Here is a 144,179-nt window from a genome sequence, read left to right on the forward strand (position 1 = left end):
AGGAGCCTGCCGCCCTCGCAACGTTATTTATGTCGTCTAATAATAATTTGTATTAAATCACCGCGGGACAAACAGGATTTGTTAGCTTTTGTTGTCGTTCCGGAATGAGACGCAATCCGTGTCTGCGTTTGTTATTTTCTTCTTATGAAAATGTTGTTTGTTTATCATTGAGTGACGGATGGTGGTGAAAGCCATTCTGATAGGTTTTAATGTTATGTTAGAATATATTGTTGACGGATATTTTTTAATAAAGGTTTTATAATGATACTAGCGACCCACCCCGGCTTCGCACGGGTTAACAAATTATACATAAACCTTCCTCTTGAATCTATCTATTAAAAAAACCGCATTAAAATCCGTTGCGTAGTTTTAAGGATCTAAGCATACAGACAGACAGACAGACAGGGAAGCGACTTTGTTTTATACTATGTAGTGATTCAGCTTTTAAATATCTACCTACTTTAACATACGTAATTGAAACATCGGAATCCTGTTGAATCATTTACTTAACTGCCTTTTTAAAATTCCAATTTGTAAGATTGATTTGAGATAGGTTTATTATCATGGAAAAAACCGGCCAAGTGCGAGTCGGACTTGCACACGGAGGGTTCCGCACCATTAACAAAAATAGAGCAAAACAAGCAAAAAAAACAAGCAAAAAAACGGTCACCCATCCAAGTACTGACCCCGCCCGACGTTGCTTAACTTCGGTCAAAAATCACGTTTGTTGTATGGGAGCCCCACCTAAATCTTTATTTTATTCTGTTTTCAGTATTTGTTGTTATAGCGGCAACAGAAATACATCATATGTGAAAATTTCAACTTTCTAGCTATCACGGTTCGTGAGATACAGCCTGGTGACAGACGGACGGACAGACGGACGGACGGACGGACGGACGGACAGACGGACGGACGGACGGACGGACGGACAGACGGACGGACGGACGGACGGACGGACAGCGGAGTCTTAGTAATAGGGTCCCGTTTTTACCCTTTGGGTACGGAACCCTAAAAAATAGGCACGCAACACTAAATGGCTCATAGGATTATCAGGAACAACAATAAAAAAAACCACCTGCTAATTCACCATTTCATATCAACTTTTTAAAAAAACGCAGTTGACGGGTGTAATGAAAAATCGTGTTTGCAGTAACCACAGCATTCGTGTTTCTTTAAATTAAAGAAAGGATTTTTGACAGTAAAACGCCACTATTTCTATATCCTGTTGCCAAATTGATTGTCTACCTCTACAAGCAACTGCCTTTAAGTTTTGATACTTTAAAAGGATAAGTAGTGATATATCATCAGTCTGGATTTATTTTGGCGAACTGCACTTCTAGCCCAATCCATATTAAACTCATCCCAGAACTAGGTATGTAATTATAGACTCCGAGATTTGATTGTATTAGGAACTTTTAGTTCATGTAACAATTGCATTTTCATCTACCATCTTTTATAATGTAGGTACCTACCTAATTCTATAAGGTGTATAAATATATTTGCAATCAGTGAGTATCACGTGTAATAAAAAAATCGTATAAATAGTATAAACTATCAAAACCGTCGAGGCCAAATAGTCTTTTTGGTAATGTTACATTTCACACCTTCCAAATTTAACTGTCACAAACGGCAGTGATTATGGTTGATAATAGCAGTTTACACATCGCGAAAAGTTCAAACCACCTAAATGATGGTACGAATCCAGAAATGTAACTGACTGCCGTATTCGAACTTCAAGATATTCACAAGAGACGACACGTACTAGATCCATTCTAGATACGTTATAGTTTAGATTTCAACTAGTTCTCTTTTCCAGCGCAATTCGGGCAACAAATGTCACTTTTACGTTAGATAGAGTTAGATATCTATTATATGTGAATTGGATCTCTAAGCCATATCTTGTGGAAATCGTTCAAGAGTATCTCCAGAATCGCACAAATATCAAATTTGACGGGTTACATCTTAAACATATCGTTATCGTATCTTGGTAATGTCTAAAAGATATCTAACAGATGTCTATTTCAAAATCCGAATCGGGCCCTGAGACAATAAGTATCAGTTAGCTCTACTTCTCATACCTAGAAACATTTATTGATGCCAAATCACCAAGTATATGTACAGACTATAGGTATCTCGTATTTATTACGTTCACGTCACAAAGCGTTCTTACACTCCCACATCAAATAAAAGCAAAATGTTTCCAAACAAACACTTAGCACCGAATCACTCCAGAGCAGGGATGTTGCGAACATCCGCATCCGCAACCGCGGAACTTCCGCATTATTTTCAACATCCGCATCCGCATAAAATCGATGCGGAGCTTATGCGGATGCGGATGTCAAAGAAGTCGGTACAGGAACGTCTTAGCGGCGGCGTAAGTGCTAGGTAATTTCGTCATTACCTATAACGAAATCGTCTAGATCCAGAAAAGTCGGCCAAGTTACTGTTTATTAAATATAACGCATCTATATTCTTGCTCAAATACTAAACTTTTCGTTTTTTTTAATAAAAAAAAATACTAAAAATGTAATATTAGACGTTTTCTAAGTATCTAATTTTGACATCCGCATCCGCATCCGCGTCCGCGGATGTCAAAAAGTCTGCATCCGCAACATCCCTGCTCCAGAGCACGGCCGGTCAACGAACGGTAAAGCTTCACTCATGACACGTCGAGGTGTAAATCTCATGCACTTATCTGTACCCAATTCGCATACATTACGGGCGATACCGCGGGCAAAACATTTGCATTTTAACACGAGTAATTATTAGTGGGCTTAATTATTTGCGGGAACGACGACGCGGTGAGGTATGCGTTGCAATTTGTTTTCGTAATCTTAATAGCGTTTGGAGAAAATATGCGTCGAGATTGTTTCCAGCCAGTTTGAGAGTGTATGCCACAGATAAGGCTCAAGTGGTTTTCTCTTAAATAAGTTGTTTTTGAGAGCAGGTATTAAGTCAATGTGACGTTGTTTTGTTTTTATAAAAACAAGCAATTATAGTCCCACGCAAATCTGACATTAATTATGCCATGTTTCACAAAATTATCTATATTGAACTTGACAAATGGGAGGTCTGACAGGGCAGAATATAGGCAAGGAGAAAGATGTCCCAGTACCCCACTATTCTTCCATTCAGCCCTGCCACTTGCATTTTCTGGCCATTCTCACAGAATGCATCCAAGTGATCTCGTGTTCCACCCCCTTTTCGTCTCACTGTGCCCCAGTAATCATCTTTCGGGACCCATAAAATCGCAATTTTGACGAATCTTTCCGGCTTTACATCACATTACCTACATGTCCAGTCCCACTGAGTTTGGCGTTTTTGACACTAACATTAAGAAGAACTCCGTGTTTCTGATTTGATTAGTCTTGCAAGCATCTCACACTGCTCTTTGACTAACCTTAAGTCCTTCAGAGTATCAGCTAGGTAATTATCATATTTAATCACAATAGGTTAATTAAATTAAAATAGGTGGAATGCGCATGTCGAGTCGAGGAGTCTCCGCTTAAAACACATAGTCATTCTTCAATAGCACTTACATAGATCCCGAGGTCCTCCAGGCGCTCTCGATACGTAGGTATGCACAGTAAGTAGTATGTCGACTCGGCTACATATTGTATATTTCACACTCAGATATAGATGGTCAAGCAATTCTTGTCAGTAGTAAAAGGCGCGAAATTCAAATTTTCTATGGGACGATATCCCTTCGCGCCTACATTTTTCAAATTTGCCGCCTTCTTCTACTGACAAGATCTGCTTGACCATCTATAGTTGATTACACTGTCAACTCTACTTTTAGTTCGATCACAACGTTAAATTAAATTTTAAAAAACCTTCCAATTCATTATTATGGCCAGTGAACTCAAACGTAAATCACAAGACTGTGCAATATCTCTCGCAAAACACCTTTCGTAAAAAAATAAACCTTATAAATGTACAAAGAGCGTCGGCGCATCAGTCAGCCCTCCCGCGCAACTTTCAGCACATCGCCGCGCTTGCGTCAATTTTATTTTTTAATTATGGAACTGCCTAACGAACGCCTCCGACTTAAACCTTCGCAATTAAAAATACGTTAAATGCCGAAGCTAGTCATGATAAATGAAACCGTATTATTAAGAGCTTACAGTCGAGATTGCACTGCAATATAATCAAACGAAGCCTTTTAATACATTGAAGGATATTGAAACCAGGGCTCCCCGGCCTGTCCACCGTCGTTGAGCTTTAACTTAAGTAATGAGTTATGACTTCAGCTCATTATTATTTTCCTTGTAATTTGTGCTAAGATATAAATAAATGTGTTGTAAATTTAAAACGTGAGAGATTTACTGTGCTGTAGGTGTAGGTAAGCTGTAGGTGATCTTTTTGCTCGGCTACTTGCGCTTCGTTACAAGTTATTTGCTACCAACACATGTCTTAAACACGTTATTTGTAGCCTTCACTTTTACCATTTAATATTAAATTTCTTGTATTTTAATGTGAGCTCGTAAACTCGTTAGCCGGGAAATTGCAAGCAGAATATTTGAATCACAATAAACAATGTATCAGTAGATGAACTAGAGTAGAGCTTCATTGTATTTGTATCATTACCGTAGCCATCGAAGCAGCGTACGTAAATGAAAACTCGGCTCATCACGTTCCGAATTGAAATCCTGCCGCAGCCGGACTTTTTCCCTTTGTTTTGTTATTGCCCGAGCCTCGATTATTCGAATTACATTTAATTCATTTCCATCTCGATGGTAATGTTCTATGCACGGCGTTTACCAGGGACAGTCGATCGAGACGCTCTCGATTCGACTCATTACAGTAATGACGAAAGATTATTGAAGCTTTTAGTGATTTATTTATGTGCTTCACACTAGTCCAATATTTAGTGGCCAACTTCAGTCTTACTTCCTAGCAGTAGAGTCGTCAAATCGGCTGCCAATTTTTGTACTATCTAACTCTACATGTGTACACATAGGATTCTGATTAATTTATTACACAACATATTTATGATTGAGTACAAATTACATACATGTCAATTTATATAAGTAAGGACGCTAAACGGACGCTAAAGGGCTATAACCGCGAAAATCGAAGTTCGCAAATTGCGGGCATTTTACTCTGTCACTCTAATTGCGCCTTCATTGGAGTAAAAGAGAAAGATCCCCGCCATTTGCGAATAATAACGAGATAATTGAGATAGGTACATTAATTGTATGTACTCCATAATTATAATTATGGAAATCTTCACCTGAAGAGGATCGTCAAGCCAAATTTAAGGAAAGGGAATAAAAATGAATAGGAAATATTACAATTTTTTTAAGCCTGATAAATATTTAATTCGTTGTGTTGACATAAAATGAAAACCTGTATTTTATAATTGCAGTCCGTAGAACCTTTATTCATGACGTAGGTATTTACTTACGAAGTTAATAACATAGTAGCATTAGTCCTAAAGTTCATTGCTACAGTAGATATTATGTCTGTCACAATATTCATTACTTTTTTAATTTACTTAATCACAAAAAAGCTAAACGACTTTCACAGTGGAATCGAGATCCAATTCCGTGGTACCGGGGCGCTCGGACTTAATATTAAGAAAGGCGACCATTAATGGCAATAAATGCGGTTACGCAAGACAACAGATGCCTGATGGACGATTTTTATTAGAAACGTGATGAGTAATTCGTATCGAAATCAGTGCCAGAGGGCCTACCGCGAACCACGTTCGAAGTTTTACCTCCCTGTCACACTTACGTTCGTATTTACAAGTGCGACAAAGAGGCAACACGTCGAACGTGGTTCGCGGTAGGCCCTCAGAGCCACCGGCGCACGTGAGCGCTGACACCTTCCGCCCGGTGTGAAGCATTATTATTTTTTGATAACTTAATGCCCGTCTCAGTAACGGTGTAATTGTCCGTTCAGCGGTTTGTATTCCGTCGGAAAGATAATTTCTCGGTTTCTTCCCACCCTTTGTGCTGTTAAACCGATTTCCTGCCGAGCTACGTGAAAATTTAACCGAGTTAATCCCCTATCGAGCTTTTAATGACATTTTCTTGGAACGTGAAGCCACAAGAAAACAACCAACATGCCCGGTTAGCCGCAAATCATAGAAAGATTTGCGCGCATTGATAAAAATAAACGACCGATGAGATTACGAAATCAATATGAAATTGCATTTCCTAATGTCAATTGTTAGTTACGAAGTGCAATAAAGTTCCAATAATCATGATATGAAATAATTCCCGAGCGATGCACCGGAGTATTGTCGATTTCTGTTTAGCATTAGTGTTCGTATAAGTGCGTCTCTCTCGTGGCCCGAGGATCGCACGGGGTATGATGAACACGGTAATGATCCAATCAGAAGTGAAGTGCATCAGCCGGCCGCTGTGAGAATGCGGTTGGGGGTGTAAAAACTACGAGCACGGATTTAAATTAAACTGACCGCTTGCTTTTATTCTGAAACACCTTGTTGTTATATATATATTATGGTTGAGGTTATTATTTAAGTACCATTTCACCTGCAATACTCTGCTCTGCTATGTTACTCTTCGTAAGCCACAAAAATATATGACACGCTCTTATGGCTCTACAAATAACATCGTGTCAGATGTTTTTGCGGCCTTCATTGTGTAACATATTATTGCAGGTGACTGTACAGATCTGATTGTTTGATTATAATTATTATACAGGGTGATTCATGAGACGTGAGCAGGACTAAGCCTACACAATCAGTAAATGTAAAAGAATCGTTCACCACAATATTTAAGTAAAACAATCACGCTTTTTTTCTGTTGTTATACTTTTTGGTAAGGACAAATTTAATTATCTACAATCATGGATACCCTACAACATTTCATTAAAAAAGATAAAACCTTTTTAACCGTTATGACAGCACTTTGCGTATGAAGAAAATAAAATGTCACACTTCAGTGAGATACGATTTTTCAAAAGTAACCAGACTTCGATGACATTCAATTTGGCACTTGTTATGGATAAAACAAAGAGGGTGACCATAAAAGTCGTAAATAAATGTTTAACTTTTTTTTAAACAGTGTAAAATAAATTAAAGTTAATCTCACAAATACTGGTACGAACCAGTTGTTTATAACTTACTGTATGCGTGGGCTTGATCCTGCTCACGTCTCCTGAATCACCCTGTACAGTATTTCACTTGTAGTGAAAGTTCTTTTTCAGTAGGTAATATAAGAAGAAAACTACTAAGCAATTAAAAATTGCAATCAACAAATTCAGGGATACAACTGCCTCCTCTTTGTTTTCACCGATCTAGTTAGATTTAAATGCGAGCAGGATGCACGGATATCGATAACGAAAGATTAAGATGAAATTTCCGTCTCGACTTTCGACTTCGTAGCCGTTGTAAGTAGTTGACTGATTTTCATGAATATGGTGTCAAACGATTCTACTTTATGGATCGGGTGTGTGATTATACTGATTATGAATCAATTTTTAGGGTTCCGTAGCCAAATGGCAAAAAACGGAACCCTTGTGGATTCGTCATGTCTGTCTGTCTGTCTGTCTGTCTGTCTGTCTGTCTGTCTGTCTGTCTGTCTGTCTGTCTGTCTGTCTGTCTGTCTGTCTGTCTGTCTGTCTGTCTGTCTGTCTGTCTGTCTGTCTGTCTGTCTGTCTGTCTGTCTGTCTGTCTGTCTGTCTGTCTGTCTGTCTGTCTGTCTGTCTGTCTGTCTGTCTGTCTGTCTGTCTGTCTGTCTGTCTGTCTGTCTGTCTGTCTGTCTGTCTGTCTGTCTGTCTGTCTGTCTGTCTGTCTGTCTGTCTGTCTGTCTGTCTGTCTGTCTGTCTGTCTGTCTGTCTGTCTGTCTGTCTGTCTGTCTGTCTGTCTGTCTGTCTGTCTGTCTGTCTGTCTGTCTGTCTGTCTGTCTGTCTGTCTGTCTGTCTGTCTGTCTGTCTGTCTGTCTGTCTGTCTGTCTGTCTGTCTGTCTGTCTGTCTGTCTGTCTGTCTGTCTGTCTGTCTGTCTGTCTGTCTGTCTGTCTGTCTGTCTGTCTGTCTGTCTGTCTGTCTGTCTGTCTGTCTGTCTGTCTGTCTGTCTGTCTGTCTGTCTGTCTGTCTGTCTGTCTGTCTGTCTGTCTGTCTGTCTGTCTGTCTGTCTGTCTGTCTGTCTGTCTGTCTGTCTGTCTGTCTGTCTGTCTGTCTGTCTGTCTGTCTGTCTGTCTGTCTGTCTGTCTGTCTGTCTGTCTGTCTGTCTGTCTGTCTGTCTGTCTGTCTGTCTGTCTGTCTGTCTGTCTGTCTGTCTGTCTGTCTGTCTGTCTGTCTGTCTGTCTGTCTGTCTGTCTGTCTGTCTGTCTGTCTGTCTGTCTGTCTGTCTGTCTTTCTGTCTGTCTGTCTGTCTGTCTGTCTGTCTGTCTGTCTGTCTGTCTGTCTGTCTGTCTGTCTGTCTGTCTGTCTGTCCGTCCGTATGTCACAGCCACTTTTTTCCGAAACTTATAAGAACTATATATACTGTTGAAACTTGGTAAGTAGATGTATTCTGTGAATCGCATTAAGATTTTCACACAAAACTAGGAAAAAAAACAATACCTACATTTTGGGGGTTTCCCATGCTTAGAACTGAAACTCAAAATTTTTTTTTTCATCAATACCATACGTGTATATTGGATAGGTCTTCAAAAATGATATTGAGGTTTCTAATATTTTTTTTTTCTAAACTGAATAGTTTGCGCGAGAGACACTTACAAAAGTGGTAAAATGTGTGTGTGTGTGTGTGTGTGTGTGTGTGTGTGTGTGTGTCCCTGTAACTTCTAAAATAATAGAATGATAAAACTAAAAAAATATATGATGTACATTACCATGCAAACTTCCACCGAAAATTGGTTTGAACGAGATCTAGTTTTTTTTTTTTTTTTTTTTTTTTTATTTATTGAATAATACAAGTTACATGCATGTTAATATTACAGGACCCATCGTGGGCAAAACCTTGAGGAGGTTTGTGTGCCGATGGGGAGTTCAAGAAAAAGAAATCATGATACATATATCTATCTTATAATAACTAAAATTATTATTATATATAACTAAGGTCGTTGGATTGCAACAAGTGCATTTTAATAACTTTTTTTATATTTTTCCCGTTTACATATTTTGCTCTAGCATCTTCTGGTAAATCATTTAATATTTTAGGCAATATAGTACCTAAGTAGTTTTTTTTAATACGTCATAAATCCCCTAAATACGGAACCCTTCATGGGCGAGTCCGACTCGCACTTGGCCGCTTTTTATATTGGTACAGAAACCTCTATTCGGGGTTACATTTCATTTAACTTTTTATGTTTTATCAGATACTTGAAATGCCAAATTGCTAATATCGTACTAACAAACTCATTGGCTTCACTAGACTGCGGCGTCAAGTATGGCTTCGGATTTCAATTTTTAATAATTTCGTATCTTCATTGGATTACGTATGACGTACCTAATAGAACTTTTCAAGTTATAAATACTTAATTAAGTTTGTAAATATTGTACTTAGGTATAGGTATAGGTACAGGGGCCTCATTCGACAAGCGACTTTTGTCGTCTCGTGTTGAACTCCCGTTGAATCTGAACAACTCTGTGTCAAAATTTGACATTAGCGATCCACAGTTAGGTGACAACCAAACCTAACCATTATAAACCTTAAAGTAGTAATAGAACAAAGTAGTTTTTTTTTAAATTATTGGTTGTATCAAATGATAGTATCCGCACTTGATGAACATAATGCGATTCATTCAACTGTTGAATTGAAGTGGACGCGAACATCGTGAGGAAACCGGACTGATCCCAATAAGGCCTAGCCCCCCCCCCCCCCCCCCTCCTTGGTGCCCCTGGAACTAAGTACCTACTAACCATGATATAGACATCGACATATTAAAGTCAATATTATCATGATCGAAATGATAATAGCATTGGAGTATGATACGACGACATTAATGATTTTCTTGTAACCTGTGCTTTACTCGGTTTAAATGTATATATATTCTCACGTTCCTTTAGCAAAATTTTCACTAAAAATCCATAACCCTAATTACACGCAGCATAATTTTATCCATACGCCAAAATTACACGAAAAACTTGTAATAGTCTCATTTATTGCCCGTATTGCACCAATAGGCACTAAGTGTGTGCTTTTAACCATTTTTTGGAATTAAAAAATAAGTAATGGTCTCAAAACACTGGCTGTTAAGTTTCTCCGATGGCTTGTAATTATTTTAAATGTCCCGCGAGGCGCGGACGCAGCGCCGCGGGCGCGCGTGATCGACTAAACCGTATTGAACCTAAACAAATTAAAATGGTTAGTGCCCGATTATTTTATTAAAAAATACTTAGCCGCAGTGCTAGGTCACTTTCGTTTTATTTTTACTTCCACTACATTTAGTGCCAGTTGCACCATCCGCACTTGACAGACTGATCAACGATAGCCGGCGCGCCTCGGCGCTTTACTATGAAACTTTCCATTCAAAAAATTTCGTTTGGTGAAACCGACCCTTATTCTATCGCCGATATAATATGACAACTTTGAATAAATTAGGCCTTATGGTCGCCGTGTCGCGAGCTGTTATTAAAACACGTCGTATGGAGCCCTGAGAGGCTACCGCGGAATGGGATCATTGTAATGGAAACGCACAGGGGGCCGATTTTTGAATTTCGATCGCTCGATTTCGTCACTCGAAAATCGGTGGAAAACGGCAAAATGCTGATTTTTGAAATACGAGCGATAGAAATTTGGAATCTAGTGGTATTGACCACTCGATTTCAATTCTATTAGTAGAATTTAAATGCCTAGCAGTGGAGATATTATTGAACGAAATACACGAAATCGAACGGTCGAAATTCAAAAATCGGCCCCCAGATCTTATATTTAAAAATTGTTTTAAAATTGCTTTATTAGGCTTAGATATGAGGATATTAGCTATAATTTGAGGTATATTTTACAAAAAAATACTGAACGGTATTGTATCTGGAGAAGCCCAAACTTGGTATGTTTTGAAAATTACTTTTATTATAATTTTAAACAAATTGCTGAAATGTAACGATATGATATATTTTTGGAATCGGCTCAGAAAGCCCTTTCGTTTAATACCACACACGATAGGTTACTAAACAGTTTTTTTTTTAATTACATACAAAAAAAAGATGACGTCATAACTTCCCTCGTTTTTTTTAATTTGTTGGTGCTTCGGGTCAAATTGTTTCAGATGTCCTAAAGATCAATCGTACCGATTTTCATACCTTTAACACCATTTGCAGCGTTTTTTCGTGAACCGCCAGGACTATCTTGTGCCATATTATTTACAATAATATCTAAAATAACCATCAGGCCAAATCGAACATACGCTGAAATCAGAATGATATCAGAATGATGTCAGTTAGTTATTAGTTACGTTTAGTGAGACCTTGAGCCGTAATACCTATTAACCACTTTCGGAAAAACCAGCGACGACTCCAACACTTTGAATAGAGACAAATAGTCTACATCATTATCCTCATAGTCTTGACCGATTACGATCTCATTCTTATGTTACCACAATGCTTGATGGTTGATCACATACTTGATAACAAATAATCGAAGTGGGTCGCGCTGCCGCGCACTGCGCACTGTAGACCGTGTGCTCAAACCATTTTAATTACACACTTATCATTTTCTAATATTCACGTATTACTAGAATAATTCCGTTATCGGTCTTAGAACAACGTTATCTCGTTAATAAAAGATATAAATATAGATAAACGAAATTACTTTTCGCTCACTTCAAGGCAGTCGGGGCGCGATTTACAACTGAATTCACAGTGTTAAGTGTTTCAAAATGTCAGATTGGCGAACTGAGTGGCAGAACTTAAAAATACCAGACATTGAAGAAGATGTGAGTACCTACATAATAATATTACTGAGTATTTAGTACCAAGGTGCTTAAGTATAGTTTAAAATTGAAACCTAAAAGATAAGGATAAGATGCTAATTCTAACCGTATCCACAATGTAGATACCTATATTACTTACTATTAGAAATTTACTTATGCGTAATCTTAATTAACCTTTTGGACACCAATGACCGATATATCCGCACCGTAGGTTCAACGCCAAAGACCGATTAATCGGTCACTGACCACAGAGCAACATCGACCTACGTGCATATGCATAAAGTTCAATTTCAGTTTTGACACTTCGGTGACGTGGCGTCAGTCAGCTTTTGTCATGGCGTTGAAAAGGTTAAGCGTATAATCCATGTCTTTGCCTCAGACACCAACTGCCGTATTCGAACTTCAAGATATTCACAAGAGACGACACGTACTAGATCTATTCTAGATACGTTATAGTTTAGATTTCAACTAGTTCTCTTTTGCAGCGCAATTCGGGTAACCAATGTCACTTTTACGTTAGATAGAATTAGATATCTAATAGATGTGAATTGGATCTCTAAGCCATATCTTGTGGAAATCGTTCAAGAGTATCTCCAGAATCGCGCAAATGTCAAATTTGACAGGTTAGATCTTAAACATATCGATATCGTATCTTGGTGATGTCTAAAAGATATCTTATAGATGTCTATTTTAAAATCCGAATCGGGCCCTAAGTCACATGTTAGCGTAATAAAGCACATCCGTTGTGGAGGATAAGGGAACGGTCAGTCAGTGGCGTAGCTAGAGGATATGGCGCCCGGGGCAGGCACCAAATTTGCGCCCCCCCCTCCAAACGAAATGAACTAACGAAAGGGTTACTTTTTACTTATTCAAGTTTACTTTTGATTTAGACAAATAAGTGTTTTTTTTAGTACATCGGTGCACAACAGCAAGCTTACGACTCACCTGATGGTAAGCGGTCACCGCATCCTATGGACGTCTAGACTCCAGGGGCGTTACATGCGCGTTGCCGACCATTTTAAAACTTATAAGTACACTTCTTTTTTGGAGATCTCCTTAGACTTGAAGATTCAATATCGCTTGTAAGTTTGGGATCGTAGACTATTCATAGCGCGCCTTTAGACTGATTTGAAGGGACCAAGGTGGCATCTAGGTGCTCCTGCCCAAAGGTGACAGCAGTACTCATTATATGGGATCTGTCCATGGTCGTACGCAGCATTTTTTAGGGGATGGGGCAGAAGTAGGGGAGGCTGGGGACGTTGTAACAGGGTACGGTTGAAACAGAGATTCTTAGCTTATGGTCAGAGACCAGGGTGGGACAACTGCCCCACCTTGCCCCACCGTGGGTACGCCTATGATCTGTCTGCCCCAGAGTAAAGTATCGCCTCCCTTTATTGAGCACACCGAGTTTTTGGGATACGAGCGCAGCCTATACCCAGCAACGTGGCTACGAAATTATTGAACGTCACTGATAGAGATGTCAACTCCGAGGCTCCTAATACTCCCTGACATGGGAAGGGTTGTGCCTTGAAAAATTAGGTTTTCACCTCAGCAGCTCGAACAAGGGTACTTTGCTACTTAAAAACAGTGAGCAAAATCGCATTTTGTTCACTGAGTGAGACAAAATGAGCAAAATGCGACTTTGCTACTTAAAAACAGTGAGCAAAATGCGATTTTGCTCACTGTTTTTAAGTAGCAAAGTAGGGTTCGAGCTGCTGAGGTGAAAACTTAATTGTTGGTAAACATGAGTGAATAGAGGTAAGTGCTGAAGAAGGAATACATTTTTCGGGTTCTTTAATATGTTCTCACTGCTGAGGTGAAAAGTTTTGTGAACTACACGAGATCAAAGTTATTTACATCTCGTGCGCTTTTGAGTCCCTTACTACGCTCAAGATTCTAAATTAGTTAGTATAGAATCTTTCGCTTGCACGGGACTCAAAATAAGCACTCGAAGAAATATCAAACTTTGATCTCTTGTTGTACAAATAACTATTTCTTAGCGGTAAACGCGCAAAATTGAGCCTTGGTGGAATTGAATTGGACTAAATTCTCCCGATCCCACACCGAAACTCTGGATAGAATATATGCTCTCAATACCTGACACAGGTTTTTCACGGCATTCTAGTATCACAGAACGAGCGATGTTGGCACGGCATGTGTTATAGGTACCTACAGGTTGGTTCAAACCTTGCCGTCCAAAAATTGTTTTTTTAGATTCCTCACGCTGTGGGCTATCAGTGTATGTTAGCCGACTTTTCGTAGTTTTCGAATTATGATTTTTATTTTTATTATTTTTAACTTTTGTTGAGAAATTCCGGGGCGAAGCAATTATTTATTAAAAAAAACTATTGATCTTGTTTGAATATTTCTTTTTGTAACATAATCCTTCACAAACTAAACGAACTACCTAATTTTTGCTACACCCTTTCCAGGGTCCATGTATGTAACATCTATACAATGGTATGCAAATAAAGATCTCTATCTCTATCTCTATCTCTATCTCTATCAAACGGCGCAGTTGCTAAAAAAAATCAGCATCCTCACTTGCCTGAGTTGGGAAAAAAAGAGAAACTTTTACGTTCAAGCATGTCAAGCTTAGATGTTGCCCTTACCTAAATAAATAAAAAATACAAGCGATTTCAAGGACTTTTGGTTATTTTAGAAACTGCTAGACCCTACGTTTTTTTAAAAGGTCAATAAAGTGATACTTAATAGTCATAATTTGTCAGAGTCGCCGGTCAAAGGACCTGAGGTGGAAAGCTTCCAAATTAGTAATTCATTACAAAAATCCTCTTTTGTTATTTCTACTATTATTTTATACAGGCTGTATACAGGGTGGCTAAAAAATAACTGCATTTCCGTTGCTAGGGAGGTTTTGGGATTATACTGAGCAATTTTTACTATGAGACCAAACCCTAAGTCACGAAAAAAAATTTGACTGTTTCCTACATTTTGGCTGGTCCATTTTCTATGAGAGGTCTTTTGCCCATTTTGGCGCCCCCCGTTGGACGGCGCCCGGGGCCCATCGACAATAAGGTCCCTTTTGATAGATAACGTCACGTATTAACTAAGTATCTTAAGGAATTAATCCTACCTATCTACCTACCTACCTACCTATTACAAGATAGACGACTGGCGGTTTGGCCTAGTGACCCTGCCTATGAAGCCGATGGTCCTGGCCGTCCTGGGTTCGAATCCCGGTAAGGGCACTTATTTGTGTGATGAACACAGATATTTGTTCCTAAATCATTGGGTGTTTTCTATGTATATAAGAATGTAATTTTATTGTATTTACGTCACTCTAGACCCGTAGGTGGGATTTTCTCCCCGCCACGCGAGAAGGAAATCTCACTTCCTGGCCAAAGCAAGACTTAAAACTTTCGACAAACCACGGGCGGTAATTCGTAAAGCCCCAGATCGGCCATCGCATATTTATGGCCCTCACCTTCCAAACACCTGCGACCTGGAGCATTCACGAATTCACCTCCCTAGGTATGTAATGTACTATCCCCTAGTGCCCATAGTACAAGCTTACAAAAAAAAATATTATGTTTAATCACTGAACCTCCTCACAAAATTTCACGAGAATCGGTTGAGAATTGCGACTTGCGACCTGTAGAGGAGAACATTCGGACAGGACAACATTTTTGATCAAGCTCAAGCTGAGACTTTCGCTAACGGTCAAATATCTTCTACGAATGATATCGCATTTAACATCGATACATTTTACTTTTTTTGTAAAAAAGTGTATCGCAACTGCTCAAGCGCGGCGGTTACTGTTACCAGTGAACGGTCGGTCACGGGCAAGGCCAAACAGCAATCGGGCTTATAGGCACTTTTACCGAACATTTTCATTATTTAACTAACCAGGACACACTCCAACTTTCATGTGTTTCAAACTATCGGGAAGAACATTAATTAGTAAAAAGTAATCGCGTGTGTGCTAAAGTGAGTAAACGACGATAACAAACAGTTTCTACTGGAGAAAGCAAGATGGTCCACTATTTGCTTCGAGAGATGCGATCCATCGCGAGGGCTTCGGTGGAGTCTAAACAAGAAACGGTTGGTGTACCTACCTACTCATGTTAGGCTTCCGTAGTTTTTTTTAGTGAAAACTTTACGCTGTGCACTTTTTGAGGTGGGGAAAAAATGTTAAACTCGTAACAGGTGTCACGTGACCGTTTTAGGTACCTTCTGCTAAGCTAACATCAATCAATATTTGGTTGGGCACGTTTTAAAATGGAAGACCCGTAAGTAGGTATTGTTAATTTTGTTATGGTCGTAACGTGCAAACAGCAACACTCTTAAATGTCCATCGGTGGACCTTATGCATTTTGTAATAAGGTTTATGAACTGACAGTTACCTACCTAACAGTGTGGGCGATGGTACCTAGGCTGATTTACCTTTACCTTAGGACCCTTAGGTACATCTTAAATTCTGGCAATGAGACGGAGGAATTCATGCACTCCGCCCGGCTTGACCATATGATTTGGACCATATCGTCACGACACAGCACCTCATCAAAATGTACATGTATATTACCTACCTAAGTAAGTGGATAGTAAAGATAAATCGCGGACTATTAAACTATTAACTTATAAAAAATTTAAAAAACCCTCTTATACGGTGTATGCCAAAAAAAAAAACCTTTTAAAGCCACAAATGCCTTTTTTCGAAAAGAGCTGAATTTGCTGGATCGGTTTCTATCAAACATAGCTAAGAACCACCACAAGGAAATTCGCTTTCACGTAAAAAAACGCATCGAAATCGATCCATCCATTTTTTAGAGAGCTACGATGTCACAGACGGACATAGTGAAACATATACTTAAAACCCCTCTTTTTCTGTCGGAGGTTAAAAAGAGACTGCATACAGTCTCATGCATTACACCGTGTCTGGTCAATAAAATCGTCTCGTTACCGTGGACAACGTGATAAAATATATAAAGAGGGGTATTAAGCAGTTCTTTGTTTTTGTACAAGGACAGAGAAACTGAGAGTCAGCTGAGAGTACAGAGACCGCAACCACAGAATAATTAATATAGCTGGTCAACCAAATCTTGTCAGTAAATAATTTTTAAGAAAAAAAAACCGACTTCTATGCGGCCCGGTGAAAGATTATTGTAGATGGTGCGCTATGTAGAAAAGGAGGTAAAACCACCCACTTTTCTAGTAGCATTTCGTTTCTGTAAGGCTCGCAGTTCTAACCTAACCTAACCCACTTTTGTTCGGTTCTGTGAGGATAGCAGTTCAAACCTAACCTAACCCACTTAACGGCGCATGCGGTGCGGTGTACGGGGGTTTGAGCGGGAGGGGTTTTGCCTCATCATACTTTATACCTACATTTTATGGTAGGTAATCATAGTAGTTTGTTTAGTTTAGGTATCATAGTGGTTTTCCGGGTCAAGGTCTGTGTCCGAGTCCGGGTCCGAGTCCGGGTCTAGTCCAGGTCCGAGTCCGAGTCCAGGTCCGGGTCCGGGTCCGAACCGGATCCGGGTACGAGGCCGGATCTGGATCCGAGTCCGGGTCCCAGTCCAAGTCAAAGTCGAAATTCGAAATCACCAAACATGTACTATGCGTCGTTGAAGAGTTCTGTTCTGATCATCATCAGCAGTTCCAGTTCATAAAATGCGACAGTTTTTAATGTTAATGCTTTATTTTATGATGAAAATACAGAAAATTCTATACGTGTGCCTTTAAGATTTGAGGAGTTCCCTCGATTTCTCATGGATCCCATGTTCAGAACTTGAGCTTGACATAAATATGGCTTAAAAACCTAATTTGCTTAACAAACATAACGAAAAGGAAAAATCGCCAAACGCGAGCTATGCGTCGTTAAAGAGTTTCGTTCTGGTCATCATCAGCAGTTACACTTCCTCAAATGTTACTTTTTAAATGTATATGCTTAATTTGTTGATTAAAACACAACAATCACTATATGTATGCCTTTAAGATTTGAGGAGTTCCCTCGATTCCTCATGGATCCCATCATCAGAACTGGGTTTTGACCAAAACGGGACCAATATACACGGCATACGACATATACGGCATATACATACAATCAAAAAAAGAATTTTCAAAATCGGTCCAGTAATGACGGAGATATGGAGTAACAAACATAAAAAAAAATAAAAATAAAAAAAAACATACAACCGAATTGATAACCTCCTTCTTTGAGATTTGGAAGTCGGTTAAAAAAGGCGCGAAATTCAAATTTTCTATGGGACGATATCCCTTCGCGCCTACATTTTTCAAATTTGCCGCCTTTTTCTACTGTCACGATCTGGTTGACCAAGTATAGCATCGCAACATCCTCAATCGAAAATCGTTATCTGCCTCTCTAATCTCTCTATCGCTTAAATACGCAAGAGCGATAGAGAGGCAGGTAACGAAACGTCGATTTTAATTATTCGCAATAGGATTATTTCGCGTTCAAGTTATTATTTGCATAATTTAAGGCTCTCAAATCTCGATTATAGATGGTCAAACCAATTTATCAGTAAATAGGAACAAAAAAAACTATACTCATCCTTATCTTTTGGGTGCTAGTACTAGTGTAAGACAAAGATAGTATGACTCTCCCTGTCTATGTTTGAAATAAGACAGTCCTTTGACACACTATAATTAATTATATTCGGTCAACCAAATCTTGACACTAGAAAAAGGCGGCAAATTTGAAAAAAAGTAGGCGCGAAAGGATTTTTTACTGACAAGATTTGGTTGACCAGCTATACATTAAAATTATAACTGGTCAACCAAATCTTGTCCGTAAAAAAAGGCGCGAAATTCAAATTTTCTATGGGACGATATCGCTTCGCGCCTACATTTTTCAAATTTGCCGCCTTTTTCTACTGTCAAGATCTGGTTGACCAAGTATAAATGTGCTTTTTTTTTAATTTGGCTACTTTCCTACTAGTCAAATCAGCTTCTTTTTTGGAACTGTCAAAACGATTTTCTAATATGGAATTTATACTTGGTCAACCAGATCTTGACAGTAGAAAAAGGCGGCAAATTTAAAAAATGTAGGCGCGAAGGGATCGCGTCCCATAGAAAATTTGAATTTCGCGCTTTTTTTTACTGACAAGATTTGGTTGACCGGGCTCAGCACGGTTCCATTTTTATCCACTATCACTAAGCCCGTCACTTTCGCACTTACATACTTGTTAGAACGTGACAGGTATGGTGATAAATGATAAAAATGCGACCGTGCTACTAGGGATGAAAACGTGTGTAGTGACGTCACGGTCAACTCACCTTCTTTTTATATTTCAATCCAATTTATTAAATAGAAATAGTATTTAAAAATAACTGCTATATATCTATGTTTATCTAATATAGTCCGTCAACCAAATCTTGTCAGTAGCAATGTAAAGCAAACTAAAGTAGGGCAACACTCAAAGAGCAGTATTGCGCTAAGAAAAGCAGCAATGTACATCGAACCAAAATATATTTTTTTCCGCTGAGCGCGCCCTGCGTACGTCAATTCAAATTGTCACTCGCGGTTTATTGAAAAAATTTTAAACATGGACGGACAATTTAAAAGCGATGTTAAAACAATGTTAATCAAAATGATGAACAAATTTGAAGATATCAAAAAACAACTCCCTAACGTAGTGCTTATATTCTCTTTGTTCCCTATCTATGTCTTCTAAAGTTTACTAAAATAAAATCATATCAAAATGCAGATAATTAGATAGTGCATATATTTGTTATTTACAATATAATATGCCACTTGTTAATGAAAATTAGTGTACTCTTCTGGATGAATATGACATATCTGTGTAATTTTTTTGATTGGTATATATTGTACAATAGGATTACATATTAAAAATAAAACAACTGATATGTGGGTGTTTATTTAATTTAAAGGTAAATAAGATAAGGGTCACTTTAGCTTACACTATAATTCAGGTCATTAATTGAAAAAATATAATGAAGTTACCAATGTTACCGGGTCACTACAACCAAGCATAATACTCTGTATATAAATAGTCACAACTGATTGCTGAAAATATTAGACATGTGGGCCTATGGACGGTTTCCAGGACACAATTTATGGTCTTGTTTGGATAGATTTAGGCATACGTTTTAATTTTATTTATGTCTTTTAACCCTAAAACAAAAAAACTGAACATAATCTTAAAAGTTCGAAAGAGTTCTTCCAGTATGTACTTGTCATAACCTCAATTTTTAGTAATGTTTACCATCAACGAGCATGATTGTACATTGTAGGCCCCTTAGCTTTGCTTATTCTTATTTAATGTATTGGTATTTAATGGTGACAGCAGAAATATCTCTTGAAACAGAAACGATTCAGAATGAAAACCAAATGAAAACAAATAAGGTGACGGCTGTCATTTCCGATCCACATTCCACAGATAAAACACAGATGACACGCATTTTGGAATTATTCGAACACAGTGTTGCTAACCCGCGATTTTTCAAATTTGCCGCCTTTTACTACTGACAAGATTTGGTTGACGGACTTTAATTATCTAGTGCTTTATTTCGTGCACGGTGTGAAATAAATTTCCCATATTGGGTACTGTGGTTGAGGAATAGCTATACCCGTAAACGCGCTTCTGTCACCGTAAAAACGCCCTCTGTTGGACGACAAGAAAACTGTTATGACATTTAGAAACCAAATAATTATTTATTTAAATGTATTGTTATCATTTTCCTATCTCAACTGTGTTAAAATACATATTTAAGACACGTGATAGTAGATATATTGAATAAGAAGTTCTTTATTCTGGATAGTATGTATTTCATAGCCGGGGACAAGAGACACTTAACCTGAAAAATGTAACCAAAACACCAAAGAATATTAAATGCCTTCGGTTTTCCGTATCATATTATGTCAATTAAGCATAATATGTTATGCTGTGACTGCTGTGAATGTAAAAATTAGGTCTGATATTGATTTACATTATTGTTACTCAAAGGAAAGCCAACAAGAGTGTCCTAAGGATGAGGAGTTACTGAATACAAAATACTGTAGCCCTAGACAAGAAAACGATCAGGGATACATTGAAAACATGGCTAATAATAACCAATTGAATGGATTATACCGTCCTAGGAGCGCCCTGGCTCGTGCATTTTATGAAAAACAAAGGAATGACAGGCATCTGCAAGAATTTGACCAAACTGAGGTAAGCTTTGTAAAAGATAGTTTATATTATTGATACTGTAACTATCGTGTTTCTGTAATTATCTATGTACTAGCTTTTATCATATTCTGAGCCTGAACAAATATTTTGTCAGCTATTTGTTAGGTTAGTTGATAGGACAACCCTAGTTTACCTAAAGGGAGTAGGTAATAATTGTCTAAATAGATTTTTTTTTGTGAACAGAATGTTTTCTAATGACTGTATTTGTGTTTTTAATAATCTTTTTAGAATAAAAAGATAAATTAAAAAATCTGCCTCGGGCCAGACTCAAATTTGCAATTGCGGAAATTCAGCCTGCCCAAGTCTAGCCCGAGGTATTGGTTTTTTTCACCTGTGTATTTCTAATATTATAATCTAAATGAAATAGCCCAATAAAAAAAAATTGCTACACTCATTTGAAAATTGGATTAAAATGTAAACATTAAAAATCATAACTCCAAATTTTAATTACAAATTTGTAAGTTGTTTTATGGTTCGCTATGGAAATTTCAAATAATATTCTGCAAAACAACCAATGACACTGTCACAACTCAGACTCGGTTATCATCCACTTGCGGCTAATATATATATGACCATGAATTTCATGAAACTATGATTAAGACTAGGTACATTTTTGTTATTGTTTTGTTCCATGTATGTGTAAAATGTGTAAATGTTTATAGGTACAACAGAAAAATGCGCTCACATACCAAATTAATATGGAATTACCTTACATGCTCCTTGTTGTTAAGTGATGTGTATCATGTGTACGATGTGTATACTTGTAGCAATTGCACATTAAAACAAATTATGACAAACCTAACCTTCACCTAGCAAACTCCCACAGTTGGAATAGGAAATTATTGACAATAGAAATTCTGAAAACTGTAACTAATCTATGCTAGCGGTATAACTTTTACCATGCTAATAACCGAGGAAGGATAAAGTTTTCAAAATTTCTAATGGATGTACCTGTTCTTTAGCTATAAATAAAGATTCATTCAATAGAACTTTCTATGTAAACAAACCGCCATACTAAAATTGACACTGAATGTCAATTTACTAGTAACTTTTGTTTACATAATTAGCAAGTTCTATTGAATGACACTTTAAGTATAATATCTGGGTGACCGAGCTTCGCTCGGAAAACATATAAAAACTCGAAAATGGGCGTTTTCCCAGAGATAGGACCTAGCTAGATCGATTTTTCGCCCCCGAAAACCCCCATATAGCAAATTTCATCGAAATCGTTAGAGCCGTTTCCGAGATATCCGAAATATATAAATATATAAATAAACAAGAATTGCTCGTTTAAAGGTATTAGATAGATAGATTTATTTATTTATTCAATCTTTAGTGCTCAAAAGAAAACACAAACGTGCAAAATACGGATTTTATGCTATAAATAAGGCAATCTCTACCAATCAACCTTAAGTATAATTGGTTTTATACTTTTTAGGGTTCCGTACCAAAAAGGTATAAAAGGAACCCTTATGGTGCTACTCTGTCCGACCCTCCGTCCATCTATCCCATTGCTAAATATCTCGAGAACTACTAAAGCTATAGATTTGAAATTTGGAATAGTCATGAACAACGCTAACCCAAACACATTGGAATTGGAATTTTTTATTTTATTAATTATGGATAATGCCCCATAAAGAGGGGGCAAAATTTCAAAGTCTAGTTACTAGATGGATTGGGATATTATTTGAAAGAGCTTGAATTGAACATTACAAAACCATTTTTCATTTATTCATAGAGAAGAATAAATTAGCCAATTTACAGATGGCGCTGTACACAATTACGCTTAGTATACTTCTCGTCAAGTTTTGCGTGACTAAAGTTACATGGGAAAATTGAAAGTTAGTACGGAACCCTCAGAGTTAAACGAACTCGCACTTGACCGGTTTTTAGGGTTCCGTAGCCAAATGGCAAAAAACGGAACCCTTATAGATTCGTCATGTCTGTCTGTCTGTCCGTCTGTCCGTCTGTCTGTCCGTCCGTATGTCACAGCCACTTTTCTCCGAAACTATAAGAACTATACTGTTGAAACTTGGTAAGTAGATGTATTCTGTGAACCGCATTAAGATTTTCATACAAAAATAGAAAAAAAACAATAAATTTTTGGGGTTCCCCATACTTCGAACTGAAACTCAAAAATTTTTTTTTCATCAAACCCATACGTGTGGGGTATCTATGGATAGGTCTTCAAAAATGATATTGAGGTTTCTAATATCATTTTTTTCTAAACTAAATAGTTTGCGCGAGAGACACTTCCAAAGTGGTAAAATGTGTGTCCCCCCCCTGTAACTTCTAAAATAAGAGAATGATAAAACTAAAAAAAAAATATGATGTACATTACCATGTAAACTTCCACCGAAAATTGGTTTGAACGATATCTAGTAAGTAGTTTTTTTTTATACGTCATTAATCGCCTAAATACGGAACCCTTCATGGGCGAGTCCGACTCGCACTTGGCCGCTTTTTTTTTAAATTTCAGCATGCATATAAGTATATGAGTTTAATTCAGAAAATAGAGATTGCTTGTGGTAGATCTATGTTGATAAATAAAAATAAATAAGTACCATCACCAGCATGGGACATTCATGATTATATGTTCCTACATGTTTATTTCTTATATTTTAGTACTTGGTAATTAGAATAGTAATTTATATAGGTGTATTATTCTAGATATTCAAATACATTTCATCAAATACAATTGAAGAGATGTTTACAAAAACAACATAACTGACTACACTGGTTGACACCTGAAACAATTAACAATGTTCTTAAAAAAGTGTTAACCGCTCAAAGCAGTTATGTTGTTTTTGTAAACATCCCTTCAATTAACATATTTCTCATGGGCATGGCATGGCAATGATAGCAGAAAAAGTAATTTAACTCATTTTATCTACATAATTATAAGACCTGTGGAATAATGCATAAACACTCAATTTTCTATCAAAATACACAAGTCCTCGCCAACACAACTAAGTCATAACTATTAGCATATTTTGTGACCCTTATTTCGAAAACGCTTACCTACTAATTTATATGTCAGCTAGTGACTTATTAATACGATACGACAAGATAAGATAAAGTTTATTACTACGCTCAAAAGGTTTACTTTAATCTAATTTATAGGGCATAGTCAACTTGCGTAAGAATGTCCTATAATATGTAGATGAAAGTAATTGATTTAATTGTACGTAGACTACTTACGGCCGTATTCGAACAATGCTTATAAATGTCACAGCAATACGATACCTATCTGTCAGTGTTAAAAGTGACATTTCTTTGTCACTTTCAACACTGACAGATCGGTATCGTATCGCTGTGATATCTTATAAGCATTGTTTGAATACGGCCGTATGTAGTATCCTACCAAAACCATTTTTATATCCTTTCGGCACGCGCATGTATGTAGCTCTGTCTGCTACGCCGTAGCAATTCGCTCTGTACACTGACACACATACACAATACATACGGCCCGATTCCAACTTTTTAAGATACGTCAAATACTACGTCTAGATACGATATGGATTAGATGTCAGCGCCAAAGGTGACGTTATTACATACTACCTGCTCCCAAATATTTTTAATGAGTTATTTCTGAACAACTGAAATACGCCACAAATCAGCATTTGTCTTTGTTGTATTGTAGAGTCGCCATCCCCAAATCCGCCAGTAATTTAATTTGAATATGATGATGATGATGGTATCCTGTTATCCCTCATCAGGGACATAGGGCTCTCAGAAGGGATTTCCATTTTTCGCGAAATACTAGATATTTTATAGTATTATTTGAATATAATACTATAAAATATCTAAACACGCATTCTAATGGCTTGACAATAGACGCGTGTTCAGATATTTGCGAGCACCTTGGCCGCCTCGATATATACCTGATAGCGATTGTACCTTCATAGAATTTGTTAAGCAATTTATTCAAATGCCGACCGATATTATGTCTCAGAAACTTCCTATATGACACGTATAGTTCGCAAATCAAATCTAGTAAAATAACGACGGCTGGGAGCCTTGAAGGGCTCACAGCCTGATTGCCAGATCCAATTTTCCTCCTGTAGCCAATTCCCTCAAGCATCAGGTCGGCCGGGCACTTCTAGGCGCGTACGCAATCGACGCTCACGTGTACCTCCATAACGAGGATATATTTGCGTATGAAGAACACGAAATACCTCTGAATTGTGGAGGGAATAAGGCATTCAACCCGCTCCTTCCCACCCCGAAAACGCCTCCCGCTCGCGACCCTTTTAACTTTCATCTCTGTCGAGTGCTCGGTCCACATACTTTTGTTCTATTTGATCAATGTTATTAAAATGTCGCGGGCTTCAGGATTATAGACATCTGACTATCGTATAAGCCGCTCAAGTGTAATAAGGGACTGGATTTCATGAAAGTTTGCGGTTTGAATTTTCTTATCTCGTTTATTGCACGGCCCTTGTGGTATTTTTTTGAGAATATAATATGAATGGAAAACAAATGCTGTCAATAAACGTTTGACTAATAAAACGAAGTGGTGGTGAATTTAGCCTTGCTTGATTTGAGCAGCCTTTCGTCATAAGTTGGAAATTTATTATAAGTACATACTACCTATTCTTTTTCCGATTTTCTGAAAATATCGTCCAGTAAGTACCTATACCTACCAGTAGGTACTAATGTACTGTCATTACCGCTATTATAATTATTAGTAATTGAGATTCTTTATATTTACAAATCACAAATATTTAAGAATAACAACTGAAAACAGATCTAAAATCATTGATCAGAGAACAAGCTATCCACGGCGCAACCATTAATTGTTAGTCCGTTTTTGTATGTTTCCAACTCGAAAGTCAAAATATTAGCCCAGATTAGGTTTACCAGTCCCAGCATATTATGTATACAACCTTCATATATATATTTTATACATTTTCCGAAATTTATAGAATTCCTGTCAGGTATGGTAAAATTTTCAGACCTCGCACATACCTTGATGTAGTTTCATAACGTTTTATGAAGTATTTTAATTATATTAAGCGAGGTGAATCTTTTTAAATCCTTGTTTGGTCAAGTAAATATTATATCGTCTCGTACCTATGTTGATTTAGAGATTTTTTATGTTACTTCAGATTCAGACTTAATTTAATTATTGACCAAAGCTGACAACAGGCAACGCGTCACTAAATTTAAAAGTGCTGGTATATGCTGTATGTGCTGTGTCAAACTTTAAGAAAAGAAAACCGTATTTATAGTTATTTGGGTATATCATTTCAGCTTTTCAAAATCGTTTACGTACGTAGCGGAATGTATAATCTCGCAACGACGCGACTAAATAGCGCGAGCGCGCACATTCGCCACTCGATGCGCACGCGTCACACGATCTCAACCGTCACCCGTAATCACTGCTATCCATTCTGTTAAAACCACCCGAGGATAAATTAGTTAAGTAGACGCTTCCGCTAATCGGCCGGTCGGTGCCGGTCGCTCTAAATGGATTAATTTATACTTATGAGCGAGGACATTTTCGGTGTCACGCGAGGATGGGGTGATTGTGTTGTGATTGCTTGCGCTTCCTATGAAGGCATCCTTTATTAAACGGGTCGGCCTCGCGCCCGTCCGTAACATTAAAACTCTTTAGTATTGCGTTGCGCAAGGCGATAACACTTTGCGATACATTATTCACTTGCTATCATAGTTCACCAATTGACGCTGCATTCTATTTAAGGAACTCTTTTGACGTTGTAGGTCACCTTTGTTTCAATTAGTGTTTTGCGAATTTGAATAGGTGATACTGTATAAGTACTTGCATAATAAAATCTCATGTACCTAAAGTATAATATTGCATGCTAGTAAAGTTCAGTGCTAATCAGAAGTTATCGTTGTTTAAGAATACTTTTCTGACTCAGATAGAGAGAACCTTGGGCCAACATGAAACTAGTATGTCAACTTAATAAATATATAAAAATAAAATAATAATATTATAATGCATCTCTGCATCTCATTTGTTTTTTTTTTCTAAAATAATGCCCCATGCGATCCGATGCGACGACGTATTCCTCTGCTGGACTGAAGTCGGAGTTTACTTCAATCACATATTCCTCAGCTATTCAAATACGTTCATATTCCTATTTGTTTGTCGTATAGATGCACCCCGATACCGAAGGCGTGGTGTCCACGTCCTAAGACACCTGAGTCGCACTGGGCGCATCGCTCACTGCAATCTGTACATTATTTCTCCATTGTTCGCGTAACGAGCCCCCTCCCCCTGAAGGCGCCACCCGTCCCCCTCCCCCCTGTTCCCAGGCACCCCCCGGGCGGGTGGCTCGCGCCTTTCTTTTATCATTCCTCTCTTTATTTCCGAATGCAAATAATCCTCCACACGTGTGAGAACCGAAACCATTGTTCTCGCCTCCCGCCCCCACCGGGGACCTTGGTGATGCAATCTTTTTCTTCGGCATTTAGGCAAATGTGAGCGTCTACAACTACATATCAGCACATGAGTCGTTACGTCATATTTTGAGAAAACTATACGAATCCAACTTGGCATACAACTTGTTGACATGGGGCTACCGAAAACACTTGGTAAACAAACGTAACAAAACATATGCCCGTTTTGCTGAAAAACGCCTTTGCACGCACCTTAGCTTGTAACCTCACCTCATGTTGCTTTAGCATTTTTGTATTGAAATTAAATCGTGAATTTTGACTACGTTTCAATGAAACATATAATACGTATGTATTTTAAAAATCATTGCTGTCCCTTCCTCGAGACCAAGTACATGTTAGAATTTCCTTTCGTAGAAGAAAAGTTGACGCTCTCTACTCATTCTACATACCTATTTTCATTGCTCTCGACTATAGTTAATTTTTTTTTCATAACTTATTATTAATCAACGTCTTAAGTATAAGAAGTAAATAATGGACGGTCAAAGGGCTCACTAAGGCAAGCGCTCGGGCCAGCGGCGGCGGCGCCCTACTTGCCGAGTGGAGGACAAACAGCTCGTTAGGCCTCTGCGGAAGGGTGGAGCGCTGACTCCCAAGAAAAACGCTAAGTGGGAAATCAATAGGTATTAGGCGCGATATCGGACCACCGTGTCACACCATGATGGATGGCAGCCCCCAACTTCCCGCCTCGAATCTAATAAGGACAATATACAAATTGACGTCCGCGAGCGCTTCCGAAACGCGATAGTGCGCCCCTGTCACCACTCACATTATGTAAACAAACATGAAAAAACGGATCGGTCGCTCTCAATTTCAGTAATAGAAATCTCAATTACGGATATGTTTTTTGCGTCGCCATCTATCATGCGGCGTCCTCAGAAGGCTGCTCCCGTGTGAGTCAATCGTCGCGTCGAATAATGGCGTCGCCTCCGTGACGTCTCAGAGCGCGATATTGGAGAGGATCGACGGGCGGGAGTCACTCGCGCCTCTACATATTGAAAGCTATTCGGAATTTGCAAATAAATACACATAGGTACAGAGGTACATGCACGCCACCTTAGCGCGCCGCCGTGCGCGCCACCTCGCGCATCACTGGTGCCTCTAATAAAATTGAAATCGCATTTGCTGACTCTCTGAGACCATCCTTCTTTGATATTGGAAGCCTCAAACCTATATTAGTTCTGAATTTCAAATAGTGCGCCCTTTACGAACTTGGGCGGCTCACATTCTAATTTCTAAGCTACCCGCCTGAAGTGGAAATGGTGGCATTGAAAGGGTTTTTCTAATTTCGTTGTCTACGAATATGAGCTCAAAGCCTGAGTGTGCGGTTGGAATGAAACTAGAAGAGATTTCATAATGATTTGGTTTGGTTTGTGGTATTGTCTGTCACCCACCCATATTTGCAAGCAATGATTCTGGCAAACGCAGACAAACTAAGTTTCGGAACATTCCTCAACCTTTCTTTAGAGATCTTGATCATCTTCATGCACTTAACCTGCAATGACAGGTGGAAACAAAAACAATTGATTAAACATAGAAACGGACAACAGGCGGTCTTATCGCTAAAGAGTGATATCTTCCAGAAAACCTTTGGGTATTGGAAACAGAGAAATTAATCAAAAAGAGGTGGGTGCTGCAAAGCTTTTACGAGGCCTACTTCAATACATACATACATTTACAGTAAATAAACATACCTACTCATTGCAAAAAACAAATACATAGATATACATGTAAATGCATAAAAAAACGAAATATAGCTAAATACAACAGCAATATGACAGCCACAGAGTAAAAAATAATAACACTATGGGAGAGATAGAGAATGTTCTTTAAGTCAAGTATATAGTTTTTCAAATATGATATACCTACATCAAGAGATTAAGCGCGTCTAGTTAGAGGTAGAGTTCCAGGAGTCGAACAGCTTAAAAGTACTGTTGTAAAATTTTGGAGAAGAGGATGGAACAGAAAGAAGCAAATATTAGTAGTTGTAACAGTACTTTTTTAGGGTTCCGTAGCCAAATGGCAAAAAACGGAACCCTTATAGATTCGTCATGTCTGTCTGTCTGTCTGTCCGTCTGTCCGTCTGTCCGTCTGTCTGTCCGTCCGTATGTCACAGCCACTTTTCTCCGAAACTATAAGAACTATACTGTTGAAACTTGGTAAGTAGATGTATTCTGTGAACCGCATTAAGATTTTCACACAAAAATAGAAAAAAAACAATAAATTTTTGGGGTTCCCCATACTTCGAACTGAAACTCCAAATTTTTTTTTTCATCAAACCCATACGTGTGGGGTATCTATGGATAGGTCTTCAAAAATGATATTGAGGTTTCTAATAGCATTTTTTTCTAAACTGAATAGTTTGCGCGAGAGACACTTCCAAAGTGGTAAAATGTGTGTCCCCCCCCCTGTAACTTCTAAAATAAGAGAATGATAAAACTAAAAAAAATATATGATGTACATTACCATGTAAACTTCCACCGAAAATTGGTTTGAACGAGATCTAGTAAGTAGTTTTTTTTTATACGTCATAAATAGCCTAAATACGGAACCCTTCATGGGCGAGTCCGACTCGCACTTGGCCGCTTTTTATTTATTTAACTATTCATCCAATGGGAAAGTTATATGAACAATGAATAACTGTCAACAGGTTGTGTTGACGAGGCATAAGCAGATTGCAGACAAGATCACAAAGGGGCGTTACTATTACCAATACTGATATGGGTCAAGTGATAACCATCAAGATTAAACAAATATTTACGTTACTGTGCTATTTCTACGGTTAGTCTAAAGTAAGAAAATGACCTAAGTAAGTTAACTATGTAATTTGAAATGAAGTGGCCAGCAAGAGACTTCCGCGATGTCTAGTCTTACATGAGATTAAGCTAGGGTGGCAGGAGAGTGTGGGGGGTGTATTTATGTCACCTCGGGGACACGAGCGCTCGCCCCTCTCCCAATTATACCGCAGTAAAAGTCATAAAAAGACACCCGAAGTTTTTACACGAACCAAGAAGAGGCTCACGCGAAATTAAGAGGGGCGCCGAAATGTGAGATGAGCATGAATTTTTTATAAGCCCAGATGATGGTGCTCCGTTTATGATGTCTTATGGCGGTTAATGCTCGCGGAGCACGCGCTCTTTGTTTGCTCGGCTGAATCTTTGATGAGCCCGCTTTATTGAGCTAGCTCTATCAAATAATTAATTACTATCCGGAACACACCTTCATGCCTCGAGTGACCATGGCTTGATGGATGTGTATCTTTATTATCATCTCTAATGTTCCATCCTGCACCGTAAAGGGAACTCAATATGTAGCAGACTATAAAAAGCATTCACAGACTTAAATCGATAAACTGCAATTACCTACTTGGATACAGTACTTCAGTTTTTTATGTATTAAATATCATTTTTAACAACGGATATTCTATAAACCCTAAACCTATATATTTTATTTATAATTTCATTGCCTTATTGCGTACTTATTTGTAACTTATGATGACTTTTAGATGAAAATAATACGTTGTTATTATGGATAGAATCCTATACGAGTACGTAAAGTCGATCGTACTTATTCAGTAGATGGACGCCATAAATTATACCTTTAATGCGATTTATGTTTACGAAAGCAGGTCGAAAACGACCTGAGACCTGGTTAACGCAAACAATGATTTTTGTTTTGTTTACGCTTTGTATGGAACAATACATTCTTACGTTTAATTTCTTTTGGGCCCCAATTGATTTCTTTTACGACCGTGTTTATTGAGTTCGCTCAAAACTCGAAAATGGCAATTGTATCGTTGGGTCTCGAAGCAGCGGCATTGCAGTCTGTACCGCTTTATCCTCTCAAGCTTAAGTTTTTCTAGACTGTAATAAAAATCTAGCGCAGTTCAAGGCATAATGTGTTCGATGCACCCGTAGCCTCGCCAGATAAAGAGGCAGCCTGAACACAATTCAATGTATAATTCATACGGTGAAAACACTTATATTAACGCGTTGCGTATCGCCTGTATCGCTACGCCATGTTTGTTATCGCTACTTTATGTACGGACAGCTGGATTAAAAATTATAATGAGTGCTACTAGAGCATCGGTGTAATAAGATCCTTACATTAACATGATGTTATAGTGGATATTCTATTCTTGGACATGCCCATTACGCCATCTCTGCGTCACACAAATCTTTGTTTCTTTATCCGTTGGACTGAAAGACGGCTCTAGGAGTATAACTCGGGCTAGAAGTGACGGGACACGGACAACAAAGACTAAGCTAATGAAACTAGATAATGTACACGTTTTGATTGATTAGTTCATTAAAGAAAATTAGTTTGTGAAGCAAATTGGATCTAAATTGTATTATCGTTTTATGCTCTAATAGTAATAAGTAATAGTCTCCTGAGCTAGAAATCATGTTGTTATGGATACCTAATTATAAAAGCCAATATAATCTATTGCTTAAAAGTCTTAAAACGCATCGCAGTTTCGAGCAAAATGGGTACTTGTTTAATTAAACTACCTAAGCAATTTCTCCGTCATTTACGGTGTCCGAAACTAGACTAAAACATGAAATAGTTTATTGTCGTTATTACTCTAAAAGATTGCGAGCAGGTGAGTGTCTCGTTACATTCACGTCCGCGTAACGTCTCGTATCGTGCACACACGTCGTAAACTTTGAGCGGGAGTGCGGCGGAGGTGTCACGGCACCAAGGGTATGTGGACCCTTGAGTATGTACCTGCTCTGCGTGCGTGCCGGCCTCCGGTCCTCGGAGCTAATATGATTATGACAACGCTACGTGCCAACCCAGCGCCGGGAATCCTCGCACAAATATTCATTAATCTTTCACGGGCCGACGTCGGCCGCGATGGAGATTTAATCAGATTAAGGATCATCTTTTTTGCGGGAAAAGTCATGACCTTTTGTTGCTAGTCGGCCGTCGCTAGCACTTTTGTGCTGAATTTATGACTGCCGACGTTTGTCCTGAATGTGAATTGTGTAGGCTTTCTCTTCTTACTTAATTGTTAGTATGGTTAGTCGGCGTGTGGCGTGTTAGGCGCCGCGGCGGCTGTCGTATTGGTTGCTTGCTCTGACACTGCGGCCCGCGCCCGTGCGCCACGCAGTCTGACCCAGACGAGGCGCCCGACGATGCGCTTTATGGCCGATACGAGACGTAAATACCTATACGGGGGGATACCACTTTCACGGTCAACCACAACTGTAAAACGCTCACTTATAGAAAAGTATTCGGAGTATCGATAGGGTTCATCCTTTTAATATTTCCATTTTAACACCAAATACGATTTGAAATTTGAAAGAAACATTCACGAAAGCAAATTCCGAGCAATAAATAGGGTATTCGACTGCCTTCTCAAAAATGTTAACACTTAAATGTTCGTGCGGCAAGCAGTCCGTTTGATTCGTAGATAGGGCGCTGAAGGCCGGATAAAAAGTAGAATTAAGCGCGGCGAAACGCGCGTAAAATTATTTTACCATTGTATGCAAATCAACGCCGCCGTGATTATTTTATTTCCTAAGATTCTCTGAATATAAATCTCGATTAAAAATAAACTAGTCTGCGAAACGGCTCTTAGTTGATAGGTGTTTTAATAGGCCATTAAGCGCCGCGTTTAAATTTCAACGAGATAACTTTTTTCTATTGATTTGGCGCAGACAGAAAAATAGCCGAGTTAAAGCTCAATAACGGGCTCAGACATACAAGAAAAGTATGAATGAGTAAATAAATACACGGAAAGTTGACAACACCGAAGTTTACAGCTAACAAAAAGGTTGTGCGTGCGCGTTCGCCGAATGTGGAAATACCTGTGCACATTTTTGATGAATCCCACTTTTGACAGCTACGCTGTCTTACCAGTGACCGATGTTTATTTCGATAAAAACATTTTTTCCAATACCTAACGGATGATTTTTATTAGAACAGAACGTCTTGCTTTTTGTTTTCAACCTATATGACGCATCTTTTTAAATAATTAGGTACATCTTTTTTCACAAATGAAATTGCCACCCCTCGCCACGCAGTAGGCAGTTCAAAAGACTTTTAAAATGTCCCAGAGTAGAGTAGACACGTTGCCTTTTTCTGCATTCTTAACGATTTACATTAAACTATTAAGCGGAAAGGTCCGGGTAATCGTAACATTCTTGACACCCGAGTGGGATAAAACGGGCGGCCATCTTGGATATAAACGCATAACTCATTTATTAAAACGAGTCGCTTCGGTCCCTGCGGCGTACGGTGTCTAATGAAAGTTGCGCTGCAAAAACGTAGCGTCGCCGGGAATGTGTCGCCCGCGCGTTCGAAGACGTGTACAGGCTATAAAAATACCAAATGTCATTCCAAAAGCTTACCGAGCCTATAGGAAACAAAGGCTCATTAGAACCAGTATAACGTCATTCCAGTTTTAGCATATTTGTTGCTACACCCGAGGGCACGTTTCAATGGCTCGCCCGAGAACCTGATCCGCTTGCGATTGAATAGCCTATGGGAATATTTACCCGGTCCGGCCCGCGCCGACTCGCGCCCCTCTCCATTTCTTTTTCAATCAATTCAATCAAAGGCTTCCATATTCGATTCCCGTTTGATGGCCGAACTGCGTGATATTTTAGACGGAAACGAGTAAAAATCAATCCACCAATTAACCAGTAGATCCCATGGGATGTAAGGATGAAACCAAAAACCATCGATTCGTTAAAATAAATTTACTCCCGAAACGACTTCTAATTTCGGACGGTGCGAGAGTTAAAGCGGCTGCTTTTTGCCGCTGTTAATTTCAGCGGACAATGGGTGGAGCGATCGCCGAACGCGTTCGGACAATCGACACTCCATTCTGAGCGCACTTAAGGGGACAGTATATGACGTTTTCGATTTAGAGCTCACTTTGTGCAATCAATTTGTTCAAGAAATGTTTAATAACTGCATTAAATTATACGTAAATTTGTTCACGAAGAAGCCGTGTACCGGCTCTTCACGGCATAATATTTTTTATTTGCTGTAATTCTCTACAAATCGACACTAAAAGTATCCAAAAATCAAAATATGGAGTTCCGTTTGAGCAACACGCATTACAGTTTTGCCTTTAACAGTAATTGAGTTGTTGTGTGATTTTGAAAGCTAGATAACTAAACTAGCAAATTATTATCTACTTATATTTTTACTCACAAATACAACACAGAAATTCAATCCCAAATGTAAACTTTCGTACAATTTCCATACATTGACGACATCACTCAAAATTCTTCTTCGAGTCAGATGGCCGCTGGCCTTGGATCGAAGCAGACGTGTACTTCGTCGTAGCTCGTTTTTGACATTATTTAGACATTTCATCATATACGCATACGAAAATGTATACCAGTAGATAAATTGTATTTCAAAAAATAGGGTAAATAAATTTATTTAAAATTTGATTTGTTGTTATTTACAGGTCGTAACGATCGAAAACAGCAGTAAACTATCCTAAAACAATACGATTACAATTGAATTTAAGTAACTTGTTCCTTCAAAACCCGCTTAAAATGAAAAAAGTTTAAAGACTCGTTTTACTGATTGGGATTGATTTTCATTATGCTGGTATCAATTTTGCGTCATTAAAAAAAAGTATATGACTTCTGTACGTCAATGACATTTGATGTCAATTGTAATCTTGTATTTACGTTAGAGAATATTATATATTCATTTAAATATTACTTACCTATTAATACGAAGCGTAATTCGTTTAATACCTGAAAGTCTTAGTGTCTACACCTACTTTGTTGCCGTTCGTTCCGTCTATATGTGTGCGATTACGTGCTGTTCTCAATAATCAAGAAACAAGCCATAATCTTCAAGAATAAAATAACAGCAAGACCAGCATTTAGTACTAACTAGTTTTTGCGGATTTGGAGACAAGAGATGAAGCTTACAGGCTAATACCGCTGCGGTCTGGTTATTGTTATGTGTATATATCGAGTATTATATAAATTTACTATAAAATAACAATGTTTTATTTCAATGACATTATGTGCGTAGGTATGTATGTTTCGATGATTATAAGAATTTTGTCCACACAATAATTGTGCAAAGCAGAGACTGCATCATGCTTTCTTTACGGTATAAGCGGTATGGTACCGTTATTATTTATCAATACCGGTTCGTTTTGAAGGTAAAACTATACCGGTTGAAATACAAAGTACGGTACCGGTATAAAATTACAGCAGGGACAACCATTTTTATAGGTGTACAGTCAGCTGCAGAGAAAAGGTACGACCAGATAGATAATTGTATGCAGGGGTGGTACCTTTTCTCTGCAGCTAGCTGTACCTAAACCATCATTGACCGAGCGTTGGCGAAGGTCTCCGTTTCAACTTGGGCAAAAATGCTTTCGTATGTCCGAATTCTTCTCCTTTGCATATCACATTTCTCAACTGATTCTCGTGAAAATTTGGTAGTCCGATATAATTATACGGTTTCTTTTTTTTTTTGAACAATATAAAATAGGCAGAAATTGTCATAAAGGACTTAAGCGCCAGTAGGGTCTGTGACACTTAAGACCACTGCGATTATTAGGTACTTACTGGCCCCTATTTCACCACGACCACGGTGACAGGTGCGACAGTTGTCGACATCACTGTTGCTGACGTCACAGGCCTCCATAGGCTACGGTAACCGCTTACCATCGGACGGGCGATGTGCTTGTTTGCCACCAACATTTTAATAAATAAATAAACTCCATTATATTGCCACTAAAAAATTCTTATTTTGCGAAGCTAATGACAATTGTCACAAGAAACACGGCAACTGTATCGAAATTGCGACACAGAACTCATTTCCTGTCAAGACTTACCGAAAATTCTTTGAAAAATCTTGTGACAATTGTCACAAGATTTTTTCGCGAGAGAAATGTCTGTTTTATCCGATATAATAAAGTTTTTTTTTAATAATAGGTACAATGACGGTGGCAAACACGAATACGGCCCGCCCGATGGTAAGCGGTAACTGTATTATTAAATTGTACAACGGGACTTAATCGCGTATCTAAGTTTTAAGATTTACCTCCGACGTTTCGAGGACGGCGTTGTCCCCGTGGTCTCGGAGAAGACTGGCTTAAGTTGACATCAGCATCTTCTAACCGCGCGAGTTTTTCGAACTACCCGCACTTGGTCTTGTTTATCCGCTTGAACGTTTTGCGGTTCCGTTGTACAATTTAATAATGTGTAAAAATCGTGAAAGTTTAAATCAGTGTTAGCGGTAACTGTAGTCCATGGATGCCTATGGCGTCAATAACAGTGATGTTTTTGTCGTACCTGTCACCGTGGTGAAATAGGGGCCAGATTACGCCGCGCCGCGTGGAACGTGAGGTGCATTGGGGTAAATGCATACCATTCACTCAAGGAAAATAATCTCCCTTATAAGATCACTCGTGTGTCTGCCATTTTGTTAAAGCCAATTTTCACCGTAACTACTGGACTAGTTCAATTGAAATTTAGTACACATATGTCAAGTAAGGAAGTAGTAAGTCGGTGATCCGAAGATGAGTAACGTAAATAAATGAACTTTTAACTTTGCGGCGATTTTTGGTATCATGTGACATATCAGATATAATACATAATTATAAGTAGGTGAGCAAAAATGTACCATAACCTAACTCAGAATTGTATTACATAAATACATATACAAAAAATAGTTCAACGCCAAAAGATTAATGGAAGACCTATGTCCTATAATAGGTGAGTTGGTCTTAAACAAAAAATATGCAATAAAAATGTGTAACTGTGGAACCCATAGTGAATCCTACTCGTACATGATCGGTTTTTATATTATGTACCTATAAGATATTTTCTACTTTATACTTTATAAGTGTACCTACATAATATTTACTTATAAGCAGTTGTCACGTAAAATATTTGTAGATTTTTTTGGAAGTATGTGTCACATCATCATCATCTTCCTCGCGTTGTCCCGGCATTTTGACACGGCTCAAGGGAGCCTGGGGTCCGCTTGGCAATTAATCCCATAAATTGGCGTGGGCACTAATTTTTATGAAAGCGACTGCCATCTGACCTTCCAACCCATAGGGGGTAAACTAGGCTCTTATTGGGATTAGTCCGGTTTTTTCACGATGTTTTCCTTCACCGAAAAGCGACTGGTAAATATCAAATGATATTTCGTACATAAGTTCCGAAAAACTCATTGGTACGAGCCGGAATTGCAATTCGCACGCTCTTACCGCTAGGCCTCCAGCGATTTTTTTGAAGTATGTATAGCACAAAAAAATATTTAGAAATGTAACATTTAAGGTAGGTAATTAAAATACGGTATAAACATTATTGGAGAAGACTTGGAGGAAGTGTCATAGGGATCTACATTCGATGCGTGGAAAACAAGTTCTTTTGTCTAATTATAATCCATCGGCAATCACGCGAGCGCATAAAACGAAAATCATTTTTTTTTCACTCCCTAAAACTCCCTTAACCTAATAACAGTAAAACAAAAAATAAAATATAGAGGGTTACCAACCAGCCAAAGAATTATAAGTAGATATATGCACTTATCCCAACGCACCTCACGTTCTACTCTGCACGGGGTTCATTGCCGCTCCTACCGCCGTAAGTAACTATCAACACCTACATTATCAAGGCTACGATCGAAGATAATCGCTTCAGCACTGAAATAATACCGGTGGAATACCGGTATAATATTTTTTATTTTAATTGTATTAATTTAATAGTGAAACAAAAGGCGAATATACCACATAAAAGTAAATCGGTAAAGATATTAGGGGTACATTAGCCAACACTGTTTCCATATATTTTCAAATTTTATTTTGTCCGCCTTAATTAAATTTTGCACCCTGCCGGAACTTTATTTATTTAAATTCTCATTTAATTGATTTTGAGCCTTATGAAAAGTCGTATAGAGTAGTAAGTAAAATTTTACATCTGACTTAATGACATCTGGTTTTATTCGGTTTAACTTTAGAAAACGCGTATCTCGACAAAGCCATAATGTAGAAAATTGTCAACAACCAAATGAATTATTAGAATTTAAATACGTCACGTGTGACATGAACAGACAAGGAAAGCAAGATTAAATGTATTGTTTCTCTTTCTTCTTTCAATGGAACGCTTTTCCTAAAAGGAGGCCACTAAACTCAAAACGCTATCTTAAAAAAAACTTGATGGGTCAGTGACCTATCCCAGTAAAGTGAGGTAGTGTGCGTGAAGTGCGCTTGTGTGTGAAATGGGGTAAATTGACAGAATCTGAAAATTTACCCACCTCTACCGTCACCTTAATTGCTCCTTTTGCCATTGAATAATTTTCATTCCAGCGCCCGCACATAATGAACGTTTGCTTATTTCAACAATTTTCCATTGGCAAACAACTCTATCACACTGATCTTTCCTGGAATTTAATTGTCGACCAGTCGGAATGTTTCGATAATAGGCTTCAATGAAAGTGGGATCGACTTAGAACTGACCCATAGTTAACCTGGAGTTATTTTAACAGCCGAGCGCCTGGGTGGTAACGAGCGACGATATTGTCTCGAGACATAACGGCTGATTTTACGATCAAATCGGCCCAGTTGGTGCTTAATGTAGAACCAGTTTAAATACACTCGTAAATCTGGCGCGCGCGTGCCCACGCCTCGGATGACGCCTCGTCTGCGACGCGTGCGGCTTGACAACTCTGACAAACCTGATCCCGAACCGACTTCTCGGACAAGCTTTATCAATATCATGCCCTAGATTTTAATTCCACACATGGCTTAGGCCAACCAGTCGATCAATTCTGATTGAGAAAAGTACATTCAGGGTGTTGATTCGTTCCAGGATCAAACTCACGCGTTGTCGTTGTGTTGCGGAGCGAACCCTGTGCTCCTTCAGGATGCAACTGGGAACGCGCTATGAATATATGAAGTATGTACTTAATAGGTAGATTACAGTATTTATATAGCGAAAAAACGAAATCTCAGCAGATTGCACAACTTTTTGACCTATAAGGAGATTGTACAAATCTGACAATACATTTTTAACAGACAGACATTGAAATGTTGTTTCATTTCATTATGTTTAAATAAAGTTCGTTTTATTATTATGTCGCGAGCTGCAAAATAAAAAGTATAGCAAAGAGTTTAAAGTTTTTTAGTATTTTTCATTAAATGTAGCACTTTTATGACTGCTGATATAATAAATTCACTTTGAAATGTATTTGATGTGTTTTTCTATTCTATTCATAGTTATGTTTAGAAAAAACATACTGATATTGTTGCATCAAATTCAACTTCGTATTTAATTTGCTGCGATTCGTCATACAAATTGTTCGAGATATCACTTACCTACCTATCCTTCTGTTACTGGGCAGAAACAGAGTATATTAGCAAGGTATACGAGTATCAGCACTAGTCCAAATTCATTAACGTAGTTACTCTGAAAAGATAAACAATCGTGAAGAAACGCAAAATAATTTTCTTTTATTGAAGATTCCATTACCAAATCCAAGGGTTTGCAGATTAAAAGCCTTGCCTACATTCCCATGCTCTGATGCGGAAGTATCGCAATGCAAATCGACGAATAACTATCGCATCCTCGAAACTGACCTCAAATTACATCAAACTCAACTTTATGAACACATGTTAAAGTTTAAATTTGGAACATTTGAAACGTTATACGACCGTGCGAAAGTATAGTCGAAATGAATCTGCGCGAGATCACGTCGCCTATAAATCCCGTCCCGATAGAACAATTAAAAGACGAGTTTGAAACAATTACGCAGCCCCTCCGGCGCGTCGTGACGGTACGGCCAACCGTGGCAATCTTAGTGTAATTGCGTTATTAAAGGACATTTGTTTACTGAAAATTATGATAAATGGAAAATAATCGAGCTAGGCTATTAAATGGTTAGCACGTCTCGGAGATGAGTTCTAAATGTACGCGCATTATTTATTATATGTATTTAATGCCACAGGTGAACAAGCGGCTGAGGCTTTGTCATAACTTAGGTACAATCAAAACCCTAAATCTACAGCATTTTCTGTGGAAACGCTAGTATATATAAAGCAACTGCCACTTGTTGTGTAGTCGCTTGTAAAAATGTATGTATTACTCTCGGTGTTCAGCTTAGGATCACGTGCAACTAAAACCAATATCCAATGTCCAAGACAAGACATACATTAGTCGAAGCAGGTCCAGCCGCCGCAGCCGCGAGGCAACGGCAGTATGTAATGGAATGCTTTATCGAGTAGTAGCATTGTCGGGCGTTAATCGAAATCAATTGTTTCACGGCAATAAGTCTTCGCAAGCAGTTTTAATTGAGACTTGCTATCAATGCTATCGTAATATCTTTGCCCCAGGCCGCTTCCATGGTTGCCTGTGATAGCAATGTCTGCTGTAGGTCCAAAGTAATCGCGCCATCTATGAATTCACTTTACTATTTTAATGACGGGAAATTGGAAAGCATAATGCGATTTGAATTCGAATTTCATGCCGGGTTCTAGTGGTTGAGGGACAATCCTTTTACCAATAATAATGTCAGTAGTGAAAGAAAATTAAAGTGTGCTTACAAGTAAATTCGAATACATAGATGAATGTAAGGCAATTTAAAAATGGTTATAGAAAGTTATTTTTACAATAACTACTTATTCTTATTTACATGCAGAAATAGGTCATATCATATCACCTATGTATTTATATGATAAAATTCGGATTCCAAAACCGTTAGTTAAATTCGCTCTTGAAGCTACATCAATCAGTATTCTGATCCGTATTCCATGTGCACAGAGCTCAGAATGCCCGGACAGCCCGGTGTTTGTATAATGAATATTCCGCGCTCATACATATCCGTGAGTAGTGCGGCTAGTGATGGGGTATCCTTGGAAATATTCCTGCCACATGGGAGTATAAAGGGATTTTACACACAAGTATATATTTGTTTACTTTAATACAATGCTATAATTAATAATTTTATAATTTTCATTTCATTTTTCATTTCATTTCATTTCATTTCATTTCATTTCATTTATATTTAATTACAAATTAGATATTTTTGTATAGATTATTTCCAAAAGGATTTTCCCCGCCGACATTGGCTTATTTCTTTCCGCAAAACTCTCAATTTGCAATCATTTATTGCAATCATCATCGAATCACCGCCTAAGAATTTTTACTTGTTTCTATATAGCCAGAGCCGGAGTAGACTGGTATTCTTTGGGACATCCCTAAGGAAATCTCCGCTCTAGCATCCAGAGACTCCAGAGATCTGCATAGGGGCTAATTCAATTTTAATAGAGCGCCCCACAAACAAGCTCCCGAGTCTAAAGCGAGAAATGTATATATCTTTCTTTAATGCAATATGTAACGCAATATGCCTACCTAAACGTAACGTGACCTTAAAGTTACACTCCTATTAATTCTCATTAATTTATCGTTTTTATATATTGCCGCTTTAGATTTTTTGTTTCCATATTGTATTCAATAGACCACATTTCCAAAACATAAATGTTCCTTTCGTCATCCAGGGTACAAAAAGGTAGGTAGGTATTTGGAACATCACTAAATGCATCTCGCGTTCCGCTCTACCGTCCAGAGATCTGCATAGGGGCTGATCCCATTTTAATGGAGCGCCCGGCAAACAAGCTCCCGAGCCGCTTACGGCAAATCCACCGGGATCCCAGCGCCACTTAGTCAGAACATAGCTTTTATATGCTGTTTTCTTATGTTTAACTTATTTTTTAAAGACATTGCAGTACTTACATATTATATATTTGTGGTGATTGATGAATTTACATGCTGAAAAAAAACCGGCCAAGTGCGAGTCGGACTCGCGCTCCAAGGGTTCCGTACATTACACAATTTTTAACAATGTATTTTTTCATGGGAAACGTGAGTGAAATGTCTATAAAAATCCGTAGGGGTAGCATCAAAAACTAAGTAATTAAGTCCGACTCACGCTTGACTGCACATTTCTAATAGGTTTTCCTATCATCGATAGGTAAAGAACTATTTTGTGTTTTTTTTATATTTTAGCACAGTAGTTTCGGAGATAAGTTTTCCATGTGTCTAAATGACTATTCATTGACCAGTCAAGCTGCCATGTAGATTCAGGGTCAACAAGCAAAAAACGCGAGAGCAGCGACCGCGAAATTTTTTGTGAAAAAATTGTGAAAGCGTGTTAAAAAGGCCGGGCTGGGCCTAAAAATCCGAAGTTCCCTAGTGAGGCGAGCTTTCATGCGAGGTCGAAGCTGTGCTTCAGGATAAGCTCAGCTAGAGCATAGACGCCAACCAATGTCCATTGTATTAAAAAGCGAGACCGCAGGCCGAGCTTGGCGCAGCGAGGTCAAAGGCTGAAGAAGAGGAGATTTGGAAGACAAACCAAAAGCTGAAGAAGAGGAGATTTGGAAGACAAACCAAAAATTTAGGTAAAAAGTGAGGCTGAAGGTCGAGTTCAGAAATCTCCACATTACTTAATAAGCCCGAAGCGTATTTATAACCAGCGCGGTGAGCTTTCATGCGAGGCAAATGCCAAGCTTCTGAAACAAATGTTTATATTTGTTAAAAATTAAGCGACGCCGAAGGTCGAGCTGTAAGAAAGCAGCGCTCTAACACGAACCAATCGTCAAATACACTCAACAATAATATGTGTCATATGTACAAGAGTTACTCGGAGGGCCGAAATTCCATTGATGAGGTTTTAGGCCCTCGGGAGCCTGAAATTCGAGCTCTACACTACAGACTTTAAAAGCTATAAAATAACATAATTTACATAACCATCTAATAATTGTGTGTCTGAGAAACTGATATTGGACATTAGCTAAAAGTAGGTACCATAAAACATTTTTTTTTTAATTTGGCCATATGAAACGTAGAAATGTAGGTATATTATTATTTACCAAGTCCAGCCCCCTACTAAATAACTATGATTTTTAAACCGGGACAATTTTCTTATCGGCCGGGACGCCGGGACACCATGCTTCAAACCGGGACATGTCGCGGCGTACCGGGGCAACCCTACGTTAGGTTCATCTTCATACCTACACTACATACTCGTATCCCAAGACAAGTAAAGCGAAGCGCAAGGGCACTACCTACCTTTTCTCGAAACGCTTCGTCGTTTTTTTGTCCTAACTATTTATCCTAAAATTACCAAAAAAAAATCTGAGTTACTCACAATTAGCTCTTTCATTTGATATGTAACAAGAGTAACATTTGATATAGTTTGAAAAACTTTATTTTTTAAGTTTCCCATTTACTCCCCAAAAGTGGCTCCCATGTTTAAAATTCATTTGTTTGCGTTACATGTCCGTCTTTGAGTCACAAACTTGCATATGTGTACCAATTTTCACCTTAATTGGCCCAGTAGTTTCGTAGAAAACATTAAAAAAAACCCGTAGGGGTAGGGTCAAAGACTAAGTAATTAAGTACGACTCACGCTTGACTGCACATTTCTAATAGGTTTTCCTGTCATCTACAGGTAAAGAACTATTTTGTGTATTTTTTTCAAAATTTTAGACCCAGTAGTTTCGGAGATAAGGGGGGGAATGGTCATTTTTTGCCTATTTTCTTGAATAACCGCTAAACTATTTATCCTAAAATTATAAAAAAAATACATTTGAGATTCTTACAATGAGCTCTTTCATTTGATATGTAACACGATATAGTTAGAAAAACTTTATTTTTTAATTTTCTCATTTACCCCCCAAAAATGGCCTCCATATTTTAAATTCATTTATTTACGTTACACGTCCATCTTTGGGTCACAAACTTACATATGTGTACCAAATTTCAACTTAATTGGTCCAGTAGTTTCGGAGAAAATAGGCTGTGACAGACGGACGGACAGACAGACAGACGAGTGATCCTATTAGGGTTCCGTTTTTTCCTTTTGAGGTACGGAACCCTAAAAAGATATAAATATAGACTTTGCAAAGAAAAATGTATACGCTTACGCATTCAGGGATACAGGATACGTATTAAGGTATACATCTCGTTAGTAACTACATGCATAAATTTGAAAAAATAAAAATATAACATTAAAGCCGGTAATATTAGGTAAACAGATAAAATCGCGTGACTCCGGGTAAAATATTAATATTAATCGGCTGAATTACGATTTTTAAGTAGGTTCGTAGGTAAAAGAACCAACTATATAATTTCATGATGATAATTAACATTATCTTCTGTTTATGTAATATTTTGTGTTTATTGCCTTCAAATGAAATAAAGTGTTTTCATTAGAGCAACTGTCGCAAAGGAAATGAAGTCATAATTAATTACGGACTGCTATTTCTTAAGGTCTATTCAGGTCTCAAAAAGTAGGTACACGGGTCCAACAAGAACAAAACCGCGCTGCAAACGCGGCAGCCTTTACATCTCACCATTCATTTTATATGCAGATACATCGAAAGCTGTAGATCCGTATTTTTACAATATTCAAGTAGAAAATACCTTATACAGTAAGCTGCATCAGATTTACTATACTTTTATAGGTACTACATATTTATTAATTATCTATTTACAAAAAGAAATGGTTTCCCGTCCATGTTAAATATATTATGTCGTAAAAGAGATATTCGTCTTAGAAAGTAGTTTATGTTCTTCATAGTTTCTTTGATTATTTACACGAAAAAAATATTACGCGATTGGTCAGCAAACACTTTGATTTATTTGTTGAAAAAATGCCCCTAATTAATCTGGCACATCAGTATTTTACAATGACGCATGAATTAAGTGTCGCATTTTTACAAGACTTAATCGCATGCATCTGGATAGGTAGGCTAACATAGCCACCAAGTGGATGCCGACTAAGAAGCGTGGGCGGGGCAGGCCAAGGCAGAGATGGCGGGACGACTTTGACGCCTTCCTTAACAACTGGCCGAAAGAAGCGCTGAATCGGGAGTCGTGGAGAACCAGGGGAGAGGTTTTTGCCCAGCAGTGGGACACACAAATAGGCTTTAAAAAAAAAAAGGTTTATAGGAGGTATACCGGTTGGTTTAAAGAGCAGCTCACATTAATATCGTCCACAATCGCCTCTACAACTCCAGCCATCCACAATTTCACACATTTAAACGAGAATTAATCTGGCATTGTGCGCTCGCGCGCGGTCGTTAATATTTCGCTCCGTATTGACAATGCGTCCACACTAAAGGATTTGATTCATTAGCCCGGGGACTAACGTCCTCGGTACAAAGAGCTCGTCCTATCCGAAGGATGCACTCTCTGACCTTCTCGCTAACGAGTTGGGATAATGATCGTATTCAAAACGATGTGACTCGTCGAATGCCGTGATAAACAATTACGATGATTATTAAGTTCTACCTTTAAATTCTTCTGCAACGTGAGTCAGTTTTGGATTACTGGCATCTTTCACCGGACGAGTGAACAAAGATTGGCATATTCCTAAATATATTTGCCAAGGCGATGTATGCAATTCGCTTGGGGATTGGCGACCTAGTACCTACCAACTAGCATTGACCAAAACAGTTCAGACGGTCTCAGGGGAACTAACACTGTCTTGCATCGCGAAGTTGTCTAGTCGCTTGCTTTATAAATTATTTAAAAACCTATGTGTTTACAAAAGTCAAGGATGTTTGTTTTCTATTCTAGGTATGCCACTATGCAACCTTTTAAGTATTTAAATTATTTTAAGGATTCACCCCTACGTAAATATTTACACGTTTAAAACAATATTATGTATATTGCGATTATAATAAATAACATGCTTTTTCGTCCGAAATCTATTAAATATATTCAAATAAAGTTTAAAATTTAATCAATTTGATGAGTGTGCTATGAAATATGTAAGCTAGAAGCGATAACATATACCTAGTTTTTCAAACGTCTTTCCTGTTTTTATCAACGTGATGTAGGTATACATTTTCCATGCACCACATCGAATATAATAGTAAACCAGATAACTCGAAAACAAAGTATCTATAGTCATGGCTCGGCCTCGAAACCTCGAGATTGAATTAATCACTATCGATCTGTCTTCTTTAGCAGGTAGATCTGAAACGAGCCAAGGAGGTAATTTTTATTCATTCAAATCTTAGTCTACTCGTGCTGAAGTCGAATATTAAAAAGCGTGTCTCATAAAAAGTCATTTTGTTCACAGACAACTAGGCGGAAGCAAATATACAAATATGTAGTTCATGTTTATGTTGATTGTGACTGTTTTATAGAAATGCTTATACCCCAAGGAACCTTCGTTTTGTTGTTGTTGAGAATCAGGGTGAATATTGAATATACAAGCATGTCACTTGCCATTTGCTATTTGGTTTATATGATGACTGTTGGCGATATCAACGTAACACTACATTTACAAATATTTGATAATGATACGTACATTAATTCACAGTGTGATGACGGTATTGGATTGGATGGATGAAATGGCAACAGGTCACAGCCATTTATGACGCCCGGATGCCCCTTTGACTGAAGGGTAAAATTTATAAAACCGTCACCAGTCGTCACCGGATTGGGGAACATGTCCATGTCGGCGGCCGATCGTAAGATCAGGCAGATCGTAATGTTCCTGTGTAATGTTTTGACGATAGTGACATTAAGCCAATATATAGGTAGGATAGGTTCGTTAGGTTGCTTTAGATGCCCGAAGGGCAAACTGCCCAGAAATAGGAGCCCCGCGTAGCTCCGTCGACTCAGGGAACGGGTGAAAGGTTTTCACTTTTCACGATATGCCTAGGAATTTTACGATATGCCTGATCTTACGATCGGCCGCCGACATCCATACTACGTGACCCATTTTTCTCAATTTTTACCTGTAATGGAAATCTATAATGTTTTTCTTACGTTCAAAATGGACCTTCAACGAAGATACCTACTTACGCGGCATCATTAATATAGTCTCAGGCAATCTCACACATGTTTATTAGAATAGCTAACCGTATCGTAACGTTTGCTCCTACAAAATGAATGCCTAATCTTTTCAATTCACCAGCAACACAAATTATGTAAATTTATGTTTTAGTTATTGATAACAATCGGAAAACAAGCGACACGAACGATCCTTACACTTCAGAATATCATCAACGATCGGTATTCGAAATTTTCCACAATTTGTATTCCGTCTGGATAATTCGCCTTCGCCTTGGTCTGCATTCTGTTCTCTTAATCTAATCCATATCTAATTCCAATTCAGTCTAATAATAAGGGGTTGATTCAGAACAGAGCATTGCTAAGTTTTATGAATAAGGGGGTAATTCGCGTTATTGTTTGCGTTAGTGTACAGTAAAAAAGTGTTTTTTTAGATGTATACGTATATATAAATGTATACGTTTATGATGAGTAACTATTATTTGTGACTTTGAGCACACGATCCATGTTCTCTTTTCTCTCCATTTGCATTTGTTTTGTTGTGTTCTGTTAAATATTTTGGATAAATCAGCAATGGTTCTTAAATAGGTTATACTCGACAAAGAGTGCTGCTACAATTTTGCTCGGGGGTTACCAAAATTTAAGAGTTGAGTTTAAAATAACTTTGTTTTTAATTGTAGGCATTATATCAAGGTGAACTGAAGAACTATGTCACGCTCGCACACATTTAAGCTTTAAGCATTCAAATCTAATACCAACATAATTAAGTTAGTTATATTTTAAATTCTAGAATGAAGTCCTTTAGTAGATTAAATGCCATAGTTCTGAAGTAGACTAAGTATTTTAAACGTAAAGACTGTACATAATCATCGTCATGATTCGCCATGAGGAGTAGATTCTAGTATTAAATATTTATTTCATCCTGTTCCCTTTAGCGTTAGATCGTAATTTGCAATAATGTCGTAGTGTTGTTTTTGTTTGTTTAGGTAGATCTTTGGATGGATGAAGTTGATCTCGAAATTGATTTATTCATTAATGTCTTAAACATTCGATGTGTCGCTCGATTTTCTAATCCACCCATTTTCATTTTGATATTCGATACGCAAGCCGTGGTATCAAATGCTGTACATTGTACCTAAACATTTCAATAAAAAAGTGCTGTAAATAATGGCGATGTCACTAATGTTGCGATAACACCACAAGTAAAAAAAGCTGTAGATTATTAACTATTTAAAATCTGAAATCTTTCGATTGAGAGAAAACGCACAATATTGCAATAGGTACTTACATATGTTGTTGTTGAACTAAAGTTAGTCCTATCATGTACGGGACAAGCGAGTATACTTTTAACACTAGGGTATTATTTACGACCCCTGGTATCGTATCAAAGTCATAATAAAAATTGAATGGCTGCTACCAGCCGCCGCCGACGCGCCGTGACGATTGTTTCGACTACCGGTTTTAGATAATTATCTTTTTCATCACACACCCGTCTTTCGATTTTTAATATAAAGACAGATCGGGCATTAATTAAGCTGGGCTGATGAGTTCGCGGCGTCCCGATCGCTCAGTCATTACGGCATGTAGAGGCGAGAAGTTTTTTTAATTTGTTATTATTCTGTGGCGTAAAGAAATGTTAATTTGAGGCAGCGTGAAATTAAGAGCGGCCCTTTGTAGGGCCGCGGCGGCTGACTTAAACACACAACGGGTGACGAGCTACACGCTCCTTTCATACTCCACTCTCTTATTTGCACTCGAATTACTCTTTTTATACACTTTCATTAAGAGCTCGGTTGTTAAACATCGATTTGTAGTTCGGAGCACAATCGCTTGTGTTTAATGTAGAAACTTTGGTATGAATGGTCCAATAACGGCATGATTATGTTCGCAATGTTCAATCATGTCATTACTAATACCTGAGTAATGTTCCATTTGAATCTCTTAAGCGTCCGTTTACCGCTATTACTAATCTAATAGCTCCAGACAATGACTACCTACTTTAGATATATACTGTTATTTGAATTTGTTGTCAGAACAAACCAAATTGTATATTGAAGAATAGTGGTTGAAACCTAAATGTATATAATGTTTCATTCCTTCATGCTTATTAAACCAGATTATCGGAGAGTTCATCTAAACCAATTCTCCCATCAATAAAAGCCATCTTACGCAGTAATGCAGCAACATGTTCAGATAACACATTGATTCATGTAAAAGTGCGATTTTATTACCTCATAAGCTGCGTACATCATCATTTTGTATGGAAATACGACGACATCTATATATGTACATTTTGATTTTCTACGAGGTATCAACAGGAGACCACGGCACAAAATTGAGGGTAAAGAGATGTATGTAAGGCGTCCTGTATTGAAAATTTTGTTACGCTATTGTGCGACTACCTCCTACCTCCCATTTTCCTGAAAAACAAAGCTTAAACAAATCAGTACTTAACAAATGCATTTGTATTGCAGTGGTATCGTGTCGACAAGAGCCTCCTCAGTCCAGAGCTCCAGCAGAAGTTCAAGCAGCTAGATCCAGATGACGACACAAAGGCGTTCCTGTCGGCCTCCATCGACAAGTCCACATGGGTCTGGATGCAGATCTGGTATCTGCTGGCTAAAGCCGTACTTCGGCACTTCTGGTCTATCACCGACATTAATGGGTGCGTATTACGTTCGTTTAAGCAGCTAGACTCTGGCAGCATTCCTAATTCCTCCATGGAAAATCACCGAGAATGTGTACATACGTTACCTATCCTGTCAGTTCAAGTAGCTGGACTTAGACGCCAAGAAGACATACCGGCCTTCATTGACAAGTTCACGTTAGTCTGGACGCAGATCTCCATCGTAGTCTGATGGAGGGTGTCGGTTGCTGTGTTGGCGAAGACCGTCCTCAAGCACTTCTAGTGTGATTACGGACGATGATTACCTGTTATTGCATTAGAGTCTCATTTCTCACATTTTCAAAGGTCCTGACATAATATGGACGTCAAATCTATCACTGGCTATTAAGTTAAAAAAGGCTACCCGATTTTAATTCTCGTCTTGTAAAGAACATCCTTGAATTGATAGTCTATAAAAATTGTGTGAAGTTCAATCTTTGTCGTTAAACTTAGTAAAAACAGGAAATAAAGGTACCAAGCGACCGACCAAAGCTGAACTAACAATAAGACTGCGTAAATCATGGAAGTTCAACTCAAGGTAAGTTACAAATCTGTGTAAGTGAAAGAAAACTTTTCTCTCATCCTAACGAACACGCCATCAAACTTTTTGATTTAAAAGTAATGAATCATTCCTTTCACAAACGATGAATTGCCATTTGAATCACGACAATTGGGCATTATTAAGTGCGTCCAGATTCGTCCAATTACGCCAATTACACTCCCGGTAGCTGTAAGTATGTATGAGTATTTTATTTCCTCGTCCATTGTGTCGTGTATGCACAAATTAACTAATTCAAGTACTTAGCGCTGCGCGTTCATCGATATCATTTTATCGATAAATTATGTACTATTATTGTAGTAACGTTTACTATTTGCTCTAGAACTAGATTAACATTGTTAAATGTCGTTTCAATCGCGATTTGTATAGTTGAAGGAGCAACCGACGATGCTTTATGATTTTTATCCAAAATGTCTTGTTGATTTAGGGATAAAACCCTCTTTTAAAACCAATTTTAGTAGGTAGAGACGAGTAACGGTAAAGAGAGTACGGCAGAGTATATGGTAAATGTAATGTAATGTAATAACTCCATGGCCGACTTCGGCCACGGCGACTGCTGTCAACTCTGTTGCTGTTGCTGGTGTGCTCGCAAGTGGCTGATGTAGCCGATCTTGTTTGTAAAAGCTCACGAACATGCGGGCATGTGAGCACACCGTTTATTAGGGTATTGGCAAGGTGCGAAGTCGGTGGAGGGGGAAGTGGCGCTGATCGTCACAAACACAGGTAATCTTATGGAATGTCCGCCATTAGTACTAGCGGCAGCCGCTTGACCTAATTTTACTCCATAAGATTTAACGTAGAAAGTCCGCCAAAATGAGGGCAGCACCAGTCGTGCACCTAGCCAATAGGGTATTACCGCAGGTGGTCTGGCTTTTTTTTTTTTGCTTTTTATTTTTTATGGCTTTTTTTTGGTACTGTATCGATATCGATAATCACGATTCCGGGTCGGGAGTCACTGGTCGCGTCCGGGGCTCTGTGAACGGCACTGAAAGCGATCACGGCGGGTGTCTATAGCCGGCCACTAATAAATAATTTAAATAAATTGACGGACGAGATTTACTCATTGGCTGTTTCCGTCTCTCAATTACGTTTTATTTATCACTTGCTACTCGGCGGCTCAAGAGAACCGCGGCGCGACCGAGCCTTTGATTTGCATGTTTGTACATCGGATTTCGCGCTAACTCAGATTGGCGTAGAAATATTGCCCGTTCAACGTTAGAATTACGAAAATTTCAATTGAATTTCGATTAAGTTGTCTATGAAACGCCAATCAGTATTAAATAAAGTTTAGAGAGATATTGCGAGAGAAATAATTGCTATTGATTTGTTTAGTAGTTTATTTGATCGATTCGGTCGCTTTCATATTGTTCTAGCTATAATATTGTTTATTCCTTTGTTATTATTATTAAAATGAAGTGTCGCAATGTATATGATTTAGAATGAAAATCGTGGTACCCATGCAAATTAATACAAAAATAGTGATATAACATTTTTTTTGGACTGGACTGACAAAACGCTTTTTAAACCATTTAGCTTTAATTTATGTTATAATAGTTATTTGTACAACAAGAGATCAAAGTTTGATATTTCTTCGAGTGCTTATTTTGAGTCCCGTGCAAGCGAAAGATTCTATAATAGATTCACGAGCGTAGCGAGTGAATCTAATTTAGAATCTTGAGCGTAGTAAGGGACTCAAAAGCGCACGAGACGTAAATAACTTTGATCTCGTGTAGTACACAACATTTTTCACCTCAGCAGTGAGAACATATTAGAGAACCCGAAAAATGTATTCCTTCTTCATCACTTACCTCTATTCACTCATGTTTTCTTAAGATATACCAACAATTAAATTTTCACCTCAGCAGCTCGAACAAGGGTACTTTGCTACTTAAAAACAGTGAGCAAAATCGCATTTTGCTCACTGAGTGAGCAAAATCGCATTTTGCTCATTTTGTCTCACTCAGTGAGCAAAATGCAATTTTGCTCACTGTTTTTAAGTAGCAAAGTACCCTTGTTCGAGCTGCTGAGGTGAAAAAAATATTGTCTGATAGTTATGAACAATTCGCAAGGTATTCATAGCGTAGTCGGTAATCCCTGTGAGACTACAGGATATTTAATCATCACCAAGGCACTTAAAATATATGAGTCAATAAACGCCTTCCTAATGTGTAGTTTCCGGACAAAAATATATAAACGAATACATTTCGAACGAATTACACTTGATAGAATTGATTTTTATTTGTGTCAACATATGGAATTGTAGGGACATCCTCATTTACACAAATTGAATTTGATTTTGATTTACCTGCTAATGTCAATTCAAGAAAGACGTGTTATGATTAATATAAATTTGAAGATTAGATTTTTGTCGGTACCTATAGATAAACGTTGAAAAAACTAGGAAGTAGATAGTTACGTAAATCCTTTCGTACTAATAAAAAGTGGATGATTTGAGTCGTTACTATAGGATAATTCCGGGGTAGTTGGCCATAGTTTTTTTAGGACTCGATAAGAAAATAAGTTTACATGTAATTAAAGAAATATTTGCTTCTTCATAAACTTTGATCAATTGGCTTTCGAAAATGAAAGAAACAAATTTTTTTGCCATATCTTTTCACCCAAGCATGACGTGAAGCGTACTAAACAAGAACTAGCGACATCTAGCCATCAGAACCATGAAATATTTGGATGGGCAATCTCCCCCTTATGGCCATCTACCCCGGAATTACCCTACCTTATGAAAGTTGCAAAGGCTTTTTCAAGATAGTACCCACATTACAGCGTTTAACTTAGGGGTGTAACTTTTTCACAAGGTACTTGTATATATACAAGTGTAAGGAAATAAAGTCTTGTGCTATTAATTAGTTCAAAGTAGAAACGCATTTCAATCAGCCACAGACATACATGATAATTGGCACGTCGCACGCAATTGGCGGTTGTTCAAAATTCGAACCAGGGATGTTGCGAACATCCGCATCCGCATCCGCAAACGCGGAACATCCGCATTATTTTCAACATCCGCATCTGCATCCGCATCCGCATAAAATCGATGCGGAGCTTATGCGGATGCGGATGTCGAACAAGTTGGTACAGGAACGTCTTAGCGGCGGCGTAAGTGCTAGGTAATTTCGTCATTACCTATAACGAAATCGTCTAGATCCAGAAAAGTCGGCGAAGTTACTGTTTATTAAATATAACGCACCTATATTCTTGCTCAAATACTAAACGTTTCGTTTTTTTTTTAAATAAAAAAATACTAAAAATTTAATATTTGACGTTTTCTAAGTACCTAATCTTGACATCCGCATCCGCGGATGTGAGCCTTTAAATATCCGCATCCGCATCCGCATCCGCGGATGTCAAAAAATCTACATCCGCAACATGCCTGATTCGAACATATCCATTACGTGTGAAAGCAATAACCATGGTCATTAATTACCACTTGCGTTTATTGATATGAATAAATAACTTTTTCACTTCTCATGCTCAAAACGTGCACTTTTATGTCGTGCGTAGACGACATACAATCGCATTAAAATTTTCTTCTAAGACTAAGGTAATCGGTCTCAACAGCCAAACAGTTAAAACATATTGCACAATTTTACTGAGCAATAAAATTGTGTAGATGACAAAACTTGTTATATTATTTTATTTTTGCTACAATTTATTAGAAATCCGTATTTTCTGTCATTAAATTTAGTCTTCTTCCTCGCGTTATCCCGGCATTTTGCCACGGCTCATGGGAGCCTGGGGTCCGCTTGACAACTAATCCCAAGAATTGACGTAGGCACTAGTTTTTACGAAAGCGACTGCCATCTGACCTTCCAACCCAGAGGGGAAACTAGGCCTTATTGTCATTCTGTCTGTCATTAAATTTAGTAAATCACATAAAATAGGAGTCGATTATCGTTCAAAAATGCTCCGAAATGTTTGACTTGGCAGAAAACCAAGCGTCTGAAACTCTGATCACATGTTGAAAATTAAAAAAAAAATTAGAAAGTTAGTAGGCGGGAATTGGTTATGTATTATGTTCTTTCGCTTTACGACAATTTCGTGGTGTAAATTGCCGTGAAAAATATAATTTATTTTCCTCGCAATCGAAGTGAAAAGCAGAGTGTACAACAAGGGCATAAATTTACCATTCTATTCCATTTTTACCCTCGTCTACTATTTTGCTAGTCTAAAAAATTGCCTCGATTAAAAATGGGTCACTTTATGCCCTTGTTGTACAATCTACTATTGTTAAAAAATAAAGTATTATTAGGTATTCATATAATATTGGAGCACACGAGTTGGTGATATTTGAATATCATGTATTTAAATGTATATCGTCTCTAATCGAATTTAAACTGTTGTGAGACATACTAACATTGAATAATTTTACGGTTTAGACTCACTTGTTTTAAGTCACTCGCGCGACATGTTTCGGAAAGCCTAGGTCTCCTTTCTCAAGCACTAACATCGTATATCGTCTCTACTTATAAATCTAATTATCATTGAACTTATCAAGTATTGAAATCAAATTTTAACTTTATATCTGTTTCAGTATCACATGTTAATAAATCTATTTGTTATAAATTTATTTTTATATTTTGTTTTATATTAGTTTACCTAATATTGCTATTCATCTCTCTTAAAAAAATAAGATGAAAAGATAATTAGAAACTTTTCAATCAGATTGCCTCGTGAATCTGATGATCATACTGATTATCATTAGCCTATGATTATCCTAGGACTCGAGTTGTACTGAGACAAGCTTCCTATCATGGTTGATATAATTGAGCTATGTATGCTGCAGTCTGGTGGTACCCCGTGAATCTCTCCCGAAAAGAAAAGCCCATGGTAATTATAATTATAGTATTGTAATCCGTACTTAAGTTCCAAAAAACTCATGAATGTGAGTCAGTTTCCCATCCTACGTCCGTAACCCCACGCTTTGACTAGGTGCCTACTGCTGGTACGCCACCGTGTTAGCTCAAACTGACTCACTATTTATGACATAACCGCTGTCATAAACTTCAAGACAGATCCATTGAAATACAATTTCGCAATCAAAATACGTAATTGAATCCGATCTGTACCCACGGGTTCGATGACAGCGTTCGGGCACCAATTTGCCGGCACCTCATTACGTTTTATGGGCACTCAATCATTGGCCGAATTATGCACACACCGTTACTACTTACTACCCACACTTCGTGCTGACACGAAATTGTAAACGTCACTGTCATATTGAGAAAGAGAGAACGAGAGGTAATGTACATTAGTCTAAGAGAGATAAAGAAGTCCTAGATTTTAATTGACTGTCGTATGCATGTTTTATATATCTTATTCCAGTGGTAAGTGTTTAAATGACATGTAATTTATTTATTTACACTCAGTCATTGCACATATTGCAATGATAGCGATGAAATAAAATCGTAACTTGTAGCTCTGAAAGTATCAAGAAATCTGTAGAAGTCATGGTTATTTTTTTTAAAGAACCATAAGGTCACAGTGACATATTACGTTAAACTTGTGTTAGGTATATCTACAGTGCTCGGAATAGGTAGTGCCTATTTACCTAAACTTCAGAGGAGGACCTAACTAAGAGTGGTTACAACCACCATAAAATATTATTATTCTCTTTATTTATTTTTGGTCTTAAGTTAGGTTATTTTATAATATGGATATAAAAATAAAATACAAAAACACTTACAAAAACAATACAAAATACTTATAAACATATTATAAAAAACCTAACCTAGGGTGCCGCCAGCAGCGGGGCAAGGCCCAAGCTGCCGGTGGTCAGGGCTAATAATAATAAATATTATTTATTATTATTGTTCGCGGAATTTCCCGGGATTCATAAGAGTACCTAATCGACATATACTCAGACTCGGGGTCAAATTATTAACTAAATGCAATTGTTTAATGCCGATAGTTTGAATGGTTACGTTGATTTGTTTATTTAGTACAAATTTGTATACATTAAATGTTTGAAACATATGATAACCAGTTTTTATTTCAATTACCTCGTTACACACATACACATTACATTTTTGATCGATTTTCTACACAGTACGTTATATGTCACGACACGCATTTTTCTGAATTAAACTATTGAATTTTACTAATAATTTGACGCCGAGTCTGATTATATGTCGATTAGGTACTCTTATGAATCCCGGGAAATCCCGCGAACAATATTAATAAATAATATTTTTTGGTGGTTGTAACCACTCTTAGTTAGGTCCTCATCTGAAGTTTAGGTAAATAGGCACTACCTATTCCGAGCACTGTATATCTATCACAAATGGTCACACACGCGGCAAAAATTACGAGATTACCTTACGGCGCCTCACGTGACTGAATCCATCAAGTGGGGCCAAAGAAATAGACATACAACATTTTACATTTTATTTTATTCCGATTAAATGAATGCAAACCCATCCCAATCCTCACACATCCCAAGGTGTTTACTTATTACACATAACTTCACACTAACCGTGAGTAATAAACGATACAATTTCCATTTATCTCCATGACAATATTAAAATAACTTGAAATTACGTACACCCCAATCGAACAGATGTTAAAAAGCCAATATACAAATGTAATCTTTTTTTTTGAGGTAAGATAAACTAAATTATGGGCTAAAACACGTATAATAAAATAAAAACTCACTTAAAACTCGCATGATTAAGGAACCTTCGTATGCAAATATCTCCATAAACGTCTCTCGTGACGTTAGCGTGATTGTTATTGCAAACATTAATTACTGCGACCTTCTTAAATCGTGAGTTAATAACCTGGGGGCGAATTCAGAAACGATATATGCTGTACCAAACCAATGCAATATTAGCATCAATCAACACTGTACTGATATGACGGTCATTGTTGTCTACGTGACAGCGGGAAAAAGACAGTGTCTGTCCCTCTCAATAGCGTGATGTTAAAAAGTAACAACTATTATATCACGTGGATAAGGCCATCCATAATACGCCTGCTGAAACATACAAACAGAGATATAGCCGAATGCAACGACTTCTTCAAACCGAAGGTCATTATTGGTTCGAAATTGCCTCCTGAGAATGATGTGTCGAATATCATTGATTCAAAGCAAATAAATTTAATGATGTGGTATGTAAGACTATTGAGCCATCCCAGAGATTATAGACCAATACCTCGCGTACTTGACACTAAATTATACCAATACCATTTCACTATGTATATCAGCGCGTCGCGCTTCCACACATATGTACTTACAGCGAGCGAACAGACTGATAAAATACAAGTATGTTATTGATATTATTTTCATACCACTAATGCACATTCGAGAATGAAGCCCTTGTACAATTATATTTCGGTCGCGCCTGTTTAATACTTTATCTTTTTACATTAACTCTTAAATGCTTGTTTTTGTTAACAATAATTACTTCTCTTGTTCATTCTCATATTTCGACTCGTTTATGTCCAACTCACGAGTTATAATGAATTGCTTTAATTTCTCTTTTTCTTTGAAGCGTTAATTACGACCCTGTATCAAAAGGAAAGATTTGTCTAAGCATAGTAAAAATTATGGACCTACAAGATTTAAATGAGGCATATACCTACTGCTTAAGCTATTACTACCTACTCATTATAAGAAATTGTTAACATTACAAAACTTGGCGTTTGACACCAATGAAATTAGAAACATACTAATTTTGTAAACATGTTCAATGCTACACTACATATTATATACACAGGAAAGGGCCTTTTCATGTGTTTAAATTGATAAGAATAGTTCCATACTAAAGCTCTTTCAATTCCATCATGTAGCTTTACCCATAGAGTTAGTACCTATAATATATTTATCTATTCAATCACGAGTGCCCATTTTCCATAAATAGAAGGTAATCGCAAGAAATAGACCACTTCTTAGCCCGACGTCTTTTGAGGCGTAATTACGCTTTCTTACGCGACGTATCCGCAGACGTCGACAAAAGGTCTAGACTGCGCGGCTAACTACTGGTAGGAAATATTCAAGCAGGCAATAAGATTAAGGTTATTTATTTATTGTGAGCAGTAAACCGCCGTGTGGTCCGTATTCCGCGGCGGTCGCCACTTCTCAAGCAGCAGCGATCCTACGATAGTGTACCATTAGCGCGAACGCTCGCGCCGGCATCCAATTGTGCGTTTAGATATCGCATACAAATGTCGATCGGGTGCGCGGCCGCGCCGGCTCATCTGCATTCAATCCCATTGTTGCAGTTATTATTGAATGTATGCGTAATCGCTAATTTATGGGGCACACTGACCACTCGGCTCACATCCGATCTAATCTCGGTTTGGCGTTTAGAATTCAGATCGAGCTGAATCCGCGTTACGACCCGCTTGTTAACATGGACAATGCGGCGCTTACGTCAGAGGGCACTAGGCAGCAGCCAGACGCAGATGGGTATCGTAAATATTTCCATCCCGGGATCGTAATTATTTGTACAAAAAGGCGACAGTGTCGTAATAGGGAGTGAAAAGCGGCGGCCTCCGCCCGCGCCCGCGCTGCCGTAAAAAGCGCAAAGAATACACCTCGATATGATCGCACAAAGGCCGCTCCTGAATCCTACCTCAATGCTAATTTCCACTATCGCGCTCGCCCTCATTCATTTTCAATCGGAGCCAGCCTCCAACTTACTTCTATTTTTTTAAATCACATTAAAGAATCGAATATGGTGGACGTTTTTTTGTGCAGCTGGTGCGTGCGACGCGATTTATTTATTTGCGGAGTTTTTTAAAGCGACATTCCGGCTCGCTGTATACTTGTGTCTACCCGCAATTGGCATTTCGGGCTAAGCGCGAGGTATACAAAGTCGCCGGTTTTAACGGTTGTTTTTAACGCTCGAATCCTCGCGCAAGAAACGGAGGATACAAATAAATTATTAATCGTTTGTCCTGTCTTTTATAAATTAAAATCCATCGTTTTTTTGGTCGAGCGCGCCCTGGCCGAGTATTTTTTGGCGTCTCGTTTCATTGTCTGTCTTCGAATTTATTAAGCTTAAGCCAGAGGTGAGCAATTAAATCTGTGACAGAAATTAATACGGGCACTGCCTCGCGCGCGGGCGACGCGGGTCGACCGGTTATTAATTCACAGCTTGTGTGCTTTATTAATCCCCATATTAATAAATAAAGACTACATTGGTAGCCGCAATAAAGTACGCCAGTGCAGTGTAGGCAGACACAATTTATTATGAATACCCGAATCGTAACGGCTTCATAAAACGCCTAACTAGGTACGGTGCGTCACAGAAATAAATTGAATGAAATTAGATTTCTTTTATGTGCCTGACACTTCAAACACGGTAATTTCGTGAGTAACGTAAATTAAAATTTCCCCGTGTCCTGGTGCGCAGCTCAGGAAAATTCACGAAAATTATCTAATTACGTGTGTGCAGAGAAAAATCGCGAGTTTACTTAGTAACCGCCCGGAAAATTACCCACATAAATCAACTGGCGCGCGCGGGGCGCTTGATTTTCTATTCGCTATCTTTTACGCTGTTATTATTTTGATTTATTCGCCCTGGTAATGAAGGCGTGCGTCTCTTATTGACTTACAGAAATCCGGCGCAGTTCTCACTTCGCGAAATTGCTTTTCCTCCTTTGTTGGTGTTCAATTATTATTTGGACTTTGAAAATGAAAAGTTTCCTTCCGTGAAAATCAACCAAACGATTCTACAAATAATTCATCCTGATTATCACTTTCAGCTCTAGACACCCAGACACCCTCTGCTCCTGCTTTTTCAACTTTACCTACTAGATCTAGATCTGCACTATTCTGCACCACCACCATTTCAAATTCATGCTAATCAGTCGTAAATAGGTAATTAAAAACTGGGACTACGTATTATGTACATTACAAGTCTTAAATTGGAATCGGTCGTCTCAGGGCATCTTAAGTCATAATTAATAGTAGAGTCCCTTCAGCCGTTTTCGAAGCGATCGCCTCAATTGTCCATACGTCAGGTAATAAAATAAGTTACGCATTACCACAAATAGGTGTTAGCCGTGAAAAATAAAACAGCGGACGTTGCGGTGGGCCCGCAGGGTTTCTATTCCGATCCCTTGCCAAGCGCAAGTGACACAAACGCTTACGCAAACCAGTATCTTGCTCTTGCAGCAGAGCCTTGGTTTGTTTTATGCTTTATATCCTTCTCTACATCGGTATTACGAACCATCTACTGCTTTCTTGCTGTCTGGTGATATTAATTTTTCTCTGAACCACAAGTCGCTGCATCCACCTGGAGCAACGCAATGTGGCCAAATAAAGTATGAAGGCGACACTGTGTACTTACTCACTCCACAGCGAACAAAAATAAATATAGAGCGCAAATTATGAAATTCATTGATAAAGTTGCCATGCACTTTTGCAGCTGGTGGTGCGTATCTTCTTTGACTAAATCATTCTAGCAGGTTGTTAATATTAATATGGTAGGTACATCAAATGCATAATTACTGGCAAAAATTTGCCTGTCAATTTCAATTCGGAGAAATATTATTCGGCGAAACGACATAAAACCGACTTCTTTAGAAACCGTCTACGCTAAGTTTGTTACCATTTAGCAATGATGATGTTCTGGAAAGCTCCACTACATACATTTAAGCGACCCTGTTCACGGTTCTCGAGTACACAGTGTAAGGCCTGAGTAGACGCTTGAAGCAGAGCGTTCGGCGGAGCGTGCAGCGTGGCGTCGGGCTCACGAGTGATTTGAGCAGCGTGCGCTAAGGCCGCTACTATACGCTTGCATTTGTTTAACATGCACGCCGCAAGCCCCGCCCCGCTGCACGCCCAACTCGAGCGTCCACTCAGGCCTTACACTTACGCTGGCTCGTCTCGCCTACGCTCTTACAGCATTGGAATAACACAGTAGGATGCGCGTGATGGTGCGGCGATACAGGCTCGTTAACAGAGTGCTACATTCCGCGACACCGCACATCAGCTGCGGCGAGCTAACCAGCACGCAATTATGATGGGACCCGGCTAAAAGCTAGGAAACACTAGATTTCGCCACTTGTAAGCGTTCCCTATGGAAAAAGATCGAATCTTACTTTTTATTTTCTAATCGATTATACGTACTCTTATGTATCGTACGAGGTAAAATGATTTTTTAATTAAAAGAAAATGATATCTTAACTATATAAGCTTCTAAAGAAACATTAAGACCTGTCGTACTTACGTCAAACGTTTGTAGATTGTGACAATACATGAGTTAGCCGTAATATGAATGAACCTGCAAAATGTATTATTTTTCATGCTACGAGTAAATACGATCAAATCTAGCTACCCATGTGGGGACCATATGCCCATACCGGTGACCCACCTGATAAGCAGTGCATCGCAGGTTTGTTGCAATCCGCTTCATATATGAGCCACTGGGAGCTGACAGATTAAGTAATAGATTCAACCACGTACAAAAAAGAATAATTTCGAAAAAAACTATTGGAAATACACCAATACAAATAACCAGCTACCCAATTATGACAGCGTCGCCCTCATTATTGCGATACGACATCGTCTTTTGGGGAACCTCCTCATACATAACTCCCCTCCCCCCCCCCCCCCCCTGCATAACTACTTGATAACTACCAGAGGATTTGCAAAACGACGTCAATATCTGGTTAACAGGGTGCTACACTCTCCACCGCACATCAGCCTAACCAGCTTCGCAATTATGACGCGATGATGTCGCTAGCCACTAACTCGGTGAGATTATCTCTACCGCTTGTAAGGATTCTTATACAGTTCCTAAGTAACTTGGTTAGGCGGGCCGATTTTATTATCATTTTAATATGTTGCCGTGGTTAACAGCTACTTGGCCTGCCTGTCTGAAAGTTGACGTTGGTGCCCAGTATTAAGCATAGTTAAAGTATTCATCTGTACATACAATGCCCACATAAAACAACACAATATCTACGTATTATGTGCCATTTGGTTGTTGTAGTTTTTGTCTATATACGATATAATTCTCTAGAGGCAAATTATTTTTCGCCTAGTTAAGTTAATACGTTGAGTAACAGAGGTTTGGAGACGAACGGAGGGTAGTGCGTTTCGTTCGAGTGTTTCGTGATAACTTGAGATGGACATAACCAAACTTGCATGGCTTGAACAAATAGCTATTAATCGCAAACCTTTCACAGCTGTAAACTTAACCCTTAAATGCATAGTGATGCATTTATACACACAACATAAACATCAAATAGAATTTGTTTAATAATGCATAACGCATTATTAAACAAATTCTATTTGTTCTTGTATATTATTTCAATAGTAAAACTAATAAATTTTCCGAATTATTACATAAATTTACGCAGTATTTTAATTTATAAAAGTTACATTTGTTTATAGACGAAATGTCGGAAAACTTGGAAAAACCTGGAAGTTGATGATTTTTAGTATGTGATTTTGGGCAGATTTTTCGGGGTTTGTAATTATTTTATATTTACAAATTTTATCATAGGAACATCACAAATAGTGTACCTTTCTGTTGGCAGTTAAGATTTTTCCTATACCCCTTACTAATAGCTATATATTTCCAAAAATATGATTTAGACTATGCAACTTTTAACACTGATTTCCCAGTGAAAATCGATGATATATTTTTTTTTACTATTTTTCCTAGAAACGGCAAACAATTATGTGATATATATATTAATTTCGGGCAAAACGAAAAAATCATGTATTTAAGGGTTAAGGTGATTCGCTAGATATGAGATGCGGAGGACATCGTTGCTAAAGCCAACGGTGACGGCGTCATTACGCGTCATTCCGGGCATTCCGGCACTCGCGTCAACACGCAGCCCGCATTTAGCACGCTTGTATTCGACTCGTATGATGTTTGCTCGGGACATGGCGGCGATATCACTGGCAAACTAATAAGGAAGCGTCGGTATTCAGATTTAAAAAATATGATACATTTGTTCTTTCTCTGATGCAGTGCATATATTTAACTCGGTTCATCTCGTTCGCGATATTACCTACCGTTTATGGACAATTTGCAAATAAACAGTAACATATATGTATTCCCAAAATATTCAGAGATATTCCATATCACCCGTTTGTAACGTCGTGATTTCCTGTTGAATCGAATTTCCGCTACCGCATAAATCCTGAGTACTTGAAAAAGGTCTTTTAATTTGGTTCAAGATTAAATCTGGATTTAGAATCAGGTTTTACAATAAAATCGGCGTGTTCGATCTTTATGTTATTACTAATTATAACACCCATAAAGCGGTGTCCACTTCCAATTGAACAGCTCCGTCGAAGCCTCACCAGCATTCCTTTGGGCACCCCAATAATTTAACCGGTAGACCATAATAAATCTGAGGTCTGCTCAAATAAAAGTCCAAAACTTTTAACGGCAGTTCGAACATTTCTTAATTAGCCAGTTTTTATTGAACAGCAAATTCGGTTAACTCCAACAAAGGGGCCTCTCAAATAAAAATAAAGCTGTGATTCGTGACGAATCCTGAAGGTGTTTTGCTTGATCCCTCGTAACCCTTTTTCTGACCGTCTGACTAATCTAGAGATGGCCTCTCGGTTTTAATTAAAGAAGTGTAACATAGCTGCACGTTCTATAGCGCTCGCACACCGCCATTTTAGGGTTGTCGGCACACATTAAGACCAATTAAATTCTAAATAAAATGAAATATTTTAATGAGAATTCCGATGTCGTGCAATCTGACAGTGATGAATGACCATTTGCAATTATCTTACCTATGTGAGAAAGTATGCAACGAGCTCAGGCTTTTCCAGTTTTTTTTGGAAAGCTATATATTGCGTAATGGAAATCCTCGGTGAGCATTAATCGCACGTTTAAGATTTCATTCTCCCATTCTGGTTCTGGGAATACTTAATCCAAATTAAGCTAACTTTATATTCTGGTTCCCATTATCATACTAGTTTTAGTGCGTCCAGTGAGTTTTTATTTTAATGGTTCAGAATTGACTTAGGTTATAATTTCTCAAAAGCGACTATCCGCTGTCCGACAATCAAAACAGTTACTTCGGTATAAACATAAATAGTAAGTTTTTATCCCGTAACCCGACTCATTCGTGGTCTGGTTGGTGCCACTCGAAGGTACGAGTGGGTAATAGTTATGAGCTTTTTCTAACATTTTGTTTTGCGTATTCCATATATATAGGTAGGTATACAAGTATTTGATTTTCATATGAAGGACATGATAAAGAGCACATTCATATTTATCGTATTATGCATGAGCAACCCTGGTCCTCGCAGTCCGATAATTAGTTGGAAGCTTATTCGGGCGTTCTGAACGGCAGCAACAATGAAGTCGGTAGCCTCCTGCCCGCGCCTCACCCAATATTCAATTAAAAAAACACAATAACCGACTCACTTCATTCTTATAGCTACCTAAATCACGCCACATGTATTTGGAAACGTAACTATTAAAGTCATTCGTGACTTTATTTTAAAATTGTCACTATCACAAAAAGATTAAACCAGAAGCAACCATTGGGTACGTCCAAATGTGAAGCCTCTTCAATTTTCTTTCACATTAACAAAAAGTTACATTAAGACGCTCTTAATAGTCGACTTGATTACCATCTAAGTTGAGTGGAAGACGATTATTTGGGTGTCGGCGTCTGAGAGTGGAATAAAAATGCGTACTTACCTACCTACCTACGCACGAGCTGCCACCGGGTTACGCTGTCGTTAAGAAATTACCGCGCTGACGCCGGGCTGATTTTATCGATGGAATTTATTGTCGACACTCGCTGGGGTCTTATTCCGATCTCTTACAACGCTAACGTGAACCAGCTAGTATAAATGGCTTCTCTGAATACGCATTTTACGTGTTCGCAGGAACGCTGGGTCTTAAGCAATCGACTCGCCTGCACTCGGTAAGCAAAGAAAAAACACGAATGTGCTCGCACGTGCGCCTATCGATATGATGACAAGCCGAGATGATGCCGCGGCAGCGTTCTAGAGATCGCGATTTTCTCTATTGTCATTTCAGCGTCGTCATCAAAACATATTCTATTAGGTTTTATAGTGTCGGTCAGCACGTCGGCGCGGGCGCAGCACGGTAGTAACGAGTGTATAATTACACCGGCGCCGGTAGCCTTTCGGCCGACTCATCGTAATTTGATGGCGTCGCGCCCCGCCCGCCCCGCCACCACAAAAAACTAATTAACAGAGATGAAACTGGGTCCTTATTCATGACTTGCATTCGATGTATCAGAATGACATCGAAAACACATTGTTTTCATGCACTTGCTTGCTTTAGCCCAGCGCAGCTATACGTACCTAACGCGAGCGTATACTGCACTATTGTTCAAAATATTGAATTGGTATTGTATTATCATCTAGGAAATACAGCCCATGTGCCACATATACTTACTTAACTTTACAACGTTGCATTCGCGGGAACCAAACTTGGAGTAATTATTTCTGAAGACTGTTAGCCCTTGGGTCTTGGGCTTTTAGCCGTGGTATTGTTTTTTTTAGTATATGGTACTGTCGGCCTACGACGCTTGACTTTTCTCGAAACAAGTTGTGATTTGATTACTGTTGCAAAATTATTAATTGAACAGTGAAAATCATAGATAGATTCGTCCTATTTAATTTCAAATTATGAGAAAAAAACACATAAATATTTAGAGCTATTACAAAACATAATCGTATGAAATAGATGCCATATATCCTTTTTCATTTCCACCCACTATTAGTAAAAATAGTAAGAGCTGATAAAATCCTTTGGCATTCCCATATTTTGTACAACACTGGTTTCCGTGATAGATTTGCTTCTAGTAGATTGGTTTTTATATGTCTGAAGCGAGCACGGTCAATGTATACATGAAACATGCGTTGAGACGGTAGTTCGCACCGTGACCGTCAGCGTATTCCGTTCTGGCCTGTAAAATGTGTAATAACCCTGTACTGTATTACAATTAATGCTAATTTATTTAACGAGCTAAGACACAGCTCTACTTTCAAACAGCAAAGAGACTAAAATGCAGATTAGATCCAGCCTACGAAGCAGGTGGTCCCGGTTCCGAATCCCGATACCATTTATTTGTGTGTTTATCAGGAATGTTCAGAAGTTATGTACAGTCAAGTGTAAAAACATAGGTGCACAAATCATACTCAAAAATACGTCCCATAGTTCTTAATTCGCTGACATATGAGCTATGGGACATATTACAAGCCGTCTAGTACAAGCTTTGCTTAAATTGGGGCTAGGCTCATCTGTGTAAAATTGTCCCATACATTAATTTATCCAATTATTTATTTTATGGATTTTCTCGAGAGACAACAATACGAGGTTCTTCAAAAAAGGCTATGGAGTATTAAAGCGTCTGGAACATGCATGTGACATCACTGAAATTGCAGGCTACGTTTCCAGCTAATATTTAGAGGGGCCGAGCCATATAATTGTCACCGACGTGGTTTTAAAGAAAATGGATCAGTGACACCTAGCTGTCGTGTAGGTGATAAGTATCTGAGGGCATAGCCAACTTACCAATCGTTTGCACCGTAGCGAATGAAACGGTATCTCTCTCTATCACTCTTCCATATTAGTGCGACAGAGAGGCATTAGCGGTAATATTTCCTTTTGTGTTTATAAAACTCACAAAAATATTTTTAATAGTTGAAGTTACGACGGGAACAACCCGTCCGTGATAGATCGTCGCCATGATGGATCGCGAACGCCAATAACGTCGAGACAACCGCAGACACCAGACACCGCGCGACATATTGCTGCGCGACTAACATTATTACAATCAGCCCGATACAACTGACAATCTCCATTCTAATAACATTCGGAGGAATCCCAGATATCACGGAAATGTCGAAGCTCGAATTAAATGTCTCGTGAACCTTTCCAAAATATATTGTCCCTGATATTTTACGGAGTATATAGAATAATAAAATTTATCAGGGCACACCATCGTGCGTTTACTTATACCCTGAACTAACCGACCACTCAATAATAACCTTTTATTTTAGTCTTCGAGGAAGTTTTTGACGACCGTGGTCAATCAAGGACTGTTCGGGAGCTCGAAACAACAAACGATCATGCCGTCTCTCGTTGGATTCTTTCTAGACATGAGAGCGAAAGTGACAGGGCGATAAATTTTCTTTTAAAGCCCCGGACCTCCATGAATGAGTATTGCCTGACGAAATCCGATAACCGAGCGCGTCACGTCAACAAGCCGGACTTAATCCCTTTAATACTCATTTACCGTGGACGCGGGTACAAAGCTGCGAATTGCCATTGTTCGAGTTACGCGCCTCTGTTTTATTGCCTACTTTGCGTGCGCATGAATATACCCGTTATGATAAATCGAAGGCTTTTGCGGACAGTGGCCAGAATGCAAATAAATTAACTTGACGATTTAACTAAGCAGTAACATTGTACCAATTATCGATTTAGGTGCAAGTAGGTACCTACTCAAAGCTTAACTCGGTTAGCACTAAATCATTTTACCAAAAGTTCGATAAGTGGACACACAAAACGTGTTGACGTTTCCCTGAAAAACTTGAAAGGAAGTTTGGTATATGGTATGTGATGCGGCACGGCATAGTGATATTAAAAGTAGTTTTATCCACGCTTTGGATTCAAGATTTCATACGACAGTTTTGATAGAAATAAATGTACTTCGTTACCGTGTCAAATCTGCCTCTCGAATTTGGGATTTTTCAAAAACGAAATAAAGCTATTCAACCTTCCAAAGGTCGGTTCGTTTACGGATAAAGGCCCTAATTTGATTAGCCGAAATAACTCTAAGAAAATTGGCGGCGCCGAAATAGGACGCTTCATTAACACAGGCAGGGACACGGCGACCCGAAGAAATGTCACGTCAAAATCGCTTTCCGAGAACCGTAGCGCTACCGGAGCCGAAAGGGAATTAATAAATACAAAAGGGTTATAAAAACTGTGACAGAATTAACAGCGGGCAGCGCGAAGGCGACGCGAACAAGTGAAACATAATGCGCGAAACAAAGCAGCCGGAGCGAATGCCTTAAATCATTTTTAATTATGTTATGGCGCGGCCGAGGTGCGCTGGGTTGGGTTACTTGCGGTGTGTTCTCAACGAATGCGCGAGCGCAGGCGATTTGATTTATCGGATAAACTAGTGTAACCTAACCTCGTGATCCATAAAAACGATGCGCCACTGGAGAGCGCCTTATACTGGCTCATCTAAGCCTTTGTTTAACTGGTACTATGGATGCGATTGGAATGCCACCCCTTGGGTTACGGCGGCTGCTGCGCGCGCAATGCTAATCATGAGCTTGAGCTCGCGCCGCGATGCGCCGCATGTCAACGTCCGATCGATGTAGAGATGCACCTGTTCCCAGGAACATTTCCTACATAAAAAAAGGAGAAGAAATATATCTCCTTATTTGAAGTAGATACCTTTTTTCTAATTATAAATATTGCGTATTAAAATAATCAAAGATGCTGTTGAAAGTTGTCGCGTTTCGGTTCTCTTGTTTATTATATTAGTCTGATGATTAATAGAAGCAAAAGGAGTGTAAGTATTTGGGAATTTGGAATACATACAAAACCGAACACGTTTTTCATCATGTCAGCTTCAAGTAAGTCCCTTACTATAAGTTCCACGTAAGGGATGACCTTTCCTTTTTTTTCCACTTTGATCTTTCCCGATACGATATCATTTTCGGAAATTTTGTACTCAGCCGTTAGCGCTCTCCTCGTTATTTTGTAAAAGAAGACTACCATGGCAATATTACGTTCCCGCGGCACATCACTAAATCAATGCTCTCTCGCCTCACACTCGACGTAGTACCTTTTATCTGAGCCTTTAGTGTAATCGTGGCGTACTTGTTTGTTTTGCACAGTCACCTCAGTCAACCTGCCATACGTAGTATGTACCTACGCATACCTTCTATCAGCATCACCAATGGGGAAAATCAGAATAGTCGCTGACATTATTTTCGCGATAATAACAGACACGACATAGCCCAAAATAACTAACTGGATTTGACATTTTGAAATTTATTTAAATCGAATAGGCAGAGGTATTGTTTATTTTTAGGCAACTAATTCCCTTACAAACGAATATAGGTACATACTTAGAATAAAAAACATTCGGGATAACGGTACCTATTTAGACAATTTCAGGGATTGCTCCTTTTACATACCATTGGTTTCTAAGAAGTTTTTGATAATTGGTGTCCATAGTAAATAACCCGTTTTCATTGCTTTGAGTGTATTATTATAAAATTTTGTAGAACAAAACAGTTCAGAAGAAGAAATATCAAATATTCAGGTAAATTTTAAAGCAGCGACAAAAACATCAATATTGTTTTCCTTCTATAGGTACTTACCGATAACCTAATGTTGGTTGAATATTACGATATTTCCATACACTACCATCGTAACTGGAGCACCACATAAACACAACGTGGAAGCTAATGGAATCGCCCTTTTTCGTCTTATTGGAACGTAATAGTCGTGACGTTCATCATTAAGGCGGTGAAAAAGTAGCAATTATTTAAGAGAACACGTAAGAGTGGTGGCTCATTGTTGACGCGGTCTTATTTCACGCTGGCTTAGCGGGTTCACTGATAAAGGTCACTCGCTAGCGCACAGTGCGTGTTTTAGCTAATACGTACAAAATCATTACGATGGCGAAAAAGTAGCGATTATTTAAGAGAACACGTAAAAGACCTAACTCATTTTTGACGCGGTCTTATTTCACGCTAGTTTAGCGGGTTCACTGATAAAGGTCACTCGCTTGCAAACGGTGCATGTTATCGCTAATAAATACATTGAACCTTTTTATATGAATAATGTTACTATTTTATTATTGCATGTAATATTTTAATCAAATTGAAGTAAAAATGTACTAGTAGGTATTATAATATGATTGTTTAAAGTGACTGTTTCAATTCAATCTTCTTACCTGTTAAAATATGTCTTAGAGCTACAGCCCCTAACAAGCTGATTTACTGCCCAAAAGTGCCTTTCTAATAATTAGACCTTAATGATGCCTACCTAGACGCTGTACCTACGCGGAAGCTTTGGAACACCAGCCATTGAGCCATCCTGCTTTTTACTTTACAGCTACACATAACAACGTGTTTCGATAATGCACTATGGCATCAAACACCCGCCATTGTTTCGGACATGTGTAACTTTAAAGAAAAAATGAATAAAGTGCTGCAACGTGACAGAAGCGATAGTGATTCGCGCTTGTGTTGCAACAAAACGTAACCAGTTCCATCTATCGCACCTTAACTTTACGCACAAGATATAGGTAGTTAGTTATAAACGGCGGGACCACATTTCTAATAGTAAACAAACGCCGCCGCCGCGAACAACTGTTTATCGTATTATTGTCGACGACCGGTCTGGCCTAGTGGGTAGTGACCCTGCCTGCTAAGCCGATGGTCCTGGGTTCGAATCCCAGTAAGGGCATTTATTTGTGTGATAAACACTAATATTTGTTCCGGAGTCATGGATGTTTTCTATGTATATAAGTATGTATTTATCTATATAAGTATGTATATCGTCGCCTAGTACCCATAGTACAAGTTTTGTTTAGTTTGGGGCTAGGTTGATCTGTGTAAGATGTCCCCCAAAATTTATTTATTTATTGTACCGCGCGCATCGCCGCTCACTACCTCACACCAAAACCAAAAAGACCTACATCCCACATAAGTATAGTTACAGTCGATATACAGTTCTGCACTTTATACCGTGATAATAAGGAGAAAAGTGTTGACATATTTTGAAGACCCATGGACTTGAGCTCTTTTAGCATGGCAGTTTTTAACTAATCTCCCATACTGGCGCGTGCCCAAAGATTCTGTTGCCGACATTACTGCCTGAAAGGTAGTTTACGGATTTGAATTAAGATTTTAATTTAAATCATAACAACATATAGGTAATATTTTGTATTATATACATATTTTTAAGTTGTGAAAAATTAAGGCCTTGAAAACCTTAACTAGTTAGGTAGGTAGACGTATTTTAGAATAATGTAGGTACTTACTTACGCAACAAAATTATCAGAATAATGAATATATCTACATAGTCGTCTACTATCTAACACAAGGTTGATTTGATAGCTTACACCAGTAGGACTTTGTCAGAAACTTATCCAAAGTTATCAATTTTACGCAATTATGAAAGCAGTTATATACCTGTTATTATTCATATTAATCATATAATATTACGTATATAGAGTTCGCATAGGTCTTGTCAATTACCTGCATGCTGGGGCAATCTCGTCTCTAACTAAGCAAACTACCCTACAACTTCTATACCTACGAATTGCACAACTTGTCATATTTTGCTATAAGTACAATAGGTACAATGTCGTTCATCGACAGTTCGCAGATCCAACATCGGCCTTCGGAATGCGTGACCGTTCGGATGCTCAGGAAAAAGCTGCCATCCGCCGGTGAATGAAGCGATTAGCGCTCAATAGCTACATCGAGCCACGAGCTATCTATTACCGGCGAACCTTATAACAATGCCCTAAGGTACACAATAGTTGTGATAAAACAGTCGGCACGCGGAACAAAACGCTAACCACGACGCGCGCGCAGCCACGGCATGCATTGTCTCAGCTCGCTTGACCCGTGCCTCATCTAAAAACCGTGACCGAGTAAAAACCACCAAAAACCGCCGATCCGCTTTTAATTGGGGAAAAAATCTTAGTGAAGATGTTTTTGTCGTAAAAAGGTTGGCTTTGACAAGTCGGTAGAATCTTGCGCTTTCTACCACGCCTAATAAACTTAAACGCGTATTTGTAAATGTTGAAATAAAAAATGTTTCATGCATACATTAAAATACACTTAAAAGCATAGAAAATGAGAAGACCGGTACATTCCGTATAAAAACTAATCAACAAAAAACTTGTTTTTTTTTTTTACTTATGAACATAGATCAAAGGCATGTAGGGTCGTTGTAGCATCAGTAGGGCCTAGGATCACTTTGTGTAGAAATTTCCATATCTCTCTTTGTAAAATTGACAGACTACCGCGTAAGGTACCTAACCATAATTTGCAGGTAAATCAAATGCGACTAATCATATGGTTTAATAAAATTGGTAATTTTACAGCTCCGCCGAGACAACGCCACCTCCCACATAATGTAGGTACACTAGCAATATTCTTCTTCATCTGTCACTTTCTCAAGTTGAATCGGGCCCCATAATCGCGCCCATGCGCCAAGCTCCATAGCTTCGCGATATATAAACTCGTTGGCCAGGCTACGTGGAGTTTGTTACAGGCTGCCGCTTCTGCTAATTTAAAGCTACTCACGATTTTGCCTTTCCTTGAGATCTTTTACTAAAGTAGGTAATGGATTTTACCCAAAAAAGCAATGCGTTCATATCCAAGAATTAGATATTCATTTATCTATTACTCTTGCCTTTCTTTAAAAAAATGTTTTCGCAAATTTTAAAAGTCAGGTTAATAATATACCTAATTATGTCCGTACTGTAACACCATGTACACCTACGACACTTCGTCACTAAGCCCTCTCATTATAATTACCTAATCCTCTGCCATTAGGATTCTATCTATAAGATTTTTAGTCTAACATGGATATCTCTCGCTTTTAGTGTGAGAAGTGAAGTATGGAAGCCACGTCACTGTCACTCTGACGAGACGAAAAAGCAACTTGATTTAAAGTACGCATCCTACGATTTCCAACGGTTCAAACCAACAAGCCCACCATTAGACCACTAGCAGTAATCACCAACGGTGCGAACGCGCGAGTGGAGCCCTTACGCCTCGCATCTCATTTACCTTATTAAGGCAGGAGCCGCGTCAACGTCACTCGCTTCCTACGGGTAAACACCTCCTTAGCGAGACTATCGTATCGCCCATCGCCTAGCGCAGGGGTCGGAAAATCACGGCTCGTAAGCCGCAAGCGGTTATTTCAAGATAAATTACAGTTTTTCTAGTTAGTAGAAAATTAGATATACCAATTTTCTGTTAGGTAGTTTTTTTTTTGCAAATGACGATTTTGAAAAGTTGTCCTATGCCTGGACTAGTTCAGTCATAGGCGAGTGCCCTTTAAGCATTAACTAATGAATAGGAACTCAAGAATAACCTTTATATACCTACTTAATTAAAATTTATTGGACTCCTATTTATTTGGATAAGCTGCGTGAGCAGATAACGTACAATTTTTTTATGAATAATAATGTCTCCGATTTTTACAAAACATACGAAGTTACGAGTAGGTGCACAAAAGAAATCTATCTCGGATATTACAATAGTTCTAATTTATTGAAAAGCTTATCGCAATTTAGGTCCAAACGCTGCTGGAATCGATGGCAATAAATATGAAAATTTCGAAGTCAGTTCGGGCGATCGGAATAAAAGTTCCGTAATTGTTCAGTTCGGATGCTTGCTGCTGAGGAACTCGGCTAATGGTCGTATTCAAATTTGGAATACGGTAAGGGGATAAATTCCGCAACCAGCGTGCCGTGCCTTCCTGAAATACCAGGTTCCCAATAGAATTATAGATTCATGCTGCTCAATTGTAAATCCTGAAATACATTTGTTGAAAGATTATAAGATAATTTCGTATTAAGTTTTATAGAGGTACTTAAGTGACTGTTAGTTTAATTTTTTGTCTAAGAATTTTCCTTTTGACTGCAGATCATATCCATTACAAATTGATAACAAGATTACGTACTGTCTGAATAGACCTCACTAAAATATTTAAACTCTAGATGGAATTAACGACCTCGTATTACCATTAGGTAACTAGGCATGACCTTTGCATCCTCACAACCATTCAACCCTAAAAATGCCTTTGTTTCAAACACTCAACATTTTTTAATCAATCTAGTCTCTATTTATCAATATAAGTACCTAAGAGTAAGTACTCTGACTTACTGAGTGTAGGTATTGTACATATTGATGGCACTTAAAAAATTAGTAGTTAGGAATTTTCAGCTCCTATTTGGCACTTATTAGGTACTCGGCTGTTATCCCGCTCCTCGCCCGCTGCGGACGCTCTCAGCTCGCTAATGAGTTAGGTACTTAAGTTACATGCGCGAACTGCTGCCTCCAGATAATTGATAATCAGATTTTCATACGTGCTATCTAAAGCTTTCGCCATAGATTTCCTGGTGGCACTCAATCTAATAAAATAAATACGCTACGTACCTACTCTTCCGTCGATATGTAGTTCCTGATGGTGAGCTCATCTCACCTGGTTTCCAATGCACATTTTGCAATTCATATTCAAATATTAAATATCAATAACCACCCAATGAATCGTCTCGTCAATGTTTATATAAACACAAAGAGCGTCTCCAGTACACATATTAGGCAGAAGAGAATCTCAATGACAATGCTCATTGTTTCAATGTAAACAGCGCTCGCGCTCGTCCAATCACCAGCGCGCTCTCAGTAATTAAAAATTCAAATTAGGATCGTCCCCTCGCTCGACGCGGTTGGTGATTACACAGCGTTAATTACCAAGAGCAATTAAAGGGGAGGGGACCGTAACCAATGGAAGGGCGGCGCTGAAAGGAGGCGTGGTAATTAAGACGCGAAAGGGTTGATTTCCCGGGCGGCGGGGGCGGCGATTAATCACGCGGGGTGTGGCGCCGCTATCCAGGCTTCGCGCTAATAGCTATGTGCGGCTGGTATGTACTCGGCTCATGTATAAGGTAAATCCTCATTTTCTTTAGATTCAAGCTTAAGAAACGTCCCACTTTCCAAACACAATTTAAAATCCTTTGAACACAGCTCTTTTAAGAACTCTTAACTTATGGTTTCTTCCTCAATTCGTAACCAGATTTTGTAGGGTAAACATTATAATAGTACACTTGTTTCTCTTTTGCCAAATATAGCATAAACAGTAGTAACTTACGAACAAATGGCCTTTTCAATTCACCTGCATTCCTGCACCATAGGTACGACTACTTATTTACACTATGTAGGCAGAGATGTGGCTTTTGGTCAAATGGATCCTCGGGTTTTTATTAATTTTATTACCTACGTTTAATTTATGTGTATACATGTAGGGGAAAACGTAAAAAAAAATCTGATTCGTGAACTTAAGTTTTATAAGACAAATATGTATCAGCATAAGACCACTCCGGACGTCATTTTATCCTATTGGTATCGAACATATGCATTTTTAATATCCTGATCTGACATTTTCTTATTTATTAGGTACTTCATTCTAATCCATAACGCGCAAAACAGGAAAACATTTCGCGCACATTTAAACACGGCAGCGTTATTAACACAGCCGATGAAGTATAAACGATGCGTGTACTCACCGCTGAAAGAGAGTTATTCCCACCACCCCCACCCCCGCGACTCCCGCCCCCGCCCGTCACTTCCAGAAGAAAAATGCTAACACGACCCGCGAAAACTATTCGTTATTTTGGCACCCCCGGCCTGCCGTGTTTCTCTCAATTATGGACCACTGATGATTCACATTTAGGCAAAAAACTAGGTTTGAGGAAAATTCGCTCCGCACACAACAATATTTTTTGCAGCAAAATGAGGGTGACCTGTAATAACGATATTAGCTCAAAAAATTCTCATAAGTCATTGCAGCTCGTTCGTATACCTACCTACATTTAGTTAAGGCTGTAAGTTGACTCGATACATAGCTACTCGAGAACTGGATTGGTGTAGAAAAGACAAGCAGAAATATTAATTCAGAAACTGGCTAACGTTGGCTAGATATCCTTAATAAGAGTGATATTATTGGATCGTAAACCTTTTATTATATTACTGTTAAGTTATTTTATGTTAGTTGAGTGCACGTGGTTGATATTAATGGCTGTCAACTACAGTCTATGCCATAGGTACCAGTCTGGCTTCTATCCAACGTGTCTAGTAGGTATTACGTACCTAGAAAGGTTAAGTTATCGTTCATTTGCGACTAGCAAGTTTTACATTTATACCTGTAAATATCTGATTCTCATGATAATTGTCATAGTAGCTGAAATATCAAGGATCTCAACGACGATTGGTCGAGCTTTTCCCTGAACCGAAGGTTCATATATCATTATGTGTTAACAAATCGTCTAAGGTTGTTGATGGGTTCTCCTTAGGTTACTATAGGTAAAACTCATAACTTTTATCCTCACAGTTATTTACCTACCTATTAAAAATCTTAGACATAGCGTCCTTAGATGTAATAATATTTAACGTTACCCAAGAAGTAGCTTCGCGGGTCCTGTTCCTTCAATTTAAAAATGCATTATAAATATGGCGGGAATAGGAATCCCTAGCTATGGATAGGTGCGTGAATGTTCAATCATCGCAGCCTACATGGCAGTTGGCAGGCGGCAAACAACAGCCCCTCGGCCCTCGGCCCTCCGTGGCCCTGTTGTTTAATTGACCTCTCCGGACTGACATTTCACACGGTTTTACCCTACAGGCGGGACACCACGGCGTAATACGCTATCGCACGAATAGGAACCACGCAAACTACGTTTTATCAGGCATCGCAGCCTTTTAGGCCATGTCGCGTCTAAAGAGATACTAAACGGCGAATTTGTATGAAACATAGGTACATACAATAAGAGACAAATTGTACGAAGTTACGGAGCGTGGCTTCTTAATAAAATAAATCCTGTTCATTTTATTAAAATAAATGAGAAAAACGTGCGCAGCGGGGCCTAGTGCGGCAGTGGGCTACCTGCTTAAAGCTTTTATACCCCCTCTATAGGTATGCACAAGAGCCGATTGGAGCTTAATTACATTTGAGGACGGTTGACCTATTTCCCTTCGGTAAGGGTTGAGTCTCTTGGGCTATAAAAATGTCGAATAATGAAAACGACTTTCTTAATTTAGTTAAAAGCATGTAAACAATTAGCGTGATGGATCAATTGTGGAAATCTCAACGAAGGTAATTACAGGTGGAATTGAAAGCATGTGTTTGCCGAAGCTCCCGGCTAACGACGACGTCTCGAGGTAGATAATGTACAACAAAGCGCTCACATGCCGGCGCACCGCACAAAAGAGCACACATAAATGAACAAACAAGACGTACATAGATAGACAAAGCACACAGGCACGTGAGGTCATCTCCCCTCATTAGGTGGTTAGTTTTCCGGGCGTGTCCGCAGACTCCGCGGGGTGTGAGGAAGGGGTGCGGGAGGGGGCGAGTGGACGGGAAGTTTCTTAATTAATCCCCGCAAGGCCGCCATTGGCCGGCGCCGGGGCGGGCTCATCGCCTACGCGTTAATTGGGTGGGAAGCTGCCCGGCCAGATTAGGAAAGCGTTCGTTTAATGAAACTGGCTTTTCCTGGCTTAGGTACGGCGCCCTTTGTACCTATTGTTACCGCGCAAAGTGCTCTGATTGCGCTCTATATTACAGTAACGTTTCCCGTTCGTGACCATTGCGCGGCGTAAATGAAAGAGATGTTTACGTTTTATACGAAATAAAACACTGCCTGAAAATAAAGTACACAACACGAGAAACGTGTGTATTTTTCCCCTAAACCTATAACATGATTGTAAGTAGGTTCTTTATCTGCACTTCTTGAATCAATGTCCTATAAATTATACAAAACGACGGGAATATATAACTCAGCCATCTGATACTCAAGACGTCAAGTTATCTTTATAAACTCCTAAATATTAAAATCACAGCAGCTGCATATTTCCTTAAAAAGGCGAAAGATAACAAGTGAGTTAATAAATATTGTAGTAGGGAAGGAGTTTGCTCGAAACTAATATCGCTCTCCGCGTCAAGTGAACGTATAAAGCTCAGATTTAGCGAGAGCCGAGGGGCTGAGGCGCGAGCGCCCAGGTAAAGCACCTACTTACACCTCGATATACGACCAAACGTAAATTATAATATTGCGCGTGTCGACGGTGCCTAACCCTCTACTGCGAGCGAGGTAGGCACTAGCGCCCACCTTTGCTGTGTAGGTACGGCGGCGAGTCACACGTCTCGAGCGTGCTCCGTTCCTTACCAAATGCACAATGCAGTGACAAATGCACAAATCCATATTCTATTGTATCTTAGTCTTAGGGACTAAGGAACACTCAGGTAGGTACTTACCTATTTTTAAAACGCTTTATTCTCTTGTATTTCATATGATTTATAACCACCTATCCTCTTTCTATCCAGTTTCTTTTGGGAGAAAAACGACACAAAATTAATTGCTAATTGAATAATATGTATAGGTAGGTATATATGTTACCTTTCAAAACGCCGTCATCCATTCCTGCCTTTTATATCCTACCTACAGTTACATATTTTAAAAATTCAATAAGTTTGAGATGATTTAAGACCATTCTAATCATTTAAATAAAAAAAGCACACATAAAAAATGTTAATGCGTCATAACTGCGTGAAGGGTTGCACACCGGCGCGGGGCGAGCGTACCCGGGGGCGCGTATGTGTGCGCCCGCTGAAAGAAAAGCAATTTCCTCAGGCGGGCGGGGGGAGGGTTTTGGGGTCTCGCGCGAATATAATTTTCTTCATTTTTTCATTCGGCCGAGTTAATTCGGCTTCGCGGCGAGTCCGCTATTGATTAGGGCGCGTCTTAGGTTTTAATTTGTTTGCGCGCGCAGCTGCGAGTATGCAGCCGAGATGAGAGCGCCCCACCCGGTTAATGAGAATGAGGTGTCTGCAGCGGCATTTGACTTTTTTAATGATAGAGTATGATTTGGACCATATTGTGTTGGTTTTAAACTTAAGCAGGTGCTGCTTTGTTAGTTATCATCATATAGAGATGCGAATGAAAGTGATAGAATAAAGAGGCAATGTTACTGTAGAAGTAACAAATTTAGTTTTTCTAAATATTGGAAATTAAAAGTTAAACGATGACGTTTCCGTTATACAAGTACCTATCAACAGCCATGTTACAAGATTTGCGTTTACAGTGACAATCTGTCAAATAACTCTACCACTATTTGTTAGCGAACGTGTTCCTAATCACGGCAATCAGGAGGCTATTGACAACGCTGACGTCATTAACTTCAATGTTGCGTAAACCACGTCAACTCGAGTCTCATACCAGTCTCGAGCTAGTCGAGCTCGCGCGATAACGCGAATGTCTCGTTTTTATGGCCGAGGTGTTTGAGATGCTAGCAATTTCTTCCTGCTTTATTACGATAGACACGTAGGTAATAATGCATTAAAATTGGGTTTGAATTGTTCCACTTCTGTCTGCGTAAGGTAATATAATTTGAAGAAAAACCTTTGCATTACATAGGTATACAATATACATACTAGCATTAGCCCCCAATTACAGAGTCAGATCAAAACTAAGTGTTACATACTTATAACGGTATTTTAGACAATTGACAAAGATTTTTTTTAATCACATATGTCTTGGTAAAACTCAGTAAAGTTTCTTTACCAATTGCGTGATCTCAATCCGAATAATTTGCTCTATGATTACTTTGACCAAAAGTGTACCTAGAACATACGAGCTTATATAAACAACCTACCTAAGTAAATACGGACACCCTCCTACGAGTGGTCATATCTGGCAGATATCAGCGTCGTAATTAAGGCTGCATCGTCGTCGGGTGGCGTCGCGGCGCCATTGGTCATCTCCCCCACCCCCGAGTAGGGGGCGCTGAGAAACAACGCCGCCTGCATGTGACACATTAGTAAATGAGACGACATTCGTTACGCGGCAGCTCGCCCGTTTCCGGGTCCGGCTAGAGTTGGGTCACTTATTTGTTAGGGCTAGGTTATCAGGCCAACGAGAATGTTTAGCATCCTTAATGTTCTATTATTTATAGGGTTATGGTGAAATGCCCCTAAACCTAAACCTGTTACCTATAGGTACTAATTTGCCATCATTCTTAGGTACCTATACCTAGATAATAAATTCTTTGGTGATTTTGGAGGATATTTGCTTTTAGATGAAATACCTACTTATTACTTTTTTTAGACTGTGCCTGTATTACCAACATACAATATTGCTCTGAATTTAGGTAATATTTTTACGTATCGTCGTGAGAGTAGGTAGTCAGTGGGTATCCTGTGGGACTCTGAATGAATATTTAACTAGCTACCACGTACATATCTGAAATATTTGATGCTGATAATTATCTAAAGGTGTTTTAAAGAAGGTAGATTAGATACCTACCTAGGTATCCGAAAACGTAATAAGTGAATAATCAGGTTGCCAATGAATCTTCATTGATTTTTTAAATAGGTATAGGTAGGTAGTACCTACCTACCTACTAGGTACCTAAAGCTCCTAATTCCAAGATCATAACTTATTTCCGGATCCATCTTTTAGAAATCCTAGCCCACCCTAGTCTCAAGTCTGGCCCAATCGGGCTCAATACAATTATTCGGTATTTGTTTTGGTAGCGAAGTGTATCGAATGTTCCGTACAAGGCAACGCTCGGTCGGGCTTAACCTTGACCGGCTGTCCCCCCGAGCTTACGCACTTCACGTGTTTCAGCTGACCCACTGTCCAGCGACACGCACTTCAACCCCTCATGCACTTGAAACTGGTTCAAACATGTGGTTTAACTTTATACCGACCTATAGGTAGAGAAAGTGTTATCTATCCTATGCACGGCAGTGATCACTTATGGCGTCTATTATGAAGTTAGGTTTTGAAATAGAAATAGAAATGGCTGTGCCCTACCTACAGAATACATGCCCTACATTTGCATTTTTACGTAGGTGTGTCCAGATAGCTATCTTATTTCTGTCAATTATGTGATGATCCAAGTTGTATACATTTGGGCACATTTGGGTATTATACCCATAGGTATGAATATTTTGACTGAGACTAAAGCGGCACCGCCGAATTTGGCTACGATGCCTACGATCCTCGCGTCGATGGCGAGATGAAAGCGCGTCGCTCAATAAATCGAATCGCCGCCGCCCCCGCTCGGCCATTAAGCCTTACGATAGTGGATGCTCGACGGTGCTCACTTTGTTTTATTACTTTCATTTTATTGTTTTAATTTGTGTGCGGGTGCGCTATTTGCGTGCGCGCAGTTTGTCGCGCGCCCCGCCCACCTTGCGGCGGCCAATGGCGCGCCACCCGCTAACGAGGCCCGCGCCCGCGCGCGTGTCCGCTCCCGCTGCCGCCGCTGCGCTCGCGCCTGCGCGCCATCCATGCCCGCGACAATACTCATTGTTCTGACGATTCTCATTTTGTTTTACTTTCGCCAACCTCATCGGCCGACCGGACGCCGCGGACGACGCGCGCCTCCCACTAAGCGATAATTTCAATGTCGCTGCGTATATTGTGATATTGACTGAGATTCCGCTCCGGACATGTTTTATCGTCGGAGGCGCGTTTCGTCAGAGCTACTCAATAAGCAATAAACCATTCGCCTCCGAGAAGTTATTTTAAAGTCCGACTGGGACTCGGATTGAGCCCACGCCTTTACACCTTTTAAAGGTTATTGTGTTCCCGAAACGCTCAAGATATTACCATCAGCAACCGCACACTGTGCTCACAATGTAGGCCGCCCGTAAAACATAAGTCCGCATCTTCATAAACGATCATTTATGGAATTTGAAACAACTCTCATTAAACCTAAACTTTTTGAGCTGAGTCATAGGTATAGATAACCTAATTACCTTCTCATAAATAACTGCAAACCCCCACACAGCAATAACCGTATTGGAATCAAATCGCGCTTCCTCAATTGAAAAGGTTCAGAGGTTCGTGCAAAGCGCTCGTAGAGCAAAGGCGGCAAGTATATCCTCAGGGCAACTGTAGGTATGGTGTTGTCGCACGAATAATGTTTAAGGCGAAACTAAGCAATTGATAGTAAAATTGGACGGCGAAATAGAAAAATATCGTCGGGCGATTTGGTGGATCGTGGGTTGGTAAAATATTCAATCGGGACAATTCGGGTCCGCGTATAAATTCGAGTCCGCCATTATTTGTAGCGTCCTCGCGACCGAAAATCGGTACAGTGATAGTCGTCATTTTTCTTGTAGCTATCGTTAATATTTTACGGGTGCGTGTCAACGGTTTATGGGCCCACTCTTGACACTAAAACGTTTTAACCGTAGGTACTCATATTGTTTATACATTTTACTATCCACTTTTTATTGTTTATAGCTACTCAAGAGCTGTGCGGGGATATGATGGGACGCTACAGTTCGATTATATGCTACCGAACTTGATTTTTATTATATAGGGACCTTGATAGCTGAAACTTTTTTATTGTTTTATGTTAGATATGTTTATTTATGAAACTGTATAGCGGAGTAGGCAGGTAGGTACGTCAAAATGCTCGAGGGTTACAACAATAGTCCCTGTAGCTCTTTGATCTGCTTAACCATTTGTCTTTCTTTTCTACTATTACCTTAAATATCCTGTCTTAAAAGGAACGGGTCTTATCTAAGTGTAATTATCCAGCCAAGTTTGCGAGCTCGGAGAAAGAATTGCTCTCGTCTTTGTGTGTGTAAGAGCACTAACGGGTGGGGGTCGCAGGGTGGGGGTGGGGGTGGAGAGGGGGTAGGCTCACATGGGACGCGCTCTAATGAGGTGCCTGAAAGCGACAATGTCTTTGAGCAAAGCAAATGTGTACCTATCTACATACATTGGGGAGGGGCTGCTATTACATTACGTATCTAATATGGTTAGCTATATTTACATAGCTAATGTAGGTATGTAATTATTTCTCATATACGTTTTATTAAATAAGGAGAGGCTTGAAAAGGGACGGGATGTCGGTTCGGTAATAACAAGAAGGGGTAGCTGGTAGCTAAGCGCCTGATTTAAGTCGTCGATCTTGACTTTTATTTGTTTTCGTCTTCTAGCCGTATTTATGAGATGCTCTGTAGCTACAACATTTTGAATTTATAAATAATAGTCCTACTCATTGTACGTTTCTTTAAATTAAGGCATAACGAACCTGGTAGAATACCTAAATCAAAAAGGATGACTTTTAGGTAGTTTGCAAGGGAGTAAGTTAGTTCCTATCTGACAACTTTGCATAGCATCTACCTATTTGATATTGACAGTAAGATCTAGGTACCGACATACATTATATTCCGTTATACCTACGCTGACTTATCTGACATCGGTTACAAGGATAGGATTGATATGTTCGTATCTGCAGCGAGGTGTGATTGGCGACCGGCACCGCGCGGGTCGATCGCACCTTCCGGATCCGCATCGGTTTTAATTTCCCGCGCTCGCCAGCGGCACTTTAAACGGCCGGAGATGAACACTAATATCATGCAAGGCCCGGGCCGTCGCCATAGCGACGCACAAATGACGTGTGTGGCGCGTGGTGTGAGGCCGGGGGTAATATGATTTGAGCGCCCCGGGCCGACACCCCCCCGCTTGTTTGCTCTCCGATGCAATCGCGATACGAACCCGCCCGCCCCGCCTCGCGCTCGGCCGGCGACACATCTCTCACCTCCGTCGATAACCGCATCGGATTCCTTGTTGCAAGCCACCGCATTCTATTGAAATAGATCTACCTATCCTACGATATCAAGTGTATTGCGACATACCTACAACCCACGCGCCTTTACAGTTTTCAGCTGCATCCATCGGAGCATGTTGGTACAAAGGAAATGGGACGTCTACTCGTAGGTACTTCTCTCGTACTAGGTACTAAACTTATGCATATTTTACCCAACCCAAATTATAAATATGACCTAAATTATACTGAAGAGATATTTCGGCTAATAACGATATTATTTCAACAGAGAATTAGTTAATGACCTACTTATTTAGCCCGAAAAATTTATATGATTTATTTTGGTAATAGCTAAGGTATCATATACCTACCTATTGTGTATAGGTAGGTAGGTAAGATACTCTGTCACATGAGAACATTGAAAGCGATTTAATTTAAAGTCTACCTATAACCAGGACTGTTATGGTGCGTGGAGCGTGCTGCATTAGGGTAGTTTAATGTTAGTGTCCACGGCTCCCTTTGGCTCGCAGCCTGTTTACGGCGCAAATAAATCAATCACGGCGCGCGGTGTAACAAGCGACGTCATATTCGCACGTCGTTTTTGCGCGACTCATACGCGCGTTGTCGGTTTGGTCGGAATTTGTGGAGATTGGTCGGCACGGTGACAATTACGCGGTGAGTGTCGGCGCTCATTAGCTGCGCGGCCGCCTCATGTATCATGGATCGCGCGTCGCAAACGCCGCCCGCACAATAAAGCAATCAATCCGCACCCGCAACAGGGTTATGTCAGGTCGCCGGCCGTATTGTGCCTCTTTTGGTTTTCACGCTCGCATTACTTACTGTCTTCGGACCCAAAAGTCGTCAACCTTCACGCCGTTCCTTGTATTCGACCTGGCCCGGTTTTCCCATCGCAAGCGAGCAATAGAGTTCAGCCAAACAGGGTAACAGTGACTTGGAGCAAATAAGCAGTTCGGGGTCTCGCTTAACTGGTTACCGTCACTTGATTGCTCACCTGCGATTGCGATTGGAACAACCGCAGCTGTACCTACTCGTTTATAGGTTCTTAAAGCGTTTTACGATATTATGTAATAGGTAAACGTATTTCTTTAAAAAATGCATGAATTACTTATATTAATAATACCTATATCTATGAAAAGTATGTTAAACTTTCAAGATAGGAACATTTATCTAAGTTAATTTTTATATTAATCAAAAACGTCTGCAAACGATACCACCAGCATATGTGAAGAATATGGTAGAAATATTCGCTGTCAACGGGTAAATCTCGGTAGCTCCGTTGGTAGAGCGGCGGGCTGGTACCCCGGACTCGCAAGTTTTAATGCTGCCCGAGATGTTGAGTTTTTTCCACTTTTCCTTTATTTCTAAGCATATGCATCTAATAGAGATAAGCATATGAGCTTTAAGGTTCAAGCCTTAAATGCTAGACAGTTTTCAGCTCACCATAAGCCGCCCTGTAAGTCACCTTGTCTATAGGGTATAATAGGCATGATCTATATTATTCGACAGTGAAATGTTGTTGACGATAACGACTCAAGCAGATCGTACAATGTAACCGGAGACATGCGGCGTAACTAGCGACGTGACACTATCGGTTACCGCTTATTACACAACGAGAAAGAACACACGTTACTAACTGGTTGCCTACTACTGTCACACCTTTATTATTATGTACATACATATAACGCTTTGAAAAACTAAACCTGCCACTAGATAATATCTCGTAAAGTGTAGTTGCCTATATTATACTCTTACCTTTGTAGTTTGTAGGTTCAGTCAGACTTCAGAGGCAGGGGTTTTTACCTTTGTTCGTAGGATATTCTTGACGTCCTAATGTCAACTTGGGGAAGATAAATACTTGTTCCTCCTTACAAAATGAGCACCCGTGCCATCGGTGACATAGTCGCTAATGGCAATTTTCTGGCATGAAATGGACTTAGGTGTCGGCGAAAATCTAAAATATAAATTAGCTTTCCGAAATGTAGGTATAGAAAATTTCGTGATATTGTCCCGATTGGGTACATAGGATCGGTTCCTTGTTGCTACGAGTAGGTAGGTATATTGCAATTGCAAGCTTGATTTTTAAACTCGTGAATAGTTTCCTTGGTCTGTATGATCTGTGGTAAAAGGTAAATGCGTGTAAGTAAACAAACGTAAGGGACCTCAGGGTCAGGGTTCTCAGGAACTGTTCGGGTCCGGTCTGGAATGTAAGATACCGAGGAATATATTGGTCTGGCCTATGACATATCTTACCAGAGATTTTGTTTGTCTTGTCGTTCTCGCCGGCTCGCTAACTGTTCCTAGTCCCACAACAATTATGTCGCTACCAAAAACGCCTAATGTCTTGTTATGTGCAGAAGATGTCAATTACACTGGTCCTCTAGAAAACTTAGTGCGGATAGTCTGAAACCTGAAGTAGGTACGTATAAGGCTATCCTAATAGGGCATTGTGACCGATCCGAGCGCTGCGCCGTACGAGTAATTGCGGCGCGGACGCCGGGGGCCGCGGATAATGCCGCGCGTGATATATGGTACTACGGCTAATAACAGAGCTGGCCGGAGTGCGATTATCCCTTTACCCATCGAAGACGAATTCGTATCGATCGCCGCGACGCTCGCTCTCAGCTAATGAGAGCGGGATTTACTACTCATTATCCACTTTCGCCGCTCGCCCGGGGCGCGATGAAGACGTCGGTGCTCGGTCGCAGGCGGCCGAGCGAGCGCCGAGCGCGGGCGAGCGCCGCGGGCGCACAATTTGCAGTCGGCCGAGCCCCGCAGCTCGCAGCTCGCTTTGTGTTTTATCCCCAGTAATTGCGGCCCGAACCACCTTTGAACGGCCACCACCACACGACCAACGGTAGTGGATAATTGCCCTATTGTTGCTCGACTGCGCGGCGACTAGCCTACAAATCGCTTTCAAGGAAGTACCTACCTAATCCCTCAGCTAAATTAGAAGGTTCTAGCAACGGGCGAAGTTTGTTATCGACAATTAAGTTAGATAAGAAAATTTATAGTTGCATTGAAATAGCGGTGGTAATAGCGCATCGCATGTGCTTTCTATGAAGAACGCGAGCACACCCTGTACTTTGACGCTATTTTCTGTGAAGGCTGATATTAACAGCTAATTTGATAGCTATCAATAAAATTGTACCTACAAACTGATCCGTTGTCTAGTAATCATTATATTATTATCAGTACCACTTACCAAATGAGAATTTTAAGATTTAGTTATAATACCTGGTATTTAACTTACGCCAGGGGTTGGTTTTTACTGCGTTGAGACTCAACTTGCCAAAAGATATAATCTGTATAAATGGCACCCAAACCAAGTCTTCTTTCTGGGGAACCGCCCCCACGAGTCGGTGCCGCACCCTTCGATTCTGACTTAGATTTTGAAGAGTCTTATATGATCGCATATATTATAAGAATAAAAATATTTTGCGGATATCGATCTAAAGACATTTTTAACATAGGTACACAGCTTTTCCTTGCTTGGCCGTTTGCGAAACCTTCGTATTTCGCTGAATCATGCATGTGATTTTTTTTCTTCAACACAAGTGATCGTTGTCCACAGATGGCTGGGCCGCGGCTCGATGTTCGTGCTATCTTCCGCGCAGGCGCGCACACTGCTGGGCGGCGCGCCGACCGGCGCTCTCGTGGATGTCGGCGCGGGCGACGGCGAGGTCAGCCGCCGCTTCTCGCAGCTGTTCGAGCAGCGGTACGCCACCGAGATCTCCGCCAGTATGAGAAAGGCGCTCAGCAGTAAGGGATATACGTGAGTACCTTAGTTGATAGTTCTTTGATATGGTCTATAGATAGACATTACAGAGTAACCTACACTTGGATCTTGGAGTATGATTGAATGTACCTACCTAATTTTTTGCAGTATCCTTGACACGGAGAACTGGTGGCGCGGGCAGCAGTTCCAATGCGTGAGCATGATGAACTTGATCGACCGCTGCAGCCGGCCCAAGACCATGCTCCTAGAAGCCCGCGCCGCGCTCGCCCCCGGAGGGATCCTCCTCTTAGCCCTAGTCCTGCCCTACAAGCCCTACGTAGAAGGTGAGCATGACCCTGATCGACCGCCGCAGCTCCAACAAATGTTGCATCGCATAAAATAAGATTCCTCCTTATGAACATTCTTATACATCCGAAATCCACAAAGGATTTCTTACGAATTCCCTTTTCTTTTCCAGTAACTCCTGACCACAAACCCGAAGAGCGTCTACCAATCAGCGGCGCCCGTTTCGAGCAGCAAGTGGAGTCGTTCGTGGCGTTCATGCGCGACGAGTGCGGGTTCGAGCTGGTGTCGTGGGCGCGCGTGCCGTACCTCTGCGAGGGCGACTTTGCGCAGGCATACTACTGGCTCGATGATTCTGTCTATGTGTTCACGCCTAAGCCCATTCATGAGTCTTCTTAAGATACCTTCATAGGTGCAGTGCCAAGATCAGAGTTTAAAAATCGTGGCGTTTTTTACGGTTGCTAAATATATTGTACATATATAGCAATCTTGAGACTTTTTCTTCTAGTAAATTCATCGATTTAAAATCTGATGAAACAACTTTATAAAAAAATCACGCACATGGGTCTAAATCCCCCCATTTCAAATTTGGAATTATTTTTGCACAAAATATGAAAATACAATATGAAAATTAACTAACGGGCACGCACGGCTGTCCGCTCAGAGATCAGCGAGCTGCGACCTGAACTCACGGCGCCTTAAATAAAGGGGATCATATTGCTTCACTTTTGACAATGGCGTCAAGTACTCTACCTATGGCACCCCTATGGGATACCTGTGTTTGCATTGTCAATGCCAAAAGTTAGTAACTTCGTTGTTATGTCTTCGTCTCGGTTCAATGTAAAATTACCGGGTAGCCGTTTTATAAACGCATGTAACTTGCAATACAAGCTGAATTTTTTCTTAATAAAAATGAAGGTGGATACAGCTAGGTGACATATAAAACGGCCCCGGACTTTCTACATTCGTCAGGCGGTTGTCGTCTTAATAGTTATTTGTACAACAAGAGATCAAAGTTTGATATTTCTTCGAGTGCTTATTTTGAGTCCGGTGCAAGCGAAAGATTCTATACTAGATTCACGAGCGTAGCGAGTGAATCTAATTTAGAATCTTGAGCATAGTAAGGGACTCAAAAGCGCACGAGATGTAAATAACTTTGATCTCGTGTAGTTCACAAAACTTTTCACCTCAGCAGTGAGAACATATTAGAGAACCCGAAAAATGTATTCCTTCTTCATCACTTACCTATTTATTCACTCATGTTTTCTTAAGATATACTAACAATTAAGTTTTCACCTCAGCAGCTCGAACAAGGGTACTTTGCTACTTAAAAACAGTGAGCAAAACCGCATTTTGCTCACTGAGTGAGCAAAATCGCACTTTGCTCATTTTGTCTCACTGAAAAATAAAATGTTTCATTGTACGAAGCGTTATGTTATGAATATTATTTCGTGAGCAAAGCGCTACAACGAAATTGATGTTGTGGTCCTAAGCAAAATTGTATACACTAACCCCCTTATTCATAAACGTCTGCCAAGTTAATCAGCTGATGATCTTCGTTTGTCCCTCTCTATGGCATAACGACAGATAGGGACAAACTACGATCATCAACTGATTAAGTTAGCAGCCTATTAATAACCCCATTAAAATACTGATTGATATTGATGTGATGTGGCACCAGAAACAGAAAAGTTGTTGTTCAAGGATACATTTTCGACTTTATTAACAAAACTGACTGCTCAAGTAAAAACAAAGGTTCCTTGTTGCCACTAACCATTCTTAAGAACTGAAAACTGCTGAAATAAGTAGGTAGTAGGTAAATACCTCACAATTAAACTATGAGTCAGATAAATTGGTTGAATGAATGATCTCTAAGTAGTTATTTTACAAATGTAGCCAGGATGCCTCGATTAACTCACATTTTTGTCATCGAATGGGTGTTTATATTCTACATTTTAATATTGTAAGTGATAAATCGCATTGAATTTATTAGATATTTTATAGATGTTTACTACTTTTTCTACTTTGTATGGTAACTAGTTATACGTAGTTGAATAAGATAAAGATCAAGTAATATATTACAATTACGATGAACCATCACAGGTTGCAACCGATTGTGTTGAATTGTCGTATCTCCAAAAGAAATACAATCGTTGTACTTACCTACCTACATAGGTTTAAATCATTCCTACAAAATACGGCCATTTAAAATGTTAAATGTATTTGTATGTGTGTCTTTGTGAATATTTGTGTTGTACTAACTCTAGCATTCCTATAAGACCTAAAAATATTGAAACATTTTCATCAAAAGGTGCTTTCAATTCTGTAAAGATGTCCAGTGTCAGTCAAAATGAATTAAATTCAAAGCAAGCAACTCAAGTATTTTTATTGCTTTAACCTATCATATGTGTGGTGGTCAAATTATTGAGCTTAGTGTGGGACTGGGTCGTTGCGTAAGATAGTCCAATAGGTTTTTTTTTTCTAAAAAAACGAACATTATAATATATTAATCCCTGCTTTAATATACCTATTATTATAAATGCGAAAGTACTTTTGTTACCTCCGTAAGATATTAAACGGACCGATTTGGATGAAATTGGTACCTATGGAAATAGTTTAAAGCCCAGGGAAGGACATGATAGTTTTTATCACACATCCGTCATCATTACACGCAGTCAAAGTCGCAGGCAGAGCTAGTAGTAAAAAAATCTCAATTTACATGTTTGTGACCACTATTTACTTCCAAATTTTATCGCATAAAGTGCCTGAAAACCTCTGCGGATTTCTTTCTAATGCAAAAAAAAGTATATCTGCTGCGGAATGTGCATTGAGAAGGCTGAATTAAAATAAAATCAAAAATTTGATCAAATAATTTTATTTATTACTAAGCACTGATTTCTCAATCCACTATATTACCACTTTTACAAGATAAAATAATTTTAAAGTCGGCAAATAATAATAAGTTACATGGCAAGGCCAGATATAGATCAATTAACCAACAAATGTTGAGTAATTTAATTAATTAACCAAAATAAGTAATACTCTACTACAGTACTCGATAAGAGAACTTGCAAATTCCTTATGTAATGTTAAAAAAACTATACACCCTTATAATTTTCTCGTGAATGATTGTTTTGACCGTAAGGAATTATTACATGTTCTATTGAAGAGTACTTTTAATTTTAATTGCATTTAAATGTCAAAATTTTATTTTGATCGAAATTTTATCACAGGAAACAAGATGCCAATTTGAATAGAGAAATTTTAAATATAATGGATACATAACTTTTTAACTTCAACCAAAACATAATAAAGTAATAGACCTCTCACCGGAATAGTCGAGAACAAAGGCGACTTTTATACAAAAGGCTCATGCAAAAAATACACAATTACTTACATACAACCACTTTTTGCATAAAATATTTTTCTTTGTGATAATGATTTTATTTTACATTTAAGACTTAAAGCAAGTATACGAAAATAAAACCTGTTCAGATTTTTTATACTTTTACATCGCAACCAAGTATTTCTCACTACTACATAGTGTTGAATGTTAACTTGGACAAAAATATAATAAATGTTGAGATCGGAATAAACACTAAGTGATCAAATATTAACGGTCACATTAGAAATACTTTTTATCAGTCTGGATTAAATTTATTATTACAACATTACTTAAAATTCATCCAACACTATGGTGTTAGTTAATTTGTTAGTTATTTTTGTTATAAAACGCTTCCAATTCACCACAAAATGAAGTCCATTTTTGACTAGAACTCTTAATTCTAATACAGAGTGAGATTCTTTTGAATTTTTAATACTTTGCAAGTGTGTACAACGGTCATATAAACTTAATACTACATACTTATACGAAAAGCAATTCGACCCAAACGTAATAGCCTCAAATATACTAGATAACTAGTATAAAAAGGCTCATTTAGACGGCGCGCGAACTCACATGCAATTTTAGTAACATTGCGGACTATTGAGGTTACAGCTAGGGTTGCCAGATGGTCGGGATTTGGCGGTATTCTCCCGATTTTTAGCATGTGTTCCCGATTCCCGACAAAGTGGAAATTGTCCCGAAAAACAGCTGCACGTTATAAAACAATAATTTCAAGTGCCGAACTGTCGTCAAGCGAGCGAGCGACCCGTGTCTAGCGCGTCAGCGTTATAAAAACGTCTATGGGCAGAGCAGCTGACGTAGTGCCAATAATGTAAAATATCGTTGTTTTTAATACAATTACTTTAATTTGAATGTTATTTCTTCCCGACTTAAGTCTCAAAATCCCGAAAAATTTATATTTTTGCCCGATAATAGCGCCTTTCGATCTAGCAACCCTAGTTACAGCCGATCAAATAACCTAAAGTAAAGAAACTCGCATGACACATCTCGCACCGTGTAAATGAGCCATCATGCAGTGCCAGTCAGCATCAAATAGGTTGTAGCAGCAAAAGAAGACAAGTATTGGAACACAGCTTTACTATTTTAGGAGTAGAGATATATTACGATATGTAGGTATATATCGATACCCTAGTTCACAGTCGTACTACTCGTACTAATTACGCGGAAAATTCGGTTGTAATGTAATGTTGTAATAAATAACAACTTTGTTTGTGCTCTATACTGCTACAATTTAATGTTGACTGAAAAAAGTAACTTGGCTAAAATAAAAACTACACATAATGCCAATAAAAGATTTGGTGCAAACAATACAAAGTACCAATTATAACATAAAACTCCATAAATACAATGTCCTACAATAATAAACAATGGTTGGTAGGCAACTGTCAAAGGTTTTCATAGATGGCGCCAGCCAACCCCATTATCCCAATCGCAGCGCCCAGGGACCGAAAGAAAGTTGGATGCTCTTCCCTTGCTAATAAAACGAGATGCTTACGACAAATATTGACAATAGTCAAATATGTGATGTAACTAAAACACAAGTTTCGAAAATAAACATCATACATTTTCAAATACGAACAGTTTTTGCACAATATTCACTAATATATATAAACGTACTAGTAGTACTAGAATACAAAATTTTAAGTTTAAGGTAGGCTTTGCCTAATTATTGCACTAGCAAACTTATGTAGTTCATTCATTTCACATAATATAATAATATGTGATGTTTTGGAAGTAAATAGCAACTTGCGTTATTATTATATTGTACTTAACCCTACTGCACACAAAGGCGGTAATAGTACATTACGATACAAGTACGAAAAGTAGGAGTGGCGATAAATTGAAACACGACCGAAGGGAGTGTTTTAAATCGACACGAATTCCGAATTACCTTTTCGCACGTGTATTATACGTTTTACAGTACATATAGCCCTAAAAATTTTTGACATAGGCACGTATTGCCCCTAATCCCGCCCTAGGGCGGTAAAGTAGCACCATATGTACTGTAAAACTACATTACAGGAGTAGTAAGCGACCGCTCGCCCGTGTGCAGCCCTCCAACCTAACCATATATTCACAAGCGACGCTAGCTAACGACATGAAAAATGCAGTCTTCGATAAGATACCTCTTCACACACACGACAACACTTGGCGACTTCACTTTCAATTTACTTCTAACTCTTGACAAATAAACATGATTTCAATTTAATCAAATAAAAAAAAAACATATCTACTCTAGCTAGAAAATAGAATCAACATGATCATTATTAATCATAATGATTCTTATTTCTAATACACTACATATGAATGTTTTTTTTTTTCGAAAATGCTACTAATTATTTAGCTACAAGCGCAAAAAATATTTATATAACCTCAAATAGAAGAAACCACCGATCTATTTTATGAAAAAGAATTATTCCGTTTGGTGTGAAAGATGAATATTACCGCACACTTCGTTTAAATTAATGAAACTGACTTATATAATCATGTCAAGACTTCGCTCAGGCCTATACCTATTACACCACTATCACAGTGTAAATAATGCACTTATGAATACATTCAAATAAAGGACGAAACAGGATCAATAACTGCAAAAAGATCTCAACACCAAAAGCAATAAAGCGAGTACACGTCGTGTACGAACAATAACAGGTAAAGAAATTTAACAAAACGTAAAATAAATAGGTACTTAGATATTAAACGTATACAAATAACACTAAACCAAAACGGCTTGTAAGGAGAAAGTGTATAAAAACCAAAAAAGTAAAGCATAATATTAGTAAATAATAAGAACAATTACCCAACAACAGCAGGCCTCAGGAGCAAGCCACATTTAGAGAACACACGCTATATATGTAGGTACAAGAAGTGTAGGGTCTACATCTTTAAATTTTCCATCTTGTACTTTATGGATATAAAATATTGTGCGATCGGACGATCAGCAAGTAAACACAATACGTTTACTATCCTTAAATCAGACTAATTCTAATTTTTACAACATCCGCGCTGCTGTTTTACAACAATTCCAAAAAAAGTTTATACGAAAGCTACCCTAATATAGAAAGCTTCAGTATACCAATATAAAATGCCATACAAAAGTATCTACTCCATCACTATTTGGAGCTTTCTATATTCGTGTATCAAGCAACCTAAACCAGTAGATAAAGAGCGAACCGGACTCTACGCACTTATATAGGGTGTCTCTGACCATGGGGCTTTAAATCTAGGGCTCGATTCTACTCGCTAAACTGAGCTACTTTTATTATGGCACCAACCCCGAAATCCCGAAAAAACTGTTTACTTTTTCATACATTTTGGCTGATCAGGTGTCAACTTTTGCTATGGAAAAGCCAAAAATTTCTCCCCGATTTTAGGGTTGGTCCCATAGTAAACGTAGCTCAGTTTAGCGAGTAAAATCAAGCCCTGGATTTCAAGCCCCATGGTCAGAGACACCATGTATTATGGTGTAAAATGATGCAAAATAGTATTCAATAGAAGATACATTTTAAATAATTGCGATTGCGAGCAACTTTACGTGATCTTCGCTATCGACTTGGTAGTTGAAAAATCTAACCAATTTGGCTTATGACTCTATAAAACTTTCTTTAGAAGAATACAGATTAGAACATTTCTATCGAACGCCATTATACATATACAGTACCATATGTATCTCTTCGTGATCAGCAGGGTGCGTAGCCAATCGTTTACGCTCCGTAGCGAACGAAACGCAACTGTCTTTGTCGCACTCATATGGAAAAGTTATAGATTACCGTATCGTTCGCTCCGTAGCGTACTCGTAGCTATCTGGCGTCCGCGGCATCTTGGCTAGGCACCCTGATATGCCAGATATAGGTTGACTGGCCAAATCTGTCAATAACTTATTGTAACGATACTAGCGTAATAAAAAGACAGTATTACTTTTGACAACGACGCTTGGCCAAGCCATACTTGCGCAGCTTTGAAAATGTACAGTCAACCAGTTTGATTCCTATGCCACTATAGAACCATGTCATAATAAATCAATACGTTTCTCTTCTACGACGAGTGCTTAATTGAGATCACTCAATCAGTATGAATGTACATATATGTATAGTAGTTAAAGAGACAAGGTTCTATATATTTTCGTTGCTGTTTAAACCTCTGTCAACGGTGACTTTTATTGGACATAGATGTCGCTAGCGATAGAGTCCGGTGCAGTGCCAGTGTGAACACAAGCATAGAGAAAAAAATACATAGAGTGCTCACTCCATACATCAGTTCAGACTATTAATTTCAGTGTCTACATCTAGCATCGAGTAGCGGAACTATCAGTACTGCTACTTGACAATAGATGTAGCACCGACCGGAAAGTCTTATCTCAACAGCATAAGACTTTCCGGTCGGTGGCGACATCTATTGTCAAGTAGCAGTACTGATAGTTCCGCTACTCGATGCTAGATGCTAATAGTCTTTTTGGTACTAAAACTGATGTATGGAGTGAGCACTCTATGTATTTTTTCTCTATGACAGAAGTGAGGGACTACCTAGAGTGAGAGGGCGCTCAGCCGCAGACTCTGGGGCTAGTTGCCGCTCACTATTTTGCGATTTTCAATCTCCTCCATGTTGTTCGAACTGGAATAATAACAGAATAATACATTGAAATTGGTTTGCCTGTAAGGGGAGGGCCTCAGGGCTAGTTGAAATGTTTTTTATAAAACATTTAAAAAATTAGCACTTAATTACAGCACTCCATAGCAAACGAATATATCTGCTATATTGATAGCACTATAGACACTGCATTAATCATCTATCAAGATGTTAAAGGCCTGATGATGATTGTATTTGGTGCCAGCGCGTGCTACGCGCTACGAGTGTAGCCGATAATACGGGAAAACGGTAAGTAGCAAAAAGCGCCCATGATCAGAGAACCCGCCTAGCGGGTAGCTGGCAGTGAATGTGAATGTGTTAACCCTCTGCCTCGAATATTCTTAATTCATTTAGTCCGATTTACACGTTTGATCCTCATACAAGACAAAGTTTGAAGACAAGGATATGTCGGCCATTCTACTTTACAAGTTTTTTGACACTTTTTCGTAAAATGCATATTGTAGAATACTTGTCCATTACTTTCATTTTCTGTTTTGTGATGAAGAAAGAGGCTTAATTAGGTTATCAATCCCGATAGCTTTGTTCAATAAATAACTGTATAAATATTCTTAATCGCAGTAACTCAGTCCTTGATTGTCTCCCGATTTGTATGAAAATAAGGCATCGTTTACCACTGCATTACCATATTTTTCAATCTATAATAATATATGAATTTTGGTCAACAAATTCCTGTTATTTGGTTCAGGTACAATTTGGGAATACAATTTTCATACACAAATACAATATCTATCATACTTTTTTCTGGCAATAGTTTAATGGCCATGAAAAAGTAGAGTGGCCCATGTAACATGTAACCATAATCCATACTAATATAATAAATGCGAAAGTGTGTCTGTCTGTCTGTCTGTCTGTTACCTCTTCACGCTTAAACCGCGGAACCGATTTAGTTGTAATTTGGTATGGAGAGAGTTTGAGTCCCGGGGAAGGACATAGGGTAGTTTTTATCACAGAACTCACCCTTTAAGGGGGTGGAAATTTGTATGGGCAATCAATATAACCGCTGAACCGATTTAGTTGAAATTTAGTATGGAGATAGTTTGAGTCCCGGGGAAGGACATAGGGTAGTTTTTATCCCAAAAATCTTCCTTTAAGGGGGTGAAAAGGGGGGTGGAAGTTTGTATGTGGAATCGTTAAAAAGCAGATTGGGTAAAAATAAGCTAAGTACCCAAATTACTAACTCCACGCAGACGAAGTCGCGGGCAAAAGCTAATAAAATAATGTGTTACCGTAGTTTGTCGTCGTTCTTCCACGAGGTGACCTGGATGTGCGGCGGCGGCAGGTAGCTGCGCAGCGACTGCACCAGCTGGATGGTATCCAGCAGGACTGGAACACACACCATCCGTTACCACCGCTACAATGGTACTTCCATAATCGTGGAAGAAAGAGAGGGAGGCCTTTGCCAGCAGTGGGACATAATATGCTAACAAATAAATAAATAAGAGAAGCGAAAAAAGTCAATTTTAAGAAACTCCTAGTTATGGTTAAAATACATTGAATTGTGTAAAAATATTTTCTATAATGTATTGAAATAATGATCAAGATAATTAAATGGGTGACCACCCCTAAAATGTAATTCTATGGAACTTGCTAACTATGTAAACAAACCGCCATATTAAAATGGGGTTGGCAACTGTCAAAGGTTTGCATAGATGGCGTCATCATAGCTTGCACCTTTTTCTATGAGATGGCTTAAAAGGCTGGCAACCAGGGCATTTAAAAAACAAAAATTTGATACAATTCTAGGGATTGACAGGGCAAGCTACGATGGCGCCATCTGCTTAATACTTCGACCGGCAAACCCCATTGACTCTGAATGTCAATTTACTAGAGTCTGCGCGGAAAGAGAAGAGTCGTGGAATATATGGGGGCCAATACATTCCACGACTCTTCTCTTTCCGAACAGACTCTAGTAACTTTTGTTTACATAGTTCGCAAGTTCCATAGAATGTCAGCTTAAAGACGTTTATACAGGGTGGCGCATTTAGATCGGTCAGTATGGGAAAATCTGAAACTATAAGACATACGACGATCTCTTCTTAGGAACCATGTCATCGATTTTAGTAACAAGAAAAACTGCATTCATACATTTAAAAAAAATGTGTACTCAGCTCGGGAATCGAACCCGGACGTTTTGAATAAAAAAATCTAAAATTATTTCTATTTAGATATCGATTGTGTAGGTCTTAAGCAGTAAATGTTACTATGAAACATGATGTCTGAAATGAATTAAATGCATTGTTTTCATATCCTTTAATTTATTTTAGTATGTTTTCGAAATGGCCACCATTTTTTTCAATACATTTTACATAAAAAAAATTTAAATGTATGAATGCAGTTTTTCTTGTTACTAAAATCGATGACATGGTTCCTAAGAAGAGATCGTCGTATGTCAAATAGTTTCAAATTTTCCCATACTGACCGATCTAAATGGGCCACCCTGTATATTGAAGTTGGTAGAGGGTACTCACTCTTCTGCAGCTGCTCGGACTGCTTGCCGTAGGGCTTGCACATGGCGGGGCGCACGCAGGGCCGCATGCGCTGCAGGTTGCGCGCCAGCTCGGCGAAGGCGCGCACCACGCGCTCCTGCCCGCCCCCGCCGCCGCCGCCCGAGGCCGAGCTCGGCGCGCCGCTGCCGCCGCCCGAGCCCGATAGCGACTCTAGGCTTTCTAGGTTCGCTCTGGAAATTTAAATAGAATAGAATAGTTTTTTATTCGTAAACACACTGACAATACACAAACACATAGGGCCACCCCACATCTAGCGTCTTTCGAGCGTCGGCGTCTGGTCAGCGCTATGGAAAATGACGTCGCTGCGCAGTTGCGTCGACGTTGCGTCGAGCAGCGACCAAAAAGAACATAGTGAAAATAAAGTGTCACGAAATGGCCCCATCTCAGCATGTTGCTGGCGACTTCCAGCGCAGATCTTCCGATGAGACCATCAAGTGAGAAATAAATATATCAAAAATAAGTTTTATTAAATTCTACAACCTTATTGCCAATAAGTCTGTTAACCCTTTGACCGCCAAAGTCGTCAACTTACGCGCACGGCTCCAGCCCAATATCAACCTTTGTACATGCCGCGCCGCACACGATAGGCGTGGCGTTCACAGGGCTAAAATCCAACGCAGATGTAACTTTCAATCTGGGCGCGCGAGAGTTGTTACGCAAAGATATACAACATCGTAACAAAATCGAGCTTGCGATCGAAACTGTCAGCAAGTGACCACACATATCCGCATTGACGCTAATAGTTTTTCACGTAGATTACCATTTGATTACTTAAAACCAGATAGCCCAGATACAATAGTAGAGGAGTGTCTTTTCAAAAGGGTTTATTTTTTTCTTAGCGGTACTTCTAGAGAGATCCTTGCTCAAGAAAACTTAAGGTCCAATTTAGAAATAGATTCCCAGAAAAAATAAACCCTTTTGAAAAGACACTCCTCAGTAGTGTAAAAGTAGCACTACATTGATACGATACCGAAAGATCCAATATAGAGTACCTACATAACTACCAATTTCACTACTTGTTACAGCAAGTGTGATAAAATGAAGAAGTAGGATTTGGGAAAGAGCTGCACATATGTAACACTGTGTTGGGTCATACTGTCCTGACCACACTGACCTGAGGAAGTCAGTGAGTTTGTGCTCGTCTGTGTAGTGATGCTTCTTGGTGTCGGAGGAGGTTCCGGAGCGCTGGTGGCTGTACTTGTCCTGGTGCAGCGAGCGGGACTGGTGCTGCAGGAGTAGTTGTTGCTGGTGTTGAGAGAGCTTGTCTTGCGTCTGCGTGCGCCGGTCCGGCTTTTCCGACGTTAGCCCCGCTGGAATATGAAAAACGTTTAACTTTAGACACTTCACCCCTCTACTCTTCGAAAATGTCAACTCCCAGGCGTTTCTTTATTCATTTTTATGCATTTTGCGCAGCCGCGATATTGAAGCAGAGGTAACTTTTTTGCTGACGTGATGTTGCGACGATGGGAGTTGACTGGTCATGTAAATCATTTATTTTATAATATTTCAACCTGTGCTAATTAGGTATATTACCTGATTGGGCTGTTTGGTTCAGTAATATAATTGATTAAAAGTTTATACCTACTTGTATTTTACCCGTTATCACAACCCTAGTGGAAGCGTATTTGGATGAAAAACGACGTAACGACCACCTACTCCACTCAGATTCATACAACAGTAGGGGGTTAAAAAAAATAAGGGTTCATGTTTTTTTGGTGTCTAGTACTATCATAAGATGTCAGTATAGTCGCATATAACATATTGTAGGTATAAGATATATACATAATTGCCTGGGTTCCGAAGGGTTAACGGCCGGCAACGCGCATGTGAGAAGTGCTCACGTGAACCGCTGGAGTTCTGCAACTATAGTCTATAGACTAAGGTGCCACTAACTATATGGTATGTATAGAAAAGGGGTTTTTGTTCTAACCAGTTCCAAAAAAATAAAAATGACGAAGAGTATGTAGTCAAAAAGCCTTGGCCATCCCAGAGAAAACGAACGGCAAAGGGTGGCCGCTTACCACGTGACAGACAACCGTTACCAAAGACATGGAGCGGGCGCAGATCAACACATCGACAACCCATCCCAGGACAGAAAAATCTGGCGGCTTCGTACGAGGGCCGACCCCAAATAACGGGATATGGCAAAGAAGAAGAATAAAAGACCGCTAAGATAAGAGGAAGGATAAGATGTAGTTTATCAGAATTATTAATTGTTTAGTTGTTTACTAAGTTCTAATAATTAAATTCCTTTTTCTCCTTGCACCAATTTTACATGTCTCTGTGGTATCATCTTGGGTCGTCCCATTCGTTTTTCGTCAAGTTCTTAAATTAGTCCTATTCTGCTTTCGTCACTCATTCTACATCGAAAACCACTGACGATTGTGACGAATGTAGAATGGGTGACGAAAGCAGAATAGGACTAATTTAAGAACTTGACGAAAAACGAATGGGACAACCCAAGATGATACCGTCTCTGTTTGGCCCGATGGTTGACTGGTAGAGAATGCCATTAGGCATTAAGTCCGCCATTTGTACATTATTTTTGTGTATTGTGCAATAAAGTTTAAATAAATAAATAAAATAAAAATGTGGATGTTTACATAGCAACTCACTGAGGGCGGCGAGGTGCGGCGCCAGCGGCAGCTGGTAGTCCTGCAGCGCCGAGCCGCGCAGCAGCCGCTCCACCGCCTGGCTGTCCGCCAGGTTCGCCGCGCCCGACTCTGCACGTTATCGCAAAACATAGGTACAAACTACACACGTGCAAGTTGCGGTAAGTTTCAAAAAGTATTCGAAAATTCGAAAGTTAAGGAATCTTTCTTTTTGGAAACGGAATACCTATTTAGATGCCCTTACAAAAATATGAGAATAGCCCTTTTTAAGGAACTTTATACTATAAATTTAAGTTTTTTTCAAGAGAATATATGTACCTTAATGAAAAAATTATGTGTCATATGTATCTCCAACCTGTTTATTAGGCTTTTGGTTTGTTTGTACTTACAAACAGTATTTAACTACATTAAATAACATATTTCACGAATAATAACGTCAATCGCAAAATATTTTATTTAAGCTGAAGAGAACATTATTTAATAATCAGTACTACTTATATTAAAATTAATTTCAATGGGTTACTCACATACATATTATTAAGTCGAATATATGCTCTTCATATTTTGATCCGTTTTCTAGGATCTTAGACTAGTGTGGCTACCACCTGTTTGGCGCTATAAACGCCATCGAGAACGTAATTTACATTCTATGCATATCGCCCGTACTTGCATATTAGTGCGAGCGAGATGTATAGAAAGTAAATCATTACGTTCTCAATAGCGTATGACAATGTCAGTTTTGACACTGTCAGTGACTCATGGTACGGGCTTAGGAGTACCGACTGCACCGCCTCTAGTGATTGAGCGCGCAACATGTAGACGCGGCCGTATGCGTTCGAGTCTCACGGGAGTAATATAGTTAGAATGAGTAGGTACTATAGTTGATCCATATAAAACATACCAGGAATATAAGTAGGCTGTTGCGAAAGGTGCTGCTGTATGGACTTCTGCGTCATCTCTAGCTGGTTCTTGTAGTAGCGGCAGGCTGGGTTCGGACAATTCTGCACCACCTCTACGATGAACTCCTTCTCCATGCCAAACTGCTCCCGCCCTATTGTGTATGATTCTACCACCTACAAGTTATACATAGAGAAACAGTTTAACATTCGCCTCACACAACTATATCCTCGTTCAGCCCAATGTACATTACAATGTACACTCAATGTAATTTCAACTATTATAAAAACAAAAAAAAATATTATTCTTTTGTCTCGTGAATGTACTATTAAATTAAAAAATTTGAAAACCCCCTAATGCTATATGTCAAAAATGCCTTACATCATTTTGGAAAAGAGCTGATACTCCTCAAACTGATGGAGGGACTTATAGCAAACATAGCTAAGAATCGCCGCAAGGAAACCAGCTTTCACGTAAAAACAACCGTGTTAAAATCAGTCCATCCGTTAGAGAGCCACAATGCCACAGACAGACAGACAGACATTGGCGTCAAACACAATACAACACCCAACTTTTTACATGCATATATCTCTCTTTTTAGAGATATTATATACTAAACTCATAAGATAGAGTACTTTTACTGTCATAGTTCTCTGTCTCGTAAATATATTACGAAAAAATCTACTGCAACATTATTTTCTCACTTTACTTTTGTTTATTTCTGTATGTCACTGTAATCATTTATCTTATAGCAGATCTGGTAAGACATAGTATTTAGAAAACTTACTGCTCTGACTGTAGCTTCCAAACCTAAATGCAGGCCATGGGGACCATTCATATGCTTCAGCATAACAGCATTGGCAAAGTGCTCATAAGGCAGAATTATTTTCCCGTTTTCTCTAAGAATTAGTCGGCCTTGCGTATCCAGCCCCACTCTTGATGCCATCATTCTGAAATTAATATGAGAAGTAGAGAATTTGTAGTTTTAGTATATAAGTTAGTTTATAGGTATTTATTGTAAATTATCTGTAATGTGACTTGAGATGTATTTTGGTATGAATAAATGATTTGTATATGAGAAGTCTTATGACATTGCAACTACTTAACTATTGTAAAGAATTGCAACTATCAAAGTTATTATAGAAATGCAAGGTAAATTGTTAAATTAAGAATAAATTGGTTTGATAACATTTTTTATGACTATTAAGTATCCAATAAGAATTAATTTGACTTACTGAAGGTATGCAGCACTGGGCAGCATGGAGGAGTCCTTAAGGTCACTGAAACACTGCAACAGCTCGATGCTGGGGCTCCAGCCCTTGTTCTGCAGATACAGTTGCAGCAGCATGTACAGCTTCTCCGTGACGTAGCCCTCTGCGGCGTGCGGCGCCGCGCCCGCGCTTCCTCCGCCGCCGCCCGACCCGCCAGTGCTCTTCGCGAGCACACTCTTCATGGTCTCCGCCAAATCCATCTTGTAGATGTCCAGGTAAGTCCTCTTTTGGGAATCCTGCACCCAAAACAAATACTAGCGAATAATGCCACCCTCGGAGATCGATAGCAACACGTTTGAACGGAATTATGCAGGTTTTCTGCAGTATTTTACTCACCAGAATGATGGTAATGTATATGCAAGTCACCAAAAAACACTGCACTGTCCTATGAACTAAAAATTACGGTGATATCCATCTACTAGTTTTATTTTTATAAAAAGACAAATTTGTGGAGACTCAATCCTTTCTTCTTTGACTTGACGCTGTCATTTTATTTTGATAGAGTTGGGACAACAAAACTCCAATACTCGGTTTTCTGCAGAACTTTCTAAATTTATTTAGATATAGAAAATAAACAAGTATTTTATTTCATAATTTGTAATTAAATTACTTTATATCCTTAAAGTTACTTATTAAAATAATTATACTTTCAATTTGCAAGGTTTTAAATTTTATTATCGTCAGTTTGTCTTCGTTTCACTTCTGAACGAAAACGTCAAATGCAGCTTTGACACTTTTCGACCTTTTCGTTCTGTCAATGTCAAAAGAAACGTGTGCGGTGCACTTGCACTGGTGAGGTTGCGATTAGTTGCGACTTGCGATTGCGATGTTCATTTTCTTATAAAATATACTGTCTTGTATTTTATAATGGACGAAATAGTAGTCGGCACCTATGAAGGCTTTTTGCTAGGATATTCACTTAGTTATGAAGATGAGGTAAGTTAGCTGGTTGGAGCATAAACATTGTCATGTCAATACTTTTCTGGTTTTCAAAGCATATAAATATAACAGAATAATACAATTTCTTGCAGAAAAGCAAAATTAAACAAACCTTTGCTACACATTCACATACAGCTTCAGTGCGATGTGTGTCCATAGCTGGCAAATTTTTAGCTTCTGGTGGCAGTGATGACAAAGTAGTGGTCATTGATATGAAGTCCCGGAAGGAGCACACTGTCCTCATGAACCACGATGGTTCTGTAAATACTGCTGCTTTCACACACAATGGGACACACCTTCTTACTGGGAGTGACGATGGATCAATTATTGTGACGAGAACTGGCAATTGGCAAATTGAGAAAATATGGAAGAAAGCTCATCAAGGTAATTGAATACTGCCCGTTTTTTTTGGCTAATCATACCTCAAGTATCAGATAGTGTCAACTTTTTACCATTTGAATGCTTTGGTTCCTTAACCATTTAAGACAGGGCTTCTCAAACTTAGAACCTATTAAATTCTCTATACAATGGAATCTCTTTAGTCTTTCTCAAGTTATTTTTTTAATGCACCAGTTTACTGGTCTTATAGTATAATTCCCAAACCCGTTACAAACACCTGGGGTATGCATGTCCTACTAATAGAGACCTGGCAAATTACAGATGACATTATAAGTTTGAGTTAATAGAATTTCATGTTATTATGAACCATAAGTGGCTAGATATACTTTTCTTTCAGGATTTCCTGTTACTGATATAGCAGTACACCCATCTGACAAACTAGCTCTAAGTATAGGAGGTGACAAGACACTAAGAACTTGGAACTTGGTCAAGGGACGCCCCGCTTTCACCATTAATCTTTCCAGCAAGGGTGTAACTTTGCCTACCGAAATTAAGTTTTCGCCCATTGGTGACAGATTCTCCCTCATTCATGAACAAAATGTAGATGTGTGGACAATAAGTAAAGCGGGAATTGAGAAACAAATAAAATGCACCACTAAACCAACATCAGTACAATGGGTATCTGATGAAAGGATGTATGTAGGATTGGACAACGGAAATATTATATCCTTTACTGTCTCTGACACTCAAGCCCTAACTTACAAAGCCCACAAGCAAAGAGTTAAGTGTCTTCATTACAATAATGATGTATTATATTCATTATCCAGTTCAGGAGAAATTAAAGTTTGGTCAGAGAATGATTCCAAATTAAGTGAATTAAGCTCACATAATGCTGCTTGTAGAGTCACCTGCGTGACATTGAACAGGCAAAGCCAACTTATCAAGAAAGAGGACAAATCAGATGAACACTCTGAAGCAGAGGAGAGTATTGAGCAGACAGAGGAAAAAGATGACAGTGATGTTTCTGATGAGGAACCTAAAGCTCCATCACCACCACCAAAGAGGAAACCAGGAGCCTTTGTAACCATCAGTTATGGAAATGAGGATGAAAAAGAAGGAGGTACCCCACCTAAGAAGTTTAAGAAAAAGAAAAGAAGTAAAAATAAAAACAGGAAAAATAAAGTAGTTGAATAATTAATGTACTTTGTTTGTTAATTGAATTTACCAATAAAAATATAAATAATAAAGTTTGAGTAATAAGTATATTAAAAATCATTTAGGTGAAAGTTAATAGCCAGGTTAGCCAGGTAGTAACCCTTTCAACAACAAGATCTAAAGTCATCACTCATCATGAGGATAAACTTCATGTCTTAAAATATGTGTAGCTAAACATTATTTTTGTCAGATATGTTGGTGAAATAGTTTACACAACATGCAAAAAAAGAGAAAAAGAAAACACACATTACCACTGCAGACTATATTTTCACCATCATTTTAGGAAATGTACATGATGTTCACATTAATCATAATTGATAGTAAAAAACAATATGATGTAGACTTTGGTTTGTTTATTTAATTATAAATAAAAAAATCTCTCCCAACCGCACACCCAAATACATAAATAATAAACTGTAAGACACAATAAATTAATTTGGTCCCAAAATAAATATTAAATAATTTAAGGAAAATTTAAATTAAAAAAATCAACAATTATAAACAGTACTGATCAATTTTGGCAATTGTTAATGGACTTCCTACTTACATTATTCGTTATTTCTTAATTAAAATAAATATCCTAAATGCACAACGTACATTCAGTCATACAGAGTTATGAAGCACGCCGCCACGCCAGTCGCCGCGCTCGCGCCCGGCTTATTTACACGAACGATACAGGTGGCTACAGAACCGAACATACACACGTGAATAATTGAATACACTATGCGGCCGAGGCTGCTCCCTCACCGCGGGCAAGTGTTTCACATTTGTACAAGCTCCTATAAACAGTTCTTGTGAGTGGATGCAGTCTCGGCCGTTATTTAACTTGCCTAAGAAAACTATAAAGCCAGACTTATATTTTGATAACTCGTACAGAAATATCAAGAGAGAATTTCACTGGAATGTATTTATATTTCAATGAATTATATAAGTTATAATAATCATACGATTTCATAAGATAAACATTTTATTTGATTGCGCAATGAATAAAAAAATGCAGTGTGGTTGAAAGACATAAGTAACAACTTTAATGAAATGAGATCACATGCTCGATGAATGTCAAATGTATTCTATGTAATTTAAATATATTACTAACACAGTAGCAACGTCGCTCTAACGACCAGTCGCCATACAATACTAAGTACATTTTGTGCAAAGTTATTTATTTTCAAATTCATGCCGAAAATAACCAGTTTCTGTCTGAAAAATAGAACCTTGCAAAGATTAGGAATTACAAACCGATAGTTGTTACTGCGATAATATACAATTATATTGACAATTCATGAATAGATACAAATTGAACATTACATAGTTTATCTTATACATGTATTTCAAAAATCTTAGATGAAAATTAGCAGACTTTCGAGCAGCTTACGATTGATCTTATGACTAGATTGAGCCAGTGATTTCCAGCAGTACATACTTCACATCAGACTTGAAGAAAACTGACACAAATAATACCGCATAGGAACGATAAAAGAATTAAGTTGTAAGAAAGAACTGACGTTGAATAAAAACATACAGAGATTAGATAAGTTAGGTTAGATAGTCTAGATAAATGCTTTCTACTTGTCCTGTTCCGTATTCACTTACATCTAAATTTCGATTATTAGTATATCTTCGTTCGACTCTACCCTACAGTCACTAAACTCTAAGCTATAAGTCAGATGGCACTCTCTACGCTATCGGACACAGCTTTCGCTTCACCCCGACCCGCCAATCTTCAGGGCCAGTCGCACAGTCCCAGAATAAATTAGTTCAGTGAGAAAATAATACAGTAAACAGGGCTAAAGAAGAATTACATTTAGCGTAATGTTGTTTTTATGATGCTATCTCGTGCGCATAAGTGTTCGTTTTTAACAATACGACTTTAAAATTGTCCACAGCAGATGCACTAATATCAAATTTAATAGCGCAAACAAGAACCCACGACGGAAACGTAATTCTTCTTCATTTATAAATTTTCATTGAAGAAACCAATGGAAAAGAAGAGATAACATATAAGACTCTAGGTACCACTTTTATAAGTTACAACGACATAAGAACGTAAACATAAAACGTAAGAGTCCCCAGCAAGCTCGGTTCACCATACAAACTTAGTTACGCTCTCATTTTGTCATTGTATGTTCAAAGTTACATTACAATCGAACACGTAGTTTTAAAATGAGAACGAAACTCCGTTTATATGGGAAGGTGAAATTTAGCCGAGCTTGCTTGAGAGTCCCCTCTTCAAGTAACTTATATTAGTGGTTTTACCATGACAGAAGGCATAGTACGAAGTCACATTTATTACAAATCATTAAAGATAAAGCATCCATGTGAGGAAGAGACAAATACTTCTTTAGTGTGTCTCGCAATAAATGCGACCATTACAGAAGACGAGTGTTAAAGCGTGTACGCGACTGACCCTGGACGACTGGCCTATTTCTTCTTGGCTTTCTTCTCCGCCTTTTTGAGGGCCTTGAGGTGTTTCTCGTGCACTTGACGCAGCTCCTTGAGGCGGCGCTTCATGCGGCGGCGGTCGTCGCCGCCGAGCCCGAGCAGCTTCAGGTCGGCGGAGCTGAGCGCCAGCAGCAGCGCGCCGTCCACGCCGCGCGCCGCGAACGCGCTCGCGTGCCGCTCCAGACCCTCGCCTAGACCCGATACCCACTGCCATACCTGCACAAGACATTCAATGTTACTCATTTCTAAATATGTTGATTTAAACTTTCACGATTTTTACACATTATTAAATTGTACAACAGGACTTAATCGCGTATTTATGTTTTAAGATTTACCTCCGACATTTCGAGGACGGCATTGTCCCGGCCAGTTGTTGTTGTTAAATACGTGATTAAGTCCCGTTGTACAGTTTAATAATGTCTAAATATGTTATTCAAAATTTGATGTATTTGCAACGAATCGCAAAAATGTGCGTAGGCATTTTTAGGAAAGCGACTGCCAATCTGACCTTCCAACCGAGAGGTGAAACTAGGTTTTATTGGGATTAGTCAGATTTCCTCAAGATCTCAAAGGATGGAGATTGAGAATAATAGTCTGTAGACGAAAATTATTAGCACACGACTTCCGTCATACTCCTGTACGTGTGTAGGTCGGTCTGTAACATGGTAGTCCTTAAATAGATGTCAGGAAGTTACCTGCTGCTTGCTCCAGTGCGGGATGGGGTGCGGCGACAGCGGCGCGGGCGACAGGCTCGCCTCGGACACGGCGCTGGACAGCGGCTGCCACGGCACCTCGCCGCCGACTACGCAAGCCGGAGCTTTCTTCACTATAACATGCCCATTTCATTGTCATCACGCGGCTACAGACTGGTACCCAATCCTCAGACCCTCATGATCATCGACGGCGGAGTCCAGAATTGGGCCCCTGTCCGCCCAAATAGCAGCCACTTTATTAGAATAAGTAGTTTATTTGACTCCATTACATTAAGCACTTTAGTAATAAAACGAACAAATGATGTACTGACTAAAACACGGCATTACATTAAATTTTCAGTGATAGTGAACGATAAAATGTCAGGAAGGCAATGTTTATTAAATGATCTGGAACTTGTATGCTGCTAGTTGAACGAGAGAAAACAGCTTCTACATAATTCTAGTACTATTAAAGCTTGACTTATATGAACGTGACTCTTCATACAAAAAGAAAAACGTGGTTAAAATAGATGTTTTATTTCCTAGTTAGGTTGTGGTTAGGTATAGAAAGGTTAGCGATTACACCGCTAAAATTAAATGTAAGTACATGAGTACCTACATACCACTAAAGTTCTCCAACTCACAAAATAATTAGGTTTCGACGCTGTAAGGGGTGTCACAATTAATTAGCCACCGATCATAATAGAAACATCGTACGATTTTGTCTGGCAATGAAAATATTTCTGTGCTTGCGCGATGACAATTATTTATGACACTAAGAAAAACAGTGTAGAGACTGTAGAGCTCAAAATAAAATCTCATTTCAAGAAAAAGATTCCACCACCCAGGCGTAACACAAAACGTTTTGCCAAGAATGAGCTAGATTATGACTATTATGAGAGTGAATAAGTGATTTGTGCATGGCAAAAGCGTGCGAAGAAGGAAAATGCGGGATTTAAAAAAATACTCTCGACAGCTTATACCATTTTACCTACCACTGATGGACATCTTAGACTAATTCAGCATGGTAATCTTTACCAGAGTAAATAAAGGTGATAATAGCGTTTATCTAGCGGTCGGTGGCGGTAATAAACAGAAGCATGTCGAATAATACACAGCAAAAGTATACTAAGACTGCAGCTTCAAAATAGTCTAAATCTATCAAAATAAAGTCTTTTCAAGAATACCACAGCGTTCAATCTAGCCAACTCAACCAGATTGGATAATTGGAATGCATATTGCATAATACTTAGTAGGTTACATTGGATGATGGGAATTCATAGGTTAGGTTGGACGATGGATATGGTCTTGGATACCAAGCGGGTCGATTTTACTTCGGTCCCAAAAATATGCCAACCATATTTAAATAAAATAAAAACACTTAGAAAATCGCGATCCTACACCTTTTAAATGAGGGATTAACCGTACAGAAACCGAAAGCTGAATCCGCGTTTGTAAGTATTAGGCAGATTTTCCATTTGTTGTCGATAAAATTTCGTTAGTTTGAAAAGCTTCGTCATTTTGGGCGAAATAAATACAAAATCATAACTTATTCACTTGTGCCAAAAAATTATGTAATTTTTCGTTAAGTTTTCGTAACTTAGAGCAAGATTTTTTAGGACATATGTACATTGATATAGTATAAAGAACTGGATACCCAATCAGCCGCCAAAAATGGCCCCACAAAAGTGATGTCAAAACAGATCATGCATTACTTTTTCGTTTAGTCTTGTTTGAAACGCTCAAATGTGAAGTTGTCAACAATTACGAAATGTGCCGTTAAAATATGTAAAAATAACAATGATAAAACAAGGAAAAAGGATGGAATGTATTTCTTTCGGTTAGTTCTTTGGATAGCACTACATAATTTATGTAATCTGGTGGTAATTTTATGGTTTTGAATAAATTAATTTGTTAGTACCAAAGAAGGGATGTCAAGGAACAAAAATCTAATGAGTCGATGTGAGGTCAATATTTTTTTATATTTTTATATGGAATTCATAAGAAATAATATTATGTTTAAACTCAAGATTTCCAAGAAAACCTATGCGACGTGCAAAGTGGACTGCTATTTAATTATAGCAAGAAATAGGGGTGATGCAGTTTTAAACAAGGCAAAACGGCACTTGTGTGTTCGGCCCATTTCCTTGTTTCCGACATATACACCACCAATAAGGGCTTATATCGACTAACTGTAAATGCTAAACCTGTCGGAACACAGTGACAACCACAGGATTTTTTTTTATGAAGTATAGGTAGGCTTTATAAAAAAAAATCCAATCAGTATCTAAATGTCCCCGTGCACCCGTGCTATGAGTAAATGCAGATCTTAAATACACAGTTATTTAATAAGTAGAATTTATTTCAAGGAAATTCGTATTTAAAGACGTATACTTACGAATTAAAAATTTAATTTGTTTGAATTTGAACCACGAATTAATTTTATTTGAGCTCCCGATTAAATTATATTTCTTTTATTTATTACTTCAATTGGTTTTCCTGTACAGTAATACATATTAAAGTGTACCAAAGTGACTCCATTCGTTCATTATTCTCGTTTGACGTTGTTTGACGTAAATACGTAACGTGTAGTGCCATCGGACTAATTTTTTTAACAGTGTTGGTACTTATGTTTGCAAATTTGACACTTAATGCTTACGACATTAAGCTCTTTTCTGTACGAAACATTTATCTTGACTCAAAATTTACGTAAGCGTTTTTATCATCAATGCAAATGGTGCGAAACGTCATTGGGATCCACATTTCTTGACGTTTTTGTTCTGCTTTGTGTGTCTATTTCTTTTATATTAAGTCAGTGCATATGTACTATGAAATTGCGCGTATATTGTACGTACAGAAAAAGGAACTCCATCTATCCACCAAATTTTATCGAAATCCGATGAAAATAAAATCACCCCAATGAGCTCTAATTCAAATGAATTAGAATACAATACCTACCTACTTCACGGATCTATACTCGCCATACAAGAGGTTCAACAAGCTGTGACTATATACAGCATCCTGTAGATATCTACATTCTACAACCAAGGATCTCGTAAGAAACAAGCAACTAAATAGCTAATGAGTACCGCTGTATCAACCGTCGGACACAAACCTCTGGCGTTGGCCTCGCTGACGGCCTGGCGGATCTCGTCGACGAGGTCGTTGGTGAGCTGCACGGGGTCGGGCGGCGGCGCGGGGCCCGCCGTGGCGAGCCGCCGCTCGCGCTCCGCCAGCACCTGCTTCAGCTGCTCCGCCAGCGACGCGGCCGGACCTTCACCCGGGATTACTTAGGACCGTACCGAGGAATTGTTGGAATGTCCCGTACAAACGCGATTTATGAGCATTTTAGTCATGGAACTTTTTTTTTTTTTTAATTGAGAAACAGTCTTATAATAAACACAAGAGCAACTTAGCTAATAGCTACAAATTGATTTATTTATAGACCTATAGTTCCCTAATCTACAAATCAATTATTATTATCAATTTTTTTATGGTAAAGTACATCAAAAACGCTTAGAAAAATGAGTCATCGATTAACAGATGTAGGTATACTACATTTCAAATACCAAGGCCCGATTGCACTTGAAACTTAACAATGGGGCTCATAATGTTCGCCTTTTGTTATCTAATTTGGAGCACTTCAAATTGGCACGCGTCGGTGCAATCTGCATTGTTTAAAAGGCGTTTAAGCAAAAGGGTCTAGCCAGGTATCTTTTGTTATCACTAATCCTATTGTTAACGCCCAATGACCGTCTCAAGTTCAATCGGGCCTTGGTATTTGAAATGTAGTATACCTAACATTAATAGACCAAATGACATGTGTTTGGACAGGACAGACATGTGGAACATTCCTTATTTACGCGTTACCACTAAACCGAACCTACTTTCCAATGTAGACGCTATGGCGCTTTGTTTTAGACTCGATATGACGCGCTTTGCTTATGCATATTTAATCAGCTATTGAAAGGCATTCCGACTTACAATTTCATATAAACTCAACTTAAATGAATGGAAGAATGTACTTGGAATCACCAGTGTGCTGATCAATGTAAACGAAATCGACAACTATGATGTAAATACGACTCTATACCGGAGAGCTTCATATTTACGATATCGAACGTCTTAAATCACAGTATTATGTATATCTCGTTTTAGTATGTCGAATGTGTAAGGTTTAGTCATGGTGTGGCGACAGTAAAATGTGGTTAGGTAATGCTATGGCAATGGTGAAGATGCGTTAATCACACAGGGGTTTTCATTCACTATTTTCGTGTGCATGCGTCTTTCATGTGCAAATCTTTCAAACGTACACGTTTCAAACGTACTATACATAGTATGTACCTATATGTTATGTTGGTATAGGTATCATATCGGAAATGTTTGTTTTATTTATAGATTGTAATATCATTTGAATGACAATATGAATATACGAGCACAACATAAAAAAGCAAGCAGGAAATCACGCTTGCAAGTTTACTTTTTGCACCCGGACTTTCTGGGCAAAAACAAGAAACACAATTATTAGATTATTACATACCTGTAAGTTGGGGATGCCGGTGGTCTCTTGAATACACCGCGTCGTCAGTCGCACTCCCCACAGAGCTGCCACAGCTTTGCCTCTCTCGCTGCTAGTTAAATAAAGATGCGTTTAATTGCTATTCGATTATTAACTTTAAAGTAAAGCGGATAAAGTACAAAGTTACTTACAGAGGGTGCTCCTGTGTGTGTAGGCGCTCCCGATGTGGATTCGCTTAGAGATTCGTCCGCGGAGTCGTTATATGAGTCGTCTAATCCGTCATACTGCAAAAGAATATTGAAATAGTTATTTTCGATACAAGTGCATAAAAGAGGAACCCTTCGGTCGTGTTTTAATTTATCGCCACTCGTTTCGAATTACCTATTCGCACGTGTATCGAACAACGTTTTACAGTACATATGGCACTTTAAAGTTTCGACATACGCACGAAAAGTGCTATTTTACGCACTAGTGCGGAAAAGCAGCCCCATATGTACTGTAAATTTATATTTTACAGTTCCAGACAAAAAATGATGTCTCTTGGATGGTTTAAATCGATTAATTTTCCGATTTTTGTTGTTATAATGGCAATAGAAAAGCACACTCTTTGTCTTTATTTATAAACGACCAGTTTTGATTGGTCTCAAGAGTATGTGCGGGTGCGGCGCGCGGTGTGCCAACGTATATGCTATAGTAATGGCCCGGAACTTGGCACGGCCGCGTCCACTCACGCGCTGCACCGCCTGCTGCTGTTGCACGCTCGACGCCGACTGCCATACGTGGGTCAAAACAAGTGACGGTCGGCGTGAGCGTTGAGCGTGCGTGCCGTGTTCCTCGGGAGCGTGTACGTGCGTGTGTGTGTGTGTATACTGACGGAGCTGGCGTTGCTGAGCGAGTGCGGCGAGTGCGGCGCGTGGTGGCGGTGGCGCGCCAGGTCGGTGCGCGCGCGGTGCGCCGACGTGTCCAGCAGCGGCCCGCCGCGCGGCACGGCCGCGTCCAACTCCAGCGACGCGCCGACCGTCGCCACCGCTGTCGGCGCAGCTGCTGTGGGCGCGCTGCAAACATACGCCTTTATTATTATCGTGTTTCCAGGTTTGCTTTAAGGACGCGAATGTTTTTCGCTATTGAAACACAGGCGAACAAGGTGGGACTCCCACTAAGCTAATGCTAAGAAATGTATGTGTGTGGCTTTTTGCAATAAAACAGTGGCGAACTTCCCGTCCGCCGCCGCCTAGATAGGACCAAATGAAGAGAAAGAGTGGAAGCGGTGGCTTTGCACAGTGGGACAGTCTTGCGGGTATTTTTTTAAAATGTATTATCTAATTTCATAATCAAAATTGGATCACACGCTAGCAGTAGCTGGGCGGGGAAAATAGCAACAAATTTCAACTTTTTAAGAAAAATCTTGATATCCGATAATCACCTGATCTAATATTGAATAATAACTAAACACGACAAAAATCCAGCGACAACTGAGATGGCTTAAACGAAGTGCAGCTCTTAAACCCTAAGCGGAGAATTTACGCCTAAGTAATACAGACACTGAACGATGAATACAGCGCAAAGATGTCATCAATTCCATCTGACGTGGGGCGGAGCCACGTAGGCCGGCAGCGTCATAAATATGTGGAGTGCACGTGTCAGCACAGTTTGTACTCACGTGGTGTCCGCGGCGGTGACGGGCGGGGCTTGGTGCGCGGGCGGCGTCATGTGCGGCGGCGTGGCGTAGATCGGCACGGGCGCCGGGACTGCGGGCTGCACTGTGGGGGCCACGCTGTTCACAGGCCGGGCGTAGACACAGGCTGTACTCACGTGGTGTCCGCGGCGGTGACGGGCGGGGCTTGGTGCGCGGGCGGCGTCATGTGCGGCGGCGTGGCGTAGATCGGCACGGGCGCCGGGACTGCGGGCTGCACTGTGGGGGCCACGCTGTTCACAGGCCGGGCGTAGACACAGGCTGTACTCACGTGGTGTCCGCGGCGGTGACGGGCGGGGCTTGGTGCGCGGGCGGCGCCATGTGCGGCGGCGTGGCGTAGATCGGCACGGGCGCCGGGACTGCGGGCTGCACTGTGGGGGCCACGCTGTTCACAGGCCGGGCGTAGACACAGGCTGTACTCACGTGGTGTCCGCGGCGGTGACGGGCGGGGCTTGGTGCGCGGGCGGCGTCATGTGCGGCGGCGTGGCGTAGATCGGCACGGGCGCCGGGACTGCGGGCTGCACTGTGGGGGCCACGCTGTTCACAGGCCGGGCGTAGACACAGGCTGTACTCACGTGGTGTCCGCGGCGGTGACGGGCGGGGCTTGGTGCGCGGGCGGCGTCATGTGCGGCGGCGTGGCGTAGATCGGCACGGGCGCCGGGACTGCGGGCTGCACTGTGGGGGCCACGCTGTTCACAGGCCGGGCGTAGACACAGGCTGTACTCACGTGGTGTCCGCGGCGGTGACGGGCGGGGCTTGGTGCGCGGGCGGCGTCATGTGCGGCGGCGTGGCGTAGATCGGCACGGGCGCCGGGACTGCGGGCTGCACTGTGGGGGCCACGCTGTTCACAGGCCGGGCGTAGACACAGGCTGTACTCACGTGGTGTCCGCGGCGGTGACGGGCGGGGCTTGGTGCGCGGGCGGCGTCATGTGCGGCGGCGTGGCGTAGATCGGCACGGGCGCCGGGACTGCGGGCTGCACTGTGGGGGCCACGCTGTTCACAGGCCGGGCGTAGACACAGGCTGTACTCACGTGGTGTCCGCGGCGGTGACGGGCGGGGCTTGGTGCGCGGGCGGCGTCATGTGCGGCGGCGTGGCGTAGATCGGCACGGGCGCCGGGACTGCGGGCTGCACTGTGGGGGCCACGCTGTTCACAGGCCGGGCGTAGACACAGGCTGTACTCACGTGGTGTCCGCGGCGGTGACGGGCGGGGCTTGGTGCGCGGGCGGCGTCATGTGCGGCGGCGTGGCGTAGATCGGCACGGGCGCCGGGACTGCGGGCTGCACTGTGGGGGCCACGCTGTTCACAGGCCGGGCGTAGACACAGGCTGTACTCACGTGGTGTCCGCGGCGGTGACGGGCGGGGCTTGGTGCGCGGGCGGCGTCATGTGCGGCGGCGTGGCGTAGATCGGCACGGGCGCCGGGACTGCGGGCTGCACTGTGGGGGCCACGCTGTTCACAGGCCGGGCGTAGACACAGGCTGTACTCACGTGGTGTCCGCGGCGGTGACGGGCGGGGCTTGGTGCGCGGGCGGCGTCATGTGCGGCGGCGTGGCGTAGATCGGCACGGGCGCCGGGACTGCGGGCTGCACTGTGGGGGCCACGCTGTTCACAGGCCGGGCGTAGACACAGGCTGTACTCACGTGGTGTCCGCGGCGGTGACGGGCGGGGCTTGGTGCGCGGGCGGCGTCATGTGCGGCGGCGTGGCGTAGATCGGCACGGGCGCCGGGACTGCGGGCTGCACTGTGGGGGCCACGCTGTTCACAGGCCGGGCGTAGACACAGGCTGTACTCACGTGGTGTCCGCGGCGGTGACGGGCGGGGCTTGGTGCGCGGGCGGCGTCATGTGCGGCGGCGTGGCGTAGATCGGCACGGGCGCCGGGACTGCGGGCTGCACTGTGGGGGCCACGCTGTCCACAGGCCGGGCGTAGACACAGGCTGTACTCACGTGGTGTCCGCGGCGGTGACGGGCGGGGCTTGGTGCGCGGGCGGCGTCATGTGCGGCGGCGTGGCGTAGATCGGCACGGGCGCCGGGACTGCGGGCTGCACTGTGGGGGCCACGCTGTTCACAGGCCGGGCGTAGACACAGGCTGTACTCACGTGGTGTCCGCGGCGGTGACGGGCGGCGCTTGGTGCGCGGGCGGCGTCATGTGCGGCGGCGTGGCGTAGATCGGCACGGGCGCCGGGACTGCGGGCTGCACTGTGGGGGCCACGCTGTTCACAGGCCGGGCGTAGACACAGGCTGTACTCACGTGGTGTCCGCGGCGGTGACGGGCGGGGCTTGGTGCGCGGGCGGCGTCATGTGCGGCGGCGTGGCGTAGATCGGCACGGGCGCCGGGACTGCGGGCTGCACTGTGGGGGCCACGCTGTTCACAGGCCGGGCGTAGACACAGGCTGTACTCACGTGGTGTCCGCGGCGGTGACGGGCGGCGCTTGGTGCGCGGGCGGCGTCATGTGCGGCGGCGTGGCGTAGATCGGCACGGGCGCCGGGACTGCGGGCTGCACTGTGGGGGCCACGCTGTTCACAGGCCGGGCGTAGACACAGGCTGTACTCACGTGGTGTCCGCGGCGGTGACGGGCGGGGCTTGGTGCGCGGGCGGCGTCATGTGCGGCGGCGTGGCGTAGATCGGCACGGGCGCCGGGACTGCGGGCTGCACTGTGGGGGCCACGCTGTTCACAGGCCGGGCGTAGACACAGGCTGTACTCACGTGGTGTCCGCGGCGGTGACAGGCGGCGCTTGGTGCGCGGGCGGCGTCATGTGCGGCGGCGTGGCGTAGATCGGCACGGGCGCCGGGACTGCGGGCTGCACTGTGGGGGCCACGCTGTTCACAGGCCGGGCGTAGACACAGGCTGTACTCACGTGGTGTCCGCGGCGGTGACGGGCGGGGCTTGGTGCGCGGGCGGCGTCATGTGCGGCGGCGTGGCGTAGATCGGCACGGGCGCCGGGACTGCGGGCTGCACTGTGGGGGCCACGCTGTTCACAGGCCGGGCGTAGACACAGGCTGTACTCACGTGGTGTCCGCGGCGGTGACGGGCGGCGCTTGGTGCGCGGGCGGCGTCATGTGCGGCGGCGTGGCGTAGATCGGCACGGGCGCCGGGACTGCGGGCTGCACTGTGGGGGCCACGCTGTTCACAGGCCGGGCGTAGACACAGGCTGTACTCACGTGGTGTCCGCGGCGGTGACGGGCGGGGCTTGGTGCGCGGGCGGCGTCATGTGCGGCGGCGTGGCGTAGATCGGCACGGGCGCCGGGACTGCGGGCTGCACTGTGGGGGCCACGCTGTTCACAGGCCGGGCGTAGACACAGGCTGTACTCACGTGGTGTCCGCGGCGGTGACGGGCGGGGCTTGGTGCGCGGGCGGCGTCATGTGCGGCGGCGTGGCGTAGATCGGCACGGGCGCCGGGACTGCGGGCTGCACTGTGGGGGCCACGCTGTTCACAGGCCGGGCGTAGACACAGGCTGTACTCACGTGGTGTCCGCGGCGGTGACGGGCGGGGCTTGGTGCGCGGGCGGCGTCATGTGCGGCGGCGTGGCGTAGATCGGCACGGGCGCCGGGACTGCGGGCTGCACTGTGGGGGCCACGCTGTTCACAGGCCGGGCGTAGACACAGGCTGTACTCACGTGGTGTCCGCGGCGGTGACGGGCGGGGCTTGGTGCGCGGGCGGCGTCATGTGCGGCGGCGTGGCGTAGATCGGCACGGGCGCCGGGACTGCGGGCTGCACTGTGGGGGCCACGCTGTTCACAGGCCGGGCGTAGACACAGGCTGTACTCACGTGGTGTCCGCGGCGGTGACGGGCGGGGCTTGGTGCGCGGGCGGCGTCATGTGCGGCGGCGTGGCGTAGATCGGCACGGGCGCCGGGACTGCGGGCTGCACTGTGGGGGCCACGCTGTTCACAGGCCGGGCGTAGACACAGGCTGTACTCACGTGGTGTCCGCGGCGGTGACGGGCGGGGCTTGGTGCGCGGGCGGCGTCATGTGCGGCGGCGTGGCGTAGATCGGCACGGGCGCCGGGACTGCGGGCTGCACTGTGGGGGCCACGCTGTTCACAGGCCGGGCGTAGACACAGGCTGTACTCACGTGGTGTCCGCGGCGGTGACGGGCGGGGCTTGGTGCGCGGGCGGCGTCATGTGCGGCGGCGTGGCGTAGATCGGCACGGGCGCCGGGACTGCGGGCTGCACTGTGGGGGCCACGCTGTTCACAGGCCGGGCGTAGACACAGGCTGTACTCACGTGGTGTCCGCGGCGGTGACGGGCGGGGCTTGGTGCGCGGGCGGCGTCATGTGCGGCGGCGTGGCGTAGATCGGCACGGGCGCCGGGACTGCGGGCTGCACTGTGGGGGCCACGCTGTTCACAGGCCGGGCGTAGACACAGGCTGTACTCACGTGGTGTCCGCGGCGGTGACGGGCGGGGCTTGGTGCGCGGGCGGCGTCATGTGCGGCGGCGTGGCGTAGATCGGCACGGGCGCCGGGACTGCGGGCTGCACTGTGGGGGCCACGCTGTTCACAGGCCGGGCGTAGACACAGGCTGTACTCACGTGGTGTCCGCGGCGGTGACGGGCGGGGCTTGGTGCGCGGGCGGCGTCATGTGCGGCGGCGTGGCGTAGATCGGCACGGGCGCCGGGACTGCGGGCTGCACTGTGGGGGCCACGCTGTTCACAGGCCGGGCGTAGACACAGGCTGTACTCACGTGGTGTCCGCGGCGGTGACGGGCGGGGCTTGGTGCGCGGGCGGCGTCATGTGCGGCGGCGTGGCGTAGATCGGCACGGGCGCCGGGACTGCGGGCTGCACTGTGGGGGCCACGCTGTTCACAGGCCGGGCGTAGACACAGGCTGTACTCACGTGGTGTCCGCGGCGGTGACGGGCGGGGCTTGGTGCGCGGGCGGCGTCATGTGCGGCGGCGTGGCGTAGATCGGCACGGGCGCCGGGACTGCGGGCTGCACTGTGGGGGCCACGCTGTTCACAGGCCGGGCGTAGACACAGGCTGTACTCACGTGGTGTCCGCGGCGGTGACGGGCGGGGCTTGGTGCGCGGGCGGCGTCATGTGCGGCGGCGTGGCGTAGATCGGCACGGGCGCCGGGACTGCGGGCTGCACTGTGGGGGCCACGCTGTTCACAGGCCGGGCGTAGACACAGGCTGTACTCACGTGGTGTCCGCGGCGGTGACGGGCGGGGCTTGGTGCGCGGGCGGCGTCATGTGCGGCGGCGTGGCGTAGATCGGCACGGGCGCCGGGACTGCGGGCTGCACTGTGGGGGCCACGCTGTTCACAGGCCGAGCGTCCACGACCTGGTGCACAGGCGGTATTGAAAATATTAACGTAACTATACGAGTATATTTAAAATGATTGCACCGTTTGTGCGCTCACGACGAATCGGACTACAAAATACACGCAAGCCGCACGCAGTACGTACTTGGAGTTGCCACGCATCAGCGCGTCGATATTTTAACTGTAAGTTGGCGGTTAAGCGCATACGACACCGCGCGATTGCACATTGCACACTAAAATTAAGTTGCGGCCAGGCTCACCTTAGCCTCAGGTTCGGAGACGGTGACGTCACCGATGTCCGGCGCTTCCCGCTCGCGTGCCTCGCGCTCCCGCCGCGCGGACTTGTCCACCTTGGCGTACTCGTCCTCTATGGGCGACAAGTCGGACAGGTCGCTGTCCGAGCTCCAGGGGTCTGAATCAACATGTACGTTAATCGTCGTAGGTAGATTGCAGTGGCGGCGCGTCAAACATATCCATAGGCAAGCCATAGGGACTAATTTGACTTACATATTGCCTTTACAACTCTGCTCAAACGTCCAAAACAGGCAAGCCGGTGGGAATCGGCCTTTATGGACGCGCCGCCACTGGTAGATTGTCATGTTAAATATTATAAAACATGTGTAATTGTCTGGCACTGCAGCAACATTTCAAAAGATGCATTAAGAATAGCCTAACAGGGTTAACTAAGAACAATTATAATACCTATTGTAACTTATTCATAAGTAACTTATATTCTTCACCACTATTTTAGGGTTTTAATTATGTGTTATAATTATTATAATTAACCTTTTGTAAATTTATAAATTTATATTGCAGATCTATAAGTCACCATTGCAGCTAAATAAACTATAAACTAACCGTTGATGAGCAGAGGGTCGGGGTCGGGTCGGCGCGGTAGTGGCGGCGTCTCCCGGCGCGCGGACGGCTCGTGCGGCAGCATCACCGGTAGCCCGGCTTTCTTCTGCGTTTCCTGAGAGATCACATTACAATTAATACAGGTTAAAGATCATATTCGTTAGCGTACACGAAAGAGGTCGAATTTGCAACTACAACTGTATCCTAGTCTAGCGAATGTGCGTCGAAAGGTTCGCTAACTGATGTCCATGTGCACTATTACGTAGTGCATCCTAACCGAGTGAAACCCGTACGATTGTCTATATTTAATGGTTTTTGCTTGTAATGTCTGCATGAGTCACACTTCATCGTTATTAAATTTTTACTTTTATAATTAGTTTATTCAGAGACCATACTTTTATATCCGCAACGCAGGCTTCGTCAGGTAAACGCACACACGTGCATATGCACGCAAGTAGCTATTCGCGAAAAGTGCGTTATCGGACGTAAGCGTGAGGCCAGTGTTGGCCGAAACGTTAATGCAATTGAAAATGTTGGCCATTAACCATTGTAAATTGAACCGTAAACTGTAATCGTCCGTTACGGTTTAAGGTTCAATTTACAATGGTTAATGGCCAACATTTTCAATTGCATTAACGTTTCGGCCAACACTGCGTGAGGCTCAAGTAGATGGGTGCAAGAATTTAAACGCTCGCGTAGCACCGTAAACGTATGCGTAACCGAAGGAGGTGTTTGGTTCATCGATTGAATTTGTGGTACCTCAGCAGTATCTCATCTCTTTTTGTAAGCAGTCCTTCTTTTCGGGTACTCATACCCATACTATAACACATCTTCATTCATACTCACATCGTACATCGTAGTGTACCTTTACTTTACCTACTATTTGTAGGAACTGCAACAGTAACTTTGTAATATCATATATTTATATGGGATTACAAACTTACTTATGCAGTTCTTAGATCTTTAAAACGTGACTGATATTGCAATATTTTTAGGTTTTCCCTTTATGTGGCCATTAAATCCTAACTCTGTACCAAATTTCAGCTCTCTGAATTTATGGGAAGTACTAGTTCTATTCTGATGATCATGATTGAGTGAGTGAGTGTCATAAATGCGAAACTTTGCTTTCGCTTAACTTCGGAACTAAATGACCTACAGACTTGAAATTTTGGATTTTAAGTATGTGATTATAGCTTACTGGATGACGTAAATTTCTGAGTTCTGGTCTTATCCAGAGGTTCTCAAATAGGGGCCTGAAAATGCTGCGAAATGGTTCCAGTAAAGGATGGTACGGCAGTGTTTGCTTCGCGCTCGACTTGGCGGGGGCACTGCCGTGCCCCCAGATTTTCGTCGTGTTTGTAATCTACCTACCTATTTGTAAAATGTGTGTTGTTGCAGCAAACAAATAAACGATTTATCTATCTATCTATCTATCAGTATGCCAGTTTTTGCATCGTCTAAATGTAACATTGGTAGTAGTAGTAGCGGGCTCACCAGCAGCAGCACCTCGAGCCGCGCGACGCGCTCGTGCAGCACGGAGAGCGCGCACGCGTACTCGCGGTGCGCGTCGCGCGCGTTGCTGCTCCACCACTCCTCGCGCGCGCGCACCATGGCGCGAGTGCGCCGCCACTCGCGGAGCGCGCGCCGGGCCTGCAACACCATCACTCTTTTCAATTATACGTTATCGCGTATTCGTTCAAATTTTTAATATTGTCATATGTTCATATTTAGTTGTGTTTGACCTTTTAGTGTTTGTGTCTCTCGTTTTATCTCTATTAGTGTAAGGCCTGAGTAGACGCTCGAAGCGGAGCGTTCGGCGGGGCGTGCAGCGTGGCGTCGGGGTCAGGAGTAATTTGAGCAGCGTGCACTAAGGCCGCTCCTATACGTTTGCATTTGTTTAACATGCACGCCGCACGCCCCGCCCCGCTGCACGCCCAACTCGAGCGTCCACTCAGGCCTTACACTTAGGGATATGTTCGCCTTTGTACATATACTTATATCTTGTACTTTGTTACGTCTACTTTGTGTATACTTGTTTATGTGCAATAAAGTGACATACCTAATTACATAATCGATTAAGAGAGAATAATATAAAGGTGTCCGACCTTGTCGTACTTGCGCTGCGCCTGGTGCGCGGTGTCGGCGGCCCGCGCGAGGTCGTCGCGCAGCGCGTCGCTGGGCGCGCGCGCCGCGCACCACTCGCGCACGCGCGACACCACCTCCGCCGCCGGCGCGCCGCCCGCCTCCATGCCCACCACCTGACAAACAGTGCTCTAATCAATATTACTACTTGTAACTGAAATTCCGGTCGGAATTATAACATTATAAGTCACGAAATTGAACGCAAATCTGATAATTCGTAAAATGGAGTCCAGATGAGACAATTTTTGGCCAATCTGATTAAATTGTCCGATCGAATCAGGCCGTGCGTACGCAAACGCCAATTTCATTCCCCGATCAAATCGGCAAGTGCGGACACAAAAATGCCAATTTTCGAAGTTAGTATCTATGGAATGCAAATTGGTGATTAAATTGTGTACGTGTGGACGCTAGATGGGATTGGCGCCAATTATTTTCCGGATCAAATCGGTCGATTTGCCCAGCTCGTCTGGATACGGCTTAAATAATCTAAACAAAACGTTTCAGCGACCAAAAAAACTCTCGAACGAATTTAGCAAAATAGAAACTGCGTGATTTCGTACCTTTTTTTAACGAAACATTTCATTTTTGATCGCTCCTCTCGACTCCTCTAATACTGATAAAATATCGCCTGTTGTCTTGTCTGCCTCTATTTTTCTACAATCGTTTTTTTCCACAAATTGTATCTATTACTGAGCTGTGTCAATAAAGAGTACGTATTCTATCTATGAGCCGTAGATCTCGGGAACCCCCATCACTGTGTTCATCCATCAACCGAATCAACAAAAAAAAATTCATAATTATTTTATTCGCTCACAAAATTTCACAAGTATCGGGCTAGAAACGCGCCTTGTTGAGGAGAACGGACGTATCAAAGCGTTTCTGCCCATGCCGAAACGGAGACCTTCGCTTCAATCGGTCAATTAGATGGTCGCGTATAGTTATCGTGGTCCTTTGTAGAATGGCGTTTCTTTTCAGAAACTAGTATATTGTATTTAGTATTAAATTAAAGTATAGTAGTAGAAAGTACCTCGTGCAGCAAGGCGCGCAGCTCGGCCACCTCGGGGATCGCGGTGCCGGGCGCGGCCGGCTCGGCGGGCGCGGGCGGCGGCGACGCGCGCTCCGCCTGCCGCCGCGAGCGCTCGCGCACCGCCCTGACACAACAAACGACACTTCTAGCACCAAACATTCATCAATACTCGAGAACCACATCAAGATATTCGACCGGCGCGCCAAACGATAAGTCCGAGATAAACGGCCCATGAAAACTGCGGACCTGAGGGCCCCCCCGACATCGAAATCTATACCTCTTGCATATTCGAGCGACAGAGGCGGATAACGTTCTTCATTGATGTTGGCCGTATGGCTCAGCGCGGCGCGACCAGGGGGCGGTCGCGCCGCGCCGAGTCATGCGTGGAGACTCGACACAGCGCGCTTGTTCAGCATGCGAGCCTTAAAGCTGTTTAGGGCTCATTTAGACGGTGCGTGAACTCGCATGCGAGTTTCACTACATTGCACCATTTGACTAATCAAAACCCGTAATGTAATGAAACTCGCATGTGAGTTCTCACATCGTCTAAATGAGCCCGTAGGTATACACGGCCTGTGAATATCGCGCGTGGCGCCGCGGCGTGAATGATGCCACGTCTCGCACATAGTAACGAGGCAGCCTTATCACTCTATAGCACGCGACGGATCTAAAATTTATTGAGAAAGCATTCGCGTTTACTTGCTTCAATTATTTATCACACAAGCACCTTTACTGGCTCCAGTTACATAAACATGAGCCGCGTGTAAGCATCATAGCCGCTTACGTAGCCTAGGCAGCTGTGGCGGCGCGTCCATAAAAGCCGATTCCCATCGGGTTGCCTGTTTTTGGACGTTTGAGCAGAGTTGTAAAGGAAATATGTAAGCCAAATTAGCCCCGGCTTGCCTATGGATATGTCTGGCGCGCCGCCACTGCTAGGCAGTTTAACTTTATTATCTCTAACTTCCCCGCTGTTGCAATTCGATAAATCCCAATTCAAATAGGTCCAATGACGACTAAAAATATGCCCATACCTGTCCTCCCTCTCTTTATCGGCTGCCAAAGACTGCCGTATCAGATGGGCCACTTCGCTGTTTTCGGGGTCCTTTTCGCGACCGATGAGGAACTTCACTGGTCCGGACGTATTTCGTAGCACTGACGCGGCGTAGGCTTGAGTGACACCTACCTATAAATCGATTACCAAAAAAATTTACTATAGTTTCTTTACCAAAAATGTTTATGTATAGGTTATAAAACACAATCTACTTCAACAGATAGTATCGGAAAGAGGACAATGTTACATCTTATAGTACGGCTCTTCTGAGGTGAACTTTTCGCTTCAAACCGTAATCTTTCAAACAAAGGCCATTGTCTCTATTATCGCAAAAGCGCTTGCTCCCGACTTGGCACGTGCCAGTACAACATTCATATTGAAAAACAACCGGTATCGTCATAGTATTAAGGTTCAAATTTAATGTCACTGATATTCTATATATTACGTTTTGGTAGTGTAGGACGATAGACCGCCCCGAAGCGATACGGCACTCATATTATTTTGATACTTAGTGTGGTGTTAAAAATGAAACACGGTTATTTATGATAAAGCGTTGTATATTTGTTATATAACAAAATCTAAGGTAACAATGTAAATTTAAGATTAATAAGTTTAACATAGGTATAATCAAAATTTTTCCGTGTAGGTATATAAACAGTTATACGTACTACTAGATAAAATCGTGTCATAAAAAATCAGATATAATCAATTTCTTTCTTATATTATAACCGACCTTTCTTCTGACCGTTGACACGTGACGTTTTGTTAGAAAAGCTGTACGCTTCAAAGCTCCACGTTTGCCTTATCAGTGTTTTTATTGTTACTATGCGTCGGCATCACATCAGAGGTGCTAATTTCACAGTATCGTTATTTTAAAGATAAGAAAAAATAACAATGCTTGCAGCTGCACCTTTGTAAATTATTACATTTACCACCGCAAGCTAATAATTTAAATAAAACAATATAATAAATAACCGCGTTTCATTTTTAACACCACACTAAGTATCAAAATAATATGAGCGCCGTATCGCTTCGGGGCGGTTTATCGTCCTACACTACCAAAACGTAATATCTAGAATATCAGTGACATTAAATTTGAACCTTAATACTATGACGATACCGGTTGTTTTTCAATATGAATGTTGTACTGGCACGTGCCAAGTCGGGAGCAAGCGCTTTTGCGATAATAGAGACAATGGCCTTTGTTTGAAAGATTACGGTTTGAAGCGAAAAGTTCACCTCAGAAGTGCCGTACTATAACTTGAATAGTCAATAAACGGGACAAAGGTTTTAAATGACCAATTTCAGCATCATATAATATCTCACTTTAAGATTTCGCGTGGCCAAATCTCAAACTCGGATTCAGAAAGGTAAAATAAGTCCGAATTCAGCAGACGTTCAACCGGGGCTGACATTGGGGCGAGTCGGGTGGCGCTTATGTTCAAGTGTACACTACACAGATTCTATCGCTGCGCTCCGCCGAACGCTCGCCAGTCAGGCCGCGTAGCCAACATGCCAATCGCAAACGCTCCGTAGCAATAGAAACGCTGCACAATCGCACTAATATGATAGTGATAGAAAGACACAAAGCGTTTCGTTGTCGAAGCGATAGCGATTGTCACTTTGTCTAGGCCGGCAGGTCGTGCAGTAAATTGCGGAATAGTGATGTTAGTTACCAGACTCTTGCCGTCGACCTCGATGATCTGGTCGTTGACCTGTATGCGTCCGTCGCGCGCGGCTGCTCCGCTCTCAGTGATAGTTTTAACGAATATGCCCAATTTTTCTAAGCCCGCATCGGCGCCGACACCCATTCCTGTAAACATCATTTTTAATTAAATACACGCCCTCGCTGCAGCCATTCTCAATCTTAGCAGGCGTGGGTCACTCCGCGATTTCGTCGCTTTGCTACAGGTAGCTAAAAGTACATCCGTTCCGGCCCCAATTTTGGGGAAAGCCATAAGCCGCGCGTGGCGCTGTCGCCACCTAGCGGATATATCTGTGCTGACCGTAATAGACGCGTTTTGTTAGAGAGTGAGTCTTCTGTACTTAGTACTATTATTTATTCTGTGATCTTATTTAATGATTGAGGGAGACAATGTCGTCGTTGCGATTTCAACCTTGTGTGTACAAGAGATAAGGTTCAAATTACCAATGATTGAGAGGCCCAGCCCGTCGGCCCCCTTGAGCAGGTCGACCGGGAACACGTGCATCTTCTCGACCCGCTTCTCGAGCTCGTACTCGGCGGACGCGGCTACCGGGTCCACGTCCTCGTTACGCCGGTCGTACTCGCGCACCGAGTGCGTCGAGAACACTTGCATCGGGTTCGTACTGGAATTTGAATGAATGATGAATTAATGAATGAACGCAAGGGAACGCTATCTACCTGAAAAGGTGGCTTAAAAGCGTCAGTCGGATAAGATCTGTTTACATCCCCATCAAATAAAAAATTTAAATTTTCGTATTAAAAAAAGAGTTGCACCAATAGCCATTCCCAGCCATATTACCACATGTAAAGTAGATTTTGAAAACTGTTAAGATCAAAATTAAAAAAGTGTTTTACCTGAATTTAACTTTTCTATTCATCTTAACGAATACAGGCGGTGTGTAGTATTCGTCCTCATCCTCTTCGATAGGCGGAAGACCAGCCACCTGAAATATATGGCAATTTATTAAGTATTTCATTCACGACACTGGTATAATATATGGCGAAAGATTCACAACTTAAAAATAAGAAAACCGAAAATTGTTGTAAAGTTGAAAGGTTTCCTTATCCTTAAATAAGTCTCCGAAGGAAAGTCATCTTTTGGGGACTTACAATAACTCTCAGCCCAACCACTATTACTACAGGTCGATTCACAAGAGCTGGCACGAATGGAATGAATGAGTAAATGAAAATATCTGTGTGTATCACATTAACCAATAAAATGGTGTATTCCGATACTGGTGTCACTCATACAATGAAAGTATCGTTCATTCCATTCATGCCAGCTTTCGTGAACCAACATGTACTTAGATACTAGAAGTCTCATCTTCATATGTGACATCACGTCCACGGATGATTATAAACGATGCTCCTATACAAATACAACGCTGCGCGTCGCGTGCGGCGTAAACGCCATTGACAATAAGGTCCCTTTAAAAATCCCACAATTAGACATCACGCGCGCGCGAACTCTCATGCGATTTTAGTTACATTGGGAACTGTTGGTTACGTGCATTTCAACCAGCCGATCAAAACCCGCAATGTAATGAAAGTCGCATGCGAGTACGCGCGCCGTCTAAATCAGCCCTTAGGTTCACCTTTTTTAATCATGACAGCGATTTTTGCAGTACCACTGTCACATTTTGATGTGCTTGTAGATAGTACAATTTGAGTACATTTGTTTTGTATTAATTTGACCATTAAATTAACCATAAATATAGTGTGGTCGTGCCAGGGAGTATCTACTCAGCACGACCACGACCTGTATGTCGCTATGCCAAAACCGTGCGAGTACATTTTTTAAAAACATAAGTACATAAAAGTACATTTCTTTTCATGAATATGTACCGCAAAAGAAATAATAAAATCATCCGTGGACACCTTCATATTGATTTAAAAAAAGTTGGCGCCATATTGAAGTTGGTTCTGGTCCTATTGCGTTAAAAATCGATACTTTTGTGTATCTCTGTAGTGTTTTAATATGTAGCTTTATGTGTTATCTGTCGTGGCATCACCGAATCCCTACAGAAAACCAGCGCTGGCTAATGCTAGCTATAAAGCTAGCATTATGCTGTTGGGTCCATTTCGTGATGCACACTTATTGATTTCTTCTTTTCTTGCTGTTGTTGTCTGTACATGTTTTGTGATCGTCACGAATGAAAATCTTTTATCTTATCTATACTTTAGTAGATGCCTCACCTCGGTATAAAAGTGTCCGTCCCCGAAGTAGTGTATGCCGTTCTCCTCGCCTAGCTCGCGCAGCGACTGCGGCGGGTAGTGGTCGAACACGGTGGGCTCCGGCGGGGAGGTCTTGCGGTCGCCACCGGCTAGCGCCGCCTCGCCCTCTAGCGACACGAACTCGTAGCTCTCGTCCACTGACTGCATGCTGCAATACCTTAGTAGATGCCTCACCTCGGTATAAAAGTGTCCGTCCTCGAAGTAGTGTATGCCGTTCTCCTCGCCGAGCTCGCGCAGCGACTGCGGCGGGTAGTGGTCGAACACGGTGGGCTCCGGCGGGGAGGTGTTGCGGTCGCCGCCCGCTAGCGCTGCCTCGCCCTCTAGCGACACGAACTCGTAGCTCTCGTCCACTGACTGCATGCTGCAATACCTTAGTAGATGCCTCACCTCGGTATAAAAGTGTCCGTCCTCGAAGTAGTGTATGCCGTTCTCCTCGCCGAGCTCGCGCAGCGACTGCGGCGGGTAGTGGTCGAACACGGTGGGCTCCGGCGGGGAGGTGTTGCGGTCGCCGCCCGCTAGCGCTGCCTCGCCCTCTAGCGACACGAACTCGTAGCTCTCGTCCACTGACTGCATGCTGCAATACCTTAGTAGATGCCTCACCTCGGTATAAAAGTGTCCGTCCTCGAAGTAGTGTATGCCGTTCTCCTCGCCGAGCTCGCGCAGCGACTGCGGCGGGTAGTGGTCGAACACGGTGGGCTCCGGCGGGGAGGTGTTGCGGTCGCCGCCCGCTAGCGCTGCCTCGCCCTCTAGCGACACGAACTCGTAGCTCTCGTCCACTGACTGCATGCTGCAATACCTTAGTAGATGCCTCACCTCGGTATAAAAGTGTCCGTCCTCGAAGTAGTGTATGCCGTTCTCCTCACCGAGCTCGCGCAGCGACTGCGGCGGGTAGTGGTCGAACACGGTGGGCTCCGGCGGGGAGGTCTTGCGGTCGCCACCGGCTAGCGCCGCCTCGCCCTCTAGCGACACGAACTCGTAGCTCTCGTCCACTGACTGCATGCTGCAATACCTTAGTAGATGCCTCACCTCGGTATAAAAGTGTCCGTCCTCGAAGTAGTGTATGCCGTTCTCCTCGCCGAGCTCGCGCAGCGACTGCGGCGGGTAGTGGTCGAACACGGTGGGCTCCGGCGGGGAGGTGTTGCGGTCGCCGCCCGCTAGCGCTGCCTCGCCCTCTAGCGACACGAACTCGTAGCTCTCGTCCACTGACTGCATGCTGCAATACCTTAGTAGATGCCTCACCTCGGTATAAAAGTGTCCGTCCTCGAAGTAGTGTATGCCGTTCTCCTCGCCGAGCTCGCGCAGCGACTGCGGCGGGTAGTGGTCGAACACGGTGGGCTCCGGCGGGGAGGTCTTGCGGTCGCCACCGGCTAGCGCCGCCTCGCCCTCTAGCGACACGAACTCGTAGCTCTCGTCCACTGACTGCATGCTGCAATTATATATTGATACAGATTAATAACATTAACAACTTCATAAAAGGGGTATTGGCTTCCAAAGTTATAATTATATAGCATAATCGTCTGAGCAGTCCCAAAGAACTGTATCCTATCCGGACATCACATTTCATCATTAATTTGCCTATTTTTAGGAAAGTATGATACCTATTACTTATTTGTTACACGCGCTGTAGGTCTACCACTTATCTCAGGCGGTTCAGTAAAAAAGTTGCGCGTAATTTTGTATTATCAGCTAGCTAAATTTTAAGCATAAAATTACTTTATTCAATCAGTCCGTAAGCTGACCATAACAACTTGTTACCAGGGCTCGGAACCGGTTTTTTTGTAAAACCCAAAATAGCCAAATATTTTGAATTATTTTATGCTCTTTGCGTAGGAGTGAATCATTTATTTAGGTAACAACTTCGTATGATTAGATTGACCCATTAAAAATGAATTAATAAGCCAAAGAACAAAAAATTATTATTACGTAATAATAATACCGGTATTTTATGTATGAAGAAAAAACCGGTTCCGAGCCTTGCTTGTTACCGGTCAGTTAACCCTTTATAATGCATAAGGGTGTCATTGTACAAAATTGAGCCCTATCACTTTGAAATAAAGTTCAAAATCAGGTGGTAAATATGTTCCCTCTGCCTTAAACACTATTGTTTTGTTTGTCATTCATCGTTACTTCTGTTTTGTTTTATTCGTTTCCTCAAAGGTTAACTGGAAGAGATCCCATACAGGGATAAGTTCGCCTTTGTTGTATTTAATTTACTCTGTAACTATGTTTCTCGTGTTTTTATTTCTATGTGCAATAAAGTATATACATACATACATACATAAACAGTAAACATGTATGTATAGTCACACATTGGAGTTACCTCTCGTAGGAGAGCACGGACTGGTAGCTGTCGTTGAGCGAGACGCCGTTGTCCTGCGGCGGGTGCGGCGACAGCATCGCCACGATCTCCTGCGCCTGCTCGTCCGACAGCAGCGCCTCTTGTCTGTCACACAAGGTAAACACAATTATAACACTGATGTGGACCCATACGCCGCTTCGGTATGTGGGCGAGAGAGCGCTATGCACGTAGGTATATAGCTGACCGGAGCAGCGTGAGGCCATAGAGAAAAAAAAGCGGCCAAGTGCGAGTCGGACTCGCCCATGAAGGGTTCCGTATTTAGGCGATTTATGACGTATAAAAAAAAAACTACTTACTAGATCTCGTTCAAACCAATTTTCGGTGGAAGTTTACATGGTAATGTACATCATATATTTTTTTTAGTTTTATCATTCTGTTATTTTAGAAGTTACGGGGGGGGGGACACACATTTTACCACTTTGGAAGTGTCTCTCGCGCAAACTATTCAGTTTAGAAAAAAATGATATTAGAAACCTCAATATCATTTTTGAAGACCTATCCATAGATACCCCACACGTATGGGTTTGATGAAAAAAAAATTTTGAGTTTCAGTTCGAAGTATGGGGAACCCCAAAAATTTATTGTTTTTTTTCTATTTTTGTGTGAAAATCTTAATGCGGTTCACAGAATACATCTACTTACCAAGTTTCAACAGTATAGTTCTTATAGTTTCGGAGAAAAGTGGCTGTGACATACGGACGGACAGACAGACGGACAGACAGACAGACAGACATGACGAATCTATAAGGGTTCCGTTTTTTGCCATTTGGCTACGGAACCCTAAAAAATACATAGAGTGCTCACTCCATACATCAGTTTTAGTACCAAAAAGACTATTAGCATCTAGCATCGAGTAGCGGAACTATCAGTACTGCTACTCTACTTGACAATAGATGTAGCACCGACCGAAAAGTCTTATGCTGTTGAGATAAGACTTTCCGGTCGGTGCTACATCTATTGTCAAGTGGCAGTACTGATAGTTCCGCTACTCGATGCTAGATGTAGACACTGAAATTAATAGTCTGAACTGATGTATGGAGTGAGCACTCTTGTCTTACTATATTTCTCTATGGCGAGGCTAAGGATCCGCATCCAATGTGACGCCTTAGGATTATATCTCGTCCAGAAAAACGGATTAAATCGTAAGGTAGATACACAAACAACATCGTAGGGTAGGGTGATATGTATACAAACGTACACAGCTATTAGCCTAACCTAACCTACGTTAGATTGTAAACTAACAGGTTCACAATTTTACGGTGTCATACATCATCTTAGACAATAAATGGCGTCATGTGCAATATGTCATCTAGCAAAATTGTCTTTTCCGTGGCATAATTTTTGCTTCGACTTCAAAGCTCTATTATTCCACGCCGAGCTACAAAATTGCATGGCCACTTTATGAATGAATTTCATTCACACGACCTCGTACGCAACGTTGTAGTTGCCTAAAATAACTTGCATCGATCTCTCCAACAAATTGTGGCTTTCCATCAAAGAAAGGTCCATGCTTTATATGCATAACATAACCTTTCCATCAGAAAAGGGTAATTGGAATGCACTAAACTTAAAAAAACTATCAGACTTCAAGTAAGAAGGCACATAATTCTATAAGAAATAGAGAAGGAAATAAAACAATACAAATACGGCACGCTTACCTAAGTTTTTTCTCCAGAATACTGCGAATTTGATCAGGCAATAGAAGCGTTGTGCGCACAGGCAGCATGCAAATAATAAAAATACAACATTTAATTACTCAAGCATATCACGCTACATCAGACGCGAAGATATACAAAATAGTACCGTCGTACCGATCGACAGGACAACTCCATCCTATCTCTGTTTTTATTTCCCTGATACTAAAATAACAAGTCCTACTGTCGATATTATGAAAGCTGAAAAACAGTGCCGTCAAATTATACCGGTTTACAAAAACTAAAGCGCGCAGTTGTTTTATGGGTTTATGCGATAAACGCAGCGTTCTATAATTCGGAGTTACTCTCAGTATTCTATAATTCCATGGTCTAATAAAACATGGTCTTCTCTTCCCAGAGTGTCACTTGCCTACGTCACAATAACATTGCCACTTTATTTCAACATAACATGTTACATGGGTACATTATATCTATGGTTAATAAGTTAATTTATTTCTTTATGATTTAATAATTTTCATTTATATGTATTTTATCTTAAATTTTACGTCATTTTTAATTATTCGTTAGCAATATCTTCCGATTCACGAAAGAAATTTCAGACGTTCGGGTAATTCTGTTTACACTACTGGCAATACAGGATAGCGCTGTCACATTTGACAATCCGCCATTTTGTCCCTGACCGACCGTCCTTGTCGAACGCGTGTTAATTGTTATTTCCTTCTCGCTCAGTGTCAGCAGTCGCACTGTTTTCCAAACTTTTCACGTCGTAAGCTTGGTAATTAATGTTTTGTTACGAAAATGGTTGGCTGCTCTATTCGGAACTGTAAGAGTAGGAGTGAAAAGTGCAGTATAGATTTGTTTTATTTTACTATGTTTCTACATGAATAACTTAAAATTAATGCCGTTAAAATAATTTTCACCGTTGGTTAAAATTCTCCCACTTTTTAAAGTTTGAGAACCTGTAAACAGCATGATGACGTAGGCAAGTGACAGTTAGGTCATTCGCGAATCTCGGAAGAGAGTACCAGGCGGAGTATATTATTATACCATGTATAATTCGGAGGAATCCTAAGAATCCTAATGTTTTTTTTAACGTAGAGCTTTTACATAGGTAGGTACAAAAACGAATCGAGGGTTCGTCAACATTTCAATAGTGCAAAACAGAAACACCCGAAATATAATTTTGTATCAAGGAAATATAAACATTAAACAGTGTTACAAATTATAAATATGAAAATACATTAGCACAATTCATATTGCAAGGAGTATAAGAAAGAGTGAAACTGAAAAGTGCCATCATGCAAAGATAGAGAATTGCAGCGGTCGACATTTTCAGTAAATAATACAGTGGTGCTATATATCAAGAATTATTATAAATAGAAACATACATTGTTTTAAAGTGCAGACAGACTTGAGCCTTTGCTTGTAACAAAATTTTGTTGAACGGTCAACCATCGGTATGGTGACTAAGGTGACTTCCTACATCATTCTATTCTAGAGAACTCTCTTGTAATGTATGACGTGCCTATAAATGTGCCATTCTCAATCAAAAGGGTATTTATTGTTCAATATGAAATCAACCTTATCGACAATCGACAATGTGGTACTTTTTGGTTGAAAACGTCACAAATTATCGGCAAAATGGTAGCGAAACAATTTTGCTACCATTTGGGGTAAATGCCGCGTCAGCATAATTTCTTTAGAAAGTTTGAATTTGTAAATCTTGTAATGTAGCATCGCAGTAATAAACAATGATCATTAATAATAATATGCTTTTAGAACAGGTGTTGAAAATACATATACTGAGATCTATCTGCACCTAATAACAATTACATACAATTTATCCACGACTTTTTAGCTTACAAAAAAAACCCCGCTACTGGCGTGTAAAAAGGTGTTACATAATGATTGATCGTGTGGTGCACGTGAATGAGTAATGAAGTGTGACGGACGAAGTTGGAAACTGTTGGTGTATGCATTCCGTTATTCGCGTGAAGCGTGTCGAGCCCGCTCGATAACGGCTGAAACGGACCCGTATGCAAACCCTTTCGTCAATGGTGCATCCAGGCGGTGCCACTTATGATCCGGGATAGCGCCGGGGAATACGGGACGTTTTTTCTAGGCATGGCAAAAATGTTGTCGGCCAGACTTTTTTTTAAATGTAAAGTTATGTGTCTTAAAGTTTACACACATTATTACATTATTACACTAAGTTTGACAATGAAATGACAGCAAACATGAGCGCCATGTCACATATTTTATTGATCGAGTTGCAGATTCCTGATTCTATATGCCCCAAGGCGGTTGATAAAATGGATGCATAAATTGCATAACCACGTAATAATATTGCCGTGTAAGTAATTCATTGTATTTTGTATTTCATGTTTCGTCAGCCATACTTTATTTATGTATATAGGCTTAATTTAAGATAGCTATATTGTGCAAGAACTATCGAAATGACTACGACATCCAAAAGTGCGTAAAGTGAATGTCAATTTACCTAGAGCTAAGCAAGATTTCAGCCTCGTCGGGCGTCATACTGTCGGGCTGCTTGGCCGCGTCGGGGTCGTCCCATCGGCCGTCTGCTTCCGCGCCCGTCTCAGCGACGCGGTCGCCAGACGGCTCCGCTTCCGATACGCTCCATTGGCTAGTGGTCGATTTGTCGAGCACCTCTATGGAGCCTTGACTAGCTTCACTCACTACTACACCCGAATCCTGAAAAGTATTAAAGAAAAATATATGTATACATATTACAAACAAGTAGTAGAAACTTTAGAAAAATATCCTGATAAAGCAAAGAGTACACTTAAGAAAGCACTGATTAACATGAATTAATGTAAGATATAACTAGTATTAACATGTAAGCACTAACTAACTGTAACAAAACAATATAAGTTCACATATAAGGCTAAGCTTAGTTTAAATAATCTCCAAATATAGAGATTGTAACTGAGATTGACTGTACAACTAACCTCTTGATTGAAAATAAACAGTTTTTTTATTTTATTGTAATGCATAAGGAATTTAATCCAAGTTATTTTCCAAAGTTAGGTTGGTAAGCCAAGTTAGCTCTCGGCTGCTTGAAAACTATTAGAACTAGAAATTAGTAACACATTAAAGCCCGACCGCCTATTTATTTGTCATATGGCATTATAGTTACTAGATTTAAAGTAAATATTATTCGGTTGAGGTTGTCACTTTTCAGATACTCAATGGCCCTTTCACCGCCTTTGATGCTGACGACGGCCGCCATACATCAGAAATTCATATCAATGTCGGTCTGCATCATTGAGCGTGCGCGCTGGCCCAATGTCCCATTCACCCAATGTTCGGTTGGGTATAGGTACAGGAGTGATGTGGTAGATATTACCTGCTGCAGCACGGACAGCGTGTCGGGGTCGGAGCGCGCGCGCTCGGCGTCGCGGTGGTCGCTGGTGAGCGGCGCGGGCGCGGGCGCGGCCGGGTCGCGGTAGTCGGCGGGGCGCAGGCGCGCCACCACCTCCGGTGAGGGCTCGTTGAACCCGCCCTCGTCGGACACGCTGGACGCGCGCGACCCGCCGCGCCGCACGCTTTCCTCCGCCTCCGATGACTTGCGATCTCCGACCGCTGTTACAGATAATAACTATGTTGTAGTTCATGGCAGTATGGATAACAAACTTATTCTAAAGATGTAGGTAACTACAAAGTGGAATGCACCAGCAGCATATTTTTCTCAAAAATGGACGGCAAAGTCGACGTTCCCGGTTAAAAAATTGGTCGCGAAGTGCGTAGTTTATGGTCAGTCAAAAAATTAAAAAGTTAAAAACATTGCAGTCTCGATATCGGGACTTGTTGCATACAAATTCCATTATTTAACGAGTTCCAAACTTTTTAAAAGTTCAAATGGCCGTATCAAATGAAGGCCTAGGTCCAATTAAACAGCCAAACAGATGATCAGCACTTATTATTATAATGTTGGTACCGCAACTATTTAAGTGTCTCAAATAGGTTGGCGTTTATTCAGTAGAAAAATTCACTTTTTTTTAAAGGCGGCAAAGCAAATATTTTCAATGGTTTTACTTTTTTCTGTGATAATTAGACCGTTGCTCCGGTAAATAATTTATATTTCTTGCACCATTTTTGAGAAAAGCACTATATATGACTCGGCTGGAAGGCTACTTGCTGGCTTCGGATTCAATTAAACGGACTCCCAAGGTCGTCCGTTTAAAACGAATCCTCAGCCAGCAAGTAGCTACTTCCGAGCCTCGACAATAATGTACTATTAACACTTTCAACCCAGTACTCACAGTTACAAACACAATAACATTTTGCGACTATGAGCTTTGACTTCATGTCATTCAGCATAGCTATGAGGATCTGTAACTATAGGCAATCTTCATTATAAGACTATTTATATCAGCAATCAGATTAAAAACACATCGCGGATTAGCAAAGCAATATTATTGTTTTAATTAAAAACATAAATATATGGTAAGCATTTCACTTGTTGTATAATCTAATTGGATCTAATGATATATGTGACCTTTATGTTATTGCTTAAGTGCTTGTTGCTAGGCCTACATGAATAAAGTATATTTTGACTTGACTTGTATTCTTATTCATATTTTTAAATAAACTGGAAAAATTCTGGCAATCATTGTACCTACTTACAGGTACAGTTAAGATAAGAAGTCAAATCAGATCTCATTGTTAAGAACTAATAAATAAAACTAAAAATGTACCTTCCTAAATAATCCATAGAGATATATATGTATACCTATAGATGCTTATCTGCCTAACTAACCTAACCTAAGTAATCCATCACTGTTATCGACAATAATTTAATAGGCACAGCAAGCGAAAGAAAATTAATTAACCTTCGCGTCGTATAGAAATAGGTCTGTATTTTCGGGCTACATACATTTAGGTTGGGAAGTATAAATTCTCTCAGGAAATGAAACTATTTTTACCGCTCCGCAGATCGCAGGTGCTCGCGCAGGTACGTATAACGAGTATACCTATCCGATAGAAACTAGGTCGCAGCCAAAACAAACTACGGCGCTAGTAAACGGCACACCGAACACAGTTCATTCATATTGACTAGGAACCCGCCAATGCTGAATAAACGTGGGACATCTGTTCGCCTGTAGATTTGGATCTTCCATAAAAAATACGTGGTTGGCCCAATGTGTGGATACAATGGTTCTTTCCGCCTTCATAAAATCTGGTCATCGCGTCACTCTAGCTAGGCAAGATATAACATGATTTTATCTCGTATTTCACGGTACGATAACTTTACTGTACAATGGGAGATTCCCACATGTTTAATTCCGAGTTCAATTTAATTTAGAGACTGATGAGATAACTTTATTTTGTAATAGGTATAAGATTAATGTTAATAGTCGTTGTTATGTGTTTAATTATTCTATCAAATGGCCATTCAGCCTTCACACGGATGCTAAACGTACGCAACAAGACGACACAATAAGAGCATTGTAGCCAACGAAGTGGAATGATGATATTTTATAGAAGTAAATTAACATGCAAGGAGATGAACAAATAAAACAGAGTGGTTTATAGCAGCGCCTGTTAACTTAGTCTCATATCATGGATTACCATTAGTTCTTAATGCAAACTTTATGTTGCACACAGCAAGGTCGCGTTTGTGATTAAACAATCGAGCGAGATACGAGTTTGCGAAAGCAAGGTAGCGATAAGCCGGCACGCGAGCCGTCGCCGACGAGACAGCGAGAGCTCATGCTCATGATCAATTTACTAATTAAACTGGCTACATTCAGCTGGAACGTTATTAGAAACTAGGTTCGCGCCGCCGCCGAGCTACTGCATAAATAAAATGTCATACACATACGGAAACACTCTCCTGAGATATCGTCCTCGATATCTTCATAACTGAGCGTGAACAATTAGATATTGGTTTTTATTTTCCTCGACCCGCGCGCATCATTATCGACGATGCGCGCCTCTTTGATATCTCAGTATATACGATAACTTATTAGGTATGTATATTTATTTATATTTACCCACTTTTTGTTTAGGTAATAAGACTTATATTGTGTACCATACCTATAGTTTATAATTAAGTGAATAAGTAATAAATAATTAATATTGCCCTTTGCTGCCTGAAACACAGGGAATCCTAGTTCAGGCATTTGTAAATCACTTGTCTTTATAAATTATTAGTCTTTAAGAGCAACCACTGTACTATACTTTTCTCAATAAATTATTTGTATTTGTATTTACGTTTTTCACTTATGGGATCGTTCCATACGTTCGTATACTTTCAAGACCGTTAAATAAATTCAAGAAACGTCAGTAGGTACCTATCGAATTGTCAACATGATTATTATGCCTTAAGTTAAACAAGACAAGTTTAAAAAAGTTCCTTAAAAGGTTACAAGACAAGATCGTCTCAGCATAAAATGCAACAACTTTTAGAGAGGCTGCCGCCCACTGCTTCTACCTATATTAAAGGAACACCATATTCCGAGTAATCCGACTCAAGGACACGGGTATGCCAATTACCATATTTTATGATTAATACAATCGAAAATGGAAAACTGCTTTTAAAATGCCTATCCTTAGCATAATCTAGGTACCTATATATATAATATTCCAATTTTCTATGTTAAACATTAGTCAAAATTATGGTCTCAGGTCTCAGTGTGCACGTAAGCACGTATAAGATATTATGAATAGTAATATGACCAGTTCTTAGCGTGTTTAGTCAAGCAACTTAGTAGACAATGCAATTAGGTTAATACATTGCAAACAGTCCCTGAGGTAATTTGCTTGCATACGTTAGTTCAACTGAAACGTATTCAAAAGTATTTGAAGAACAGAGCAGTAAGCTGAAGAGCGAGGAACATTTAGGTTGTAATGAAGTGTTAGGCTGCATAGTAGTAGAAGCAGTTGAGATGGAAGGACTAACCGAGGCAGCAGCCGCATAGGCGCATATTGAGGCGCATGCGACGAGCGCGCGCGCCGCCCGCAACATCACTGCGCCATGTCTTGCGGTCTCTAGCCAAGCCGTGCACACTCACGCGCACTTTCAACTCTAAACGCCGTATTTTGGCTAAGTCGCTGCACTAATACTCGAAAACTCATCCGCGGGTGGAAGTTTCGTGTCCTTCGCTCGCTTTATTAGAGCCCATCGTGAAGGAAATGATAGAGATAGATCTAATTAAAGAAATTCTGCATTCCTGTAAAAGTTCCATGTCTGATGTTTGAAAAGTAAACGTTGGTGAAGATTACGACAAAGAGAACAATAAAAGATCTTAACGACGAGTAACGTGCAGTTTACGAGCTGCTGTTATTGGACACCGGGAGCGCCCAGGTTTGTAAACAAACACCGATTCAGATAAGCACAAGCTTTGGCAACCGTCAGTGACGGTCCGTCACAGAAAAACCGACCGAACCGCGATACTACTAAAGGACGAATAAAGTTGGCAAACATACAGGGGTCAAAGAAATGGCAACATTAAAATGACATAATGTACCCAACGACGACGAGACTAGCTGTTTTATATATAAACAATCATATATTATATGTGTCGACGTCACTAAGATAATTGGTTGCGTCTGGCCTCAAATTGGATAAGATTTATTTTCAATGAGTTTCGGGAAATAAAGTGTCTGAGTACGAGACATATACCTAATAAATATTCTTGGCGCGTTATCTTAAAATAAATGACTTTTAAGACTTAAGTTCAAATATTAAGTAGGTATCTAGTAAATAAATAACTATTTAGTATCAAAGTGGCCCCATGCTCAGTTTTTGCTCGATTCACAACTACATACACATGTGCATACGTAGGTTGCCCTGAAAGTTTCGGGAATTGCATACTTAGGAACGTATATTTGACATGTGTTATACCTCTTTGTTACAAGCATAGTCTCATTATTCGAAAACACTGGCCACTTAGAAAAAAAAAACAATGTTCTATTTTCAATTGTTTTTTAAAGTCGTTGAGTCGCTGGTGAAAATGGAGCTGTCCCGCGAAAGTTTTAGAGCAATGATTTATTATGACTTTAAAAGTGGATTAACACAACAACAATGTGGAGACCGATTGACTATTGCTTTTAGTAGTGAAGCACCTTCGAAGACGACAATATACAGGTGGTATTCGGAATTTCAACGTGGCCGTGTGTCTCTTGCGGATGACGTACGTGAGGGTCGACCGAAAACTGCCGTTACCGATCAAAACATCGATGTTGTTCGCCAACTGATAAAAGAAGATAGGCATGTTACATATCGGGAAATTCAGGAGACTTTAGGCATTGGAATGAGTCAGGTACAAGTTATTTTACAGCAAGAGTTGGGCGTGCGGAAGTTGTTTTCCCGGTGGATTCCTCACTTGTTATCTGACGAGCAGAAAACGGTCCGTGTCAATTGGTGCCACAAAACCCTAAAAAGATTTAATGGAGGAAGCTCAACTGCCGTTTTTAGTATTGTGTCAGGTGACGAGTCATGGATTTACGCATATGAGCCTGAATCCAAAAACCAATCTCGAGTATGGGTTTACGAAGACGAGCCGAAGCCAACAAAAGTTGTTCGTTCTCGCAGCACGATCAAAAAAATGGTAGCCACGTTTGTCTCCAAATCGGGTCACGTGGCGACTATTGCTCTTGAAGATCGAAGAACTGTCAATGCCGATTGGTATATAGGCGTTTGTTTACCGATTGTTTTTGCTGAACTGCGAAAAAATAACCCTAATCGCCGTATTATACTACACCATGATAATGCCAGCCCTCATACTGCTCAGAAAACAAACGACTATCTGAAGGGCGAAAAAGTCGAATTACTGGACCATCCTCCGTACAGCCCCGACCTAAGTCCCAACGATTTTTTTACTTTCCCGAAAATAAAGAATCGGTTGCGTGGTCAGCGTTTTCAGACCGCGGAAGAAGCAGTCCACGCTTATAAAATGGCCATTTCGTCAACCCCCAGTTCAGAGTTCAATAACTGTTTTGAAAACTGGTTTCAGAGAATGAAAAAGTGCATTAAACACAAAGGAGAATACTTTGAAAAACAATAAAAGTACTTTTATTTCATTTAAACGCGTATTTTTTCCAATTCCCGAAACTTTCAGGGCAACCTACGTATTGTGCATCTTTTTCTACAATTATCTAGAGTAGGTACTAAGTTCATACTTCTAGCATATCAATCAGTTAATTATATGTATGTAACTAGTATTAGTTAGTTAATAACAGATCTACTTAAATATTAAGCGAAGAGGCAATCAAACAACAACAATAACTTATCTTGGAGCGCGTTGAATAAAAAAGGAGAAATGTAATGTGTGTAGTTAATATTTAGCGCACCGTCCGAGACGTTGCTCAATGAATGTAATATTAAGATGGGCTCGAAGCGTTTCCTGGCAAGGCGGCGCGAATGAGCCGAGCAAAAACAGAGTCTGTGTTGCGAACTTACGACTACGGAATCAATAAAAACTTTTAAAGCTTCTGCGAACTCCCTGGGCAACTTTATCGTAAACTGAATACCAAGTCAAAACCGCGTTGAAGGCGAAATGCTTTATTATATCGATAACAATAAAGTTTCAACGAAATCGCAAGTTTATTTTGATGTTTATTTAACAATCACAATGTTTATATGTACGAGTAAGAACAGTCAAAGTTATAAACATGTTGTCACAAAGTCACAATCACAGTAAGTGCAATAGGGTGGTCTAGATAAGACAATGCATTGGAAAACGGATGTTCCAGTGCAAGACGTGAAGGGAACGATCGAATGGGAGCGCGCAGACCGACGTCGCTCGGGTAACTGCGACGCGTCGCGGCGGAGGCGGCGCCGGAGCATCTAAATCGGGATCGACTCGAACGACTCAAATACCTTGACTTCCTCAATATTACATTGAACCCACGGAGCACGAGACCGCCAAACGTACATCAATCGCCGCCTACGGAACTACTACTAACTACTGAGAAAGGATATTTACTTCCCACGACGCTGAAAACTTTTAACTTGATCTTAGATCTCAAATCAATACTAAAATTACCTACAAAAATTATGTAGGCACATATTGAAATAACTTCCTAATACTTTCTATATCATTATAAAACGGCTTCCATACCTCCTAGTCGTTACTATCAGTGTATCGGTTACTCTCCTAAATTGCCCACGAAGCTGAAGGTCCTACAGGATCGAAACTCGGTATTTCTGTATGTCAAGCTGCTAAAGAGAATAGGTAACCGACTTTACGAGTATGATTGGAATTCATTTACCAAATTCTTTTCGTTTTATACATAATTATACCTTCATAATTCGTAAAAGCAAGGGGAGGAGACAAGAGGTTTCTTTTGCCAGAACTATTATTAACCATTCCTATTATTACGAAATAAAAGAGCACTCACGAGGTACGGGTGATGACAACACGGTGGGCGAGGAGTACTCCCGATGCACCGGCGAGGCGAGCGGCGATGCCAGCGGGGAGCGCGGCGCGCTCGCGGGGGGAGCGCCCGCCGGCGACTCCGGCGTCGACGAGCGCCGGTTGCTCTTCTCGTCCCTGTACTCTATGTGCTCGTAACCATCCTCGTCCACGCTTTTATTAAGTAACTTTGGTGAATCTGCTACATTATCGTAGGGTTCCGGACTTTGTGGAGCGGTCGAGTCTCTTTCATACTTTAACTTTTCATCGTCTTCTTGAGCGGAAGGTGAAACCGGTAATCTAGGGCTGGGCAAAGGGGGCGCTCGTGATAATATATCAGGAACTTCTCCATCAGTTCTATCTTCCTGTTTAAATTCTTCTCTTTCTTCGGATACTGGATTTTCTGTTAGATCACTCGCTGTGATTTTAGCTTTTTCGTGTGGTAATGGAGGAGGTGATTTCGGAGATCGAATGGGTGGTGAAGGG

General features: G+C 40.8%; 4 protein-coding genes across 5 annotated transcripts in view; 2 read left to right on the plus strand and 2 right to left on the minus strand.

The window, feature by feature from the left end:
• Window positions 1-11,522: 11,522 nt before the first annotated feature.
• LOC134652105 (protein-L-histidine N-pros-methyltransferase) lies at window positions 11,523-88,244 on the plus strand. The gene is made up of 5 exons (XM_063507273.1): window positions 11,523-11,850; window positions 49,726-49,916; window positions 87,399-87,599; window positions 87,711-87,886; window positions 88,021-88,244. The coding sequence occupies exons 1-5, from the start codon at window positions 11,794-11,796 to the stop codon at window positions 88,242-88,244; spliced, it is 849 nt and encodes a 282-aa protein (XP_063363343.1). The 5' UTR covers window positions 11,523-11,793.
• A 7,512-nt stretch (window positions 88,245-95,756) lies between these two features.
• On the minus strand, window positions 95,757-103,684 carry LOC134652223 (uncharacterized). Of its 2 annotated transcripts, none has more exons than XM_063507392.1 (9): window positions 103,522-103,684; window positions 103,150-103,421; window positions 102,702-102,864; window positions 101,919-102,090; window positions 101,009-101,128; window positions 99,520-99,715; window positions 98,367-98,575; window positions 97,125-97,221; window positions 95,757-95,862 (listed from the first exon to the last, which is right to left on the minus strand). In XM_063507392.1, the coding sequence occupies exons 2-9, from the start codon at window positions 103,383-103,385 to the stop codon at window positions 95,811-95,813; spliced, it is 1,245 nt and encodes a 414-aa protein (XP_063363462.1). In that variant the 5' UTR covers window positions 103,386-103,421; window positions 103,522-103,684; the 3' UTR covers window positions 95,757-95,810. The 2 variants fall into 2 exon arrangements, with proteins under 2 accessions (XP_063363462.1, XP_063363463.1); XM_063507393.1 differs by having other exon boundaries at window positions 101,021-101,128; window positions 103,522-103,681.
• A 322-nt stretch (window positions 103,685-104,006) lies between these two features.
• Window positions 104,007-105,710, plus strand: LOC134652488 (p21-activated protein kinase-interacting protein 1-like). The gene is made up of 3 exons (XM_063507682.1): window positions 104,007-104,121; window positions 104,217-104,508; window positions 104,861-105,710. The coding sequence occupies exons 1-3, from the start codon at window positions 104,053-104,055 to the stop codon at window positions 105,655-105,657; spliced, it is 1,158 nt and encodes a 385-aa protein (XP_063363752.1). The 5' UTR covers window positions 104,007-104,052; the 3' UTR covers window positions 105,658-105,710.
• A 2,255-nt stretch (window positions 105,711-107,965) lies between these two features.
• The window catches only part of LOC134652327 (uncharacterized), a 44,126-nt gene continuing 7,912 nt past the window's right edge, over window positions 107,966-144,179 (minus strand). The window contains exons 2-60 of the mRNA XM_063507498.1: window positions 143,680-144,179; window positions 141,985-142,001; window positions 141,423-141,530; window positions 140,237-140,393; window positions 136,679-136,914; window positions 135,809-136,023; window positions 133,312-133,332; window positions 131,615-131,737; window positions 129,256-130,720; window positions 127,915-128,003; window positions 127,504-127,682; window positions 127,031-127,167; window positions 125,335-125,486; window positions 124,304-124,427; window positions 123,240-123,392; window positions 122,629-122,784; window positions 121,138-121,249; window positions 120,540-120,691; window positions 120,160-120,299; window positions 120,008-120,121; window positions 119,856-119,969; window positions 119,704-119,817; window positions 119,552-119,665; window positions 119,400-119,513; window positions 119,248-119,361; window positions 119,096-119,209; window positions 118,944-119,057; window positions 118,792-118,905; window positions 118,640-118,753; window positions 118,488-118,601; window positions 118,336-118,449; window positions 118,184-118,297; window positions 118,032-118,145; window positions 117,880-117,993; window positions 117,728-117,841; window positions 117,576-117,689; window positions 117,424-117,537; window positions 117,272-117,385; window positions 117,120-117,233; window positions 116,968-117,081; window positions 116,816-116,929; window positions 116,664-116,777; window positions 116,512-116,625; window positions 116,360-116,473; window positions 116,208-116,321; window positions 116,056-116,169; window positions 115,904-116,017; window positions 115,752-115,865; window positions 115,600-115,713; window positions 115,448-115,561; window positions 115,296-115,409; window positions 115,144-115,257; window positions 114,992-115,105; window positions 114,206-114,386; window positions 113,523-113,615; window positions 113,353-113,443; window positions 111,928-112,086; window positions 108,816-108,946; window positions 107,966-108,336 (exon numbers count right to left, since the gene is read on the minus strand). The exon at window positions 143,680-144,179 is cut by the window's right edge and continues 1,166 nt beyond it. Coding sequence (XP_063363568.1) covers window positions 108,100-108,336; window positions 108,816-108,946; window positions 111,928-112,086; window positions 113,353-113,443; window positions 113,523-113,615; window positions 114,206-114,386; window positions 114,992-115,105; window positions 115,144-115,257; window positions 115,296-115,409; window positions 115,448-115,561; window positions 115,600-115,713; window positions 115,752-115,865; window positions 115,904-116,017; window positions 116,056-116,169; window positions 116,208-116,321; window positions 116,360-116,473; window positions 116,512-116,625; window positions 116,664-116,777; window positions 116,816-116,929; window positions 116,968-117,081; window positions 117,120-117,233; window positions 117,272-117,385; window positions 117,424-117,537; window positions 117,576-117,689; window positions 117,728-117,841; window positions 117,880-117,993; window positions 118,032-118,145; window positions 118,184-118,297; window positions 118,336-118,449; window positions 118,488-118,601; window positions 118,640-118,753; window positions 118,792-118,905; window positions 118,944-119,057; window positions 119,096-119,209; window positions 119,248-119,361; window positions 119,400-119,513; window positions 119,552-119,665; window positions 119,704-119,817; window positions 119,856-119,969; window positions 120,008-120,121; window positions 120,160-120,299; window positions 120,540-120,691; window positions 121,138-121,249; window positions 122,629-122,784; window positions 123,240-123,392; window positions 124,304-124,427; window positions 125,335-125,486; window positions 127,031-127,167; window positions 127,504-127,682; window positions 127,915-128,003; window positions 129,256-130,720; window positions 131,615-131,737; window positions 133,312-133,332; window positions 135,809-136,023; window positions 136,679-136,914; window positions 140,237-140,393; window positions 141,423-141,530; window positions 141,985-142,001; window positions 143,680-144,179 — 9,004 coding nt within the window. The 3' untranslated portion in view covers window positions 107,966-108,099. The remainder of the gene's footprint in view (window positions 108,337-108,815; window positions 108,947-111,927; window positions 112,087-113,352; window positions 113,444-113,522; window positions 113,616-114,205; window positions 114,387-114,991; window positions 115,106-115,143; window positions 115,258-115,295; window positions 115,410-115,447; window positions 115,562-115,599; window positions 115,714-115,751; window positions 115,866-115,903; window positions 116,018-116,055; window positions 116,170-116,207; window positions 116,322-116,359; window positions 116,474-116,511; window positions 116,626-116,663; window positions 116,778-116,815; window positions 116,930-116,967; window positions 117,082-117,119; window positions 117,234-117,271; window positions 117,386-117,423; window positions 117,538-117,575; window positions 117,690-117,727; window positions 117,842-117,879; window positions 117,994-118,031; window positions 118,146-118,183; window positions 118,298-118,335; window positions 118,450-118,487; window positions 118,602-118,639; window positions 118,754-118,791; window positions 118,906-118,943; window positions 119,058-119,095; window positions 119,210-119,247; window positions 119,362-119,399; window positions 119,514-119,551; window positions 119,666-119,703; window positions 119,818-119,855; window positions 119,970-120,007; window positions 120,122-120,159; window positions 120,300-120,539; window positions 120,692-121,137; window positions 121,250-122,628; window positions 122,785-123,239; window positions 123,393-124,303; window positions 124,428-125,334; window positions 125,487-127,030; window positions 127,168-127,503; window positions 127,683-127,914; window positions 128,004-129,255; window positions 130,721-131,614; window positions 131,738-133,311; window positions 133,333-135,808; window positions 136,024-136,678; window positions 136,915-140,236; window positions 140,394-141,422; window positions 141,531-141,984; window positions 142,002-143,679) is intronic.

The sequence above is a fragment of the Cydia amplana genome, chromosome 11 (assembly GCF_948474715.1).
Source record: "Cydia amplana chromosome 11, ilCydAmpl1.1, whole genome shotgun sequence".
NCBI classification, from domain to species: Eukaryota; Metazoa; Arthropoda; class Insecta; order Lepidoptera; family Tortricidae; genus Cydia; species Cydia amplana.

Excerpts from the sequence above, each read along its gene's own strand:
- LOC134652105 (XM_063507273.1), top strand. The coding sequence starts at position 11,794 with ATGTCAGATTGGCGAACTGAGTGGCAGAACTTAAAAATACCAGACATT. Across the intron at positions 49,917-87,398 it reads TCTATCACCGACATTAATGG|ATGGCTGGGCCGCGGCTCGA; the intron begins GTGCGTATTACG and ends CGTTGTCCACAG. Across the intron at positions 87,887-88,020 it reads CTACAAGCCCTACGTAGAAG|TAACTCCTGACCACAAACCC; the intron begins GTGAGCATGACC and ends TTTCTTTTCCAG.
- LOC134652223 (XM_063507392.1), bottom strand. The coding sequence starts at position 103,385 with ATGGATTTGGCGGAGACCATGAAGAGTGTGCTCGCGAAGAGCACTGGC. Across the intron at positions 101,129-101,918 it reads ACAGCCTACTTATATTCCTG|AGTCGGGCGCGGCGAACCTG; the intron begins GTATGTTTTATA and ends GATAACGTGCAG. Across the intron at positions 97,222-98,366 it reads GTCCGAGCAGCTGCAGAAGA|TCCTGCTGGATACCATCCAG; the intron begins GTGAGTACCCTC and ends TGTGTGTTCCAG.
- LOC134652488 (XM_063507682.1), top strand. The coding sequence starts at position 104,053 with ATGGACGAAATAGTAGTCGGCACCTATGAAGGCTTTTTGCTAGGATAT. Across the intron at positions 104,122-104,216 it reads CACTTAGTTATGAAGATGAG|AAAAGCAAAATTAAACAAAC; the intron begins GTAAGTTAGCTG and ends AATTTCTTGCAG. Across the intron at positions 104,509-104,860 it reads ATGGAAGAAAGCTCATCAAG|GATTTCCTGTTACTGATATA; the intron begins GTAATTGAATAC and ends CTTTTCTTTCAG.